Below are 144,179 nucleotides of genomic sequence, written 5' to 3' on the forward strand. Positions count from 1 at the left end.
GGACGCGCAGGCCCAGCGGCCATGGCTCACGGGCCTAGCCGCTCTGCGGCATGTGGGATCCTCCCGGACCGGGGCACGAACCCGTGTCCCCTGCATCGGCAGGTGGACTCTCAACCACTGCGCCACCAGGGAAGCCCCCAGCACCATTTATTGAAGAGACTGTTCTTCCTCATTGAATGGTCTTGGCACTCTTGTCAAAAATCAGTTGGCCATCAGTTGGCCATAGATAGTTTATCCCTGGACTCTTAATTCTATTTCATTGATGTATATGTCTCTCCTTGTGCCAGTAACACACTGACTTAGTTACTGTTGCTTTGTAATAAGTTTTGAAATTGGGAAATGTGAGTCCTCCTACTTTATTCTTTTTTAGAATTGTTTTGGTTATTCAAGGTCCCTTGAAGTTCCATGTGTGTTTTGGAATCAGCTTGTCAATTTTTACAAAGAAGTCAGCTGAGATTCTGGTAGGTGTTGTGTTGAATCTGTAGATCAATCTGGGGAGTATTGCCATCTTGATAATGTTGTCTTCCAATCCATGAACCTGAGATTTTGAAAAAAATCTTTTTTCCTTAAATTTCTTAAAAAAAAATAGTAGTTGATTTACAGTGCTGTTAGTTTTGGTATATAGTGAAGTGATTCATAAAAAAATCCTTACTTAGATCTTTTTAAATTTCTTTCAATAATTTTTCAGTTTTCAGAGTGTACATTTCGCACTCCTTTTGTAAATTTATTCCTAAGTATCATTCTTCCTGATGCTACTAAGAAGGGAAGTTTTAAAATGTTTCATTTTCAGGTTATTCATTGAAAGTATGTAAAAATACAACTGATTTTTGTATACTGAGCTTGTAATCTGCAACCTTGCTGAACTCATTTATTAATTCTAGTAGTTCTAAGTGCATTTCTTACGACTTTTCTATGTATAAGATCATGTGTTCTGTGAATAGATATAGTTTTACTTTTTCCTTTCCAATCTGGATGCCTTTTACTTCTTTTTCTTGCCTAACAGACCTGGCTAGAACCTCCAGTACAATGTGAATGTAAGTAGTGAGAATGAACATTCTTTTCTTTTTCAAGATCTTAGGGGGGAAAGTATTCAGTCTTTTACCATTAAGTGATGTTAGTGGTGGTTTTTTCGCAGATGCCCTTTATCAGGCTGGGGAAATTCCCTTTTACTCCTAGTTTTTTGAGTGTGTTTATCACGAAGGGTTGTTCCCTGGTTGCTCTTATGTCATGCTGGAAGACAGATGGATAATCCTGTGCCATGGGATTGCTCTTCTTGACCAGCCAATGGCCTCTCACCTATTCTCCCTGCTGGTAGCAGTGTGAGTAAGCTAGGGGTTCAGTCAGCACTAAAAGATTATTCTAGGAATGTTGTGCTTATGGCCTAAAGAATTCAAGAAAAGACATGGTTGGAGGTACATTGTTCTACATTTACATTATAAAATTCCAAAGGGTAAATTTAACAATCTAGAAAACAAATTAGCATTCAGACTTGACTATATACTCTGGGTAAGATTTGCATTTGTGCTCATCATTAATGAAACACTGTAGCAACCAATGAAAGAGTCTTTAGAAGCCTGTATTCGCAGGTGGCAAGATGGATGATGTGGTGGCATAAGTAATGATGTAACTAGCGTTAAATAAATGGTATTAGGAAACTAGAGAGGCAAGAAGATCTATATTGTTTCAGAACAAAAAGGTTCTGAAGTTATGACCTTGTGAGTAATAATACCATCATTACCTTTTTCTCATGTGTGAGATGTGAAATTAGCTAGGAATGATGCATCTGAAATAAAGACAAAAAGAGATGGTTCTTAGTACCAAGAATTTTATGTGCACTGATATGACAGCAAGCAAATATGTAAGTCCCACTTCTTTACTCATTACCCCAAATCTTCATTAATAAAATATTATACTTCACATGGGGTCATGAATTTCATAATACATATTTTAATCAAATTGTTTACATAATCAGGGTCCTTGCAAAAACATTTACTTGGGATCCTGCATATTGTAAACATGGTCTTGGAGGCTGTACAGTAAAACCAACGGTTAGGAGTATGGGCTCTGGAGTCAGAATACCCAGATTCCACTTATTAGCTAGGTGACCTTGGACAGGTTGTTTAATCTCTCTGTGCCTCACTTTCTACATCTGTATAATGTAAACAATGAAAGTATGGTACTTCATGGTGACGTTGTGAAGTTTAAATTACTTAATATGTACACTGTTTAGTGTGTGGCATTTCATTTAAAAGTGAGAGCAATATATAGCACCGTACTTTAAGACCTTGTACTGTCTTCCCTACTGGTAAGTTTCATGGTAGTAAGGACAAAATGAGTTCCTCTTTGTATTCCCCACACGATGAAGTGAATTGTATTTGTGACATAGAAACTGAATTCATCTGGAAACTTGGGGTATATTAAAATGTAAATAAAATATTTAAAAAATTAAAAAATAATTTAAATAAAAAGAGCCTCAGCATATCGTTTGTATTTCTTTAGTTATTGCTTTATAATTAGTTGTTGGGGGGCTTCATGACTTTTAACTTTTTTTGTTACCCCCACTTTCTTCAAAGTACCTAGTTCGGTAAAAATGCACATTACAGCCCTCAGAACGGCTAACTGGATAGTCTGAAGGACAAGGGTGCTGCAGCAAAAAGTGGGCCACATCAGGGTACAGCTTTGCTGATGGAGACAGAAGACCAATCATCTCAGAAAGCGGCGCACAGAAAGAGTTGGGCCAGTCAAGCACTTTGTGAGGCTTATTTGGACCCTCCGTTGTGCGGTACTGCTAAAGTCTATGCCCTGATGCCAGGGTCGTGGGGCCGGAGGCCTGAGTGGGCAGCTGGCCTCGGTAGGAGAGGCTGGCTTCAGCCGAGGCCGCCGGGTGAGTCATTCTCACCTCCCCAGGCAGGAGCGGGCGGCCGGACGCTTCGCCCCGGCGCGGGCGGTATTGGGAGGTGCCGCAGCCCCCGAGGAGCCCCCTCCCGGGCCGCCTCCTCCGGGCGGGCACTAACCCTGCCGCGGCGCTGGTGGGGAGCGCCCACCGGCACCCGGACCCGCAGCTCTTCGGGGCGGGCCGCCGCTCCTCAGCCGTCCTTTGGCGCCTCATCCCGCTTGCTGTAGCCGACTGAAGCGCGGGAAAGGAGCGTGGAGGAGCAGGAGGGCGGGGCGGAGCGCACGTCTCCAGGCCCGCGGATTTCGTCTCGCGCGTGCGCACGCGCCATACCCCGCGTGGGGCGCGGAGGGTGGGTGTGTTCTAGACGCGCGGGCTGACGCCATCTCACCGTGCTGCTCCACCCGCGCCGCTTGCTCCCAGCGCTCGGGTAATTCGGGTAACCCGGCTAGGCTAGGGTCAGCCAGCGCCGGACCAGCGTCCAGCATCGTGGCCGTCCCGGTAAGCGGGGGCGGGGTCGGCGGGGACCTGGCAGGCACCGTGAGGGGCGGGTCTGCGGGCAGCGGACTCTGAGGTGTTGTATGGGAGCCGCCCCCGAGGGGGTCCCTGTGCATATGAGCCACGCGTGTCCCTGCCTCTACCTCTTGGGAGCGTCCCGGAAGTGGTGTGCGGAGCCGCCCCCATGGAAGACCCACGTGCGAATGGAGACTCTCAGGGCGCTCTCTGCATTTGCTGCCACGGGGAGTCCCTGTGTGCAGGACACCAGCCCCAGAGAGACCAGCTGTGTACATGCGGGACGGCAAGGGTGGTCTCTGGTGTTGTCTCAGTGGAAGAGCATTTGGGAACATGGGGAGCCTCGGGAGCCTGCACTGTGGGGATGGACCCCACAGAGGACCGCTGTATATATACAGGAGGACCTGAGACTGTTCCTCAGAACTGCCTGGAAGGAATGTCTAACTGGAAGGAGAGGTTCAGGAGTAACTTCCCTTATGCCCAAAGGTCTTTGGCCTTGACCTCCTTGAGGGTTCAGTGTGCCTTAAGTTGTGATCCCTCCAACGTGGTCGAGAGGCAGGGGCCCTGTGGGACTGCGCCTTTGTCCATTCCTCCCCGAACCCCGTTAGAATGTGTATTCTCCGTGGTAGCCCAGTTGGCTTCAAGCTGGATTTTAGTGGAGGCAGGAACTTATGTAGGAGAACAAGGTGTAAGAGAGGAGAGGACCAGAGAGACCTCTGAAGCAAAGAAAGGAGATTTGAGGCTCTGGGCTTGACTCTCAGGAAGAAAACAGTAAAATCAGGTAGAATAACTGACTCTGGCAGGTCCTGTAAAGAAAGTACTTTGAAGGAAAAAAGAAAGGATACGTAGGATTATTGAGCACCAGTGTGCGAGGCACTATACTAGCTATGTTTAATCGTATAACTCTTAAAATAACGTTGTGAAATTATCCCTTGAGGGATAATTAAACTGAGACTTAGATTAAGCAACTTGATAAAGGTCATAAAGGTTGGAATCATGAAATCTGTTTTTCAGATTTTATTTGGGAAGAAATATTAGAGACAGAAGCAAGAGTATATGTTTGCCTAAATTTAAGAGCTAGAACTATAAAACTCTTAGAAGAAAGCAGGTGAAAATCTCCGTGACGTTGGATTTGGGAATGGTTTCTTAAGTATGACATTAAAAGCACAACAAAAGAAAAAAATAGATAAATTGGACTTCATCAAAATTTAAATCTTTTGCGTTTCAAAGGGCACTATCATTTGATAGTGAGAAGACAACCCATGGAATGGGAGGAAATATTTGCAAATCATATAGCTGATAAGGGATTAATAATCCAGTTAAAAAAAGAACTCCTACAGCTCAACAACAGCAAAAAATCCAGCCCAATTCAAAAATGGGAAAAGGACATGAATAGACATTTCTTCAAACAAGATATACAAATGGCCAACCAGCACATGAAAAGATGCTCAACATCATTAGTCATTAGGGAAATGCAAATGAAAACCGCAGTGAGATATTACTTCGCATCCACAGCAGGCTATTCTCAAAAAGAAAAAAAAAAAGGAAAATAACATGTTTGCGAGGATGTGGAAAAATTAGAATTCTGCTGCATTGCTGGTGGAAATGTAAAGGGTGCAGCTGCTGTAGAAAATGTTTCATGGTTCCTCAAAATGTTAAAAAGAACTTCCATATAACCTAGCAATTCTACTCTGGGGTAAATATCCAAAAGAAATGTGATGTGTTATGGAAACTGACTAAATTCCAAAATTTAGTAGCTTTCTCCTGTGATCAGAGAAATCCCTACTTCCCTTTTCAAAGGTTTCTTTTGCTTTATTACTGCCTGGGGTTTACCCCTCCCCATGTTCTAAAGATCACAGTTACATTTTTGAGCCTTTTACAAATGTCTGCCAGTCCCACATCAAGAATCAAATGAAGGCACAAAAGGATAATTTACATTTAATATGCAGGATGAGATGGTTACAGCCTGTTAGGAGGGCTGCAGGCTCTCCATAGCTACATGTCTTTATAGAATGAGCTGAGGGAGAGGAGTTCCCTAGATGCCTTCTCCTTCCCTATTTCTTCCCTAGCTCATACTGTGGAATTAGGGTGTGCCTTGCATACACGCAAATTCCATGCTGCCCATGTATGCCTTACTGTCTTACAGATGCTTCTCTTACTCTCATGGTTACAGCAGTGTATTAGTTTTCTATTACTGTGTAACAAATTACCACAAATGTGGTTTAAAACAACCCACAGTTTATTATCTCATAGTCTCGGTGGGTCAGTTGTCCAGCTTGGTCCTCTGCTTATGGTCTTACAGGTCTGCAGTCAAGGTGTTAGCTGGGCTGTGTTCTCATCTGGAGGCTTGACTGGGGAAGAGTCTTCCAAGCTCACTCTGGTTGTTGGCAGAATTCATTTCTTTGCAGTTGTGGGACTGAGAGCCCTAGCTTCTTGCTGGCTGTCAGCTGGAGGCCACTCTCAACATCTAAAGGCCACCACAGTTCCTAGAGGCCACCTGCAGTTCTTTTCCACGTGGGGTTTCCCAACGTGGCCACTTCATCAAGCCAGAAAGTAGTCTCTAGAGTATGCTAGAAGACAGTCTTATATTATGTAATGTAATATAATCATATGTATGACATCCCGTCACCTTTGCTGTGTGCTGTTGATTAGAATCAAATCACATGTCCACCCACACTCTCGAGGATGGGATTACACAAAGCATGAATACCAGGAGGTGGGAATCATGAGGGGAAGCCACCTTGGAGACTGTCTCTGCAAACAAGGAAAGGTTTAGGTTGTTATCTGCTCTCATTTCTTCCATTTCATTCAGCCACATGGGCATTCTACTTTCTTGTTTCACTGCTATTTACCACCACCTGCCCCTGACCTTTGAAGTTTTTTCCAAACCCTTCTCAGATTACCACAAATTTTTCAGCATTCACGTTGTCCCTATGATAATGTCTTCTCTCTTTTCTTCCTTGATAAGGACAAAGAAATCCCCAGTTCCACCTATCAGCTAAAGAAGTAATGAATAAGCATAATTTGTAGGGTCTTTGTTAATTGACTTCCTTTTTAACCAGAGTGTCTCTCCTGGGACTTCTCCAGCATAGGGAAAGCTGTTTTTTTTGTTTTTTTTTCATGAATCATTTGTTCTTACGCATTGCTAATCACTGTTGAGAGAGGCAAACCGTCATGGACCTTTAGTATTCCTGAATGTTTTTCTTACTGAGTATGCCAAGAATACAAGGCCCTGATTGTTTTCCATGCCATTTCTCAGGATTGTATTTGCAACAATCAACCTTGACAGATAAGGCAACATTTCCCCCTGGAAAAAGATCAGGCTTGTTTCTTACTATAAAATAAGCTGTGAATCACGAACCTCAGTGCTGCACACATATGCCTTACTGCCTTACAGATGTTCCTCTCTTGTAACACAGCCCACTGTATGTGCATGCATCTATCATAGATCCTGTGCCACCCCCATGGCACTTGGTAGACATGGGAAACTGACGCAAAAAACCATGCTAAAGCTCTTGCTATGGCTGTGCTATGAGTAATAAAATCCTTTATATCTGATCCAGGAGTCTTGTGTCTTCTGCCAGCATTCATGGAACAGTAACAGGATAGCTAGTTAAGTTACAAAGAGTAAAATCTCACACCCTGCACAGATCTTGACAGTCCTTATCACTTGTTTTTCTAGAAGTTAAAGCTGATTTTGTTAATTTATCAAGCACCTCATGTGCGTATCTTGGAGCTTGCAGCCCTGAACCAAGCCCCTCTCTTGTCCTCAGGCCAGCCTGGATGTAGACGGTAAGGAAGGGGACGCAGAGACTCGGATGGCTACACATCTGACCTGTGAGTATCCACCTAAGTGTTCCAGTCTGTTGGGTGAAGGCTTTGGCTTGGTGTGAGCTCTCGAGAGAGCCTAGGTAGTGTTTGACAATCTCTGCGGTGGCCGAGGTACAGAGGACTGCTACACCGGAGGTCCTGGTGCCGAGGGTGAGAGGTGAGGGAGGTGCACGTGGCTCACTTCAGCTTTACCTCTGCTGATGAGCGCAGAGTGAACACACCCTAACGCCAGATTGAGACCCTGGAGCCTGGGAGAGGAGGTGTGCTAATCCACCCCTACTCACCCCCAGTGTCGGCAGACCCACTACCTCTTTAGGACGGGCACCTGGGCCTGGCTCCGGGGTGGAGGTCCTAGGTGCGGGTGTTGCAGGAGTCTGGAATTGCCCACATTGGGAAGAGGCCACATTCCCTTCAGCTCCAGGCCCCAGGCCCATTTGTGCCTGCCTGGTGGGGCTTTCAGGGCAACAGATGCTCCCAGCTTGGCAGGCAGGAGCCGGGGAGGGGTATGGCAGGAATTTCAGCTCAGAAGCTGGGCTAGAACAGGGCTTGGGGTGAGCTGGGCCCCTGTACGCTTGTATGTGTAACAAGGGTCAAAGGGCCTGGGTGCCTTGGTGCTCCTGGGTTCCCAGCCGAGCACTGAGCCCACCAGGGACCAGCTGCCCTGATGACTGTGCAGCTGTTACTGAGGGAGCTACTGCTTCCTGGACTGCAGATGACCCATTACCTTCAGAAGTGTGTGATATTTGTGTGCCCAGCATAGTTGCAGACTTTACTCAATGTGTGGCTACCTAGGGACAGGGTTAGAGTTAGGACTATGCTTGGAACAGCACTGACACAGTGGTTACGGATTGGAGGTAGGTAGTGGTAAGCATAGGGCTGGAATCACGGTGATGTTAAAGTAGGGTTTGGAATTGCGTTTATGGTTCCTGTTGATAAGAGCTAGTGCATCTTGTAGATCTCACCTATAGTAGCTGGAGAATCTGCTTATCTACATGGTGAGAATTGAAAGGGTCTATAAAAGTCTGCTTTCTTCTCCAGCACTCTGAAGTGTGGGTGGAGTAGGGGTGTCCTATCTGAGTTGATCTGGCACCATTTCCCTGTTAAAAAAGAGACGACAGGCCCAAAATGGAGTCACTTATGCTAAAAGGAAGACTTAATACCTGACCTTATTGAAGTTACAGCCTTGTCCAAGAATGTAATCCAAACTGATCGGTGTGGAAATTTCTGGTCCGCACCAGTGAGGTAATCCTTTCCATCCCCCAAAGGAAGATGAGGTAACCTGGCACATAGATCTCCTTCATCCCCTATAGATAGATTACCTAACCCTGAAATAATCTTTTTTTGTTTTTGACTTCCTTGTCATACTCTTAAAAACCTCTCTTTTTCTATAGCCTTTTAGAGCTCCCCTCTACTTGCTAAACGGGTTGCTGCCCAATTCATGAACTGTTCAGTAAAGCTAACTCGATGTTTAAAAAAAAAAAGAGCTAGTGCATCTTCGATTAGGATTGTGTTAGGGTTGGAGTAGGGTACTGTTTGAGTTTAAAATTGGGATCAAAATGGGTCAAGGAGATAAATGTTGTGTTGGGGGTCAGTTTTAAGCTTCTGAGATGGTCTGGAGAGGGACTTAACCTTATGCGTATTGTGTGATACTGATCTGGTTTAGATGAGAGGTTTTGGACATTTTCTGGCCTTCTGCACTTGAGAGTTATAAATGGCCATATGATCCCTGAAGCTGCGATCGACTAGAGGGAAGTAGGCATCTAGCTCCTGGGGAGAGGGAACATCGCAGTTTTCTATCCTGAACTTACCTGGCCATGTAAACATCTTTTGGGTAATACCCAGCAGCATTACCTTTATGAGGTACAGTTATTCTGAGGGTCTCACTTGAAGGACTGGTTTTAGAGTTGTTTGTGAATGGGGCTGGAGTTGAGGTTAGGGTTAGGGTTGAAAGGCATGGACTGCAGTTGAAGTTTGGGGTAGAGCGACACATGTGGTCATGCCCTGTATCAAGGGCTCCTTCCTGACGAGTCAGGAGCTGGTTCTTCACAGTTTCCTGAGGGGGATTTTGACAGAGTAGGTCTGTCTGGTTTACTCTTCCTTTAGATTCTGTTTCTGCTGCATCGGAGAGACTGAGGGTCAGGAGCCTGCGGTAAACTGGGGACGCTCCCGGGGGTAGGGATGGGAGTGTAGGTGAAGGACGGGGCTGCTGAAGAGGGCAGGGGACTGACTTGCTGACCGTGGCGTTCCTTTAAAAGCACACAGCCAAGTTGTTGAGACCAGGGGTGTGTGCGTGGATCCAAGACTGTCCTTATTAAAGGACAGGCAATGGGACAGAAATTACAAACCAGAGTTTCGAGGTGGATAAACAGACCTGGCCTGAGGTGGCCTATTGGTTGTATCGGGGAGAAAGGCTGGGAAGGATGGATTGGGAATGCATTTGTGTTTGTGGGCCTGCAAGATGGGCTGTGTCTGTCTGCACGTGTGTGGTGCCAGTCTGCTGGGGCATGTCTGACTCAGGGTTTTCATGAGTCTGTGTAGGTGTGCTTCCTGAACATGTCTCTGGGTACTCTGAGTTAGCTTCTGAGTGGCATTGTTGACTTTATGTCCTCCTGTGTATGTGTCTGTGTGGCTAGGTGTCTGTACGCATGTGTCTTTGACTGTGTGTGAGACTCTGCTCTGGCCTCTCACTTTCCCCTGACCCTCTCCCCTGATGCGCCCCAGCTGCCAGCACTATTTACTGCAAGAGATTGGCTTCCTTTCCCTTCCCACTCTCTGGATTCCCATGTGTCCGGCTGCCTGCCCAGGGCCCTGCCCCTGAGGCCTCTGTGTGGGGCTTGACCTTGGGAATGATACACTCTGGAAAGCCCCCGATATGCTCTTTACCCGGCTGTGGACCCAGAGAAGTTACAGTGGAGGAGGGGGACAAGGCGGGAAAGGGGGCAGTTGGCAGCATGCACCCCTCCTTCTGGAAACAGAGATCTCCTTCAGGCCCCCTCTTTCCTCCCCACGCTCTCATCCAGATCAAGTATTCAGGGTCCTGGCCTCACTGTCTGTGCGCATGGGAATGGACAGTCCTCCGCAAGCCCCGTTAGGCATCTGGTCCTCTGCGTCCCCCAGCACCTTACAGGCCTGCCTGTGCTCATTCCTCACATCCCCACACACCCTCACGGCTGTCCTCCCTTATTTCCTGTCCCTGCCGTAGACACAGGAACCACTCTTGTCCTTAATTCTGTGACAGCCCAGGCCTGTGCCGTGGAGCAGGTGGAGCAGCCGGCTTTGGATGAATGGTGAGGAGCAGAGGCTCAGCCCCTCTCACAGGTGCAGGAAGCAGCAGCGCCTTGGGGTTTACCCCTGTGCGCATCCTGTGGTTGTTGCCCTCCCTGCGTGGGCTGCAGTGAGGAGGTACAGTAACAAAGCAGCCACGGTCCCTATTTGCTGGGACTTGGTGTTTAACAAGAGAAGTGATTTTGTGGAGAAGCCATTCTCCCGCACTGCAGGCAGTCAGTTGCCTGAAATGCTCTCTGTAGAATTCTGAAATGCTCTCTGTAGAATTCTGAAATGCTCTCTGCAGAGCCCAGGAGAAGGGCTCCAGAAGGTCAGAGCCATTTGCCACGACAGTATGGTATCTCAGAGGGCAGAGGCGAACTCCAAAGTTCCCAAGCAAGCATTGCTATATCCCTAGCATCTACCAGCAATTCTGGAGCAGTGAATACCTGATTTTGTGCCCTGCCATGAGAGTTTTCATTCTGATTTTACTTCTTGAGCCGAGGGGGAGCTGGAAGGTGTGGCTTGCGCTAGGGTTATAGGATGGCATGAGCAAGGCTTCATCCTTCTCCAACATCCTGCATGAATCATAGGCTCTGACTCTGTCTTCTCTCAGCTCTTGATTTTGCTGAGAACTGAGAATCCTGAAGGTCTTGGTTCCAGCTCATCTCTGTGCCCCTAGCCCTTTGTTGCAAAATTTGGTCAGCAGCATAAGCCAATGCCGGCACGTGGCAGGTGGGATACATGGGAAGGACCCGCTCCACCTAAGCCAGGATGTGTGCACATTAACCTCAGCTTCCCACGTGATGCTGCTGTGACCCGTCTGAGTCAATTCCCTTCATTCCGGGCCTCCCTCTCCTCTCCTTGCTCTGTGGCTCTCTGCCCAGCTCTCACCAGGCATGGAGGATGTGCCTGCCACAGGACCCCCTATGATCTTTGGGGATGCTTTAGGAAAACACTGGAGGGTGTGGCTCAGCAGGCCTGGGCCTTGTGCCTCCTCACCTTGGGGGGCCACAGCAGGGCCTGAGCTCCCATCTGTTAGGCACAGAATCACCCTTCAGAGCAGGGACACAGTCATGCTTCTTCGCCTCCTGGCTTTTCTGCATCCTGCTAGCAGGACACATTGTGCTAAGTGCTGGGTCCTATCAGAGGAAGAGTCCTGCCCCACGTCCTGGTTTGATGGTATGTTGAGCCATCCTGGATTTCCTTAGGAATCAGTGAGGCAGGGGCATCCCACAGTCCCCATACCACAGCACGAGGAAGCTACAGCACTTCCTGCCCTTCCTGCAGCTTTTGGCTCCTCTGTGGTAGGTCAGAAGGTGGAAATGCAGACGTGCCACCTTCTGAGAGAAATGAGATGTGCAAAACAGAGGTCCCTTCCATCCACTCAGGGCAGCCTCTTTGTCTTTCTGCTTCCCAGTTCTCTCCTCCTACCCTCAGACATTCCCAGTCTCTGGAGGGACACTAGGATGCCACACCTGCACTGTGCCTCTAGCCTCATGCGCAAGGCTGCCTGCACCTAGAACCTCTCTGCAATCTTTCTTGCTGCTTGTCTTCCGAGAGCACCTTCTTCACACACATGATCAGCAACTCAGCCACCTTGGACACCCACTGCGTACGCTGTAATAGTAGTTTGCCCTCGTAACTTCCAAAATCCGTCTCCACCTGTGGCTTTCAGCTTTGGTTCTTCATACCCCTCCATCCACCCCCAGCCATGGTCCCTTCCCAGCTCCTCACTTACCCTTTTGAGTTTTTGCCCACACTGTCGTACATGGGGGAGCAATCTTTCTTCTAATACTCAAAGTCTTACCTCATTAATGCTTCCTTCTCTCTATTAGCCACCAGCAAAGTTTCTGTGCTTATCCAAGGCCATCTCCTGGACTTGGACATTTGCTCTCATCCCCTCACCTGTAACCACCACAGGGCTCCAGCATTCTCCCTTTGCTCTCCTGCATCATCAGTTTATCACTCCTCAAGTGCATCATTTATGTCAACATCAAATACTTTGTCTCTCACCTTCAAAAAAACCCCTCTCTGCGCCCCTCTTCCTCTTACAGCTGTATCCTTGTTTTTCTGCACCTCTGTGGAACAAACCTCCTTGAATTGATTACACTTGCTATCAGCAACTGCTCTTCTTTCATTCTCCCTTGAATCCACCCCAGTCATGCCTTCACCTCCATCACATGTGAGTCTGTTCTCAAAGCCATGAGTGAGCTCTGTGTGCTAAATCTAGTGTTCAACTCTGGATTCTCATCTTACTTGGCCAATTCAGAATTTTTCATGCAGTTGATCACTTTCTCCTTGCCATATTTTCCCCTCTTGGCTTCCAGTATGTCACACTCTTCTGGATTTCCTCCTTCCTCCCTGCTACTGTTTCTCAGTCTCCTCTGCTTACTGGTTCCTCTTTTCCCTTCCAGTTTCTTTCTTTTTTCTGCTTTTTTGGCTGCACCTCACGGCATGTGGGATCTTAGTTCCCAGACCAGGGATAGAACCTGTGCTCCCTGCAGTAGAAAAGTGGAGTCTTAACCACTGGACCGACAGGGAAGTCCCTCCCTTTCAATTTCTTAATGTTGGAATATCCCAGAGCCCAGTCTTTAGATCTCTCCTTCATTTATACTCATTCCTTTGGTGACCTTACCTGGTCTCTTGGTTTTTATACCTCTGTCTGTCTATCTATCCATCCATCTGTCTATCATCTGTAGCCAGTACCCTACCTGAGCACTATAAGGCTTCTATGTTGAGGATAGACATGGCCTATCCTCAACATAGACCACATTCTCATGGTCTCAGAAAGAAGCAGAGTGATTATAGTTATGAAACTACTGCAGTAATCATAGTAGCAGAGGAGGCAAGAAGAGGTTATATTCTGAATTCATTTTGAAGGTAGGGATAATAGGATTTACTGATGGATCAGAAGCAGATTGTTAGAAATAAAATCAAGGATGACACCAATATTTTTGGCCTGAAAAACTGGCAAGAGAAAGGTGCCATTAACTGATGTGGGAAATACTGTGATTGGAGCAGGTTTGGTATGTGTGATTGGGTGGTGGCAGTGGTGGCACAGGGAATTAGTTCACTTTTGAGATAAACTTTGGACATCCAAGTGTATATTTTGATTAGACAATCTGAGCATGTGAGACTTTCTACTACACAAGATAATGATCTCCATGGAGGCAAGGCCTGTGTCTTGGTGACTGTTAATGTCTGGCATAGTTCCTGGCACATAGTAAGTACTCAAATATTTTAATTGTTAAATGCAAGATGCCTCTCAAGGTCATTTTCATTGTGACCCCTTTATGTGATCCTACAGTCCTCCTCATCAGCTGACTACTTCCTCCTGTGGCAGGACCTCACATACCATAGCACTCATCACACTGATGCAGTAATTTATCTGCCCCCTCAGTCCAGACTTTGGATTGATTCAAGTACTATTAAGGTATTGCTGTACACTAGCCACTATTCTAAGCCCTGGGGATATGAGACTCTATTGTAATTATTCAGGAAAGAAAGAGTGAGAAACTGAACTATAAGCAGAGGCAGTAAAAAATAGAGGAAAAGGGGCAACTTGATACCAAAATTAGAACCCAGTGACTGACTCGGTGTATGGTCTGAGTAGATGTATAGTGACATCCATTCCCTGACATTAGAAAACAGTTTGGTGGGGCGGTGGACGTTTGGAAAATTTGAATTAATTTGCATTGTCTTTGGAGCAAGATGGAGCTTCCCCTGCTTGTTGGCTGTACAACTGGAGCTCAGAGTAAAGGATAGTGCAGAGAAGTGGTTTTGGGAATTACCAGCACATTAATAGTGAATGATGTTTTGGGTATGGATGTACAGTTATTCTCCCTTTCTCAAATGAAGAAACTGGGGCTCAGAAATGTTAAGTAACTTGTCAAATGTCAGAGTTAGGATTCTAACTCTGATGATTTTTTCCACATTCCATCCTTGTGACTTTGACCTTAAAATTTGCATCCTTTCCAAGGGTCACACATTTGGCCTGAAAATTGTAAAAACCACATGCTCAAGGATTTTGTAATGTTTTGCTTGTGTTGTAGTTTTGCTGCCCTTTGTTCATGTTTATCATCTTTCTCTGAAATCATTCTTTGGCCACTTCAGCCAGAAGTTTCCTGCCAAAGGGAAAGGGGTGAGCCGAATCTTTTACTTATACTTAACCTACATCGAGTGGAACAAGCACAGCCCTGAGCTATGCTGTTCTGCCATGGCCTTCTGAAGGGTCTGGGGTTCCAGCCTTCCTTCCAGGGAGACAAGTTCATGCTCCAACCCAGTTAACAGAAGAAGCTAGGACAGGGTCCGCTTATGCCTTCTCAGGAGGTCAAGGGAATATGACTGCCACCATTAAGAGATCCATTCTGCGGCCAGGCTGCTGGTGGTGGTGGATCACCCATCCGGTGGTGGTGCTGGGGGTGGGGGTGGGATGCAGGCTGACTGAACGGGAAGCAGGAAGGAGCTCTAGGAATGTCTCAGAATGACCTCCTAAAACAGTCTGTAGGAGGAACTTCATTCAGTCTGTGAGTGAGGGAGCGTGGAGACAACATGTAGTTTGGAGGGGCTTACATTTCTTAGTAGATGCTTACAGATCTCAGCTTGCCTCTCAGCCACCTCCCTCCCCAGCTTTCTCCATTTCAATCCAAGGGTTTTAGAGAATTTCACATATTTACATGAATGATAAACAGATATTTCTCTGAAATAGCCAATTATTGGACATCTTCAGAAAGAGGTGAAGGGGCCACAGACCCTCTTCAGTTCTGAGCCTTTTATCTGATTGTTAAAGACTTACGTGTGGCATTAAATTCTAGATTCCTGGCCACTTTCTGGTCTGGTTAATGGGACAGGACAGTTTCTAAAGCCTTAAAGTTTTCTTTTGACAGTCAGGGTGAGTAGTTCTGGTGCTTTCTGAAATGCAGTGGGACATAATGAAGAAATGGGGAAGGATGACAGGAATGAAGGGCTGGAGCTGGCAAGCTTATATGATGCAGTCTTTGGTTGGGGAAAGGACAGGAGTCATCCTCTAAGGGGAAGGCACCAGGCAAATCCTGGGAGGGGATACAGCCGACTGAGTTTAGCACCATATAATATACATGAAATACATATAAATATACATATATAAAAATAAGTATATATAAAAGGATACATGAATATTCAGGGAGGCAAGGCTGGTGGAAAGGAGGAAAGTGGTGACGGATCCCAGGTATAGGTGGTGTAGAAATGAGACACCGTGCAGGGCTGAGTACAGGCTGCTGGCAGGAACTCGACCAGCTCAGGTATTTTCCATAACATTTTATGGAAAAAACCCGAATGAACTTTTTGGCCAACCCGTTATGTTTAGAAAACCTCTTGTGTTTGTGGTTCTTTCCCAGAAGCTTCAATGCTAAACCCACTGCTCTTTTATGGGCAAACAGATTGCAGCTGAGATTTACTCAGCTCCTTCCTCCAAAAGTATTGGACCTTGAGTTGGCTTCCTGGCTCTAAGCTCCTTTGAGTGCAAAGCAGATTGGCTTTTCTCCCTTACACGCCCTGGTTAGGAACATCCCAGCTTCTGCCCCAGGTACTCAGACCCCCATCTACATGGTCTTCCTCTCTGCTTCTGTCCCTGCCTACCCTTGGGGTGGGGGACAAGCCCCTCTCCATGTCCTGCTGTGATCTTCATTCCAGGTGTCATTCATTCCATGCAGCTGTTAGGCAGTGGAAGTGGGATATAGGCAAGAGAGCTACAGCAGCCTCCCAGGTGAGTTCTCCAGAAAGATCTAACGAATAACCAACAGGGAGCAGAGAGGGGAGATTCTATCAATTGCTTTTGACATTTGATTGTGTTATCTTGCTTTCTCTGTTGTCTCCTTCTGTAACAGCTATTTTTGGATATTGGACTTCCTTCCTCTCCTGGTTTCTCTTTCTTTGCACTTTTCTTTCTGTAAGACTCCTCAAATCTGTCTTTCAAACTCTGTATTGTTTACTTTTTTGTAAACTTAGGCTGTCATGTTTTGAATTCCTAAGATCTTATTTTTGATTTATGAATGTTCCTTATTGATAGTATCTTGTTCTTGTTTCATGGCTGCAGTAGTTTTGTCTATCTCTCTAAATATATTAATGATAGATTTTTTTCTCTGCATAAGCTCTGTTTCCCTAAGTTGATATTTTTTCTGTTTTATTTGGTCTCTGTTTTCCATGTTAGAACCTTTCCACAAAAATCCAGTGATCCTTCAGGTGTTCAGGGGAGCTAACATCCTGATTGAAAGTTCTGAGTGATGGGAACGACTTGCCAACTTTGAACTTTACTGTAGGGTGATGGAGGCAGGGTGCATTTCTTAGAAAAGGTCTTTCCTCTTATCTGGTCATTACTCCAGGGAAAAGTCTTTCAATCTCTGGAAGATAAAAGCATCAGTGTTCTGAAAGCTGAGTGGGTAGTATTAGCTTTTAGCACTGAGCGCTCAGATTACATATTGTCATTTAACTCCCCTGCTTTTTGAACAGTACCAACACATCTAGCATCCCTCTGTTTTACTCCAGAAAATACATCTCCAGACTTTGGTCAGAGTAGTAGTGGCGTAGCATGAGAGAACAATATTTAAGGATAAAACTGCTTCTCAAACTACTTTCACCCCACCTTCCCTTATACTCCCAGTTCCAGCGGTACATGCTTCTGCCTTTGGGAAATTGGCAATGTAAACCTAGATTGCTCTCAGCTTTCCCCCACTAGCTTAGAATTCAGCTTTCTTAGGTTGTTAACTCGGTTCCAAGTTTTCCATCTACTCTCCAGCTTCATTATTTTGTTCCTATTGTCTTCTGCCTTTGTGGCTCTGTATCTTTAAAAGAAAAACCCATTTGATTCTAGTTTCAGTGGGGTTTTAGAGAGGAGAAAAATGCTATGCCATCTCACCCCAGAAAACATTCACTATTTCTGCTTCTTAACCCAATTATCCTCAATCTTTAACCTTTCTTACTTCCTCAGCCCATATTCATGGCTATAAGAGGGATGATTAAATCAGACTAGTTTCAGAGCTGCAGTTATAAAGGCAGGAGGTGGATTACTACACATTCCTGCAAGGACCACATTTTATCCTTAAACTTCAGCACACTTGATGGTCAAGAACAATTGGCCACATGCATTCTTTTTCTTCTGTGAGCTTTGGCTTGCTAACATATAAAACAGCATCTATAATGTTAACATCATGCTCCCCTTGCTTGGAACCTGGAGGGGAGTGTATCACCAGTAAGTGGTAGTCAGGGATGTAGGACAGAGCAGGGGGACCAATCCCTGCTTCCCACAGCGAGCTTCCAGGCTGAAGCAGAACTGAACTGGATCAGGGAGAGGACTAATACCACTAAGTCAAGCTTGGAGTTTTGATTACTATGTGGGAATTCTCTTCTGAATATACTATGTTTGTAGCTTCTCACCCAGGGCAGGGGTTCTTACTTAGGGCCATGGACCCATTGGGTCTATGGGTAAAAATCTATATTTCTACCTTGAATGGGAAAAAATTACATGTTTATTTTTTACTAAACTCTGATTGGAATTTAGCATTTCATTTAATATAAAATGCTAGCAACAAACCCCAATAGGATTATTGGTATCTGTGACTGGGAACAGTCTTTCAGTATCATTGGTTTCCTTAATAATCCTATGTATTTCATTTTATTCATTTAAAAACACTATTCCAAGGGGCTCCTCAGCTTCAGAGGAGTCTGTGACATTAAAAAAACCCTTGAGACCCTGATCTAGAGGAATCTTAAGTCATGAGGCTGCTGAAGTGTGCACTGAGAGTGGGGAAAGGTTACCCCCACTCAGTAAAGTCTAAAGGGCTGCAGGAGACAGAAATCATCCAGCATGCCAGGCACACCAGTAACCTGCTCATCTTGGTGAGACATGCAGTCTCACCAAGTCTACCATGGGCATTGGGGGTAGAAATCATGGGGGAGAGGCTCTAGCTCAGACCCCAGGGTTGGGTAGAGCTGCTGGGAGGAAGCGGTCTCTGAAGTGAGATGTGCAGGACAGACAGGAGTTGGGCAAGCAGATGACGAGAGCAGACAGAGTGGTGTTCCAGGCAGAGAGTGGAGCTGAGTAAAGGGCTGGAGGGGAGAGAGCAAGGCTTGACGGAGGGACAGTTTCCTGTGCTCGACTGGGGACTTTGGGGTGGAGAAAGAGGGGGAGGAGGCAGAATGTGGATCTTCTTTATTTGTTTACAAGTTTGTTGTCAGCCTCCACCAGAACGCAGTCGGCTTCAGATCTTACTCACTCTGCATCCCCTGGGTCTAGAATTGCACCCATGACACAGTCAGGCTCAATAAACATAACTGAATTAGCAAAGGAACAGTTAGGAGTCAGATCACAGAGGGCCTGAGGGGTCATGTTAAGAAATTTTTGGATATTATCTAAGAGTACATGTGTCTGTTTCTGAAATGACTGATCAAGAAGAGAAGATATTTGTGGCGAATTAAAGAGCATTAGTTTTACTCCTAAAAGTACACTGGAACTCATAGAACTTCCTCTGAAGAGATCTTTATCCAGCTCTTGAGTTCTACCCTGCTGCCTAGCAGTGGGAAGATGTGCCAGAAAACTGGGATTGAGGAATTTTCAGAAAGCTCAAATCCTAAGGACAGTCAGCGACTCTATAAAAATGTATGTCAAATACCACGAAACATGGTTCCTGAACTGCCAGCCTGAGAGGTCACGAGTTAAAGGGCCTTACAACTAAATTCCCATTCTACAGAAATTTAAGAAATATAAATTCACAAATAAACCTGATATGCAGCAAAAAAAATTAAAACTGGGTAATTATTCTTAGAATTTTGCACTTGAAAATTTAGCTTAACCTGTAATTCAAGTTGAAGCATTTGTGCCTATTTTCCCTTTTCAGCTATGAAAACATCTTAATGTCTAGATCTGGAAAGAAAAGATGTTATTTTTTATTTTAAGGCTTGCAAAACAATATGCTTTGTTGGAGATTCATTCCCATCCTGTGGACTTTTGGATATATACACAGGAAATCCTTGTCAACAGGCTATTGGTCATAGTATAAAGGTTAGTTTCCATTTAAATAACCCCAATACCCACCACCATTTTTACTGTCATTTAGATTTGAAAGCCCAGTCAGAGCTCTGTTACATTCTTCCTCCTTTCAACTACTTCATCCAGTCACCCCTTAATAAACGGAGAGCATACGCTTATAAGGACTCCATTCACAACTTTCCATTCTAACTTTCAGGCCCTCATTTTTCTCTCAATGATTTCCTTCTCTTTTAATCTACTCTTTACAGAATATTCTGTCCTATATGATACCCCAACTTTGTGCCTAATGAAATATCAAGAATATACGTGGGAGGTAAATGAACTTATGTCCAAGTGAATCCTCTACAATGCCCCATTCCTCAAAGTAATCTGGTAAATTTCGGGAGTTCTGTCATATTGATGGTAGTACCCAGGGCCCTGAGCAAGACCAATGGGATCAGTGGTGCTTCAAAAGTTTTTCTTTTTTCACTGAGGGTGATCAAAATGCCAGGTACTATTCTGAGCCCTTTTCATACATACACTCATTTAGTCCTCACAACCACTCCATGAGAAAGGTACTGTTGTCACCCCTATTTTACCAATGAAGAAGCTGGGGTACACAAAGATTAAGCCCCTTATTCACAGTTACCGACTAGTAGGTACATGAGGCCAGGTTCAAACCCAGGCAGGCTGGCTGCAGAGCTCAGACCTGTGGCCACCAAAATATGTTGCCTCTTATTTATACTGTCCTTGTGTATTGTGTATGTATGTCTCTGTGTATGTGTGTCTGCAGAAACTCTGCAAAGCCTGCCTTTAAACAGTTAATTCTTTGATTTCCCATTCAAGCACTGTGTATAGCAGAGGGGAGGCAGCAGCAGACAAGAGGGATAAAGCTCAGAGGCTATGTCTAGTTAAACAAGTAGGAGGGCAATAAGGATGCTGACCAGTTAGGAAGGGGGCTCTACAGGTGAAAGCAGGCAGCCTCATCCTGGTTTGGGGTTGAGAAGGGAAACTTCCTGAAGGAAGTGATGTTTAAACTAAAGCAGAAGGATGAGCGGAGTTAGCTAGGCAGGGTGGGGGGCCACGCAGGGGTGTCAGAGGAGGGGCCTAACCCCTGAGGTCATGAGAACTGCCAGAGCACGTCCTGAAATTTTTCTACAAAAGCCTTACTGTTGCTGGCTGTCACACCCCAAGCTGATTGACCTGTAGCCCTGCTGGCCGAGATGACGTGATGTGCCACAGTACCACACACCATGTGTTCATCCTTTTCTCTCTCAGCCAGCTGCCCAGGCCAGTGTTTTAGAGGCAGGGTTTCACGTAGGCACATCGTAGGACTAAAATTACTTCAGCGATGCCTGCAGCAAAGCTGAAGGAAACACCAGAAGGCCAAAGCAAGCATGCTTTATTGAATTTATGATGTAGAAAATATTTGTAGTTCCTTAGACATTTGCATTGCTATAAAAATTACACTTTACGGGATAATTATTAATGGTTTGAAGAGAAATAAACAGTATAAACGAAATATAGCCGATACCATGAAAATGTCAATCATGTAAATCAAAATCATAAAATAATTATTCAGTACTCAGAGGCCTTCTTAATATATACATATGAAATTTCTCATACACATATACAATAAAAGCCCACAAAAAACGTGACTCCGAAGCCGATCACTGTACAAATATGAAAATAAATATCTTTAAACTCAATTTTATCTTCAGCAAGAGGGTTGTACGGTTTGGCTTCATGCAAATCACATTTAGTATTAAATAATCAAATGTCACATATGTCATATAAAGCAGCAAGTGGAAAAAATAAATTATGAAAATGCATGAGGCTAAAAGTTAACAGTGAAAAATGTCTCCATAGCCAATGTTCTTTTCCATGACAAAACTAAAATATTATCCATTGTGTCAGGATACATAAAAAAGAGTGTAGTTTAACTGTGATTTTAAAAGCTCTCCAAGGAAAAATTGAGACAAGTTGAGTTACTTGCATAGAACTATGCAAGTGTAGCAAATTAAGTTCAAGTTAAAAACATTAGTTATTTTTGTTCTTACCAAAAATATACTCTAAATTTGAGAACATCTTCACGAAGTCAAATGTTAGTAGTAATCTTGGTTTCCTAGCAAGGCAACTGAAAGAGCTATAAGTAGCTTTTCTTTAAACAAGATTGCTAACCAGAGCTGTAAGTCTCTAATGGAGCCATAAGTCTCTAATTTGGATTTTGTTGCAAAAATATCTATTCAGGTTCAATTAGTTAAAGATGATTGCTTTGTTTATCACAGGCACCTATGTAATCTAATCAATTTGGGTGCACTGGCTGTACAACCCAGAAGCAAAGACCAAGATAATACTTCTGTATCAAAGGTATACTATTATATACAGATTGTAAGACAAATATAGACACTTTGTGGGAAAATAAATAAAGACAACACAATAACATGTATACCAACACAGTTTTGTGCAATTGCACCAAACACCTAAACTTGAGTACCATATATCACACATAGGTGTCAGGCCTATTCTAACCTAGGCTCCATAGATGCCACCTAGGCAAACAGCAGTGGCAAAACTTTCATCACACCATGGCACAAAAATAACCATCCCTCCCTGGTTCAGTTTGACAATTCCCCACCAGCAAGGCATTCTTTTTGGTAAAAAATGTAAACTTTTTTTTCTCCTGGGACCAAAAAACAGAAAACAGGAATCCATGGTAGAGTTGTTGAGGACAGAACCAACTTTCCAGTAAAAACAAAAAACAAAAAACAAACCCAACTAGATCTCACCAGTAGAGAGAAGGCACACTTTGAAAAGCTAAACGGACGTTGTGGCTAATTATAATCTGTGTGTGCTAACATGATCATAAAAATCATAAATAGAATTGTTTTAATTCTACAAAATTCTACAAGAGGGATGTTTTTAGCTTATGTATTACAATAAATAAGAGCTATTATTTAAGTTTTTTCAGCAGGCTACTTGGGGCCTGGACCTATGAACAAAGGTAAGTTCAAGACTCTAGTTGGGAATAACTTAGCTGGTTCAGGCCACTGAAAACCAAAACCAAAAACCAAAGAGCATGCCTTGCTGACCCACCCTGGGGTCAGGTACTGACTCCTTTGGCTTTTGGAGACATTTCAGTGGGGAAGTCTGGGAGGCAGTACGGCTTCTAGGAGGGCAAAACCTATCAGGCTGTTGGTGAGGATGAGTCCCTAATCACCTGAGACAAAGGACTCTGAGTTACCTGTACCCTAACCACAATTCCTCTTCAAAAGAGGGGATATTCCAAAACTACACATAACATTTCTTTCACTGTTCATTATTTAAGGAGGAGAATGCTGGCAACCAGGGAGTTAGGGGATTTGCGTTTTTCTGGAGATTATACTCTTAAACCATGGGTAAACCATGGGGAGGTTTGAGCATGCATATTTTCATTCAGCAAAATGTTAAATCAATACTAGTGTATTTTTTGAATGAGATATAATTCACATACCATAAAATTCACCATTTAAAGTATACAGTTTAGTGGGGTTTAGTATATTCACCAAGTTGTGCAACATTACCACAATATAATTCCAGAACATTCTCATCATCCCGCAAAGCAACCATAGACCCATTAGTAGTCACTCTCAGTTCCTCCCTTTTACCAGCCCCTGGCAGTCTCTTGCTGGTGTTTTTTTTTTTTTTAAGTGAAGTGTGACAACTTTCCTGGGCATTGTATTTTCAGTTGCATGTAGCTTTATATTTTTTCATTAGAATTTTTAACAGTGAATTCAAACCATTGACTTTATAAGTATTCTGAGATTAAAAAATACCCTCTTTTATATACAAACTATTTTTGTCCCCCAAAACAACTATTTTGTTTTCTTTCTTTATATATAAAAAATAGATTTTTCTGTCTCCACTGGAGCTTAAAACATTACCATTTTTTCTCAAATTCTGTTCTTGTACAAGAAGTGAGAAAAATTAATACCCCAATATTTTAAAAGTACAGACAGGGCTTCCGTGGTGGCGCAGTGGTTGAGAGTCCGCCTGCCGATGCAGGGGACGTGGGTTTGTGCCCCGGTCCGGGAAGATCCCACATGCTGCGGAGCGGCTGGGCCCGTGAGCCATGGCCGCTGAGCCTGCGCGTCCGGAGCCTGTGCTCCGCAAGGGGAGAGGCCACAACAGTGAGAGGCCCGCGTATGGCAAAAAAATAAATAAAAAAATAAAAAAGAATTAGAAGTACAGACAAGCAGAGTCCTTATTAACTGTGGGCCATCATGCTCTCCTTCTCACTCCTTAAAAGAGCTACAGAGCTGAGAGGGCCTAGGCCTGAAAGGCTAAGCTGCTTGTTTACAGATGAGGAAATGGATCTAATGTGGGTTGGCAACACGTCTGAGACCACAAGGCTAGTTTACAGCAAAGCTAGGATGGTAACCCCCTTTTATTAGTTTTCTAGTATTGAATATTGGAAGTAAATGTCATAGGTTATTTACCACATGAACCTAATTACGTCAGTGAATTTCTTCTATAGCTTTGATCTGAGCATGTGCTTTTTTTTTTTTTTAACCCCTTTAAAAACATTTACACATTATCTATTAAGACTCTGTAAGGATAAGACAGGTATATTTAACCAGGGGGCCCAAATCACTCATTGAAACATAGCAAAAAAGAGCCGAGGTTCTGGAGGGACCTGAGAGCACAGTTCAGATTTCCCACACTGTAACTCTCCATACGACAGGGCCTGTAGGACGTACCACTCCATGTAGGAAGCAGATAAGTCACGTACATTCAGTACTCTGGGAATGAAGGCTTCGTGGGCCAAGGATCTTTTGGATTTAACCATTGCAACAATTCTTCATCTGGGTTGACTTTTTGGAACTGGTCCCACTCAGATTGGTAATGGATTTGCTGTCATGCTCATCAGTTCTTTTTTTCACTTCCCTGGAGGGAGAGAGAGACACACAGAGAGAAAGGAGATTACTGAGGTATAAAACTGAACCATAAACAACTCTGTAGAAATAAAAGAGCACTGCTGAGCACTTGCTGTGTGCCATCCAGACAGTGTTCTAAGTGCTTTGTAGGTGTTGACCTATTTAATCCTCACAACAACTATATGATTTTGTTGTGCCCCATTTTATGTGAGGAAAGGCAAAAAAGAGTTAAGAAATTTCCCTTAGGTTACACAGCTGGAGAAGTGGCCACACAGGTGGGCTCCAGTGCTCACATTCTCAGTACCAGGCCACACACTCATGCATGCACACACACACACACATGCCCAGGTGCCTATACACATGTGCACACACTCACATGCACACACACAGACTACTCTTGCTCTCTCCTGTGGTTTTGCATGGCTTATAGTCTGCACACGCACAGGTCACTCCTTAGGACTCTGGAACCTGGCTCCCACCCCCAGCTAATGCTTAACATTAACAAAAGCAATGATGACTTTATAACCATTCTGTAATTATACAAGATCGTGGAGATAACAACAGATGGTTAAAATCCAGAAAAAATGTCTTCCTTTTGCCTCTTCCTAAATTTCTTTTAGAAAAAACTGCTAGAGGCAACACTGGACCAAAGATCTCCATGATCTTATGAAAGCCCCCTAGGGAAGTCTCCTATCCCTGGGGATGCTTGTGAAATACACACATCCTGAAGTCCCACCTTAGACAAGCTGAATGGCAAACTCTGTGGGTAAGGAGAGTGTGACAGCTTGTCCCCAAGACAACCCCCAAGAGTTCTGCCTCTGCTGTCAGTGTCTGGTGCCCCCCATTAAGTGGTGAAGCTTGTGTCACTCCCCCATGGTCAGCACCGGCTCTGTGACTGCTCAGACCAATAGAATGGCGAGGAAATGGTGTGCTAAAACTTCCAAGCCAGGCATTAATAAGGCCTGACTATTTTGAGCTGCCATTTACGAAGCCCAGTGTTCCTCACTGGAGAGAGGGCAGCAGAGAGGTCCAGGGGGCTGAGATGCCACAGGGAGGAGCACCCTGGCCGCAGACATCAGACCGAGCCACAGCAGTGTCCACGACCGCAAATGCATGAGACGCCCGAGGGAGAGCAGTCATGGACCCTCCAGTGAGATCCAGTCACTTCTGGTAATTAAAAAAAATAAAAAGTGGTCTTGTTCTAGGCGACTACATTTTGAGTGGCTTGTTACAAAGCAGTAGATCCTGGGAATTGGCATATTCCCAGCACAGCAACGCTGTTCAATAGAAATAGAATGTAATTCACGTATGTAATTTAAAATTCTTCAGCAGCCGCAGTAAAAAATGTAAAGAGAAATAGGTGAAATTAATTTTATTAACATATTTAACTCAGTACTACAAAAATATCATTTTAGCATGTTACCAATAAAAATATTAATGAGCTATTTTACAGTTTTTTTTAACATCTTTATTGGAGTATAATTGCTTTACAATGGTGTGTTAGTTTCTGCTTTACAACGGTGTGTTAGTTTCTGCTTTACAACAAAATGAATCAGTTATATATACACATATGTTCCCATATCTCTTCCGTCTTGTGTCTCCTTCCCTCCCTATCCCACCCCTCTAGGTGGTCACAAAGCACCGAGCTGATCCCCCTGTGCTATGCGGCTGCTTCCCACTAGCTATCTACCTTACATTTGGTAGTGTATATATGTCCATGCCTCTCTCTCGCTTTGTCACAGCTCACCCTTCCCCCTCCCCACATCCTCAAGTCCATTCTCTAGTAGGCCTGTGTCTTTATTCCTGTCTTACCCCTAGGTTCTTCATGACATTTTTTTCTTAAATTCCATATATATGTGTTAGCATACGGTATTTGTCTCTCTCTCTGTGACATACTTCACTCTGTAGGACAGACTCTAGGTCTATCCACCTCATTACAAATAGCTCAATTTTGTTTCTTTTTATGGCTAATATTCCATTGTATATATGTGCCACATCTTCTTTATCCATTCATCTGATGATGGACACTTAGGTTGTTTCCATCTCCGGGCTATTGTAAATAGAGCTGCAATGAACATTTTGGTACATGACTCTTTTTGAATTATGGTTTTCTCAGGGTATGTGCCCAGTAGTGGGATTGCTGGGTCATATGGTAGTTCAATTTGTAGTTTTTTAAGGAACCTCCATACTGTTCTCCACAGTGGCTGTACCAATTCACATTCCCACCAACAGTGCAAGAGGGTTCCCTTTTCTCCACACCCTCTCCAGCATTTATTGTTTCTAGATTTTTTGATGATGGCCATTCTGACTGGTGTGAGATGATATCTCATTGTAGTTTTGATTTGCGTTTCTCTAATGATTAGTGATGTTGAGCATTCTTTCATGTGTTTGTTGGCAGTCTGTATATCTTCTAAATGTCTAAATGTCTATTTAGGTCTTCTGCCCATTTTTGGATTGGATTGTTTGTTTTTTTGTTATTAAGCTGCATGAGCTGCTTATAAATTTTGGAGATTAATCCTTTGTCAGTTGCTTCATTTGCAAATATTTTCTCCCATTTTGAGGGTTGTCTTTTGGTCTTGTTTATGGCTTCCTTTGCTGTGCAAAAGCTTTGAAGTTCATTAGGTCAAATAAAAAAAATTTGTTTATTTTTCTTTTTATTTCCATTTCTCTAGGAGGTGGGTCAAAAAGGATCTTGCTGTGATTTATGTCATAGAGTGTCCTGCCTATGTTTTCCTCTAAGAGTTTGATAGTTTCTGGCCTTACATTTAGGTCTTTAGTCCATTTTGAGCTTATTTTTGTGTATGGTGTTAGGGAGTGATCTAATCTCATACTTTTACTTGTACCTGTCCAGTTTTCCCAGCACCACTTATTGAAGAGGCTGTCCTTTCTGCACTGTACATTCCTGCCTCCTTTATCAAATATAAGGTGGCCATATGTGCATGGGTTTATCTCTGGGCTTTCTATCCTGTTCCATTGATCTATATTTCTGTTTTTGTGCCAGTACCACACTGTCTTGATTACTGTAGCTTTGTAGTATAGTCTGAATACAATTTTTATACTGTCTTCAAAACCCAGTATTTATTTAATACATCCAGCACATCTCAGCTTGGATTAGCCACACTTCAGGTGGCTAGTGGCTACTAAACTGGTCAGCACAGCTCCAAAAGGAGCTGATATGTGCTAACCTTTGAAAACCACTGCACTGTGAGTAGGAAACAAAAGGGAAACTGGTTCTTGCTGGAGACTAGTTAATAAATGCTATGTTACATGTTTTCACATAGTCCTTATTAATACACACAACACACACACATGCTGACAGGTAACAGGTGAGCATCAATGTCTTCCCTTCACAGATAAGAAATAAAGACTCAGGAAAAGAAGGAGGATACACAGTTCAACCCCATAACACCCTGTAAGACTTGGTTCAGACTTCTGACCTCCAGAACTATTATTTTTATTGCTTAAAGCACTAGGCTAGTAGGAATCTGTTACAGTGACAATAGAAAACTAATACAACTTCCAAATGCAAAATCTTGACCATTTGGTCATTCAACAAATGTCTGATTTATGCCAAACTCTGGGATCCTCAACCAGTGAGCTTTTTTTTTTAACTGTAAATTTTTTTTTTTTTTTTAAATTTGGCTGTGTCGGGTCTTAGTTGTGGCACACGGGATCTTCCTTGTGGCATAGGGGAACTTTAGTTGCAGCATGCGGGATGTTTTTAGTTGCAGCATGTGGGATCTTTAGTTGCAGCATGCGGGATGTTTTTAGTTGCAGCATGCAGTATCTTTAGTTGTGGCATGCGGGATCTAGTTCCCTGACCAGGGATCGAACCTGGGCCCCCGGAATTGGGAGTATGGAGTATTAACCACTGGACTACCAGGGAAGTCCCTCTCAACTAGTGAGCTTTGAGAGAAAGCCAGATGTCTTCTAAATAAATCATTACCAGGTCCCCGAGAGCCGCTAACACACAAGCACAGTGGAGCCGACCTCTTGGTGGGATAGGAATTCACTGTCATTTAATGAGGAAGAGAGATTCCAGGTGCAGGGAATAGCATGTATAGAGGCAAAGAGGCATAAAAGAACTTGGCTATGACCGGAAGCAAAGTTTGCTGTGTCTATAGATTATCATTCATTTGGGAAGCAAGATAAGAGATGCAAATAGAAAGGTAGGTGAACTGGGCTCTGGGGGACCATTAGCCACTTGCTAAGGAGGCTGGACTCTATGCTGTAGGTAGGGCACCAATGTGGGGTGCAAGCAAGAAGGTCTTAATTGGATTTTTATTTACAGAGATTACCCTGATTACAGGGTGGAGGATGAACTGATGCTGGAGAAACTGAGGCAGAAACTTAGGTCCCTCCTGCACTAAACGGGGTAGGAAATTTTGAAGCCTGAAGCAGAACAGGGTCGGGGGGGAGGGATTGAAGGAAGATTGCAGAGAGGTCACTGAACCAGTAGGGCCCCAGAACCCACTAGAGGCAGATGATGAAGAAAGAGGAAGGAGTCAAGACTGACTCTAGGTTACTCTTTTTCAATTATAATGTTAGTAGTTTCCTGAGAACCGGAGTATAGAATAAGGAACAATTTTAAAGAAAAATGAACACATTAGGGTTTAGATATGTTGGATCAGTCATGCCTATGGAATTTTCATTTGTTGGTGGGTGGGAATATAGTTGTGGAATTTTAAAAAAAGATGGGAGTTAAAAATACAGAAATTAGAAGTCACCTTCTAGACACAGTTCTAGAAACCATGGTGGTGGAAGACATTAGGCAGAGAGAGAAAGAGTAAGAGGAAGAGAGTGCAGAATAGAATCCTGAGATTACCAACATTTAAAAGGCAAGCCAGAGATTCAGAGTAGTGAAAAGTCCCAATTTTGCCATTTAGTACTGTGTCACTTGGAGCAAGCTGATGAAGCATTCTAATTTTCAATTTTCTTATCTGTACAATGGGTTTAGCAAACATAGCATCTTCACAAGACAACTCACATCTCTCCCTTCTGGAAAGTCTAAAAGGCCTCTGTAAATTACATATCATATGGCTGCCTGGTCATGTATTTTGTTTTCTTTTTTTTCTCTAATGTTAAATTGCACAGCCTATCTTACATAACCTGATATCTCTACAGGGCTTTCATACTGAGCAGAAATGATAATAATGCAGACATTACTGAACATTGAAAGCAAATATTAAGGGAGAAAAAATAGGTACCCATATTGTTCACCTGGCCTTCAGTTTCTTTAATCTACCAAAGACGCAAGCATCTCCCACTTTAAGGAAATCAGGAAGATATAATTCCAAACATCTAAAACAGGTTTAAGGCTGGGAAAATTAAATTACCTCACCCCAAACTGCCATATACTTAACAACTGCATTTTAAATGACTCAATCTTATGGACAGATTTATCCCCAATGGGCTCAGCAATGGCGCTGAACTGATACATCAGCCCGAGCTTTTCGTGTTTTTCTCAAATTTTAGGCCATTGACCAGTTTAATGCCTGTTGTACTTGAATCTATTGAAAAATGTTTAAAGCCTGTGGCTCTAGTGATGGCAGATTTACTTACCAGTGGACAATGGTTGGAATGAATGTCTATCAGCCCTACAGGGAAACTGCATTTCTAGGAGAAACTTTTCCTGGGATAGACAGGGTTTTCCAAGAAAAAGCAGAGGAGTTCAGGTTGTTAACCAAACATTTATGGCCTTCCTTCAAAAACAAATACTGTTTCAGACAGTGCAAACCCATAAACTGTTCTAGTTCAAGTTTTATGACATAACATGGTTTGAAGGGGAGTTACTATTATACATAACATTCTGAAAGCTGTAAAACTTTTTAAAGTGGTAATTTCACTTGTGGAAACGATACCATTTTCATTTAAGACTTGGGTATTTTGACAAGCAATCTGATGACACAGTATAAAATAGCAAATTAAAGTCTTTACATGTTTGGTTTATTTATAATTTTCCTGTTTAACACATTGTTAACATAACTAACCTAGAGGCCTCAAACCAGCCCATAATGCAATAGCAACAATTTAAAAAGCTCCTTGATAAGTGATTCACAAGAAGTGACCTTGTTATCAGAATGCTCCTGCACACAGGTTTTTTTTTTTTTTTGCAGTACGCGGGCCTCTCACTGCTGTGGCCTCTCCCATTGCAGAGCACAGGCTCCAGACGCGCAGGCTCAGCGGCCGTGGCTCACGGGCCCAGCCACTCCGCGGCATGTGGGATCTTCCCGGACCGGGGCACAAACCCGTGTCCCCTGCATCGGCAGGCGTACTCTCAACCACTGCGCCACCAGGGAAGCCCCACACAGGTGTTTTAAGTAAAGAAGCTACACTGTAAACAGGGAGGCTGCTGGGCTGACCCAACATGCCAGCAGGAGCACCAGGGGAAAAGGCCGTCGTCGGCTCTCCTATCTTTATGATATAATAAAGAGGATCGATTCTGCACTCTGGGTGTGACCGGGGCAATTTGGAGTCATTTAACTGTAATATGACCCCACAAGACAATTCCACGTTAAATAGTGATTATGTTATTCAGTAGAGTCCAGGCTATTATTATATATGGAATCATAGACTGTCAGAACTAGAAGGGGCCTTAGGGATCATTTTCTTTAGCCCCTTCCCTCATTGTACAGATTAGAGATGCCTAAAGGAAGACAGGGACTTAGTCAAGACTCCACAGCTGTTTGGGGTAGATTTAAGGTTGGACTTTGAGCTTCCTGACCCTACAGTCCTCCAACCTGCTGGGCAGAAGCCGGCAGCCATGCGGAGGGCCTGGCCTGCAGCATCCTTTCCTGCTCAGCCCAGGCAGCAATTCAGCATTCCCTGCCTGAAGCTAAGGTAGCACGGAGCCCCTTACTGTACTAAAGTTAAGATTCTTATAAAATCAGAATCTCACAAATGATCTCACAAATCTCTACATGCCTAAAATTATGTTTTTGCTTTGTCAGCAATTAAGGATCATTGGCTGGATTTTGTTAATGCGCATTTTTATATTTTTTCTTTCTTTTTTGGGGGTGTATTGAATCCCTTTAGATCAGCAAAGAATCATTTTTTCATCTGTGGCAGAAAACTAGGCAGAAGAAGTAAATCCAGCAGAAAACATTGTTATTTCCTAAGAATACTGCAAGGATTAAAATACAGTTAAAACCAAGTTCCTCAATGATGCAATTTTCATTCTAATCCACATCCCAAAATGTTATATATTATTAACACCATTGCCTTAGCTTAATAATTACCTGGGTTAAATAATGTAAACAAAGTGCTTCCAACTGGCATGATATACAGTTTGTTTTGTTGAGTTCTTTTTCCTTTACCTTGGAAAATGTCATAATATAATAGATAGTTATATTCATAATAGTCTCCTGTGTTTAAAATCTGGTTCCTAGAAGTGATTCACACACGTCAGCTATTAGCTTTGTGGGCACATTTTGCAGAAATGTCAGTGACACCTCAGATGCACCTGCTTTGTTTGGCAGTAGAGGTATTTTGCCAATGTTCACAGTGAACAAGCAGCATACCAGTTTTTTATAAAAACTATGTTTCTCCAACCACTACTGAAAGACAAGACAGTGTTTTCCCATGTAGATTCACATTATGGTCAAGAAATTTGACACATACAACAGCTAAGTGAAAATTCAATCCTACATCCAGTTTTCCCAAATATAAGGCAAAACTTTACCGAGTAAGGTGGAGAACAGCTTCCACTATATTCGAACCATCTTTGGCGCTTGTTTCACAAAATAATGCCCCATAGGTCTGTAAAAAACATATATATACCATTAAATGAAGGCTTTGATTAGGTTTCTTGGAATGTTCGCTTTTAAAACCAATAAAATAAAATAAAAATATTGCCCTGTTGAGTATGCTAAAACTAATAGTTAAGAAATTGGATTGAGTTTCAAGACTTTAAAAAAAAAAAACAGGTTTGAGCCTATTTATTCCAGGAACAGTTCCTAGTCAGAGGATTTTTATTTTGCATCCAAAAAAAAAAAAATCCCACAATACAAAATTTCATGGTTTAAGGCTCTTATATCCAAGTGTCACACATACTACCAAATGTTCTCTATCAAATAATTTGAGAGAGAGAAAAATGATAGCTTAAGGTAACCACTTAGGAATTAAATGTCCATCAAAAATATGTCTCCTTTTGGCCGGCAGCTAACACACATCCCACCCCCCCTTCAATCTATCATCTTTTCCTATCAAGATTCAGCAGCCTCTGTGTTGCTAAAACCAGTGGACATTTTCTAGTCTATTACTTAACCTCCCAGTGGTTATACATACAATCACTGATCATATCACTCTCCTTCAGACCTTTCGATGCTTCCCATCCCTCTCAAGCAATGTTGGAATGCTTACCTGGCCGACAAGGCCTAGCTTGTACGTGGCCCCAGGCAACCTCCCAGTTTTACCTGCCACCACTCTCCCTCACTCACAGTGCTCATGTTACCCTGGCCGTCCCTCTATTTCCCCAACACTCCAAATTCCCTCCCACCTCAGGACCTTTTCACCTGCTGTTACCACTACCTAGGTTATCCTATATCCCTAGTAGCTCTTTCCCCAGGCTGACTTTTACCTACCTTCTAGATTTTTAGGTAATCCTCCCTTGAAGTTAAGATTAAGTGTTTTCTAACTCTGAAAAGTTGGTATTAGGTCTTCCTACTGTAAAACCTCTTGAGGCATGTATTTTTCCAGCATAGCACTTGCCGCAGATGTAAATGATGAGGTTATTTTTGGGTGTCTTTGTCTAACAGCTGGAGACAGTTTCCTTTAGGAAAGGAGAATTATGTGTGCTGTGGGGCTGGGTGTGGGCAACACAGTCCTGTGTGGGATACGGGCAAGATGTGATGGGTGCTCCGGAGCAGGGAGAGAAGGAAGAACCAAACAATGGGGAAAGACTACCGTGAAACCTTTACCCATGAGCCCCCAAATCCATAGAAAATCTAAAAAATACCCCCAATGAATGTATTTCTAGTAGAAATGGGTAGTGCTGCTGCTGAATTTCATAGCCAGGATGTTATAGGGTGAAATAGAGATGGCCTTTGAGGATGCAGGAGGGTGGAGGACATGAGATGCATAATAAATAAGCAAACCTTGAGAAATCTGAGAAACTGTGGGGGAGGGAATAAAATTGGCATGTGGCCAGGAATTATGAGCTCTCTAGGGGAATATGTGGATTTCGTGGGTTTAACATCTGTCTTCCCCAGACAGTAAACTACGTGAGGAGAAGGACAGTTTCCTTTGTTCTCTACCCTTTGCTCAGCTCACAATGAAGTGCTTTTTCACATGGTGGATACAATTAAATATGTGTTGAATGGATCTCTTCTGTATTTCACTGCCTAGTTTTGATGTTTATCATATTTGGCTCACAGTTCTAAAATTTAAAACAAGAAACAATTCCAACTTAGAATAGTGGAATGGAAACTTCTTTTTAAAGTTCACATGTATATGTTATAGAGCAGTCCTTTCATGCTGATGACAGACAACAATGATAGCAATGTCAGATCGGACTGTTAGGATAAGAACTTCATATTTGACCTAAGGAGCATCTGGTTCCTTATTTGGGTAAGACAAGTCATAAGAGGGCCACATAGCATTCTGACACAATGATAATAATGAGAGAATAAACACTGCCCACAGTAATAATCTGGACAGAAATGAGGTCCATCCTTTGTACAAATGCATAGCCAAAAATAATTTTATACTATTCCAACTGACTACAAATCGTAGAGGAAAGAATGAGTCTTCCAATTCTCTTCACCCCTTTACCCAGATGACACACTGCACCATCTGCTGCCCCTTGGCACAGTGACCCTCTGGAACCAAACCCATCTTTTCAAAACAGGACACCCATTCTTCTTCCTCTACCTAGGTTCCAGGACTAGAGAAGGATTCCAGGAACTGGGGAAGAGTGAGGAGGAAGACACGATAATTTTGCATCCTCTTTGTCACTGGTACTCAGTGGGGGAAAATGATCATGTGATTGTTTTACCTCCACAAGGGATTTAACTCCTGGTGTAATTATTTACATTCATGGGATGGATAGGGGCCACTGGGAGTTCTGCCTGTATAGGGACAGAAGACTTATCAAACAGAGTGGAGTTTGTCAAACAGCCTCTTCAGCAAATGTAGACAGAAGTGAAAGGTCCCTCCCAATTTGGACCCACTCTTACTCTTACCATGGCCAGTTTTTCTCCAAAGTACCCTGGGACACATTTTTGTCCTTCCGCTTCAGCAGCATCACGAAGATCAGCCTTGTTTCCTACCAACATGATAGGAATGCTGTTATGGGCTGCATCCTACCATGAAGAAAAGAAAAAAATTGTGCATACATGAAACATTGGACAAGTTATGAGGTTGATGATGACAACAGCTACCCTTTCTGAATGCCCCTTATATGCCACATGATGTACAGACAATATCTTTAAACCTCAAAATATCTCTAAAAGGAGCCAAACCTTCTCCCATTTCCAGATCAGAACACTGAAATTCAGAGAGGTTAAATAAGACGTTGTAAGGGCCAGGGGTGGTCCAAACTGACTCCATCACCCTTGCCACTATACAAACTAATACCAAACTCAAGAGGCGTGACCCCAGAATTGCATTTGGCTGTAGTGCCCACATAATTTTCTATAATTTTCACTCAAACAGTGGTGATTACAAGTCAACTTCATTATCGCAGGTACAAAACACACAAATATTCCCTCAGCTATAATGGGACAAAAATGGAGTCTCAAAGTTCCACACTCGCTGCTATCTGGCTTACAACAAAAGCAAAATCAGAAGGCCCTAAATGTCAACACTTTTCTTGTGAAGAGTCAAGGAGCAGTCATTCAAATTAACAGATTCTCAGGATAATGCATTCGTAGAGGAGCTGGCTGGCAGAATGTAAGATGTGAGAGGCAGAGTTAAGTTTGAGACTCTGTCCCTCCCACCACCTGGCCACTCGCCGGCTGCATGAAATCAGGCAGTCTCTTCCTGTTTCTGCCTCCATTTCCCTATCTGTAAAACGAAGGGGGCAGTAAGGACACATCCCCCTGAGCAGGCTATGAGAATAGAAGACAACCTGACTAGAAAAACAGGTTTATAGCTCCTAAACAAGCGAAGCAGCAGCCCTCACTGAGAAATGGCTCTTTGTGGTGCCTAAAAACATCCAGGTGCTCATCCACTTTGGTACCACACCTGATACATCATCAAGAAATGAGCCTCAAAAACAATGAAATTATGCCACTTCACTGCCTTTTGGACTTGTTTCTGATGTCATTATGGTATTGTGGTTCCTCTGTACACAATGAGTGATTTTTCTCTTGCTTTCAACATTTTCTCTTTGTTTTGACTTGTAGCAATTCAACCATGATGTGTCTAGGTATGGATTCTTTTTTTTTTTTTAACATCTTTATTGGAGTATAATTGCTTTACAATGTTGTGTTAGTTTCTGCTGTATAACAAAGTCAGCAAATAATTATAGAGTCAGAAAAACCATCCTTTAAAAATGAAGACAGGGCTTCCCTGGTGGCGCAGTGGTTGGGAGTCCGCCTGCCAATGCAGGGGGCACGGTCCGGTCCGGGAAGATCCCACATGCCGCGGAGCGGCTGGGCCCGTGAGCCATGGCTGCTGAGCCTGCGCGTCCGGAGCCTGTGCTCCGCAACGGGAGAGGCCACAACAGTGAGAGGCCCGCTTACCGCAAAAAAAAAAAAAAAAAAGAAAAAAAGAAAACCCAGGAGTTTCCCCCCCCTTCCCCACCCCAGAAGCTCACTTTAGTAGTGTCCTTAGCTCTGTGGGAACTTGCCCAGCTACTGAGGAGGAGACCAGTACTGCCAAGTGCCATTGGGAACCCCACTTCTCACATCCAGTTCTTCCTGAGAGCCTGGATCAGTGGCTTGTAATTGAGTTCGTTTTGACAAAGAAGAGAAACAGCATTTCCCGAGACAGCCTGTAGCTCTCCTATGTAATTTTTTGGTTCTCTGTTTTGAATTCTTACCTCAATCATATCTACCCATTCTCGTACATTAAGAAAGCTTTTCTCACACGTAACGTCATACAGCAGCAAAACACCATCTGCTCTTCTGAAATAAGACTTGGCAATACTTCTGAATCTGGAAAAGAGAATAGCACGTAATTGTTCTAATCAGTCAGTCAGTTTGGTGCTGCCTCATTCTTCATCTCCTTTATGCTCACTTTTTTCCCTCACCTTTTAAAACAAGCCCCAATTGAGAAGAATCTAATGGCAACCTATTACTGTGAAATAGTCATCCCCGAGGCCTAGAATGACCTGGTGAAAGGTAACAGAATAAGAATCTGGGGTAGTGATTTAGAAAAGCCAATCATTTTCTCCACCAAATAATCCCAAGAAAGTCTACATACCCCAGAGCATAGCCAGGACAAGGTTGAGATCGTAATTTCTAAAAATTTCAGCCTTAGCAACACATTACCAGAACCCAGCTGTGGGACACAGAAGGGTGTGTGTGAAGGATGGAAGGAGAGGCACATCAGAGAAAAATTATTTTTTGGCTGGTGGGTAGGGAGTATTGTGGGTGGGTGGTAGAAGAACTAACCATGTGGAACACCACAGGACACACACACAGGGTGTTGGGGGCTCACCAGGGGAAGAGCACACCTCACCCTATCTGTCCTAAACCGAGTGCAGTATTTTACAGGATCTTAAATAGCTATGTTAACCACACATATCTTTCAAATGCTGCTAGAAAATATGAGCTCCATGTGGGCAGGTGTCTGTGTCCACCTGTTCACCGTTGAATCTGAACACCCTGAATGGTGCCTGGTTACAGAGGTCGGCAGGTACCCCCATACTTGTTTGGTGCACAGTCGGATACAGTCTGTTCCCTAAGAGTTAGATATGATTAAAACCTATGCTTGATGCTCTGGCCATCAGCAGTGAAAGACAGGGTACTGTCTGTGGCCAGATGCGAGTCTGCTATTTATCAATGGTCTGTGTCCCTGCCCTTGAACCGGGGAACTGACAGGTCCTCCTCTCCATCTTCTGTGGTGCCCCAGCTATGCAGCTCCTCACACTGTTGCCACGTTCAGGAATGCCGCCTCACTGAAATTTTCTCCTTAGGATAGGGCATTCTCTTTTTATCAGTGGCTCACCAATTCAAAGGAAGCTTAAAGATCCTCTTCACACGACTGATGGATCAGTGAAGGAGGAAAGGATGTGGAAAAAAACAAGCATTCTTGAAATTCTAACGTGCTCGATCAGAATTATATGAGTACAAAACCCACCAAGTATCCTACAAGGCTTGTCTGTGCAACTCAGCAGAATCCAAAGTATTATGGAAAGCACTTGCCTCTCCTGGCCAGCGGTATCCCAGAGCTGCAGTACTGTTCGCTCTCCGTCTACAATGAGAGTTTTCATTTGAAAATCAACTCCTGAAAAGGAATATAAGAGAACATGGAGAACACGATGTAAATAATTCCATTGGTTTTTACTTTCAAGCCCTCTTTAGGATGAGACAAAAGCCAATAAGCCAAAGTTCAGCAAGACAGAGAGGAATGAACCTGGCCTTCAAGGACAGTGACCTTCCATACTAATTATAAGTCAGACCACACAAGTGCGTGCAGATGCTTATTGCAGGTTGGCTGACTTGGGGAAGGATTTAATCTATGGACAAAAGGAAAATCTATGTTTTATGTGTCCACATAATTAGATGGACTCAGTTATATCTGTGTGTGTGCATGCACATAAATGTGCCTATGTATATGTACAGGTATATACATGTATGTATGTGTGTATATATATATATATATAAGTACATGTATACGATGTATATATATGCCAGGCTCTCTAGGAACCGAACCAAATATTGTAGGCTTTTTATGAATCAAATTGAAGTGAACCTTCAGCCTTGTTATCTAGAAAGGTGTAACAGAGAACCATAAATTTAGAAAGACATCCATTGTGAAGAAGGTAATCTGTTCTAACGTTTCTGGTTATCAAAATAAGAACTCTTTAGATAAGGAAGAAAAGTAAATGATAATTTGCATATCTTCTTTCAATTCCTTTTACTGATTACTGTGCAAATTTGGGAAATGAGGACACTATTTTTTCCTTGTTCTGAGAGGTATTACTCATGTATTCCGTTGTGAAGGAGGGGAGGGAACATACACCTGGCTATGATTTTGACCTTAATGCCAAACTGGCTATCGGTAAGCTCACTTTATCAACATCAAATGACACCTGATCAGAAAGGCTTTCCCTGGGCACCCTGTATAAAAGTGCACCTCTCCCAAATCTCATGTTTTAAAATGTGTTTTTCATCCAGGGATTTAGTCGACTTTGTTTACTGTGTATCCGTAGTGCCTACAACAGTATGTGGCTCACAGCAGGACTCAGGACATGCTTGCTGAATAAATGAATCTGTCATCTCTGGCTCTAAACTTTGGTTGATCTCACTGGGTAAGCAGATACCTCAGTCCTTTGCTAGTCTTCCTCTCCCAAATTTAGGCCTTAGCCAAAACAGAGGGCTATTCTATAGAGAAGGACACGTGTGTGTGCAAGTGCGTGTGCACACACACACACACCTCTACCTATATACATATTATACAGAGAGAGAGAAAGAGATCTGTGTGTCTGTATATAATCCTTAACAAAAATAGAAGTCAACCTAAAGAAGGTCATTTTCCCATTATCCACTGAAAAAGGAACTGTACCCAGGGTGGCACTTGTGTTTCCTCGAAATTCATTCTTGCAAAGTCTCATGAGCAAACTTGACTTTCCTACTGCAGCGTCCCCAGCCAGCACAATCTTGTAAGCCTTCTGTGAGCTGGAAGAGTTATGGTTATCATCCACCATGTCTGTCTAGGGGAAGGAAGCCACAGTGTGACAAAGGTAGTGCCAGCTTTCTTCCTAGTAAGTTACATGGCATGAAGATGAACAGTGTTCATGAATAAAAGTGTCTCTGAAACCGCCTACCTGTGGTGCAAGTGCTGAGATGGGCTTCCTCAAGGAGCTGATGACACTGCCTTCACTAGCAGACTCCTGCGGCTTCCAGTCCAGGATGGAAGCCACGCCTTCTGAGCCATACGTCTCTTCATCCCTGATATCAGGAACCTGTTTTTTTTTTTTTTTTTTTAAAGTCAGCCGTTAAAAACCAAAGTCTTTCATTACACATATACATCATGAAATAAAAAGAAGAAAAATATGCTGCTGAATCAACAGTCAATGCTGTTATGGAACAGAGTGGCTGCAAAAGGGAATCTGTGAGGGTTTTCCCTAACTTGGTAGGGAGAAACATTTTCCCAACTATGTTTCACATGTATAACCTTTAAAACAATGCCCATGACAGATAAAGGTCAAACGGGGTGAGATACGTATTTCTATGGAAGATCAGGCCTAGGAGAGAAATGACTTTGGGGCTTACGTCTGTGTCTGAAGCATCACCCCCAGAGCTCTCCTGTGTGCCATGTGACCTCTGGAATCCCCTCTGGTGCTTGTACTCCACCTCCGAGTCATACTCATTGAAATCTCTCAGGGTAGACAAGCCGCTGTCAAAGCAGCTCTCAGGCAGGCTGTCAATGTCACAGTTTATCCTCTGCATGGGATCACAGAGGGCCAGAGAGTCACAGTCCTCATCCATGTAGGAAGAGCGGGATGACCTGGTGACAAAGGAGAGGACTGCTGTACCTGAGGGCCGGCGATGCTCAAGATGACACAGCAATGGAATCAGACAGCAACAGAATCAAGAAGACCGATATTCTCATTCTTGCCAAGAGCCTCAGTGTATTCCATGATTAAGCAACAGGGGAAATAAAATGCTCAGAGCAATAGTTCATTCTATGCAACAATCAATTAAGATAAAGACACTTAAATCAAACATTTAATAAAGGAAGCTATTTAAAAAAAATCACCTTTATTTCCTGATACAAAAAGAATCAGAATGCCCAGGATGTAAATGTAATCTCAAGTTGTGTTAAGAAAAATGTACACAGAACATCTGAACCTTTTTATTCTAATGTGGTCAGACCATATTTTGAACAGCATGTCCATTTCTGGATAATACCTCTATTATGACCTGAGACTTTAAACCCTCCAGTCTGGGAAATGTTTCAGTGCACTCGGCTTAAGTTGTAATGGTTTCTCTCCTCAAATATTTGAAGAGCTGACACAGGAAGACTATATTCTCTCAGGGCCAACTGATAAACTTTTCTGGGAATCACGTCTGTAATCGACATGGTGAAAAATGCCAGGCAGTCAGAAATGTGTGGCCCTGGAATGGTCTGGCATACAAGATGAATTTTCTGCCACTAAGTGTGGACATGTCTGGAAAGACTCCTATGGGAGAGGTTTCATAGGGAGATGCCCCATACAAAGGCTAGAACTCCTGACTTCTGTGGATCTTTCCACTTGGGAAACTCCAGCGTTTTATAAATGTTAATTACCTCATTTACTTTTGCTTTTCCATTTGATTCCCATAAGTATCTAAGTTTATACTGAAATAAAACAAGGGTTACAACTTACTTAGTTCCTACTACACACTGGGCACCATCCTAGCCACTTGGCCTACATGATGTCATCAGAAAGAGGAAATGGGCAGGGTATATAGGTCTCCAGATATGAGAAATAATAAGAGATGAATGTTCTTAGAAAAGAGAGGGTAATCTTTTTTTTTTTTTTAGCGGTACACGGGCCTCTCACTGTTGTGGGCTCTCCCGTTGTGGAGCACAGGCTCCAGATGCGCAGGCTCAGCAGCCATGGCTCACGGGCCCAGCCGCTCTGTGGCATGTGGGATCTTCCTGGACCGCGACACAAACCCGTGTCCCCTGCATCGGCAGGCGGACTCTCAACCACTGCGCCACCAGGGAAGCCCTAACCTATTCATATTTTTGATAAGGAATGAAAGAGAAAAACGTCCTGATTGAAAAATCACCTCCATGAAAATATAGATCTAAATAAAAAATATAGGTATAGATCAGACTTTCTCAAACTCAACTTATATACATACCCTTTTAAAAGTAAACTATTCTTATCTGCCTGAAGAATATTTTAATTACAATTAAATATGTAAAAATACAAAACAAGTTATATTTTTGTTAGAGTTCTTAGAAAAAACTCAAAACTAAAACAAATATACAACTTAAAATCCAATAAGGCCACAAAAGCAATAAAATTAAATTTACAAGATGCTTTTAATTAAAAAAATTTTAACTGAAGTATAGCTGATGTACACTATTATATAAATTATAGGTATACAATATAGTGATTCACAATTTTTAAAGGTTATACTCCATTTACAGTTATTAAAAAATATTGGTTATATTCCCCACATTGTACAATATATCCTTGTAGCTTATTTTATATCTAATAGTTTGTACCTGTTACTGCCCTACCCCTATATTGCCCCTTCCTCCCTCCCCACTAGTAACTACTAGTCTGTTCTCTGTATCTGTGAGTCTGCTTCTTTTTTGTTATGTTCACTAGTTTGTTGTATTTTTTAGAGTCTACATATAAGAGATATCATACAGTATTTGTCTTTCTCTGTCTCATTTATTTCATTTAGCATAACGCCCTCCAAGTCCATCCATGTTGCTGCAAATGGCAAAATTTCATTATTTTTTATGGCTGAGTTGTATTTCATTGTATATATATACTACATCTTCTTTATCCATTCATCTGTTGATGGACACTTAGGTTGCTTCCATATCTTGGCTATTCTAATGCTGCTATGAACACTGGGCTGCATGCATCTTTTAGAATTAGTGTTTTTGTTTTTTTGGGATATATATCCAGAAGTGGAATTGCTGGGTCATATGGTAATTCCATTTTTAGTTTTTTGAGAGAACTTCATACTGTTTTCCACAGTGGCTGCACCAATTTACATTCCCACTAACGGTGTATGAGGGTTCGTTCCCTTTTTTCCACATCCTCGCCAACATTCGTTATTTGTGTTCTTTTTGATGATATCATCTTTTTGATGATAGCACCTGACAGGTGTGAGGTGATATCTTACTGTGGTTTTGATTGGCATTTCCCTGATGATTAGCGATGCTGAGCATCTTCTCAAGTGCCTGTTGGCCATCAGCAACCTCTTTAGAGAAATGTCTATTCAGTTCTTCTGCCCATTTTTTAATTCGGCTGTTTGTTTTTTTGATGTTTGGTTATATAAGCTGTTTATATATGTTGGATATTAACCCCTTGTTGGTCATACATTTCCAGATATTTTCTGCCATTCAGTGGGTTGTCTTTTTGATCTGTTGATAATTTCCTTTGCTGTGCAAAAGCTCATAAGTTTAATTAGGTCCCATTTGTTAATTTTTGCTCTTATTTCCTTTGTTTTAGGAGATGGATCCAAAGAATATTCCTATGATTTATATTAAAGAGTGTTCTGCCTACATTTTCCTCTACGTGTTTTATGGTATCTGATCTTACACTTAGATTTTTAATCCATTTTGAGTTTATTTTTGCATACATTGTTAGAGAATGTTCTAATTTCATTCTTTTACATGTAGCTGTCTAGTTTTCCCAGGACTGGCTACTGAAGAGGCTGTCTTTTCTCCATTATATATTCTTGCCTCCTTGTAATAGAGTTATTGACCATAAGTGTGTGGGTTTACTTCTGGACTCTCTATCCTGTTCCAATGATCTATGTGTCTGTTTTTGTGTCAGCACCACACTATTTTGATGACTGTAGCTTTGTAACATAGTCTGAAGTCAGGGAGCATGATTCCTCCAGCTCTGTTCTTCTTTCTCAACATGATTTTGGCTATTCAGGGTCCTTTGTGTTTCCATACATATGTTAAAATTATTTGTTCTAGTAAAATGCCTTTGGTATTTTGTTAGTGATTACATTGTTAGGGATTGCATTGACTCTGTAGATTGCCTTGAGCAGTATGGTCATTTTAACAATATGATTCTTCCAATCCAAGAACACAGTATATCTTTCCATATGTTTGTGTCATATTCAGTTTCTTTCTTCAGTGTCTTATAGTTTTCCAAGAACAAGTCTTTTACCTTCTTAGGTAGGTTTATTCCTAGGTATTTTATTCTTTTTGATGAGGTGGTAAATGGGACTGTTTCCTTAATTTCTCTTTCTGGTAGTTCACTCTTAGTGTATAAAAATGCAACAGATTTCTGTATATTAATCTTGTATCCTGCAACTTTACCAAATTCATTGATGAGCTCTAGTAGTCTTCTGGTGGCATCTTTAGATTTTCTATGTATAGTATCATGCCATCTGCAAATAGTGACAGTTTCACTTCTTCCTTTCCAATTTGGATTCTTTCTGTTTCTTTCTCTTCTCTGATTGCTGTGGCTAGGACTTCCAAAACTATGCTGAATAAAAGTGGCAAGAGTGGGCATCCTTGTCTCGTTCCTGATCTTAGAGGAAATGCTTTCAGTTTTTCACCTTTGAGTAAATGATGTTAGCTGTGGGTTTGTCATATATGGCCTTTATTATGTTGAGGTATGTTCCCTCTATGCCCACTTTCTGGAGAGTTTTTTAAATCATTAGTGGATGTTGAATTTTGTCAAAAGCTTTTTCTGCATCTACTGAGCTGATCATATGGTTTTTATTCTTCAGTTTGTTAATGTGGTGCATCACATTGATATTGAAAAATCCTTGCATCCCTGGGATAAATTCCACTTGATCATGATGTATGATCCTTTTAATGTATTGTTGGATTTGGTTTGCTAATATTTTGTTGAGGATTTTTGCATCTATATTCATAAGTGATACATAGGTTTTTTAAGGAACCTATGGGGGTTCCTTAAAAAACTAAAAATAGAATTACCATATGATCCATCAATCCCACTACTGGGCATATACCCAGAGAAAACCATAATTCAAAAAGACACATGCACCCCAATGTTCATTGCAGCACTATTTACAACAGCCAGGTCATGGAGGCAACTTAAATGCCCATCGACAGACGAATGGATCAAGAAGTTGTGGTACATATATACAATGGAGTATTACTCAGCCATAAAAAGGAACGAAATTGAGTCATTTGTTGAGATGTGGATGGATCTAAAGACTGTCATACAGAGTGAAGTAAGTCAGAAAGAGAAAAACAAATATTGTACATTAACGCATGTATGTGGAACTTAGAAAAATGGTACAGATGAACCGGTTTGCAGGGCAGACACAGATGTAGAGAACAAACGTATGGACACCATGGGGGGAAAACCGTGGTGGGGTGGGGATGGTGGTGTGCTGAATTGGGCGATTGGGATTGACATGTATACACTGATGTGTATAAAATTGATGACTAATAAGAACCTGCAGTATAAAAAAACAAACAACTAATGCTAAACTCTCTTTGGGTTATTTGTATGGAAATATGTTAATATAAATGTTTCAGACATTACATGAAATTTCTAAAACTCTTATACGTTCTGGTATAATGTTATAAGTCATAATTCTAGTTATTACCTTAAAATGTATATCTCAGAAATAACTAAATTTCCTTGTCAATTGCATTATTATGAACTTTCATCAAATCTTTAACTGTGGTCATTTTTAAGTCTTTTGTCATTTACAGACAGTTCTGGGTGTACCCTGATGCTTTTGCAACAATGTTCCTGTAGAAGGGTTTCATCTTCAAGGAATTCATGGAAAAGACTCTGACAAGTACAGGTTTCTGGTAACTGACTATACTGCTTAACTGAATGAAGAAGCATTTTCAGAACTCTAATGGAAAACTGATGAATTCATAAAAGTGCTAACAAAAGATCAAGATGAAAAAAAATTAATTACATGGGACTGAGTGAACTGATGAGGATGATTATAATTTTTGTGACTTTCTATTTGAATAAAAAAAAAATCCCACAAGGTCCCAGAGGCAAAAAATATACAAATCAATTTTCATTGCAAAGTAAAGGAGCTGTTACAGTGGAGGATTACTGGACTGAATGTCAATATTATGACATAGTATGAGTGTGTTTCATAAGTGCAATCATTGTTGCTTTTGTTGTGGTCATCCATGTACAATGCCTGGTGTCAGTTTATTTATCTGTTGTAAAAAAAAATACACTGTGTGTGTGTGGAAAAAAAAAAGAAAAAAGAAAAATGTTCTGGAGGTGGGTGGTGGTGATGGTTGCAAAACAATGTGAATGTACTTAATGCCACTGAACTGTACACTTAAATATAGTGAAGATGGTAAGTTTTACGTTATGTATATTTTATCACAATTTTTAAAAATAAAGAATAATACCTTTTTAAACTTAAAAAAAAAGTAATATCTATTTCTCAAAAACAGAGAAGCCAGTTTCCTACAAATAGATAAACCATTCAAATTTTTTATTAAACAAATCAGTGAATAATAAAAACATCTGATACTTGGATAGAATTTTATTAAAAGTGATTACCAGTAAGCCTTGGAAACAGACCTTCCTGAAAGGGGATATGGCCATTTTGCTAATGCCAAGATACTAAGTACATTATTCTTTAGACCAAAAGTCCTCAAATGAAAAGGGAAGGAACATAAATTATGAAAGTGGCATCAGAAATGGAGAGCCAGAGACCTGCAGTTTATGCACTCACGTCTACCATCAAACTTTGACATACTCCAAGTTAGCCTTTTAAGTAGCAACACTGGACATGTATATGTATACACATGTGTACACAAGTGTAATCTTTCAGTTTTTACTGCTAGATCTCAAGTTATAGCAGGGCTAATATTTCACTTCATTTGATTAAAAATAGAGCTAAATCCTCACTTCTGGGAAGCCTCTGTGACTCCTTTAATACATTAGCGCATAAACATCTACTTGCCACATTTCTGTTTGTTTTGAAAGTTTGCCTTTCCTTGAACATAGCTTGCATAATATTATACTGAGCTATTAAACATTTACAGATTGTGCCAAGAGTCTCAACATCATATACTGCGTATATCACAACATCACATATGGTAGTTCCACTGGCTTCCCTGAAACACCTCTTACTGAGGGCACTTCTAAGAAACAAGACTTAATAGGCATGAGGTAAGGGTAAGCATACATAAAACCAAGTCACGATAACATCTTAAAGGAATCACTTTACTCTCTCTAAAACATTTTTACTTTAATCTTTACATGTTTCATGTTTCATAAATTTAAAGTAAGATAGTAGAAAACAGATATTAGTGCCTCAAATATATTCTGTTATTCTAATTTACCTGTAAGGAAATGTACTTTCCTTTTAACTCTGTTCCAGAATTTAAACAAAAAGTAAGTAGGTGTTAACATACCTGTCATAGCCCAGAGGTTGAGGAGAATGAGCATTAAATTTAGGACTGCTTCTGGAAATTGTATTCCCTGGTGATATATTATTTATGCGCTGTAATACGTAAAATACATACGTAATATTTTGTTATTACATGTAAAAATTCTGTGTACGTTTTTAAAAACTGTAGCACACTAGTTTACTAATGTAATTAAAAGTTTGGTATCCTACATGAGAAAACGAAAGCACAGAAATCAAGGGAAAAACTGCAACAACTTCCCATAGTACTCTCTCCTCATCATGTCTTAAGTCCAAACCCTACCATATAAGCCATAAAGGGGAATCTTGGTTCCCCAGATTTGCCAGGACCTGCAATACCGACTGGGGATTTGTCTCTTCTCAAACCATCATTTGGCTTAGTAGCTGACTCATCCATACCCAAAGCTGTGGCACTGGAACCCCAACCTTGAAGCTGACCCCCAAAAGTGGGGGAAGAGGCTTTCTGGCACATGTAGTCTAGGGAAAGGTCCTCAAAATTCCAAACGGGCCTTAGCTTGTTTCTGTAGGAGGGTTTAAAGCCCAAGGCCTCCACTCTGATGATCTCACTACCAGAAAGAACAAACCGGTGGGTCTAAATAAACTCCTCAGCCAGAAGCACCCTCTCTTTCCTCTCAACTGGGCAATATATATTTTAACCTCCATGAGACATCTATCTCACTTTTTCTTCTATTATTGCTATCTGGGCACATCTTAACTCCCTACTATACTATAAACTCTTCCAGGACCCAGGTCACACCTTATACATCTTTCTCTGGTTTTCTGGAACATTGAACAAAGAGTTGGCTGACACCTAGACATTTATTTATGCAGAGGAGTGGCATATTTTTTAAGTTGGGAAAATGTCTCCTTTTATTATATTAAATAGTTTCTCATAAGTTCTCTTCTAAGAAAATATATGATTTTTATCAAAGTACCACGAGAAAGAATGAAATGAATTATAAAATTCTATCACATACCAAGGATCTGTTGAACTTGCTGTAACTGTTTTCAAGGGCACTCCTTAAGCCATCGTTACTGTCATGCAGTTTCCTGTTAGCTGTTCTACAAAGTAAATAAATAGATAAGGAAAGTATTAGTGGGGGTGAAAGTCACCACTTCTTTTCAGGCTGTGATATTCAGAACGTGGCATTACCACCGCTTGTATCTTTCTGCCACCAAACCTCATAAACTGAGATCATAATTCATTACTAGAAGTGCAACTTAACAGTGTGTCACCTCTCTTTAGAGGTCTCAAGGCGTTTTAGGAGTGAGTCAGCTATGCTGTGGAACCCACTGCTCCTTCAGGTAGCTCCACTGTTTGGATAGGTTTGGTGCAGGTCTGTGTTCCCTAAAGGCCTGAAGCCAGCCGGCCCCACCTACTCTCTATCCCCACTGCACGGATGTGCTGTGTCACACTTCTTTCTCCTGGCTACTCCTGCATCCTTCTTGTGGCATGGTGCTGTACCACCAGGCACTGTTTTATACCAGTTAAAGGCTCCAATGTTGACTCAGGTCCAAATCCCAACTCAGGCACTTACTTTCTATATGCCTTACAGCAGCCATTTAAGCTATCAGAGACTGAGCAACCTCTTCTATCAAATGAAGTCTCTGCCGTAGAGACTGGCTACTATCTCCCTGCTTCAGGCTTATTCGTCCTTCAGAAGTCAGATGCTTCCTAGACCTTTCTGGTTAGGAGGATGCCCTTACGAGACACTCGGCTCCCCTTGGCCCCTGCCGCTCCTTTGGCATCTAACATCTGTAAGTATTGATCAGGTTCCATCCTCTTCCCCTGGACTAGCCCCATAAGGAGAGAGGCCTTTTTCTCCTACTTGCTACTGTATCCTCAGCTCCTGGCATACCTGAACCGTAAAAGGTGCTGAGTGAAAACCTGCTGAATGAATGAATAAATGAATTAACAGGATTCTTGTAATATAGCAACTCTATCATTGTCACAGGTGAGATGTAATAAGCATTCATAATGATGGAAAAAAACTGTCAAATCTGACCTGGCATCATTTGGGGGAACTAAAACCAGAAGAAAATACTGCCTAGGTGAAAAAGAGAGAAAGGGGCAGTGGGAAAGGGGGAGGTTTTGTGGGGAAGGTCTCAGAGGATGGAATTCCTAAAACTTAGCTGCAAATTTGACAGAGCAGGTGTAATATTTCCAAGAGGTTAAAAAAAAAAATATACTGCTAACCAGACACAATAAATTGCCAAAGAATGATCGTGTATGCCTAGTGATGTGACATGCACTATGTGAGATGCCTGAAACCTCTCAGCGTGCTGAGCTGCAGAGAAAGCTGATGAGGTCAGGGCCACTGTCCTTTACAGTAAAATAAAGGTATCATAAAGACGTGCCAGACATATCACCTGACTTGCGAGCACTTTTAGAGAATTATACTCTAGTCCCTGGATTTGAATAGTTTATGTAGGATTAGAAGCATCAGAAAGCCAAGCTGACGTGCTGAACACACCGTGTCGAGAAGGGACACGTGTAGAGCCGCGAACACAGCCTTTGACATATGGCAACTCGTGTTACATGTGGCACCTGTTTTACTAACAAAACATAAGTTAAATGTAAATGTGATGAGGACTTTATATGAGAACTTACTGGAGTATTTCAATTTGCCTCTCAAGACTATTTCGATCTTCTGTGTACTCTCGGATTATTTCCAGATCCCTGTAAAATTATATTTTATGTTTGAATGCGGATTAGGTGTTCAGTCCTGCCTTACCGACACCTACCCTCCCAGACCTCTTTCCGCCTTTTCCGAAGGCCTGTGTCCTTGACCGTGGTCTTCTATCTCTCTGTGCTGCTGCCCGGTTCCTCTGAGACATCAGCAGCCTCCTCTCCTCCTGTGACCCACAAGCACACCCACGCCTCTGCTTCCTCTCGCAAGGCTCTGCTCCCCCCATCCCCCTCCCCGCACCCACCAGCTCCTTCACCCCAGCCCACTGACCTGGTTCTGTTCTTCACTGGGGCTGAACCCCCTGATGTTCTGCTGAGTCCCCTCTCCCCAGCTACTCACATTACCAGTCCCTTCCGCCCAATCCATTCTCTCACCTCTGACTCTTCTCTGCTCATTCCAAGCCGTATGCAACTTCAGCCCCAGCTGTACTCTCCCTTCTTGTGATTCCTTCTCGTCTCTGTGCTCCCAGCCCTGCCTGCCCTCCCCGCCTTACCCTAAGCCACAGTGGAATCCACAGGACCAGACTTTCTCTGTTCACTGTAAACTCACGCTCAGCGATTCCTCTGTTGCTTTATTATGAAGCAGCCCTGGCCTCCTCCTTAAAATGTCCACTCAGAACATCAGCCACTTACCTCCAGCCCCTACCTCATACCTGCCCCATTTCTAAGCAGATAAAACCCCATCACTAGCTTCCAAAAACCCTCAGGCTGTCAAATTTTGTCTGTAATAAGCTATCCATTTGTTCTCTTGATAAGGCTAAAAGTTTCCCAATTGTCTGTAGGAATTTAAGTTCCTTAGCCAAAAATTCTGGGGCCTTACATTATAGCCTTAAACTAGCTTTTAAACTTTTTAATCTTTTTTAAACGTTTGCCTTTCCATTCCAAATATCTTTTTCTGTCCACCAGGCTGACCACTGTTCCCCAAACCAGTCTTATCCTTCCCCATGTCCTTGCCCCTGCTTTGGGTTCTGCCTCACCTGGAACATCTCTGAGCTCTTCTCCCATCTGTAAAATGGGGATAAGGAAAGTCCCTATCTCATAGGAAACCATGAATGCGTTAATGCTAGTAAAGTACTAAAGACAGTGCCGGGCAATTGTCAGTGTGACCTGTGTTGCTTGCTGACAAACTCATCTCAAGTATCTCTTCTTTAATAAAGTCTCCACCTTTCTGAACTAAAGGAACACTCTGTCTACCATCTCATGGCAATGGACCCAACCTGTGACACTGCAGTGGTATTGTTTCTGACATGGCTGAGTTCTTATGCTGTTTAACTCCGTAACGCTTTTAACTTTTAATTTTTCCCAACTAAATTTGAAGTTCTCAAAGAGCAGAGGCCACGTCTTTTCTTTTTTCATATATTCCACACTCATAACTCCTTATCTTGTAAGTCCTTAATAAATGTTTCACTGCTTTCCATTACAGGACCTTAATTCTGATTAAAGTCTGCAAACCAACAAACAAAACACAAGGTGTTTTTCTCAAGTATACATGTACTAGGGGATACACACATATACTAATGCATATAGATGAATTTTATATTTAAATACCCTTATATAAATATACATGTGTATCTTTCTTATATATAATTACATGCCTCTGTGGGTACATGTGTGTTAGGTCATATGTTATTAACACCATACTGCAAAACTAAAGCACAGCAAAATAAAATGACTTGCCTAAGATGTCTCATTTTCCATTTTTTTATGTTGTAGGGCCAGGATTCCTACCTTCAAAGCACTTCAATTAGCGCTGCCTCTTGACACTTTAGGTATATTCTTCTGCTGCCAGTTAATTCAAACATTACTAAGCCCTGCACTTTCCTGAGCAGCCAATAATTTAAAAAATTGAAAACACAAAAATCACTAGGAAATCTGACACCTAAAGTAAAATCTTTAGAAAGCAAAGAACACATTAGTAAAGTTAATAAATAACCCTTTATTATTACATAGCTGAGCTTCATTGACATGGATGGTTACCTAAATAAACATTCCACTCAAACTGGAAAGTAAAATGTGAAGTTTCATACCTTTCAGAATTCAGACTCTGATCAGCATAATCACTTTTCAAAGAATCTAATTCACTCTGAAGAAAGGCTATGTTTGTCTGTGCTTCTAAAAGATCTTTCTTAACTTTCTGATTTTCCTAGAGGAAAGGCACAGTGCAGGTCATTAGACTCAGAGTTTCTACCTGGGAGAAGTGAAGTCAAGTGTAGTGTAACCTTCCCACACATCACTCTCACCCCTCCACAAGTCTTCAAGTCTTGGTGTTCAAAGAACTAATTATCAATTCAAGGTAATTTGATATTTTCATAAAGTATTAAAGAAAGTATCAAAAATTAGCTCTTTTTTTAAAATACTTGACATTTGGTGTGAAACTACAACAGTCAAGAGTTTATCATGACGTACTTCAACATGTTATTGGCAAATTAACGGAGACCAAACATTTAAACATCTGTTTTACTTAATGAGAGCTGTGGAACTACTGATAGATATTCTGTGGAATTAACAATACCTGTTACCAGGTAGACTGGCTACTTTTTACAATAAATCCTATCACCTAAAATTTTAAATTTTGCACTTGAAAATAAGCCAGTGTGGTTAGGAGATTTCTATATTTTTCTTAAAAACCAAAAAACAGACACAAAAACAAAGAAGAAAAAAAATCATTGGAGGCTTCCCGTTCAATATGGTGGACTGGGCACATGAATTTGTCTTCTTTCCCTTTTGAGACCCCATTAACATGAAATACCAAAGGAAATAAACCAATAAAAATTAAAAGAATGGAAGAGGGGCCCATCAGCAGTCAAGTGATTTAAACATATTGCTGGAAAAAGGAAACCGGATGGCAATGTGCTGACAAGGGGAAGAGAGTAGGGGAAAAGGAGGTCCAGAAGATGTGTGTTGAAGGTTCTGCTGTAGAACAAAGAAGAGACACTGGTCAGGCAGAACCCCAGAGAGTGAGAAAGGGGGTCTGGAAATAGAGATTAAAACTGTACATTAAGACACGCTGCCTCTCAAGCCTTTACCTGCTCTTATCCTAGGAAAGAAGAGCAGATAAGCCAGAGTTGATTCCAAAGGCAACAAGACGGGGCTTGTCTTTTTAAAAATAACTGAATGATTCCCAAAAGCAAAGCTAAGGCTTCTCTCTGAACATCCAGGCCCCATGCATCTGGTAATTGAGTTCCTATGTCTGACAGCCAGCTTCACACACAGAGCTCTGAGGAAGGCCATCTTTCAGGGGAGAGGCCTTGAGCTAAACAGATGTTTGCCTAGCTGTACAGGAATCCTACCACAGCTACCTAAAATGATCAGAAATTCCAAGATGACATCTGGGTAGCAAGTTTAAAAAGCAGCCAGTCCAATAAGAATTGAAATTTCCTGGACTCCAAAATTAATATTTTCAAGGAGAAAAAAACAAATTCCATGTACTGGAAAGAATAAATAAGAAGTTGCAAGGTAGAGGTAATATCATGAAGATGGCAGGCTCTTTTTACACGAAACCAAAAACTCCACCAGAGAATCCATGAGAAGTAAGCAACTCTACGAGAACATTGTGATCCAAGCACAAAACCAACTAGGAGGTAGCAAAATCTGAAACTGGTAATGCATAAAGGGGATTTATCTGACCACAAAGCTGGGGGACCTTCTCTTTTGAGTGGCACAGGGATAATGACTGGAGAGAAAGAACTGCAATTTTAGCTCACTTCTTGGCTCTGCAGGGAGAATATTTAGAGTCACGATAAAGGAAATGTTCATTATTGGTTTTCAACTTTTAGAGTCAACCTGAGAACAAAATAAAGAAAATGACGATAATATAACGATGTCGATGTTATCATTTATGGCAACAGAAATACTAAAGATAGGGTCAGCAGAAGATGGAAAAGGGACAGACAGAAAACTTGGAGGAAGGGCAGGGCAATAATACCTCATCTTACAAAGTCAGGGAAACAGATAAAAGTTGATGTTATAAGAATGCAGGGGTTAACTATTTAAAATTTAAAGGCCATGCCATTATTGCTTTGAATAAAAAAAAAAGCATTTACAATAGGTATCACTGAGGGAAAAAGCCTGCATAAATATAATACCTTTAGTCAGAGGTATTTCAAAGACTTTCTCTAACTGTAGTATTAATTTCTCTTTAAGCTTTTATTCCTGGAATATTGAAATCATAGCATGATTTTATTTAGGAAACAGTAGTCTAACAGGAAATATATTACTGTAAGTGAAAAGTTAATTCTTACCATTGATAAGTCATAAATTTGTTTTTTTAATGCAGCTACATCTTCCTTTTGACTTATGTGTTTTGATTGTTCTTCTAGCTGAAAAAGCAAATAAAAGTTGGACGTTTACAAACTCACTTTGAATTGATTTGGTTAAGTTTAGGAATATATGTGCATGTAGATATGGGAATTCTAGAAGTCTCCAATTTTCAACATTATACAACCTTATAAATCATTAAACTACATATAATCCAGAAGGATTTGAAAATTTGCTTTAAATAATTTAAACATTTAAAAAAGGGGTTTTCTTATTTCATGAATTTTCTTTTTTTTGCCAAGGTACCTTTTTTTTTTCTTTTTTTTTAAAATTGAAATATAGTTGATTTACAGTGTGTTAGTTTCAGGTGTAAAGTACATATTATACATATGTACTTATGTACAATTACACACATATATATACATTCTTTTTTTACATTCTCTTCCATTATAGGTTATTATAAGATCCTGAGTATAGTTTCCTGTGCTATACAGTAGGTCCGTGTTGGTTATCTATTTTATATATAGTAGGTTATCTATTTTATATACAGTAGTCTATTTTATATATATAGTAGTGTGTATATTTTTCTTTGAAACAATTGAAAAGCCGTTTTGGGGAAACCATTCAACTATCAAGCAACTCAGTCCTCCCTTTTTCAGTTATGTTGCGTATGAGTCTGGACCTTTATATTCTCTTAAACTTTATCTGCATTTAACACTTGCTATTCTATATCATAATTACTTATGAGTGTTTTAACTCTCTTACTAGAGTCCAAGATTTTTAAGAGCAGAATTGGTGTCAAAAGTCAACTATGTTTTCTTCATGGTGATGTCAAAAATGCTTATTTAATGATTTAAGTCAATAAAATTTAAGTATGGTATGAAGTTAGAGACACACACACAAAATTATATAAATACACAAATGAGCTTTGCTTCCTGGTTGATTACTGAGCATTACCAGACTAAATTGGCTCAGAAGCATCCCTAACATGGACAACAAAAATGTCTTTCTTACACATAGCTTACATCCCTTGGGAAATGTGGGGATTTGTGGGTGTCCATTAATAGAATATGCATGCATTGATCAAAATGAATGCGATATTTCATCAAAATCTAAGTACTTTGATGATAGACTTTCTTCATCTTGCCAGGTGGCATCAGTGGAAGGTTTTCAAGTGGCTGAAGCCGAAAGAGCCACTGATTTTAAGATCATGCCAATTTCAGAGAAAAAAAATTGTGGAGAAAAAAATGAGTTTCTCAGAACCACTGGCATAAGGTAATGTCTGGTGATTATATTAAATCTGTAGACTTCTGTATATTCCTTTACAGCTTTTAACATGTTCTGCCATAAATTATCTCTTACTCTCTCGCAGAACAACCCTATCAGGCAGGCAGGAAGTCTGGTATAAGTGAGAAAGCCCCAACTGTGTAAAGACAGAAAGACAACGCATTGCTTATTAGCTGAGTGACTTTGTGCAAGTTATTTAACCTGGAACTCAGTGTTCTCATCTGTAAAAGTGGGAAGTTTGCACTTTCCTCAGAGAAAGTTTAAGAATTTGATATTTTTAAATTATGAAGAAGAGCTTAATAAGCTACAAAGTCAATAAAATGTCAGTCACTGTGGTTAGACAGGATAGTTTATTATTAATCCCATCTTACAGATGAGAAGCTAACGATCAGAATGATGAAGCCGGACTTCCCTGGTGGTGCAGTGGTTAAGAGTCTGCCTGCCAAGGCGGGGGATACGAGTTCGATCCCTGCTCCAGGAGGATCCCACATGCCGCGGAGCAACCAAACCCGTGAGCCACAACTACTGAGCCCACGTGCCACAACTACTGAAGCCTGTGCACCTAGAGCCCATGTTCTGCAACGAGAAGCCACCGCAGTGAGAAGCCTGTGCACCGCAATGAAGAGCCCCCGCTCGCCACAACTAGAGAAAGCCCCCCGCGTGCAGCAACGAAGACCCAATGCAGCCAAAAATAAATAAATGAATAAATAACTAAATAAATTTATTTTTTTTAAAAAAAGAATGATGAAGCCAATTGTCCTGGGTGTTACAGAAGAAATTGGAACAGTCTTTTTAAAATTAAATTATTTTTTTTATTTTTGGCTGCGTTGGGTCTTTGTTGCTACGCATGGGCTTTCCCTCTAGTTGCGGCGAGCGGGGGCTACTCTTCGTTGCGGTGCATGGGCTTCTCATTGCGGTGGCTTCTCTTGTTGTGGAGCACAGGCTCTAGGTGCGTGGGCTTCAGCAGTTGCAGCACGTGGGCTCAGTAGTTGCGGCTCGCTGGCTCTAGAGTGCAGGCTCAGTAGTTGTGGTGCGTGGGTTTAGTTATTAGCTCTGCGGCATGTGGGATCTTCCCGGACAAGGGCTCAAACCCGTGTCCCCTGCCTTGTCAGGCGGACTCTTAACCACTGCACCACCAGGGGAGTCTGAAATTGGCACAGTCTTGATGAGGACTTGGGTCTCGTCACTCCTGACTCTTACTGTTCAGGGCCTATTTGGTCTTCATCATATACTATATGAAAAAACAACTCTGTGTCTCCTCTTGCAAACATTCTCTTAGTTTAAAGGTTTGGATGACACAGAAATAATTGAGGACAGTGACTAGCAGAATCTGTAACTCTAGCATTAAGCAAAGGATTGGTCCATTCAAATTCTGTAATACAAGAATAATATTATGGTCTAATGACCTTTGGAAATCAGATATAAGGTTGACGTTGATAATACTTTTCCAAGAAGGATACTGGGGAGAATTCTTAATAATTCCAGAGGTTTAAATTGCAGTAACCCACAAATGCAGTTAATTATCACTTAATCTCATTCAGTATAAACACTGGAAGGAGCATTAAAGGTTATCTCTGGTTATGAAAAACCAGAGAAGCAAAGTGATGTGCCTAAATTCACAATGCCACTTTTGGGGACGATTATTTTTAAGTACCCATTTTCATTTTAGCTAAGGTATTTCCATTAGTTATGGAGACCATCCACATGCAGGAAGTGAATCCAGTATTATGCTGGAGCCAATGTGTACCAGCAGGCGAGAGCCTATTTATTTTAAGCATTTCTTCCCAAACTCTGCATTCAGTGATGTCAACTTGGTAGCTTGAAATCGGTAATGGTGGGAATATTTATACCATGAAGATTGGCAAATGCTACAAATGCCTCCTCCCTTCCTCCCCTTTCCAGAGCCTGTTGTAAAACATCTACCAGCATACCACTGAGTGAAATGGACCCTAATCATTAGAAACCAAATAGAGCAGAGGCCCAAACCAATCACACCTCTGCTTTCATGTCAACAGGTTCTCTCCCACTTCTTGCTGATCAGTGGTCCTCTAGATCTGGAACTTTCCACAGAGAAGTATTCATTTCATTTAATAAATATTCACTGAATACATATACCTTGCAGTAAGCTGAGTGTAGGGCTACATGACCAGGAAAGACAGTGTCCCTGCTGTCGTGAGCAGACAGTCCACTGGACACGTGGGACTTGAAGGCACTTGGTGAAGACCAAGGAAAGAAAACTGAGGTTTGATGGACAACTGTTCAAGGGACCAGAAATATTTATTAGATCTATGCAGAAGATAGGCTGCCCTTAGAAATAGAAATTACAGGCCTTTAAAAAAAATTCTTGCCAAGGAGTCCAATTTGATTCTGAAATCTGATCTATCCACTGCTTCAATATGATTCTGCATGTTTTTAGTTGCTAAAAAAAATGTAGACACATTGAGATACTGAAAGTATCCCTCAAAGTCCAGCTGCCACAAACCTACCTTTTTGAGTTTCTTTATTGTCACCTGTAGATCTCCCACTTCTGTTTCATACTGACGCCTGAGGTCACTGAGGGCTTCTTCAGCTTTGCGTTTTTCCTGAAAGAAAAAAAAAAATGATTTTGTCGATTTAAATAGGTTCTTCAAAATCCTGTAGGTGAGAAACATTTTGTGTCAAACTAAGGCTGACCCCAAGTCTCCTACACAGAGACAGTGAGAAGGTAAAGCAGAAGTAACCAAACTTTAGATGCCCAGCACTTCTGGAATGGAAACGTACAAGACTGGAAGAACTGCAGAATCCCACAACCTACATACACACGTAACCTGGGGTGACACCTCTAAGACCACTACTCAACTGTGATAGAGGGCTGCAGCACATCAATTAACTAGCTAATTAAATACGGCTGTGTTTAATTAAAAGCTATGGCACAATCAAGGGCCTCAGTGCTTGCCTGAATCCTATCATGTCATCAGGACTCAGGAAGGCCTGATGGGTTTACTGTTTTTCCAAGAGTTTACACCTTATCTAAATTCAAACCACATCACCTGCAAATTTCTATGCAAAGTGCTGCCCCATAGGCTGGTACTTCTCATGTGTGTCACCCCTGGTACAGAGAATGGCAAAAGGGCACTCCAGGAGGTCAGGGGCTGCAGCTCCCATGAGCCCAAATATCTTTCAGTTTCCTTTTTCTCTTAACACATTATGGAATTTAATATCCTATGTTCTGTATTCAAATAAAGTTTTAATTTTATAACCAGTGGAGTTGAGTGTAATAAGACCTAAATAAATGGAGAATATATCAGGTTTGTGGATTATTCATTATTAATAAGATGCCAAATCTCCCCCAGTTGATCTATAGATGCAATGAAGTCCAGTCAAACCCCCAACAGGTTTTGGGTTTTTGTTGTTGTTGTTTTTCAAAATTGACAAGCTGACAAGGAAATTGAGGACCTAAAATAGCCAATACAACTTTGAAAAAGAACAAAGCTGAAGAACTAATACTAGACTCATTATGGAACTAATTCAAGACATTATAAAGCAATAATCATCAAGACAATGTAATAACCAGCATAAAGATAGACAAATCAATCAATGGAACAGAATGGAGAGCCCAGAAATAAACCCAACACAAATACAGAAAACTGATTTTGGACAAAGTGCAAAGGCAATTCAGCAGAGAACAGATAGTATTTTCAACAAATGGGCTGGAACAATTAGATATGCATATGCAAAAAATATGAACTTTGATCCATACCTTAAAAATAGATCCTAAATGTGAAATCTAAAACAATAAAACTTATAGAAAAAACACAGGAGAAAATCTTTGCAACCTTGGGTTATGCGAAGATTTCTTAAATATCAAAAACACATCCGTCAAAGAAAAAACATATCGATGCTGCCCACGTCCACCACTACTTTAAATCTATGATGCGTTGGACTTCATAAAAATAAAAAATTTCTGCTCTTCAAAAGACACTGTTAGGAGAATGAAACGATAAGTCAGGAAATATTTATAGATCAGAATATATAAAGGACTCCCCAAACTCAATAATAAGAAAACAAACAACCTAGTTTTAAAAGTGAGCAATAGAGGGAACTTTCCTCAACATAATAAAGGCCATATATGACAAGCCCACAGCAAACATCATCCTCAATGGTGAAAAACTGAAAGCATTTCCACTAAGATCAGGAACAAGACAAGGTTGCCCACTCTCACCACTCTTATTCAACATACTTTTGGAAGTTTTAGCCACAGCAATCAGAGAAGAAAAGGAAATAAAAGGAATCCAAATCGGAAAAGAAGAAGTAAAGCTGTCACTGTTTGCAGATGACATGATACTATACATAGAGAATCCTAAAGATGCTACCAGAAAACTCCTAGAGCTAATCAATGAATTTGGTAAAGTGGCAGGATACAAAATTAATGCACAGAAATCTCTGGCATTCCTATATACTAATGATGAAAAATCTGAAAGTGAAATCAAGAAAACACTCCCATTTACCACTGCAACAAAAAGAATAAAATATCTAGGAATAAACCTACCTAAGGAGACAAAAGACCTGTATGCAGAAAATTATAAGACACTGATGAAAGAAATTAAAGATGATACAAATAGATGGAGAGATATACCATGTTCTTGGATTGGAAGAATCAACATTGTGAAAATGACTCTACTACCCAAAGCAATCTATAGATTCAATGCAATCCCCATCAAACTACCACTGGCATTTTTCACAGAACTAGAACAAAAAATTTTGCAATTTGTATGGAAACACAAAAGACCCCGAATAGCCAAAGCAATCTTGAGAACGAAAAAAGGAACTGGAGGAATCAGGCTCCCTGACTTCAGACTATACTACAAAGCTACAGTTATCAAGACGGTATGGTACTGGCACAGAAACAGAAAGATAGATCAATGGAACAGGATAGAAAGCCCAGAGATAAACCCACACACATATGGACACCTTATCTTTGATAAAGGTGGCAGGAATGTACAGTGGAGAAAGGACAGCCTCTTCAATAAGTGGTGCTGGGAAAACTGGACAGGTACATGTAAAAGTATGAGATTAGATCACTCCCTAACACCATACACAAAAATAAGCTCAAAATGGATTAAAGACCTAAATGTAAGGCAAGAAACTATCAAACTCTTAGAGGAAAACATAGGCAGAACACTCTATGACATAAATCACAGCAAGATCCTTTCTGACCCACCTCCTAGAGTAATGGAAATAAAAACAAAAATAAACAAATGGGACCTAATGAAACTTCAAAGCTTTTGCACAGCAAAGGAAACCATAAACAAGACCAAAAGACAACCCTCAGAATGGGAGAAAATATTTGCAAATGAAGCAACCGACAAAAGATTAATCTCCAAAATTTACAAGCAGCTCATGCAGCTCAATAACAAAAAAACAAACAACCCAATCCAAAAATGGGCAGAAGACCTACATAGACATTTCTCCAAAGAAGATATACAGACTGCCAACAAACACATGAAAGAATGCTCAACATCATTAATCATTAGGGAAATGCAAATCAAAACTACAATGAGATATCATCTCACACCAGTCAGAATGGCCATCATCAAAAAATCTACAAACAATAAATGCTGGAGAGGGTGTGGAGAAAAGGGAACACTCTTGCACTGCTGGTGGGAATGTGAACTGGTTCAGCCACTATGGAGAACAGTATGGAGGTTCCTTAAAAAACTAAAAATAGAACTACCGTATGACCCAGCAATCCCACTACTGGGCATATACCCTGAGAAAACCAAAATTCAAAAAGAGTCATGTACCAAAATGTTCATTGCAGCTCTATTTACAATAGCCCGGAGATGGAGACAACCTAAGTGCCCATCATCGGATGAATGGATAAAGAAGATGTGGCACATATATACAATGGAATATTACTCAGCCATAAAAAGAAACGAAATTGAGCTATTTGTAATGAGGTGGATAGACCTAGAGTCTGTCATACAGAGTGACGTAAGTCAGAAAGAGATAGACAAATACCGTATGCTAACACATATATATGGAATTTAAGAAAAAAAAATGTCATGAAGAACCTAGGGGTAAGGCAGGAATAAAGACGCAGACCTCCTAGAGAACGGACTCGAGGTTATGGGGAGGGGGAAGGGTGAGCTGTGACAGGGCGAGAGAGAGTCATGGACATATACACACTAACAAACGTAGTAAGGTAGATAGCTAGTGGGAAGCAGCCGCATGGCACAGGGATATTGGCTTGGTGCTTTGTGACAGCCTGGAGGGGTGGGATAGGGAGGGTGGGAGGGAGGGAGACACAAGAGGGAAGACATATGGGAACATATGTTTATGTATGACTGATTCACTTTGTTATAAAGCAGAAACTAACACACCATTGTAAAGCAATTATACCCCAATAAAGATGTTAAAAAAATAAAAATAAAAGTGAGCAAAAGATTTTAATAGACGCTTCACCAAAGAAGACGTAAGACGGTTGCCTGACAAGGAGGGGCAAGGAAGGATGGCATGACACAGGGGCGTGGAAACCAACAGTATGTGAACCTACCTTTATCTTGATTGTGGTGACGGTTTCTCGGTATATACACATATCCAATCTTATCATAGTCTACACTTTGAGTAGGTACAGTTTATTGCATGCCCATTATACCTCAATAAAGCTGTTACAACATATTTTTAAAACCCTAACTGAAACAATGGGATAAACACTCTATGTGCAAGAGGAGTCAAGGTCAGGAAGAGGTGAACGTGGCTAGAGGACTAGGGGAGGGCACTGGGGAGAAGGGGAGACTTTCTCTGATCTTTGCAAAATTTAGGAAAGTGGAGAGGAGTTATCAAGGCAAAAAAACCCAGCTGGAGTGAAAGCAGAGCAATGAGCCAGGCCAGAGCTGCGGGGTGAAGAACTGTGTGTGGGGAGCCAAGGTAAGCCACGCTTAGTGGAGGTGAGTTAGGGAAAACCTTCAGTCAGCGTGGATGTGTTATTCCAGAGAGACTAGGAGACTGGGGCAGACTGGCAAATAGATGTCATCCCAGGGCCAAAGCTGCTCCATTGGCAGCAGTGTGCTGAGGTTTCAGAGACCACATCTGTGCAGTGACTCACCAGCCACTTATGCCATCGCTGTGGAACAGAGAAAGATGCCATGTATTCACCACCCCTGTACCAGAGCCAAGGAAAATGAGGAAGATGGTATAATTAACAAAACATGAAGTGATAAGGGGTAGGGCGATGGTCAGGTATCCATCACCAACAACCAGTTTGGGAAGTGCTTAGCTGGAAGAGGCGGAGATTTGATGACAGAATAACGCATATGCTTGATAAGTGTGTGATGAATGAATGAATGCACAGATTAAATGGATGGAGAGGGAAAAAGGCAGAAAAAAATAGGATGTTACTGTTTCTAGACTAGAAGAAATAAAGCGCTAACAAAAGAATGGGATAATCATTGTAATAAAGCTGGACCATGGACTCTGAGCTATTCACTCTGTGAACATGACTTCCAAACAGTTATTAAATGTGTTATTAAGAGATAAGACAATCAAGAGACCCGAAGGCATACATGTGGTAAAGCAATTTAAGGTGAAGAATCTGAAAGGACACAAGGTACGCAGAGCACCGGAAAAGAGCAGAACTGCAATGGCCACGGTGCCCCTACCATACCTCAGGCACTGCGCTAGGCACGCATACAGATCACCAGGCTCGACCCTCCTTAAAGCAGATAGGTGGCATTATCCCATCTAAAGTTGGAACAACAAAGGCTCAGAGGTTATGTTATTTTTCCAGTGCCACTTAACTGAGACGGGGCAGAGCCAGGAGGCAAACTAAGGTCTATTGGATGCCAACACCCAGGCCCTTCTCACTCAATTTTCTGCCTCTCAGAGTTAATGGGGAAAATGAATAGAAAAAAAGGGAATGTTCAACCTGAAGTTAACTACTCAAAGAAATATGTCTATTTTCTGTTTTCAGTAAACATCAATCACCCAAATATATTTCATAAAGGAAAAAGATAATTATTTCTCCTATGGAAATCACTGAAGGTAGCACCCAACTTTCAACTATGAGAGTTCCTATATTGATGAGTAAAAGTATATCCCATTGTAAAACAACACCAAAATTAGCAGGGAGCATTTTAACTTCATTGTAATCTAGATTTAAAGTAGCGGTGGACGTGGGCAGCAAGACAGTGGTATTAAGAGTGGAGCCACCATCCTTTACGAAGGCGGGCTCTGCCTTCTCCAGGCCTCAGCTCTCCTGTCCCCTCTTCACAGAGGCCCCTGACCTCCCAACCCGAAGCAGCCTGTCTATCACACATGCCATTTCTTTACTGTGCTTGTTGCCATCTGAAATTAGCCACTTTATTTGATTACTTTCTCTCTCTCTCTCTCTCTCTCTCCCCCTCTCCCCCCCCCGCCACTCCCTCTCCCTCTCTCCTTACTCTACCCCCCACCCCCGCCCTGATAAAACCACCAGCACTAACAGTGCCCTTGTTGAGAGCACCTGTGGCAGTCTGGACTTGCTGCACCCAGAGGATGCCCGGTGCCCTATCCATAAAAGGTGTTCTGAGGATTCGTCGCATGAAGGGGCCATCCCACAAACTCACGTCTTTCCGTGTCTTGTGTTCTGCAGCCTGAATCCTCTGATCCATTTCCTCTTCCAATTCACTCAACTGCATGGCTGCCTTGTCCTGGGCTCTGAAATTTAAGAGGATGCACACCTTTTCATTATACTCTTGGCCTTGTAACATGAAGAGAAAACTCTGACCTCATCTATTTCAAGCTCTCTATTTTACAGATGAGGAGAAACATACCATTTAAAATAATATTCCCTGTTCCTTCCACATAATAAAATGATGTTGGCAATTCGATCAGTTGGGTGTAAAGGGACATTGAAACTAGATATTAAATAAATGGAATAGATTAAATGGTATTAAACTAGATTGTAGCAAAGAACAGATAAAGATACCAAATCGCTGGGAGGCTCTCAATAAATTCTGAAAACCTTTTTTGCTGCGATGACTGAGCTACAATCCCAGACAAGAAAAGAACTCCATGGCAAAGAGATGGTTAGATAAAATTTTGAAATTTTATCATACGAAAAACACAATGCTAAATGCTATAGTTAGAAGGGAAAAAAAAGAAGAGATCTCAAAAATTATTTCTGCTTGGTTCCCTAAAGTTCTAGAATGTATATATAGTTGCCCTTTAGAAAATTCCTGTTTCTTTTATTAATACAATCAATAAATCATATTTCTCTGGAGGCAGAGAATACTGATCTGCCAGAAAGTTAGAAATGAGAAAATTTCGTTGCGAAGATACCCAGATAGCTTTATTTAGCAGTTGTCTAGCATGGAGACACCTGTCACTTTACAATGATTGAAGCTTCAGATTAAGCCCTAAAAAATTTATTTTTTGTTCTCTCTCAGCTCTGTGTCCAATTATCTAAATTTTCACATGTGTATGTCTTGCCTACTCAACTAGATTGGAAGTGACCTGAAAGCAGCCACCGTGAGATTTAGAGTCAATGTACTTGGCCCAATGACATGGTGTTAATAAAAGTAGAAACAGGACCTCAGTAGAAGGCCTCTGTCTTCCAGTCTGATAGCTTCTGCTATACCATCCTACCTGCTTTCAACTTATTTACTCCCTCCCAACACAATTTGTTCATGCATTAATTTAATTCTACATGAGCTTCCAAACAAGCATTGATGGGTGGAGGGAAGACCCGGAAGTAAACTTCGGAGTGACTTATCACTATTTTCTGCTCCTGTTAACTTCCTCTTCACCTTACGGCCTGCCCGAGGTTATGTTAACCAAGTTTGGACAGTCAGCTAGTTCTGGTTTGTTTACAAACACTTGATGTTTGAAATCTAGGCATTATGTAACTCCACAGCAACTTTCGGGGTTTTTTGGTCAACTCTGGGACTGGGAATAGCTAAGCCACACATCCATTTCTCCCTTTGTTATGACTACTTTTTTCCAGCCATTCCTTCTAAAAATCTGGGCATCTGGGACGCCTCCCCAATGTGTTCCTTCTGCCTTTTTCACTTCTGAACAACTCTTTTTTCTTTCTTTCTTATTTTTTGGGGGAGGGGGAGTAAATCAGGGTAGTCTATAATGACACACTGTTTGCCCCAGCAATTCCCAATTCCCAGTAAAGCATCTACCATGTTGGGAATGTCCACTTTAACCTTAGTCCAGGGCTCCTACCAGGACACTGGGAACCCCTTCTTCAGGTGCAAGTGCTGAGCGAAAAGACTGAGGCCCTCCCCTAACCAAAAAACAGAGGTGGGGACGCATGGTCCTTAGTTAAGGATGTAAGGGAATATTTACAGTAGTCACTTAAACACCTCGGCAAGGTCTCTGCCAGCTCAGAGAGCGGCCTTTAGGAGGCCTTGGGCTTAGGACAGAGCCCGACTTTGGATCCCACCCACAGAGCACAGAAGCTGGGAGGAGAGAAGCACCATCAGCTCCACATCACGTGACACACTCCGTGCACAGCAGAGAGCGGCCCGGCTGGGAATGAGAGCAGAGGGAAGAGAATGCCATTCTTCTTTCCCTTATGGGTTTACACAGGACTATACTTAGAGGTTATGTGTGAATGAATGTGTGTGTGTCCCATGAATTTTTGTGGGGGTCTGTGTATATGCATCTGTGTGTGTACAGGGGAGTTAGTGTGTTTTCACAGATATTTACTGGACTCTTTAAAAAAATCTCAGTATGTGTGTCTGCTAGTCACCCCTCAAAGGAGGCCAAATCTGGGGCTCTGATCCACATCCCAGAATGCTCTACAGAAATTGATGATCTGAGGACCGCCCTATGATCTCACTGAAAGCCTCTAGCAGGCAAACTTGAGGGAAAAGATTGGAGTCAGGAACTGAAAATGTTCACTTAAAAACCCCCTGTGTGGGCTTCCCTGGTGGCGCAGTGGTTGAGTCCACCTGCCGATGCAGGGGACACGGGTTCGTGCCCCGGTCCAGGAAGATCTCACGTGCCGTGGAGCGGCTGGGCCCGTGAGCCATGGCCACTGAGCCTGCGTGTCCGGAGCCTGTGCTCCACAACGGGAGAGGCCCCAACAGTGAGAGGCCTGCGTACCTCAAAAAAAAAAAAAATCCCTGTGGATAGTTCAACTCTTGTATGATTCTAGGACTATAAAAACAGTCCTATTTAGCATCGGTGTTTTAAACCATTTTCTCTTCTACATTTTAATTACTTCACAGGGTCAGCTAGATAGTTTTATCATCATGTGGAGGGAAAGAATAAAGAGAGAGGAACGGCCTTCACCTGCCCCCATGCAAATGGGGGCATCCTATGAAAGGGGCCGTTTAGGAGTTCTGGGCAGAGACCAGTGCGGTGCGCAGCACACTGGGAGCTGCTGGCGGCAGAGCACATGGAGGTGAGAAGCATCTGTGGGGCAGAACACCCAGGAATTGTGACAAACAACATGCCCTCTCTCCCAATATATGCCAAAGGAGTGTGGTCTTCCAGGAAACAAAGAGGCTGATGTTTGGATTGCAACACATATAAATTCTTTTTTGGCACTGGGTTGCTGTTAAAACCAATAAGATACCCTATGTAAGCCAGCTGTGGCTTATATAAACTGTATGAGAGTAAGGGTTCAACAGTTTTTAGGCTTGCAGGTCAAGCTGGTGAGGAGGGTTAGAGAGAGGGAAAGAAACACTGCTGAGTACCCACCATGTGGTAGACCCAGTGCCAAGTGCTTCACCCAAGCCTCACTATGAGGTCTCCACACCCCAAGGATGTGAATATTTACAGCCTCGTTTTGCAGATGCAGAAGCTGAGACTCAGGGAGATTAAGTAACCTGCCCAAAGTCACTCTTCTGTCAGTGACAAGGCCAGGCTTCAAATGGAGTCTGCCTGCCTCTCTGGATGAAAAGTATCCTGTATGTTTCAAGCGGCTGGATACAAGATAACGAATCCCTTTGAACTGTTCTATATGGCATCACAGGCCTTGAAGGGTTTATATGATAGGATCATGGGGACCTGCTGATGGATTGCTGGCTGACCCTACAAAGTACTGTCTGACTCAGCTTTCCTCATGCTGGCTTAGTTTAGAAAGTTCCAGATTCCTCAGGTTCGGGTCGACACCCCATACCATATGATAATGCAGTTCCGTCTTTGTGCCACTTGGTCAGAGAGCCAGTTAAAGGACCCCTTCTGCCACTGAGACAGGAAAGACTACAATACCTCTTCACTGCAATGGCCAGGTTTTCCATTTCTGTGCTTTGAAGTTTGATCTCACGGATGAAGTTCTTTATAACATGTTCATATGGCTGAATTAGTCTTGGCTCCACGAGGTTGATGTTTTGATACAAGGTACTAACTTGCTCTTTTCTGCCAAAAGAATCAGATTAAAAATTAAATAAAACCGAGTAAAAAAAGTCAAAATTTCAGAATATTTTTTAGGAAAGAGACACATAAGAACCAAGGAAGAAAAATGTAACAATAGAATGACCAGAATGGAGGGAAGATAGCAGTCAGAGATGCTACTGCACTCTTCTTCATATTATTATTATATTTTTAACAGTGGAACAGCAACTTCATTTTTTCCCCCAGCTTTATTGAGATATGACTGACAAATAAAAATTGTACATATTTAGGTTGTACAGCGTGATTTTTTAAGGTGTGCAATGTGATGATTTAATATTAGAAGATGGAGGCCAGTGAGGGCAGTGGACATGCACAGGGAAGGAGTGATAGGGAAGGATTTTTTTTGTCACTGCTGGGTTTTTTTCCTTTCATAGAGAGTTAAATAGATTTACAGAAAAAAAGTTAGGTAGCAAACTAATTACTTAATAATATGTTCCACCAATCCCTATAAGACATACTTCAGACTTTATGATCATAAAAGCACATATACCTATTGTTTTATAGTCAGTTAAAAATTATTTCATATATATTATATTTATATGTGAGAATCCTCATACTTGTTATTATTAACATTTGTAAAAGACAAATATTTCAGAGTCATTTCAGAGGAAAACCTGGTAAGACTGGGCAGCTGTTCTGCTAGGGGATAAAGGAGTGAGTCAGAGAGGCTGGTGGTGTCCTTGACTCAAGTTTGGGAGCTGATGTTGAGTGATACAGAGATAAGGCCACGTGAAGACACAGTCAGACCGCCGCCGTTGACAAGCCAGGAAGAGAGGCTCTCACCTCCAACCCTGCCAATACCTTGATCTCAAACTTCCAGTCTCCAGAATTGTGAGAAAATAAATCTCTGTTGTTTAAGCCACCCAGTCTGATATTTGTTATCAGAAATACCTAGGCAACCATAGCAAACAGTGAAAATTTCCAAGGTCACATAGTGACTGAATGGCAGAATTGGGATTCAAAACGCAGATCACACAGTCAACCATTACATTATATTGCTTCCCAGTGGTGTTAAACATCTGAACCTTGGCAGAAGAAATGGGATTCAAAATCATTACACAGAACTATGAAACACTTCAAAATGTAAGGTATATATTAACCCAAAGCTTATTTAGGCATGGCCCTGAGGTGTGTCCACGTAGCTATAAACTCTCCCAGCTTTTCTCTTAGAAATGAACTGCTCGGGGCTTCCCTGGTGGCGCAGTGGTTGAGAGTCTGCCTGCCGATGCAGGGGACACGGGTTCGTGCCCTGGTCCGGGAAGATCCCACATGCCGCGGAGCGGCTGGGCCCGTGAGCCATGGCCGCTGAGCCTGTGCGTCCGGAGCCTGTGCTCCGCAACAGGAGAGGCCACAACAGTGAGAGGCCCGTGTACCGCAAAAAAAAAAAAAATAAAAATAAACTGCTCGATGTGTGCAGAGGCCAATTATGATTGAAAAGAACTGCTCAACTGAAATATTATTAATAAACCTGCAGGAATAAGTCACTTTATTTGGTGATATAAGACACAGAAAGTTGCCATCATCCTTCCTGTCAGAGCTGAGTACAAATATTGGCTACAGTAGTGAGCCATATTTATTAAAGAGCAACAACAACAACAACAACAAAAATCTCTACTCTTACATTGTCCCATGTAATTTCAATGTACAACAGGATCATTAACTTCCTTGCCTCTTGTCATTTACTGACCATCAGCGGTTTACAAAGCATAAAAACTTTCTTGTTAATAGGGACCTGCCTGTCAAGGATTGCCATTAAGATACTGTCACCAAGAGTCCTTGTTTCTTGGCTAACTGCACAGCAATATAATGTTCAGAAGTAGATGTCTCCGAAAATTCCCTGAATTTCTGAAAATTTCTAAAATAAGAAAAGAACATAATGATTGTAAATTCTCTTGAGTCCTTTGCTGGTCCTGGTATTACACAGAATTTCAGGAATAGTTTACAGTGAAGTGTACAAATAGATTAATTATAGAAAATGTCTGCCACTAGCAGGAAATAAATTACATGGTTAACTGTTGTGTCAGAGACTAGCTGGATACTCATCTACGCTGCTTCTTTTTATAGGGCACACGGGGGAGAATTGACTCCTCAGAACCCTGGGCAGGCAGGTTGGAGCCATGTGACTAATTGTGGCCAATGGAATGGGAGCAGAAATGATGTGTTTGCCACTTCCATGTTTGGCCCCTAAAATCCTTTGTGAGATCCTCAGCTCTTATGCATTCTCATTATCCCTCTCTCATATCTATTTCTCTCTCTCTCTGTTTCTCCCCTCTCCCCCCTGCCCTCTCCTTCTCTGCCTCCCTCCTCATTTCCTCATCCTCATGGCCAAAGTGAAAAACTCCAATATGGTGAAACCATGTGATGAAATATGTTTGGATCACCACACGGAGGGAAACTGCTCGGGAAGGATGCCTGACCACATCAATCTTCCCGATATGAGAGAAAGAAATGTTTGTATTTTGTAGAGCCTAAGGCTTGGAAGTTCTTTGTAAAACTCAACTTGAACTTAAAAAGTTGGCATCATACTTTCCTAACTTGTTTTTTTAATCATCACCTTCCAGATTAAATTACTTTCTTAACTCCTTCCTTGATAGATTCATATTAAATAAATAATAAAACTTCCATGACCAGGGTGAGTCTTTACTGCCACCATCCATTCTCTTTCAAGGGAATAAAAGCCTATTCTGAAGCATTCATATAGTGAAGCAGACATTTATTAAGCACCTTACATATGCAGTCCCAGCAGTGATCTCAGCTTTTAAATGTACTATTCACTTAATCCTGACAACAGCCTTATGAAGAAGTTATCACTAGTATCCTATTTACCACAGAGGAAACTGAGGTCAAGAGAGGTAAGTATCATTCTGGTACCAGAGCTAGGATTCCAATTCTCCAGAGGAACTAGCTCTTTATACCAAAAGTAAGTGCTAATCTGCTTTTCAGGGGTCCCAAGGGCTTGTCTCCATTTAAAAAACTTTGATGTACCAAGATTTTTTGAAAATTATTTTAGAGGATAGGTATTATTGCTACAAGCACCATCTACATTACAAAGGGACTCCTTTAACGAATGAAGGCACAACTAAGATTAAGATGAGATAATCTGATCAATTCTTATTTACCTAAAGCTATTTGGGGAAAGCACTACTGTACACAGTGAGGCACACTCCCTTCTTCCCCTCCTTTTGTCTGCTTGGTTCATTCGGTCCTTATCTGTGAAACTAGAGAAGCATCTGGATTATGCCTAGAGACTGCAATGCAGTGCACATGGCGATTTTCACACCTGATGCAAAAAACAAAACAAAAACAAAAAATACTTTACCTTAACAAGATAATACGTGGTCCCTCTATGTAAGATTTAAATGCTGTGCCCTGTACAGGCAGCTAAACACCTATGGATTCTTCAGCTCAACAGACTGGGTGCCATTACTTGGTACCAAGACAGTCTTTTTGTTCTGCTGCCGAGATTACAGGAGTCACCAGTCTCTCCCAGTGTCCTTGCTCCTGACGTCAAACGTTAAACACGCAGACCACACAATGCTGCACACACAGCTCTGTTTACTCCTGACCCTCACCCAGGGTGGTGCCTCTGGGTGCGGAAAAGGGTGCCTGGTAGTGACAAGACTTAAGTCCACGGCCTCATATAAGACAACTATGCTTGGATTCACAAATACCATGCAAACCTGTTTACAGGTGTACCAGACAAATACTGGGTAAAGATTAAGGGTCAGGTCATGCATGTTAGTCAGCCAAGATGAAAAACAGTCTCTGCTTCTGTTCGGAGAGAGCCACTCACGCTAAAAATAATCTAATTTATATCTTAAGGAAAGAGATCAAATGAAATGAGAAAAACACACACTGGATTACCAACTGGTTTTAGATCTGAGCCTTTTCATCGTTTTGTTCAATAAATTACAAGACGATTTGTTTGAAAAACAGTGATAATGGCAAACTGCTGATGAAAGATTCACAACTTAAAAATTTAAAATGATCCCTGGGAAATAAGCATTGTAAATTGCAAATATTCCCACTGAAGCTGAGAGATAAATTACCTGAATTTAGGAGGAAAAAAACAGGTATAATTAAGATTGGTAAAAATTTTAAATGTCACACACTTCCACAGGATTTACATTTTACTTAGAAGAGCACATATTTATCTATGGTTATGTATTTGTAATGTAGTAAGGCCAGTATTTAGGATGCCTGGACACCTCTGGTCTCAGGACAGCTCTGGGAAATAGTCAAGTGCGGACAACATCATTCCAGGCTAAAGAACACGGTGACCCAGTAAGGTTGGTAGGAAAATTGGAGCTTAGATTCAAAGTCTTGCTGCTTTAAGCACTGAAATAGAGAGCTAACCAATTTATTCAAATTGTAAGTTACGTAGATCTAAAACCCTAAATGGTTCTCTGTGGACAAAAGCAAATAGTATTCAATGTCTACATCATCCTACACTAGGGATGGCTGGAAGAAAACTGACACTATGACCCTAACATCTGAGCATGGGAAATTAAATATCCAGGCAATCCAAAGGGCACTATGTTAGATCCTGGAAATAAAATGCTAAGAAACATACTGAGTACCTTCCCTCATTAGGCTCACCATGAAGATTAAGTACAAGATGCTTTGACAGCATAGAGCAGGTGAACATGACCAAGCCTTGCAGTATGATGACCTGAAAGATGAGCAGATGCCAACTAGGCAGAAGTGGGGTGGGGGTGGCCTGTTCCAGGAACCAATAACCATAGGTTGAGGGGTTTGAGGGCAGGAGAGGGGCCAGCAGCAGTTCCTGTAAATGGAAGAAGCTGGTGAGGCTGAGGAGCTGAGACTGGGGGAGGGACCAGCAGCATCAGATTGGGGGAGAAGTTAGCAAGAGCCAGATGACTGCACAGAGCCTGAAAGCACGGTAAAGACATGGGAGAGGGGCAATTATTCTGAGAGGGTGGTAAGGCGCTGGAAGGTTTAAAGGAAGAGACAACATGATCAAGTGTACATCTTAACCATTCTCAACTTCTCAAAGTTTTGGCTGCAGCAGAGAATTAAGCGAAGGATTTTGAAACAGGTTTGCAGATAGGAAGGTAAATCTAAGTCTACTGTAATTTAATCCAGAAATGTGGGACTTCAGGAGTTTTCACTAGCTTCTACTTTCCTTTATTATAGAATGTGTAAAATTATAGACAACTAAAATCTTATCATATAGACAGATCAATGAAACAGAATAGAGAGCCCAGAAATAGACCTACATAAATATAGTCATTGACAAAGGACCAAGGACAACACAATGAAGCAAAGACAGTCTTTCAACAAATGGTGCTGGTACAACTGGACATCCACATGGCAAAATAATGAACCTAGACACAGATCTTACACCCTTCATAAAAACTAACTCCAAGTGGATCACAGATATGAATGTAAAATGCAAAGTTATCATACTCCTAGAAGATAAGCCTAGGAGAAAACCTAGATGGCCTCAGATAGGGCGATGCCCTATTAGATACAACACCAAAGGCATGATCCATGAAAGACATAATTGATAACCTAGTCTTCATTAAAATTAAAAACTGCTCTGCAAAAGACAATGTCAAGAGAATGAGAGGATAAGCCATAGACTGGGAGAAAATATTTGCAAAAGACACATCTGATAAAGGACTGTCATCCAAAATATAAAAAGAACTCTTAAAACTTAACAGTAAGAAAAACAACCTGATTACAAAGTTGGTCAAAGACCTTAACTGACACCTCACCAAAGAAGATATACAGATGGCAAGTAAGCATAAAAAGGATACTCTATAAAAATTAATAAAAAAGCATATACTCCAATAAAAATTAATGAAAAAATATAGCCTACATCATATGTCATCAGGGAAATACAAATTAAAACAACAACAAACTATCACTACACGCCTATTACAATGGCGAAAATCCAGATCACTGACAACACTAAATGCTATTGAGGATGTGGAGCAACAGGAACTCTCATTCATTGCTACTGGGCATGCAAAATAGTACAGCCACTTTGAAGACAGTTTGGCAAATTTTAATAAAACTAAGCATTCTTTTACCGTATGATCCAGAAATTGTGTTCCTTGGTATTTGCCCAAAGGAGATGAAAACTTATGTCCACACAGATGTTTATAGCAGATTTATTCATAATTGCCAAAACTTGGAAGTGACCAAGATGTCCCTTAGTAGGTGAATGGATTTTAATAAACTGTGGCACATCCAGACAATGGAATATTATTCAGCATCTAGACAATGGAGTATTTTTCAGCACTAGAAAGAAATACGCTATCAAGCCATGAAAAGGCATGGAGGAACTTTAAATGCATATTACTAAGAAAAAGAAGCCAATCTGAAAAGACTACATACTTTATGATTCCAACTACATGACATTCTGGAAAAGGAAACACTTGGAGACAGTAAAAATATCATTGGTTGCCGGTGGTTGGAGGGGAGGGATGAACGGGCGGAGCACAGAGGATTTTTAAGGCAGTGAAATACTTCGCATGATACTATAATGATGGCTACATATCAGTGTACGTTTGTCCAAATCCACAGAGTATACAACAGCAAGAGTGAACCCTAACGTAAAGTAAGGAATTGGGGTGATAATGATGTGAAAATGTAGGTTCATCAATTTGAACAAAGGTACCACTCTGGTGGGAGCTGTTGATGATGGGAAGGCCGTGCATGTGTGGGAGCAGGGGGTGTACAGGAAATCTGTGTACCTTCCTCTTAATTTTGCTGTGAACTTAAAACTGCTCTAAAAAAAAATAAAGTCTTTTTAAAATCTGATAGTTTATTTCTCTTTGGGAATAAGGATAATGAGTATATTCCTATTCAGGTGACACCAACTGATCTTTTTAGCTGCCCTGAACAAACCATACTGTCATTTAGTCAGTTGAGGGGGAAAGGCTTAGCCTCTTTCCCTTTACAAGTTAAGTGAAAATGAATGATTTCAAAATGTAGTCTTATTACATAGTACACATACTTTCAGAATAAACCTCAACTGACTGGAAAATAAATTCCAACAGCCAAAATCCAGCTGTGCTGCTAGAACAGGGCAGCATCAGTTCTCTTTTGGAGGTTCAAGTCTTGCTTGACAGGATGTACCTCTGCCCACTAACAGCCTCACACTGGCCGCCTGTTTCTCACAACAGGTTTTGCTCATTAACTCAGTTACAGAATGGTGATCTGGCTCTCCCTTCTAGAAAAAACAAACAATGGTTTATTCAACCTGGTCCCACTACCCCACAGACTGGGAAACACAACCAATCCAGTGACCTGGGCTTTTCTCAGCTGTTTTGCTGCTGCTGAGTCAGAGGATGATCTAGTTCAGGTAACCAACCACTGCTGCCTACTCCAGGACCCCCAGCCCAAATACATCTCCTGCGGGTAAAATTCCTCCTGGATTCACGTCACCCTGAAAAAATATTTTACTTGCCTAAGTACTTATTTGGGAAACATTTCCCAAAAGGTTTTAAAATGGAAACTTCCTGGAAGGTGAGCACGTTAACTAGATTTATGCAAAGTCTAGAAACATTTCAAATTGCAAATTGCTTCCTATTTAAAATCACTGAAATTTAGTTACTGGGAGTTTGCCAATGGAGGGAGGAAGACAGAGCCAGCAAGAGGTACTGTGCTGAAGGTTTAAGGACGGCACACTCGAAACAGCTGAGGGCTCCTGAAGCCAGGAAGGAGGAGTGCACGGGGTAAGTGTAATGGCCTGGCTAAATTCACATGCTTCCTCAGCACATCCTGGGCCTTGTGAGAAACACTTAACCTCTTGAGCTCCAGTTTCCTCAGTTATAAAGTGGGTAGAGTACTGGAACCTACCACGAAATGTGAGGATTAACCCAACTGGAGCACAGACAACAGTGCAAGGAATGCTGTAGGTAATTGATAAACATTAGCCATTGTCACGCTTCCTCTCGACTCCTCTACCCCAATGAGTTAGAGAGAAGTAGGTGGTTATCTCCTGTCTGCTTCTATGTTGTGTATTGGAAAAGGGCGTGTGGCGTGGAAGCCCCTTGGACTGAAATGTTGTCTTATGGGGCCAGGGCAGGGGAAACTGAAAAGTGAGAGTTGGGTCACGCTCGAGGTCAGTCTGCAAAGCTTATATAGTCCAGGGGTCAGTAAACCTTTTCTTTAAAGCACCAGATATAAAATACTTACCATCTCTGTTGCAACTACTTAACTCTGCCATTGTAGCATGAAAGCAGCCATAGACAACAATCAACAAATGAGCTTGGTTGTGCTCCACTAAAACTATTTATACAAACAGGCAGAGGGCCAAATGGGCCTTACTTTGATCCCTGTTATAGTCTATTAGCATAAGGCCCTGAGCACAGGAATGGGGATGGGGCAATGCAGACCTAACCCTTCTGTACCCAGGAACACAGGCCTTTGCTCTCACCCTGTCCCTAGGTCCATGTCAAATTTTTTCATTTATGGGCATCACATCATCAATGTGCTTATATCGTAGACAGTGGGCAGGTATATGTGGGAATATGTGTCTTTCTTACCTTATAATGCACATTCACTCTCCCAATATTCCTATCAATTTACCTTGAGTCAAGTTAAATGTAGGCATTTAATCTAGTAATGCTAGTGCAACTATGTGTATTATAGTTATTTTTCACTGAAAATTTTTATTTGGGCAGGAAAGATAGGGGTTGGGGAGAAAATAAAGAGTGCCATATCAGTTTCTATGCTAAATTTTCCCTTTAGACGACATCTATCACCTTCCCAGGTTTGCCAGGAACAATTCCAATTTAAGCCTGTTGTCCTTTAGCATTTATCCAGAATTTCCCCTTTTCTGTAATCAAAAAGTTGCATTAACAGGTAGTAACTGTTATTAAACTGTGTACTAACTATACATTAAAGGTTTTCTTAAGCATTAAAGTTATTAACAGCTGCATTAAAATAAGCCAGGGTGAGTTAGTGGATGTGCGCTTTTTACCTTCAGCGTTCACCTGGTAGCGTGATACATTTGTGCAGTGAAAAGACTTCTCACTAATGTGCTGCTAAATCAGAAGACAATCAGTGATAAACCCATCTCTCCTTTCCTGACTCTCTCTAGACACAATGTAACTAAGACTTTCTTTTCAGGAGCAGGAAACAGGAATACTCACTGATAAAGCAAATTAAGCTTGGACAAGAGAAGCTGGAGACAGATAACTCCTACGGGTCTCGATGGTGATGGAGAAAGATGGAGGGGTCTGACCTGCGGGCCACCTGGAAAACCAGCCAGTTGTGCCGCTACCCGCAGATAGATGCACAGTGCTGCCGGGCAGCCATTTGGCCACATCAGTGGGAAATTAGGAAATTACAGGCACAGTGTACAGGAAATAGGTACCAAAAACACAAGTTGGAGAGTCCTGCCACAGAGCAACAGAAAGTAACTAGAATGTTTTCGCTACTGTGATTTAACCATTTTTAGTGTGGTTTAAACGTATAACCAGTTATTTTACTGGATGGTAATGCTTTTTACATTTTGCAGTAAATCCTTTTAGCAGCAATGACCCCACAAGACAAACAAAGATGCATGCTTAATAAAAAGTTCAGTACCAAATTTCCTTTCCTCAAGAATGATGGTGATAACCGTGTAACTTGCTTGAAATATTTAACTGTCACAGCCAAGAGGAGCCTCAGGAGACATGACAACTAAGTATAATGTGGTGTCCTGGTGGAATGATGGAACCAAAAAAAGGATATTAGGGAAAAACTGAGGAAATCTGAATAAAGTATAGAACTTAATTACTAATAATATATCAATATCATTTCATTCATTTTAACAAATTACTACACCAATGCAAAATGTCATAAATGAGGGAAAGTGGGTGCAGGTTATATAGGACCTCTCTGTACCATCTTCACAATTTTTCTGTAAACCTGACAACATTCTTTAAAAATAGGCTTATTAAAAAAAAGTTTGTCAGCATTTATCCTCCACGAGAGTGAATTAGAGCGATATCGTTAACCACGCGAACCAGAAGACACAAAGCTCCTGAAGAAGCATCAGCATCTACATCTTTTAAATTTATATTCTGTACCAAACTAAAACGAAGTTGAAAAGGCCTACAATTTTGAAGCATCTAAGTATGGGAAAACATTCAAAAGAGTCATAAACGGAGACAATTTATTTGACAAGTCTTGTCTTATAAAAAGCTAAGAAACTTGTCAAAGTATTTGTCAAAGAAAGTACTTTGAAGGGAGGCAAAAACAGAACTTGGGACAATCAAGGGCTGAACTATTTACAAAAGTCGATATTCATACATGTCCGTACCAAAAAAGAAATTGAGAATATCCTGTTTAGTAGAATCTGCTCTAAGCTTATCACAGAATTTGCTCTTGAAGTGCTCTTCAGCCCTTGTACACAGAATAATTTTCTTAATTAAAAACATGACCCACAGAGAAAAGTCAATTGCTGATGTCAACAATTTCAAATTTAATAATCATAAAATGTAACTCCAAAGAAGATTACAAGCAATTTTATGGAGGAAAAAAGCATAATAAGACCACATTGGAAAAAATATATATTCTTCAAAAAAGTATCAGATGAATAAGCAACAGATTAAAATACTTAAATATTTTCCAAAACTACTCTGCTTTGCAATTTTTAAATGTTCACATATTTATTAAAAGATTTTCTTTGCACTAATGTACCTAAAAATTTTTATATATTTTAGAAATAACTTTATTTTTTATTTATTAAAAAGATTTTATATAGAACTGTTTTATAGGACCACATATATAATAAAAGCAATTTTTCAGACAAAACAATATTTCAATAATATTAGATAATTTTAAGTATATTAGTTCTCATTTTATTCATAGGAAAATTCTGGTTTGGAGAACCAATTTTACAGCCACTCTACTTTCCTATCTCATTTCCTTCAAATGTCCCATCTTCTAAACACTCTTAGGTGCTCACTGTCCTCAGATATTTTGCACAGTGCCCAACACACAATACATAAATTTTCAAAAAAGGAGACAAATATGTTATCTTGGTTGATTTCAAATTATACCATTCCTTAACTTTTTTTTTCAATTTTCGAGACTGAAAAGAGTTGGGAAACAGCTTTATTTCTCCCTAGTCAAAGAATATTTTAATCTTACTCTCTGATCAAAACCAAAACTTTCTGTAACTCCTATCTAGAAATCAAACTCTGCACATCAGTCAAGCCTCTCTCAAAAGTTGCCTCTTCCATGAAGCCTGCTCTGAATGATTCAACCACAAGAAATCCTTCCCATGCCACATTTTATCTGAAGCTCTATATACTGAGTTTTTTTGTGGATGTTTGATCTTCCCAGTTACCCTATCAGTCTCCACATCCCTTGCAGCACCCAGGGATCTGACCAGCAACAGATCCTGCATTATGAATGAATGAGGCCGGAGCCTAGGGAAGGCGGACACAGTGTGGGGTGGAGTGGAGAAGGTGGAGCTTTGTACTGGATCTGAGGCAGGCTAAGGACTCGGCCTCACGGAGGGTAAAGAAGACAGTGGTGAGGAGGGAGCAGATGAGCCTTGCTGGGCACAGGGTCAGGAAGGAGACAAGCTGGTATATCTGACTGCCAAGCTGAAAAGGGTCAATTCCCTTCACAACACAGTGAGAAAGGAGAGATTCTAGAAGCACACCAGGTTGCATCTAAAATCTACATGCAAGGGCATACACTCCTCTTCAACCTGCTGGCTGCCTTTTGCCTTGATTTAATTTTCCCCTTTCTCCTTTCACACTGTTTCCAACAGGGAAGCAGCCAATATTTGCTCTATAACATACACTAAGAAAGCTGAAGAGAGTCAAAAATCGTCAACTGGAGAAAATGTCCTGTGGGGATTTCTAACTAATATTTCTGATACACAGAGACCCCTTCCTTTTCTTCCACCTCAGATTTGTGTGTTTGTGGGTTGAGGATGCTGAAATCAGAACTCCATCCAAGCTAAATGGTGAAAACAATATGGTGAATCCTAAATATATTTCAATAATAAATTAGGATGCATTTTAAACAAAATAATGTTTAAGTTTATAGATATTATTATATATGTGAGTTCTAAAAACAAATTAAATCACATGATTTTATGAAGATCAACATGGACTTATTAAAATATTGCATTATATAGATAACCCATCACCAGCTTCTACAGAAGATGAGGACTTGCTTGTCTTTCTAAAATCTCCCAAAGACTTCTTACTATATACCACAGAAACATGAGTACCAGCAAAGAACTCATTTTCTCTCCTAAAATGAGGATATTCTGGGATATAAGTGAATTCTATCTGTTCACTCAGCAGTAAACTTTTTTTTAAATTTAACTTCTTTATTGGAGTCTAATTGCTTTACAATGTTGTGTTAGTTTCTGCTGTATAACAAAGTGAATCAGCTATACGTATACATATATCCCCATATCTCCTCCCTTTTGTGTCTCCCTCCCACCCTCTAGGTGGTCACAAAGCATCGAGCTGATCTCCCTGTGCTATGCAGCTGCTTCCCACTAGCTATCTATTTTACATTTGGTAGTGTATGTATGCCAATGCTACTCTCTCACTTCGTCCCAGCTCACCCTTCCCCCTCCCCATGTCCTCAAGTCCATTCTCTACGTCTGCGTCTTTATTCCTGTCCTGCCCCTAGGTTCATCAGAACCATTTTTTTTTAGATTCCATATATATGTGTTAGCATACGGTATTTGTTTTTCTGTTTCTGACTTATTTCACTCTGTATGACAGACTCTAGGTCCATCCACCTCACTACAACTAACTCAATTTCGTTTCTTTCTATGGTTGAGTAATATTCCACTGTATACGTGTGCCACATCTTCTTTATCCATTCATCTGTTGATGGACATTTAGGTTGCTTCCATGTCCTGGCTATTGTAAACAGTGCTGCAGTGAACATTGTGGTACATGACTCTTTTTGAATTATGGTTTTCTCAGGGTATATGCTCAGTAGTGGGATTGCTGGGTCATATGGTAGCTCTATTTTTAGTTTTTTAAGTAAACTTACTTCTTGAATTCGTATTTAATATATATTGAATAACTGCTACTAACTATTGAATGACTGGCATTTAACTCTAAATTATTATTGATATCATGAAAGAATAACTGTTAGGTACATAAGCTACAGTCACGTTGTCTTCAACAGTTAAATCTCGACCTTATGCTTGAGTATACATGATACTGGCAAGGAAATCTGTTGGAGATTGTACACAACCTGCTCTGGCCTTCTTAAAAGTCTTTCTGAAAGGTTATAAGAGTTAGCCCTGATAATCATGTAGTTAAATGAGAATTTCTTTTCTATGACATCTTTGAACTATCTTAAAACTATTTTTAAGTTTTAAGTTTATTTTTAACTTAAAACAAACATGTAGTGTTTGTTTAGTTACGGTACAAAAATATCACAGAAAAAATTTTAATCTACTTTTAAGAATCATTGACTTTTACCTACCTACCGTGCTACCTAACCATCAAAAACCAATAATGGTTTTCCAGTCTCTCTGTTTATGCAGAGATGGACAAAAAAATATCAAAATAACGCAAAATTAGTTGTAGAGATTTTCTTACAAATTTTCTTGAACACACTTCCCTTCTAAAATAAAATGTTGTTGACATCTTTAATTTTGACATTTCAACAGTTAAAACCCTTTGAGAGGTTCTTGGTCTCATTCAACGATGCCTAGGGTATATTTTCCACAAGATAGAAGTTTCCTGAGATACACTCCACTGCTCATCAACTTTGCACTTCATTGCTTCCCTAGCAACCTGCAGGGAAGTTTAATTACTTTTTCATTTGATTTTCTGAAGAACCAAAGGGTGATTTTCTGGAATGTGATTTAAAAAAGAAGGTAGCCAAAAAAAGCTATTAAAATCTGACTTTTCCACATTATACCAGAATCAGCTGCCCTGAAAACTAGTCCACTTCTGTGCTCCCAGAGCCACAGTCCACTGGAAGAGCAACCAACCTGCAGATTTGCAAACACTATCTCCTGAAGGAATCTGACCTCAACCCCTCTGGAGAGCCAAGAAAAGAGAAACCGGTCTTTTCTCGAGTCATCATCTTAATTCACTGGTTCATCAGATAATGAAAAAGCAATTTCAGTCAACTGTGCATTTACATTTATTTCAGTTTACATTTTTCATCTGAAACCTTTATTTTGCCCTTGTTTCCAGTTCTGCTTCCCTGGGGTATGAGCTGCCCTCTCTCACCTGGTGTGGATAACATCCCTTCTGGAGTGTACAACTGGCCTAAAAGCTACTAAACAAAATGGAAAATTAAAGCTGAATGGTTGCTTTAAATCCTATACTTGCATTAAAACATTTACAGTTTTTCTGTACTGGTACCCTGGACTGTTGTATGTTTCTATTAAACATCTAATGTGACTTTTTTTATTGTGTTAATATCTTATTCAGATTGTTGTATAAGTGGTACTAAAGAAGGAGCTGTAATAGGTGATTACAATAATCGGCCTGAGTGGACAAGGAGAACCTCACAAAGCAGCAGTATCTGTTTACCTCCATGTACAGTTTTTGTAGCATTTCTTTTCAAAGAAAAGAGCATTAAAAATAATTTCAATAAGCAACTATTGGTCTGGGGCCCAAGACCCAGGTGCAAGACTTGCCAGACCCCTGTGGATTCATCTCAGCATAACACCATGCCTACTCTTGGCTACGTGCGTACTTCTCACATGTATTCATGATAATATAAATCCACGTTTTGTGCTTACTTTTCTTTTTCTTTTTCTTGGAGTAAAATTGCTTTACAGTGTTGGGTTAGTTTCTGCTGTACAATGACGTGAATCGGCTATGTGTATACCTATATCCCCTCCCTCTTGGACCTCTTCTGCATGGGATAATTTCTACAAAGACAATTAGAACTACAGTGTCTACCTTGGGGAACTTCCAAAATGGACGAAAGGGGGCAAGGAGTTAAAATAGAAATAAAAATGGAAAAGGAATAAAACTGCCAAAAAAAAATTAAGTTCAAAACGACGGCAGCACTCCAGCGCTTTGAAGCTCAGGCATCTGGCCCTGAGAAGAATACAAAAGCAGACAAAGTCAGGAGAGAACGAACCCTGTGAGCCCCGTCCTTGGCACAGGAGTAACATGCATTCAAAGGGGTTCTGAACACAGTTCTAATTCATCTGATCAGTTTGCTTTCTGCGTCTTCAGTAAACGAAGGTACCCAGGAAGGAAGGAAGAACTGGCAACAGTAAACCGTCACCTGGCAGCCTGACAGCAAGAACAGAAAATGCACACAGGAACTCGAAAAGCCAAACTGAACTGCCATCCCCACAAATCCTGGGGATACGCTACACCACAGCCCGGGATGAAACTCAGCTTCATAATGATGACCCTGAGTTAGCAAGGAAAGCTGGAGTTATTTTGAAAACAGTTATTGAAAGCAAGGCACTGTGTGAGTCCATATGCTTGCCAAAAGATGGACTGCCCATCGCGGCACGCTATGTAACAGCCACAAAGCAGAAATGACCCAAATGGCCGTGAAAAGTAAAATGGATAAACTGCGATATCTTCACACAATGAAGAGAGAAAATGACAGATCTACAACTACAGGCTCACAAGCATAATGGTGAGTGCAAGAAGCCAAACCTATGTAGTAAGGAAAAAGACACCCAAGAAATCATGCCGGGGGGTCAGGGAGGGGCTATGGTGACGGGAAGGGAGCACGGGGCTTCTAGGTGCGTGCTGTTTCTAGATCTGGATGCCACATATGAGAGTGTTCCATCTGTGAAGAGTCAGCAAGCCGTATACCAAGCTCCCTGCACTCTTCTGTAGGTGTATTTGTCTCTGAGGAACACGTTCACAAAATATTATACAATATATTCGAGGAAGTATATATTTTTTATCTTCATGGGAAATTCAATCACGAACACTTCACAATTTGGATTTCATTTCAGAGGCAACCCAAGGCAAAATCTGAAGCACGTGATGTTTATCTTTTCTACCTCAGTTCCACATTCTCTTCCTGGGGCTTTTCTACGTTTTGAATAGCAGCTCCCAACCCAACGTGGCTGCATTCCACACCCTCAATTCTCATTTCCTCAGCAGAGTTGAAGACATGCACGAGTCTCCCAGGGATCTTGTTAAAACGCAGATGCTTCAGTAGGTCTGTGGTGGGGCCTACAGTCTGCGTTGCTGGAAGAGCTCCCAGGTGTGGCCAGTGTTGCTGGTCTGAGGCCCTGAGCTGCAGAGCCTGAGAAAAGACGTGATTTAAAACCAGCTCCTGGGAGCTGAATAATGCCTGTCCTGGGAAACTGAGCATGGAACTCACGGCTTCCTTACGGCTGAGTTTTAGGACCTGTATCTGGTGGAACATTTTGGGCTTCCTCGTGCCTCTCAATTTGCATCCCTGTTAGCTCTACCAACTCAGGGACAAAAACTAGCAGTTGGGGACAGTAAAGTAAGAACCTGTTCCGACTCTGGGGATTTTTGTACAATTTCTCATTAAAACTTCACCTTTGGACTTCTTAGCATAGTACTTTTCCCACAGCAGTTGCAGAAGGGAGGGAGGAAGGGAGAGAGGAAGAGGAGGTAAAGGAAGAAAGGAAAAGAACAAGCAAGCAGTTAGACTGCCTGGGAAAGTGCAGTAACGTAAAGGGCTGGCGTGACTTGCCAGAGGGCTGAGGCTGCTTAAATCCGAGATGTCTCTTCCGTGAGGGGCTCAGTGTGGAGTTATGGATATTTTGAGGATGAGTGAGGGTGTAGGGTGAGAATGGAGGGGCAGACACCAGGGTGAAGAAGCCCTCTTCTCCCAGGGGGCATCTCAGAGCCATGAACACAGGGAGGGTAAGCCTCTTCTCGGCAGATAGAAAATATTAATAACGTTAAACCACCCCTGAAATTTGATATGTGGTTTTCAAGTGTTTAGGCATTTGGAAGGGGTACAAGGGGACTATAATATATGTATAGGGATTTTTGCAGATTCAAATAAATATTTGAAAAATTTCTGGTGCATACTTTATAAGCTGGAAGCAATAAAAAAATGCTCTCTGATCTCACCGGAACCAATTCGCATAGCATAGGGACTCTCAAAAACAGAGTATCTGGAAAACTTTTTTTAGTAGCTGCGATGGTTAATGTCATGTGTCAGCTTGGCTAGGCTGCAGTGCTCCAATATTTGGTCATACATGTCTGGACGTTGCTGTGAAGGTCTTTTGTACATGAGATTAACATTTCAATCAGTTAGATTTGGAGTAAAGCAGATTACCCTCCAGAACGTGGGCAGGCCTCATCCAGTGAGCTGAAGACCTTTAAATGAAGACTGAGCACCCCTAAGGAAGAGGGAATTCTACCAGTCCACTGCCTTGGGGCTCAAACTGCTATATCAGCATTTCCCTGGGTCTCCGGCATGCTGGCCCACCCTGCAGATTACAGACTTGCCAGCCTCCACAATCGTGTGAGCCTATTCCTTAAAATAAATCCACGCCCCCTCACCTAAACACACACACACACACACACACACACACACACACACACACACGCGCGCGCGCGCTCACACACACGCTCACATCTTATTGGCTCTATTTCTCTAACTCAGTGGCTTATATCACTGTACTTTTCCTGGGGTTAATTGCATAAACAAATGTACCAGCTTCACCATGAATATATGCTAGCACTGCTTAAAACAGATGAATACGGTTATTCAGCTTACTTGGTTGAATAAATTGAATTCAATAAGAACTGAATTCTTATTCAGTTGCTAAATAAGAACTTTAATTTAAAATATTATTCAACAGAATAGGTCACTTTTTAATGGCCCAAATGCTCACCTACAACGTAACATTATAATTCTCACCAGGGTTCATTAGGATTGTAACAGTCTATCCAACAGATCTGTGGACTTTTGTGGACAGATATTTATTAGCCTGAAGACAGCTTATTCACTGTCATCTTTTAGCAGAGAGGCAATGCACTGTCCCTTTTTGACCAATATAAAACCTCCGGACCTGTACACACAGAATCAATCTAACCCTCATTTCTGGCTTTGTGCCTTGCTTTAGCCTCCCATGCATTTTCACTCAAGACTAGGACTGCTCAGACACAGTGCATGTTCCTATAGCATCAATTAGCTCATCCCTTAGGTCAACAGATGAATGACGCAGAAGTGGAAGTTGCATTTCCCAGCATGTCGATGCTCTGCGCCCAAATAACAGTCACCAAGTGCAAGCCCATTACCACAGCTGAAGGCAGCCGGCTGCAGGTGAACTCAGTCTGGACACAATGCCCATTCCCTGGGGGCTTCCTCCCAGCACAGACGGTACACATGCATTGTCTTTGTGCATTCTGTCCTTGTTCCTGTAACCCGGCAGCCACAACCCAGGTACCCCCATCCACCGAGTTACCTTCACCTTAAAAAACAAAGTGCAAAATCCTATACTTGCTTTAAAACATTTACAGTTTTTCTGTACTGGTACCCTGGACTGTCGTATGTTTCTATTAAGCATCTAATGTGACTTTTTTATTGTGCTAATATCTTATTCAGATTGTTACTGGTTTTCTGAGCATGCTGGTTGCAAAGCTACACAGATATGGAGAGATCAGCCCCATCCCTACTTTTTTTTTCCATATGTCCTTTGTGTGTTTGCAGAACATTAGGTTTGTCTAGAATACACGTGCTGTGTTAGAGTAGAAATGCATGCACTGTAATTCATTCACTGACATCCCCAGGCTAACCATCTCTGCCAGACTGAAGTACATGCTATGCCAACAGATCCCCAAGGAGGAAAAGAAAACATATTTGCATCACAAACACGAACACTAGTTTATGGCATGTCCATTAGAAAACATGATATATGAACGTCCTAAAACATGGATTTTCTAAGCAAATGTTGGTTGACTCCTCAGGAATTCGTCCACCTCAGCCAGAGCAGACTGTAACTGTTCTACAGGAGCAAGAATTACGAGGTGAGTGGGTCACACCAGGGGATGCACTGTGCAACCCCATGCCTAAGGAGATGGGCAACAAGCCAGCGCCGGCTGCCTCAACCTCCCACCGCCCCTCCACCTCTGGACCAGGCAGCCACAAGAGGCTCACAGCAGGTGAAACTTCCACCGCTGCACCCAGATTTCAGAATGAATAACTCATCTGCACTTGTTTGTTTTCTTTTGTCTTTCTTTTTTTTTTTTGCGGTACGCAGGCCTCTCACTGTTGCGGCCTTTCTCGTTGCGGAGCACAGGCTCCGGACGCGCAGGCTCAGCGGCCATGGCTCACGGGCCTAGCTGCTCCGCGGCATGTGGGATCTTCCCGGACTGGGGCACAAACCCGTGTCCCCTGCATGAGCAGGCGGACTCTCAACCACTGCGCCACCAGGGAAGCCCCACTTGTTTGTTTTCTATCCAGACATTAAAAAAAAACCACTCTAGGTCAGAGATACCATTATAACAAAATGGTCACTTTGAGCATGCTCCATAATTGTAATGATCGCGAGGGGGTGTCGTGGCTGAACATGCCCATAAAATGCCCCCCAAAAACTGAAATTGAAGAGAGCGGTTGCTCTCAGTGTGTGTGGTGGGGGGGAGCTCTCAGAATGTGTCATTATTTTGAGTGTTTCTGCTTGGTCACCTGAAAACGACAGGTGTGAGTATATTTAAAGGGCAAACCTTGACGGAGCCTGTATTTGGTACTGATCCAAAAAGATATGAGACACAGAGCTTTTGTAGCTATCCCAATTTCTTATCTCTGTAAAAAAGAAATTTTGTATTCCATATGTTTGCTTTTCTTGTGGTTAAGAAGCATATAACATGAAATCTCTATTCTTAACAAACTCTTAAGTGTACGGTATCGTTGCCTACATGCACCTTATTGTGCAGATCTCTAGAGCTTTTTCATGTTGAACGACTGAAGCTCTATGATCCACTGAACTGCAACTCTTCATTTCCCAATCCCTGAGCCCCTGGCAACCACCATTCAACTTTCTAAGAGTTGACTACTTTAGATACCTCATATAAGTGGAATTATACATTATTTGTCCTTCTGTGACTAATGTCCTCAGGTCCATCTGCGTTGTCACATACTACAGAAATTCCTTCTTTTTGTATAGGTCAGTAATATTCCATTGTATGTATATACCACATTTTCTTTATTCATTCATCTATCAATGGACACTTGAGCTGTTTCCACCTCTTGGCTATTGTGACTAGTGCTGCAATGATCACAGGAGTGCAGATATCTCTTCTAGATCCTGATTTCATTTTTTTGGATACACATGCAGAAGTGGGATTGCTGGATCTATGGTAGTTCTATTTTTAATTTTTTGAGGAGCCTCCATACTGTTTTCCATTGTGGCTGCACCAATTTACATTCCCACCAACAATGTACAAGGGTCCCAATTTCTCCACATTCTAACTAGCAATTGTTACTTTCTGTGTTTTTGATAACAGCCATCTTAACAGGTAGGAGGCAATATTCCATTATGGTTTTGATCTGCATTTCTCTGATGATTAGTAATGAGCATCTTTTCATCCCCATAAATTTTTTTTTGACTGAAGGACAAAATATTCCAATAATGAAAGGAAATACCACTGTGGTACCAGAAAATATAACCTCTCATCACTAAATTCCCTTATTTTTATTTCATTCCTTTTTTTTTTTTTTAACATATCTTAAAACAGTGACAAATACTTTCAGCTTCAAATGAAGAGAAAGAAAGACATCAGGGTGAAAGGTGTTCTGGACATCTCAATGCTTTCAGAGCTCAGCCCTCCTCCTCCAAGGACACACCATCAGGGCAGCAAATCTGGAGGCAGAAAATACTGTACAGCAACATCTGTTAAGCCTGAACAAGGTAACTCAGGAAACTACAAGACCACCCAAGAGCAAAAAAGAGAGTACAGACAGACTATCTTTGGGTCAAAATACTATCCCACAAACTTGGAAAGGGAAGAAGTAGCATGATTAAAATACTAAGTTAGGGTACCATGGAACCGCATGTTCACATCAACACGAATCTTCAAAGCAAGATCACGCCTGACACTTGAATTTACTAGGGCACATTCTCAGGTAGGAAACAGGGGTTGCAAACTGGAAAAAGTATCTTTCCCGCCTCTGTGCTTTGTCCTTCATGGAATATGCAAAACTGGAGATTCCTACTTAAAATCTGGATTTTTCACCATCCTTTATAAGTTGGCGTCGCTGGCAAAACTGGGCCAATGTCCTGCATGGCAGCGTCTGTCCATCCCCCCAGCATATGAAGCAGAGGCTGCTACTGGGCCCCAACTCCACTCCACCAGGTCTAGGTTACCTGCCTGGCCCCGGAGGCTTCAGAGTCTGTGAGCCCCCCTCCATTACATCAGTCACAGCCCATGGGGTGGTAAGAGGAGGGAACGTGGAGATAATTTGACAGGGCCTAGAGTCTCTCTTGCTGGAACTGTGACATCACCACACAAGATAAATGGAGATAACTGCTCTACTGAAGAGAGGAAGAAACTCCCTGAATTTAGTTTGTCCACTTGATTTTTCTTTCTTTTTTGTTTTTAAATTAATGCCTTATTATTTTTTTAACATTTTTATTGGAGTATAATTGCTTTACATTGTTGTGTTAGTTTCTGCTGTATAACAAAGTGAATCAGCTATACGTATACTTATATCCCCATATCCCTTTCCTCTTGTGTCTCCCTCCCACCCTCCCTATCTCACCCCTCTAGGTGGTCACAAAGCACCAAGCTGATCTCCCTGTGCTATGTGGCTGCTTCCTACTAGCTATCTGTTTTACATTTGGTAGTGTATATATGTCAATGCCGCTCTCTAACTTTGTCCCAGCTTACCCTTCCCACCCCCGTGTCCTTAAGTCCATTCCCTATGTCTGCATCTTTATTCCTGTCCTGCGCCTAGGTTCATCAGAACCATTTTTTTCTTTTTTAGATTCCATATATATACCGTGTTAGCATACGGTATTTGTTTTTCTTTCTGATTTACTTCACTCTGTATGATAGACTCTAGGTCCATCCACCTCACTACAAATAACTCAATTTCGTTTCTTTTTATGGCTGAGTAATATTCCATTGTATATATGAGCCACATCTTCTTTATCCATTCATCTGTCAATTTGGTCTGCTTGATTTCTGACCCCCAGTGAGAGCTGGACCCAGACCACCCACCTTGTGATTCTTCCCGTTCATTACGCTCACTGATGCCATCCCCTTTGGAGAGAGAGAAACTGTCTAAGAAACTTTTGAGTTTTGACTGGATATCATTTTAAAGCACCCCATTCCTGGTGCAGTTCCAGGCACACATGCATTAAAAGAAAAGTTTTTTAAATGAAGGAGTGAATGAATGACATAGGGAAAAGGCAAGAAGAGTTTCCTCTGTGGGCAAATAACAAAAATGATCCTTAAGACTGGGAACAATTTAAGATGAACTTCTTCCACAATATTATGCCCTCAATTTAAATGACGGATGAGATCGATAAGCAATGAAAAATAGAGAAACTAATGTTTTCAATCTTATACAGTTCTTGAGGATTTCAAGTCCTTTTAGAACAGTATTTCTCACACTTGATAAACATGTAGACCTTATTAAAGAAAATATCTCCTATGGATTCCAGAGTTGATGTAAATATTGTTTATATTACGTCACTTAACTATAAACAAACATAAACCAGATATAAACTCCTTATACTTATAGCTCCCAAACATTTATGTGACCAATACGCATTTGCAAAATCAGTGGAATGAGAATTAGCAACATTCATTTAAACTGACAAGGGATGCACTTCTACTGAAACTACACCCCCACAGCCAATGTCAGTATGGTCCTGGCAGCTTGTGTACTGCGCTTTCCAGCCACACTTACAGGATCAAAACCCCACTCCCTGATCACTTTTCCATTGAGGACACAGACAACCCAACACTCTGTGTTGTTGGTCACTTTCAATTTACGTGGACACATCACTTGCACCAAGTCCACTGTTGTGCCTTCCTCATCAGCCCATGCATGACAAGGAACAGATGCCATATAATCTTAAACACAGAGGCAGGTTTTGAAACACTGTAGCCAAATCTGTCATGTAAGAGTCATCCAGGTGATTCCAAATGTGCTCAAATTAATTTGTTTTATATTATCATATAATGATAACATAAAATGAAAACATAAATGTTTAGTCTTCTAAGATTGCCAAGCATACACACAAAGACCCAAAGGGCCCCCAATTTGAGAAACACTCTTGACATGAAATGTCCATAGTCTGGAGATGTGCCCTGAGGTATTTTTCTGCATTTATTATACTGCATCTCAGGTCCTTCAGATGTCAGAAACTCCTAGGTATTTAAAAACGAGAGACAATGAGCTCCTTGAAGGTCAGGTCTACGAAGGAGTCTCTCTAGTGCCTGGGACACTGGCAGGCACATGAATACCGAGGGAATTAGAGAAAGAATGAAAGAAACACGTCTGAGCTACTGCATCTATATGTCTTGTTTTTATAAGACATATACATAAGGCCTTAAGGGCTAAAATTCACTTTTCTCTTTTTATAATTACTCTGACAAAGGCAATTATAATTTGAAAGACCCCAAATATTTACCAGTTGAAGCAGTGAAACTGTTTTTTTGAGGAATTAATATCAAAGAAATCATACGTGTCATTCCATCATTACAGCTTTCCTCTGGGAAACAGTGTTTACTTTCCATTTTACAACGTGATATGAGACTAACAGAGTCAGATAGGAGCAGCCCAAATACCCACGGTAAATACTCTCTTCCCATTTCTTCCCTCCAACGATATACTGCAGTCAGGTGCAACTAAGCTTTCACAAGCTACACATGAAGCAAGAAAGTATACTGTATATCCTCTTAGGAGAAAAAAGCAGACATTTGAATCACCTCAGCATCCTAACCTCCCCCATCATCAAAGGCTCTCTTCTCCGCCATCAGCCTCTAAGCCTCCATTCAAGGCCGATCAGCCCGATTCAGCTACTTCCATTTTACAAATGAAATAAAATCATGTAACCTGGGAAGAAATCAAGAAACAGGTTTTACAAGCTCAAAGTGACCGTGTATTTGAACAGTGATTCCGGAGAGAAGTAAATGAAAACTTCAGGCTAAAAGACAAGCTAGAGAAGAGTCTGTGGTCCTTGGAGGGTAGTCTTCCAATGACACCCCATCTTAAGCCTTTTTCTTTTTACCCATACCATAAGGGCTGAGTAAACAATCTCTCACCAAAACCTGCCAGCAGAGCTCTGAACAATCAGTGAGATCTGAGGGTCAGAGCAGGCCACTGTCTGTATGGCCAAAACTGGCAGTCCTCTAAGGATGGGAGCCCACAATACCTTTCTGGGGCCAGGAGGCCAAAAAGAAATTACTACCTCGAGATGAAATTCAAATATCAGAACCAGAAGGGGCCACCACCAGCAAGCAGAGCTCATAAAAAATAAGCCATACAGAGACTCCCGCTAGGCCCAGGAGCAAGGTTTGGATGGTTCAAGGAAGAGCTGTGCTTTAAATGGACAGGTTTCTCCCACTCAGCAGTAGCATAATGACACATAATTGTGATAGAGGATATACTGAAGAGGAAAACCAAAAAGCAACAGACCAGAAACAGAAAATAAAGATATATACAATCTATATATAGAGATAGAGACATATAAAGATATACATATATACGTATATATATATACATATATATATATACACACACACACACACACACACACACACATATATATATATATCCCCAGTTCTGAATGCAGAAACGGCAGGAAATCTCTGGAAAGCTTGTGGCTAGCACACTGATAGGCCTCAAAGCCAGTGCCAAAGGTAAGCATCACACACAGTCAAAAACATCTTTGAACCTCTTGCAGGACTGAAGTCCAACCCACTATGGTGCCTCAAGGCTGGAACCAATCTCTATCTCCTTGGATGAGTAGCAGATATTACTGGGTGAAAAAAATATACTTATCTTCAAACATTAAAAACACAGTCCAGGGGTTTCCCTGGTGGCGCAGTGGTTGAGAATCCGCCTGCCGATGCAGGGGACACGGGTTCGTGCCCCGGTCCGGGAAGATCCCACATGCCGCAGAGCGGCTAGGCCCATGAGCCATGGCTGCTGAGCCTGCACGTCCGGAGCCTGTGCTCCGCAATGGGAGAGGCCACAACAGTGAGAGGCCCGCGTACCGCAAAAAAAAAAAACAACAAAAAAAACCACAGTCCAAAGCACCCAGATGCTCACATGTGGAAGATACTCAAGAGCTGAGATCAAACAGAGAAGAGCTGATTTAACTCTCGCATCCCAAGCTGTCTCAAGGCCATACCCTCACTGAGTGGGAAGAGAGGGACAAGTGAGGCACTATCTAATCAATCAGTGTCTCTCTGTCTGCTTGTCTTCTGCCTCCTCTCACCCTGTGTCTCCAGCCCTCTCTGTGTTTACCTCTCCCTTTGTGTCCATCTCTCCTCTCCCTTTCCCATCCTGCCAAGCACCATACCATTAAGGTGAAGCGGGCTTTTGAAGCAACTGCACTATTACAAAAGAAGACGATCAGAGGCAAAAGCCCTAAAGTGGACCCCAAGAAAGGGAAATGTAAAGGAGTCCCTGACCATGAAACTATGCCTCTGCCTACTTGTAGCTTCGTGTTTTCTAAAACGTCCCAGTTAAGTGGGATTGGTGTCACCTGTTGCTTTTCCTCTCCATTTTAGACATCATCTTCATAGTTATGTGGACGTGCCGAAGTAAACCTTTTTGACAATCCACATAACAGTTCACACGTGGGTAGTTTTGGTTCTTCTCAATTAAATTTCTTGTTTCTAAGTTATTCAACAGAAGACTCTTCTTCAGCGTTGTGTGTGTAGAAAGGGCACAAATTATGTGAAACAGCTTGACCACACAGGTCTGATTTTGGTGCCTGAACATGTCCCGCCCCAGCCCTGTCTGGCACGTCACCAATCACGCTAACCCCTGTTACACCAGCGGCCCCCACCCACCCTGGGTCTAATCTGGCTATTGTGGCAAAACTGGTGCCCATTCACAAGTCCATTGTGGTTCTGGTGCCAGCTGGACCCTCGCATTTCTGTTTGTGAGAACGTGGGGTTCTAAGTTAAAGTGAATCAGTCCACAAATGACACTCAATCGCTACAAATGGAATTGAGAACACTCTGAAAAGCTTCGGCTCTGACTAGAGGAGAGAGGTGAATTCCTGTCATGACCTCGCCTCAGTCGAATGCTCAATGCACACACACACACACACACACACACACACACACAGACACACACACCCTATATCCTTCTCTCCTTGCCAATCTCGGAAGATACCAGCTCTCACCAGAATGTGAAAATATAGGGAGGGAACCAACAAAAGAAATGAAGAGAATGCATGCAGCATGAACTAACTGCATTCTCAGTATATGAAGCAGGGAATCAAAGAACATTCAGCAACTATTTATTGAGTACATTTATTGAGTACCTACTGGATACAAACCTCCCTTTCACCAAGATAATGCCCCTGACACCAGAAACTGGCTTCACTAGGTAATTACAACTCTGCTCTCTGTTTCTCCCCAGACATTCTCTTCCCACTTCATGGATTTTTCTTGGCCTGATACAATCCTCCTTCCGGAATTCTCTTAAGTAACTACATTGCCTTGGCCATTCTGGTTTCACCTGCTGGCTGACCTAGTTCCAGCTTACTGGAACTAGTGGTAACGGCCCATCCTGACCCTCTGGACCATTTACACCTGCCCAGCTCAGGTTAACAGTGACACCTGGCGGGACACTCCCCTCCCCAACCTTTAAGGAAAGGAGTCCCTCAGTTTCTAAGAGAAGACCAACTTGAGAATTTAACACACCACCCAGAGAGCATTTTTATTCTTTCGCAGTGCAATATTATTTTCTCTCTAATATTACAATTATCGATGACTAAGGACTTTAACCCAAATTTGTTTAATATTTTGATCTAAGAGTTTGAATGATCTTTGAAATGGAAATCACTACCACAGTTTGCCTTTGCAGGAACCAAACATTCCTATATCTGATATGTGTTCTGCTTAAACTGTACACAAATACCCCCCTAGGATAGGCGTGGGACAGGGTGCCACCTGGGGGAAGATGGAGTGCCAGGTGGGAAACTAAGGCACCAGATGAAATGGCACAGCTTCCCAGAGAGACAATTTTCCCCCTGGAAGAATATGTAATATTTTACGTTAAACCAAGCCCCAGTATATTATAAAGTGAACATGACTTCTTTTTTTTAAGGTAAAACCTCAAGAATTCAAAGAAAGTTCCTGCTTGCAGGCAGTTTACTGGGTTATGTCCACAATACATGCAGCTAACTCTACAAATAACCCTCCTGCCTTTACATGTTCTCTGAGGAAATTTTTGAGAAGTATTTCACCCACACTATGAACTTCTTGAGGGCATGAACCACATCTCCTCCTTCTCTTTGTCTCCAAGTACCTAGGAAGGTACCTAAGACAGTGGCACAAAACAGGCACTCAACAATGTTTGCAGAATTAATTTGGCTGAAATAATGGCAATGACATTGTCAATAAGGAAAGATTTTTATCACATCTGAATGGGAGGAAGGGAAGATGAACAGTTGTATGAGGAAGTAGAATAGAAGCAACCCAATTTACCAAAACAGCTAACGGCTGCCATAGTAACAATCAGGTGAAGCAATTCAGTTTAGTTCTTTTCCACTTGAACGAGTACAGGAAGGCAAATATTGTCCTTGTTAATCTCGCAGGGACTTAGGACACAAGTCTACCAGGTGACGCTGGTGCCATTACATTTAATAACATCTCAAGAGTCGGAAAGGCATCGTGATAATAATGATGTCACCAATAATATTAAGACCTGGTTGTATGCTGATCCTAAGAAGGTCATTTTCATCATTTAAAGGTTAAGTGTCAAATATTGGCTGCTGAGACTTAGCAACTCTGAAAAGTAGTTCAGTGTGTGTGTGTGTGAGTGTGTGTGTGTGTGTGTGTGTGTGTGTGTAAAATACGGTGTGGTCTGACCTTTTCTTATTCTTAATATTGTTACCTTTTTAAACTAGCTGGACCCAAACCAAGTTACAGATGAAAGATGATTCAAAGTATATGGTTTATAGCAAAGTTTAAATTTTTCTACTTCCCTGGTGGAGACACTGCATTTTCACTCATTTGTAAGTAACAGAAAAGATGCGTATCAAGCCCACTTTCTCTACACAATCTCTCTTATACTGCAGTGAGTAAACTTCCATGCCCAGTATTCCTGAACTTTCCAAACAGGAGGGAGAAGCTGGGCGGAGGAAGAAGTGAGGACTCCCAGCCCTGCAGGTCTAAGCGGTGAATGGGTGAGCCAGGCCACTGCTGCCTTCCAGGGCTATTTCCTTTTCTGAGTCTTAGATCTCAGATATGTGAACTGCCAAGCAAAATGTTCAGATCTTCCTAATAATGACAACCAGAGATGCATAAAATTTCAATGAAAATCCAGAGAGCAGAAAAACATTTTATAGTATTAAGATGTTTGTAGTGCCTGAGGAAGAAGTGAATATAGCTCAAGACATACCATGACTCTAGGCAGAGACAGATGCAAATTAATCTCAATAAAACCTGAATATCTTTCCCACCATGCCCTGAACCTGCAGCAATATAAATGCGCAACAATGTCGTTTTCTACGTAGTAGCAGGAAAACAACAAACACAAAAACCACCATAGAGAATGGCAAATTGGCTAGCAGACCGGGTCACCGAGCGCTGCTGCTCCGGGTGCAGCCTGGAGGCCAGGAGTAGGAGGTGATGTAATCAAGTCTCTGAGGTTCGGGGAGCGCTCCTAAACCAGCGTCCCGGAAGAATCTCCGGACGCTGTGGATTTCACTCCGGCTTGTGAAACTGAGAAATGAGCAGGTGAAACTTTCTCCCCGAACTGTGACTCCGAACGCATTCCTTTTCCTTAACTCTAGGGGATCCCGTCTTGGAAGAGTTAAAAGTGCGTCGCTGAAAGGAGGAAAGCGATAGAGAGAGAGGGAGACAGAGACAGAGACACAGAGACACAGAGACACAGGAAGAGGGAGAGACAGACAGAGAGAGAGGGAGAGACAGAGAGAGACAGAGAGAGAGAGGGAGACACAGAGACAGAGACAGAGAGAGAGACAGAGAGAGCGAGAGAGAGACAGAGAGAGAGACAGAGAGAGAGAGGGAGACACAGAGACAGAGACAGAGACAGAGAGACAGAGAGAGCGAGAGAGAGACAGAGAGAGAGAGAGGGAGAGACAGAGAGAGACAGAGGAGAGAGAGAGAGAGAAAGGGTCCACTGGGTCTGCACACTCCGAGTGTAAGAGGGAGAGATGGCAGCGTCCCAGGGAGGACAGAAACACCACCACCACCTTCCGCTCTGCAAACCACACACGCACCTGGGGATGAACTTGACCTCGTCCCCGAGTCGCGCCTGGAAGTCCTGCCAAGCCTGGCCCGGGCTCGCCGAGTCCCAGTGGGCGGCCGGTGCCGCCGCCGCCGCGTCCTCGTCGCCCTCGTCCTTCTGGCTGTCCCCGGGGTCGGACCCCACCAGGGCCGCAGTGAACGCGGGCTCCCGCGGCCCCCGGCCCCAGCGCCGTCTCCCGCGGTGGGCCCCGCGGAAGCCGCGCGCGAACTCCTGGAAGGTGATGGAGCCGTCGCGGTCGGCGTCAAGCCGCTGGAACACGGCCTCGGCGTCGGCCGGCCGCACGCGCAGCTCCGCGCACAGCGCGCTGAACTCCTCGCGCTCCAGGCGCCCCGAGCGGTTCGCGTCGCAGGCGGCGAAGACGGAGCGCAGCCGGGCCAGCTCCTCCAGGTCCCCGTCCGGCTCCATCCCGCCTGTCGGGGGCGACCGAGAGGGCTCCGGGCCGCGCGGCCCGCTCGGGCAGCGGTGACGGCGGCGAGTCCGAGGCCACCTGCTGCCGCCGGGAGTTGCGGCGAGTCAAGCAGGTTAGGCCACTGGCGAGAACGTCGGGGCGGGGCAAAGCGCCTGGGTGGGTCGGGACGGCGCGCTCCGACGTGGCTCCGCGCGCGGACCCTGGCCGGGCTCAGGCCCAGAGCGGTGCGAGCGCGCCCCTAGCCCCGCGCACCGCACAGCAACGCCCGCCGCGACTGAGCGCCCGGCGCGGCCTCACGCACTTGCCCAGCGAGGCCCGGCTCCGCCCAACCTGGGAGGAGGAGCGCCCCGCTCCGGTTCCCACGCCTTCGAGAGTCCGGCTGTGCTTTCCGTGCTGGCCTCTGGAACCTGTGTTTGGGGCTCCTGGAGCTGGGGAGCCCGGCCGGAACTGGGGGTGAGGCAGAAGCGTTGCCAGGGCCTTCGGTATAAACAGCGTTTGCTCGGGTAAATCGAGAGCTGGTATGAGAAGCTAACTCACTGGATAGAGAGGGGAAAGGAAGGTAGGGGTAGGATTCCAAATTGGTTAACGTTATGTGTATTTTATTATTTTCTGATTCCGGAAAATTGGTAAACTTCCGTGTATACAAGTTTTCTTACAAACCAAAGTATGAAATTTACCAGAAGACCCCATTCTCTGATTTTACTGGCTTTCTTTAATGCATGTCCCTCCAACGTTAAGGTCCAACTAGTTAACGCACAGTAGGAATCACACAGATCTTCCAGATGCTCAAATCCAAATAATTTTTCTCAGTCCTTGTCTCCTCAACCTGAGAGAAAATTAATAACCAAAATCCTTGGCAGGCAGCAATATTTAAACAAGGACTGAGGTAGCTTTTTTTTTCCTTTCAACCAATCTTATGGAAATTATGCAGATGTATGTTACCCTTTGATCTTAAACATTTATTTCAACAATGCTATTGTTTCTTTAATATTGGCTGCTTCATGGGTATAAGATCTTTAAAATTCAGCCATTTTTATCCTCTTAAAAAATCTTGTCTTATTTCCAAGAGACCCTCACTCTGTCATGATTTATGTATATGTTCCCTTTGGTGATTCTCATAGCCTGTGAAAGTGCATTTGGGTTATTTTTACTTTATTCACGTCAATTTCCGCCACTTTTTAGATTTTCTTTTATTTATTTCCATTTCTTTTAGTTATGACTCTATTTCACTTATTCTCATTCTGGATTCTCTTTATTGCTTACTATTTTGTTTTCGATATAATAAAAATAGAGGATTTGACTGACACAGTTCCTCAAGCTTGTGTTCTTAAACAGAAAGCTAAGTGCTAAGCATCTGAGGAACTGTTTCTTCTTGTGTAGTACAATAAATAAAGTCAACACGCACAGCATCTGTCAAGATGTAAATACCACTGATAATTACCATCTGTAAATTTAACTGGTAAATTATGAGAGGCATTCCATTAGAAGCCCTGGACTTTGCAATCTAATCGCTAAGTGAATACAGTACTATACAAATAGATAGCTAATACATTGAAATGAATTTTATTATCAGTGCAATGTAAATTGTTAGCGATTTTTGAGTTCATGTGCTTTCCTGTTTATTCTAAAGGTTGATTTTTTCCATATAAAGAAGAAATGGGACTTACCTGGTGGCGGAGTGGTTAAGAATCCACCTGCCAATGCTGGGGACACGGGTTCAAGCCCTGGTCCTGGAAGATCCCACATGCCACAGAGCAACAAAGCCCGTGGGCCACAACTACTGAGCCTGCGCTCTAGAGCCTGTGAGCCACAGCTACTGAAGCCCGCGTGCGTAGAATCTGTGCTTCGCTACAAGAGAAGCCACCACAATGAGAAGCCTGCGCACCGCAACGAAGACCCAATGCAGCCAAAAATAAATAAATAAAATAAATAAATTTATTAAAAAAAAGAAATGGCTAGCTTGGTAATGCCTTTAAAGCTTTACAAATTTACTTATTAAACTGAATCTCTGAAATATTATCATTGTTCTTTTAGCAATTAATAAATAGCTGTATTTTTCAAAATAGATGAGTTAATAATATTTTTAACTTCTTAGGCAGAAGTGCTTTTTTAGTTTTTTGTGTTTTTTTTTTTTGCGGTACGCGGGCCTCTCACTGTTGTGGCCTCTCCCGTTGCGGAGCACAGGCTCCGGACGCGCAGGCTCAGCGGCCATGGCTCACGGTACCAGCCGCTCCGCGGTATGTGGGATCTTCCCGGACCGGGGCACGAACCCGTGTCCCCTGCATCAGCAGGCGGACTCTCAACCACTGCGCCACCAGGGAAGCCCAGAAGTGCTTTTTTTGAAGACTGCTCATGCAACTTCCTTCATTAACTCACTCTGACCTTCGCACTCAATTGTAAATTCTTATATTCTTTCACCTGCTTTGTCCTTTCTGTAAGCCCCTTCACTGAAGAGTCGTCAAGAAACATGGATTATTCCAAATGTCTTGTGTACACATCTCATTTCCACTGATGTGAATCTGCTCCACACCTACTGTAACAGTTATCTATCACTACATAACAACACAACAAACACCTAGTGATTTAAAACATCAGCCATTTTATTTGTTCAATATTTCATTGCCATCAACTTGGGCAGGGCTCCAGTAGGTGGTTTTTCTGCTGGCCTGCCTAGGATCATGTAGTCATGATAGCTTTATTGTGGCTGCATGGTCTTAAGTGTCTAACTCATGTCTGAATTTGGTGCTGGCTTTTAGCTGGATATGTCTTTAGGAGGCTAGCACTGGCTTTGTCATATGGTGGCAGTGTCTCATGAGCGTAAGTCCCAGTGCACAAATGCTTTTCTAGCCTCAGCTTGTGTCGTGTTTGTTGATATTCCACTGATCAAAGCAAGTCACATGGCCAAGCCCTAAGTCAATGGGGGAGGGGATTATACAAGGTCATGGATACAGGGAGATGTACTTTATCGGGGGCCCTTACTATAACAATATACCATACCTAGCCTCTAATACATTCTCTTGGGCTCCTGTCCTTGATTTCCTGTTCATTCTACAACCACAGCTGGACAGTCCTTCTTAAACATCAATTATTCTGTCATTCTGGAACTCAGTCGTTCTGAATCAGTGGTAATTTTGTTCCCCAGGAAACATTTGGCAATATCTGGAGACACTTTTGGTTGTCACAATTCGAAAAGGGGGAGATGCTAGTAGTATCTAATAGGTAAGTGCCAGGGATGCTACTAAACATCCTATGATGCACAGGCCCAGCCACCTATAACAAAAAATTATCTGGTCAAAAATGTCAATAGTCCTGAGATTGAGAAATCCTGCACCCTAGCTCATGAACCCCCAGAGAATCAAGGGTAAACTCTTCATCTGGGCATCCAAAATCCTCTACAGTCTGGTCCCATCTTATATATCCAAACATCTCTCCCTTTAATATCCATCAGGGCTCCTACTGTCCCCAGATATGCCACACTTGATTACATGATTAACTTAATAGCTTCTCATTGTCATGACGACAAACATCTTTTAGTTTTTTTCTCTTCTGCCTAATCAAACCATTTCCCAGCCTCAGGTGAAGAGTTGGATCCTGCTTTTCCTATCAAAGTTTCAATTTCATTGTGGGCTGTCACTTACAAGGACAGTGCTGAGCGTGTATTATGTCAGCTCAGGCCATAGGAATGTTTTTTTCTTTTCTTTTTAGTCTTTTTCACGGTTTTATTTTTTATGTTAAAACTCTGATTCATCTGGAATTTATTTTGGGTCTGGTGTGAGTTGTAGATTCAACTTTATTTTTTTCTGGCTTTCTACTGAGTTGTCTCAACACCGTTTATTCAAGAATCTCTTCTCCATGGATTTAAATACCACCTTTAGCATATACTAAATTCCTGTATGTATTGGAGCTTATTTCTGGACTTTCTAGTCTGTTCTATTGAGGAATCATTCACATCTTGAGCTTATAAAAAGCTTCCTAAAGGAGTCCTATTGAGTTGCCTTTTGTATTTTTAAGTGTTTAAAGTACCTCACAAGGTACTAAGGAGTGCTTTTGAATATTTCCAGCAATATACTCAGGGGAAGCCCAAGGTTATATAATCTGTCTCTAATTTTTTGAAGAATTAAGAGGAAAGAGAGGAGAAGAAAGAAATAGGAGGCATTTCTTTTCTGTTTTAGCATCCAGAAACAGCTAGTGAGGAATTGGAGATAACAGAGCAGCCTTTGAGAGCCAGTGAATTGGTAGGTAAGGAGAGCTTGCTTGCAGTTATCAGCATGACTTTTAAGAAAGATCAGCTTGCTTTGTGGCTGCTCAAGGATTTTAAAAATCAGAGATAATCTTGTTAGAGCATGTTTCTCAAAAGAGTGAAAAGATACTACTGTGATCAAATACATTTCTAAAACACAAATACATTTGGAAAAGAACCCTACTGTATCCCTTCTTGGATGAGATAAAGAAAGCTGTTTATACTTGTTTAATCTAATATTTCCTAAATGTATTTGACCATGGAAGCTTTTAGTTTTGGGGTTTTTGTTTTTGTTTCAGTTTCTGTGGGCTTTCCACAGAGTTTGTGCTCTTGAGAACATACTTTGGGAAATCTTGTGATAGACAATGACTAGGATGATGAGTCATGAGAAATTATCCTTTGCCACTACATCATAAATTGATCCAACTTTCTATAGCTGGGAATGAGCACCACCCCTTAACCTCTTCTTCACCCAGTAAATGGAAGAGGCTTTTACCAGAAGCCTATTGTAATCTACCCTATCGGAGTCCCTACAGGTACAAGAGCCTTCCTCAGAGCCTTCCTTAACACTGAAGTTACTCTGACCCAGAAAGATCTGATAAGCCTGTTAAGATGGAACTAGATATCCAAGTAATGGTATACCACTGAGGAACCAATTAGTAGGTTCAGGAACTCTCTCAAACAAACACAGCCCTGCAAGAGCTTGTGTCTTAGTTTTCTCATGAGTATCTACTCAAGGCTTACTATTCCTAAGGAAGTTATAGGAAAATTTTGAATATTTTACAAAGAAGAATATGTCAGCAAATTTACATCATAGTGATTTACTCTTTATGTAAATATGGAAAAAGAAAAACACCCACAAACCCAGAAAGTACAAATAGGAACATTTTATCATATTCACATCAGATTTTTTTTTTTTTTTTAGAAAATAAAGAATTATGGACCCAGTTGAACTTACTCTTTGATTGCCTATCATTTCTGTAATCAATAGATAGCATTGTTATATGTATGTATGTGCTGGCAGTCAGACTTTGGTAAATCTTTCACTGTAAAAAATTAAGTATCTCTATAATGCTCCAAACAGTATCAAACACCATTTTACAGACCAGAGCAGAGTCGGCCTCCAGTACTAGAACTGAGTGAGAAGTGTTGAATTTCAAACTTCTGATCCCATTATGTGATGACCAAGCAAAGCTCATATGTCATTTCCCCACATGGGTAAACTATGTATCTGATACATCTTGCGCCTCTCAGTTGAGACAAAAGTTTGCATTTCATATTATATATGCAGGAAATAGAGAGAGAGAAATTGAGTCCAGTGCAAATATATCCACCTCAACTTTTGGACAGGAGAACAAGGCCAACTGTGGTAAGCAGAATTCTTCAGTAGCCCCCATATTCCCACTTCTTGGTGTATGTGCTCTGAATAATCCCCACCTTTTCAAAGTGACCAAGCCTTGTGAATTGGATGGGAGAATCATTCCTGTGATTACATTATGTTATGTAAGACTCTGAGCAGCCTGGAGTGACAATTCTCCTGCTGGTCTTGAAGAAGCAGTAGCTGCCATATTGTGAGAGGGCCCTATAGCTAGGACCTGAGGGCTTAGATTTACTGTGATTAATTGTGTCTTCTCTAGAGTTTCATGTAAATAGAATCATACAGCATGTACTCTAACATGCATGGCTTCTTTTGCTCAGCATAATAATTTTTAGATTAATTTATCTTGTTGTATATCTCAGTAATTCATTCCTTTCTAGTAATGAATAGGAGTACATTATATATACATATACCACAGTATGTTTATCCATCACTTTGTTGATTGGCTTTTGGGGTATGTCCAGACTTTGGCTATTGTGAATAACGCTGCTATAACTATTCTTGTACAAGTCTGTGTGAAGGAACACGTGTCCATTTCTCTTGGGTAAATTCCTAGTAGTGAGATGGTTGGATCACATGGTAGGTATATGTTTAGCTCTACAAGCAACTAAGTGCTTTTCAAGGTGATTGGTTTTACATTCCTATCAGCAATGTAAGAGAGTTCTAGTTACTTAGTTGCTCCATATTCTTGCCAACCCTTGGTAGTATCAGTCTTTTTAATTTTAGCAATCCTAATGGATATGTACTCATATCCCATTGTGGTTTTAATTTGCATTTCTCTGATGACTAATGATGTACAACTTTTCATATGCTTATCAGCCATTCTTGTATCTTCTTTAAGGAAATCTCTATTCAAGTCATGTGCCCATTATTTATTGGGTTGCCATCTAATTAAGTTGTAAGCATTCTTCATCTATTCTGCAAATAAGTCCTCTGTCATGTATATGTACTTTGAAATTTTTCTCCCATTCTCTCCTTTGCCTCTTCAATTTCTTAATGGTGTCTTTTGAAGAGCAGATGGTTTTAGTTTTGATGAAATCCAGCTTATCAGTGTTTTATTTTATGGTTTATACTTTTGTGAGCACCTAAAAAATCTTCATCTACCCAGAGTTGCAAAGATATTCTTTATGTGTTTTAGAAATATAGATTTATCATTTACTGTTGCATCTATAATCCATTTTGAGTGAATTTTGTGTATTGGGTGAGTTAAAAGTTGAAGTTTATTTTGTTCTATATGGATAGCCAGTTCTTCTAGCACTACTTAAAAAAAAAAAACTGTCCTCTCCAATTGAATGGCCTTTATCAGAAATCAAATGACCATATATGTGTGGGTCTATTTCTGGACTCTCTATTCTGTCCTGTTGATTTGTATATCTGTCCTTTTACCAACACCATATGGTCTTGATTACATTGCTTTAATAAGTCTCAAAATCAAGTACTTTAGTATAACTTTGTTATACTCCAACTTTGTTACTCTTTTTCAAAATTGTATTGGATATTCCTGGTCCAAGGTATTTCCATATAAATTTTAGGATCAGTTTTTCAATTTATACAAAAATATATCCTGGCACTATGATTGTGTTGAATTTTATAGATCAATTTTGGCAGAATTGTTATCTTAATATTAAGTCTACCTATCAGTGAACATGATATATCTCTTGTTTATTTGTTGCCAACATATAAAAATTCAGTTGTTTTTGGTATTATGATGAACTTATATCCTGAGACCTTGCTAAACTCACTTGTTAGGTCTAGTGACTGTTTGGTGTAATTCTTAGGATTTTCTCATACACACTCATGTCGTCTGTGGGGAAAAAAAGGATAGTTTTACTTCTTCATCTCTAATCTGTGTGTCTTTTATTTCTTTTTCTTGCTTTATTATACTGGTTTGGATTTCTAGTACAATATAGAATTGCAGTGATAAGAACAGATTGCCTGCTTTGTTCCTAATCACAGAGGGAAATCATTCAGTCTTTCACTATTAATTGTGATGCTAACTATAGGTTTTTTTGTAGAAGCCTTTTATTTGGTTTAGGAAGTTCTCTTCTATTCCTACATTGCTGAGAATATTTATCATGGGTGGATTTTGCATTTTGTTAGATGCTTTCAGCATTTATTTAGATGATCATGGCTTTTCCCCCCTCCCTTATTCTGTTAATGTGGTAAATTATATTGATGAATTTTCAAATTTTAATCCAACTGTCACTTTCCATGTAGTCTCAGGGCTTCTTCACATGGTCTCTCCCTCAAGATAGTTGGGCTTCTTACATGGTGCCTCAGGACTCCAAGAATGAGTCTTCAAAGAGTCTTGGGCCAAAGCTACAAGACTTCTTACAACCTAGCCTCAGAAGTCCCAAACTGTTAGTTCAGCCACCTTCTACTGGTCAAGCTAGTCAACAAGGCAACCCAGCTCAAGGGGAGAGTAAATAGTCACCACCTCTCAACAAGATGGGTAGTAGTAAAGAATTTGTCGCCATCTTTAATCTACCATAGCTTCCTTGCTTTGAGTTTGGCTTCATATCACACCCTTCTTGTTGTATTTTTTTTCTACATCACTGTATATTTGAAGTGGGATGGGATATTTGTCACTTCAGCTCAGTCTACCATATTGACCAGATATCCTCCTCCTCTGCTTTAGACCTCAGCTCAGATATCATTTCCTTGACCTTCCAAAAAGAGATTAGGCCTCCCTTTTAAGTGTCTCCATAGGAGCCCATTTCTATCCCCATACCTGCTGCACATGTGCCCTGCCTCCAGCTATACTGTCTCCCAAACTTTAAGCACTCGTGTTAAGACTCCATACTTCCTCTATGCTGTTCCCTCTTCCCAGGATCCTTTTCCTATTTTGCCACCATGCAATCATATTTAATCCTTTAAACATCCTTCATGAGGTAGGTTTCCAATTTTAAAGAAAAGAAAACTGAATCTCAGATTGAGTGATATGACTAAAACACCCTACTTAAACCAGTGAACAGATCATCCAGACAGAAAATAAATAACAAAACACAAACTTTAAATGACACAATAGACCAGATAAATTTAATTGATATTTATAGGACATTCCACCCAAAAGTGGCAGAATACACTTTCTTCTCAAGTGCACACAGAACATTCTCCAGGATAGGTCACATCTTGGGTCATAAATCAAGTCTCAGAAAATTTAGGAAAATTGAAGTCATATCAAGCATCTTTTCCAACAAAAAGCTATGAGATTAGAAATCAATTACAGGAAAAAAACCCCGTAAAAAACACAAACACATGGAGGCTAAACAGTGCATTGCTGAATAACCAAGAGATCACTGAAGAAATCAAAGAGGAAATAAAAAAATACATAGAAACAAGTGGCAATGAAAACACAACAACCCAAAACCTATGGGACACAGCAAAAGCAGCTCTAAGAGGGAAGTTTATAGCAATTCAATCGCACCTCAAGAAACAAGAAAAATCTCAAATAAACAATCTAACCTTACACCTAAAGCAACTAGAGAAAGAAGAAGAAGAATAAAACCCCTCCAAAGTTAGTAGAAGGAAAGGAATCATAAAGATCAGAGCAGAAATAAATGAAGAAAACAATAGCAAAGATCAATAAAACTATAAGTTGGGTCTTTGAGAAGATAAACAAAATTGATAACCTTTAGCCAGACTCATTAAGAAAAAAAGGGAGAGGACTCAAATCAATAAAATTAGAAATGAAAAAGGAGAAGTTACAGCTGACACCGCAGAAATACAAAGGATCATAAAAGACTACTACAAACAACTATATGCCAATAAAACAGAAAACCTGGAAGAAATGGACAAATTCTTGGAAAGGTACAGGAAGAATTAGACCCAGGAAGAATTAGAAAATATAAAGAGACCAATCACAAGTAATGAATTTGAAATTGTAATTATAAATTTTCCAACAAACAAAAGTCCAGGACCAGATGGCTTCACAGGCAAATTCTATCAAACATTTAGAGAAGAGCTAACATTTATCCTTCTCAAACTCTTCCAAAAAATTGCAGAGGGAGGAATACTCCCAAACTTGTTTTACGAGGCCACTATCATGCTGATACCAAAACCAGACAAAGGTATTACAAAAAAGAAAATTACAGACCAATATCACTGATGAACATAGTTGCAAAAATCCTCAACAAAATACTAGCAAACAGAATCCAACAACACATTAAAAGGATCATACACCATGATCAAGTGGCATTTATCCCAGGGATGCAAGGATTCTTCAATATATGCAGATCAATCAACGTGATACAAATTAAAGAATATTAACAAATTGAAGAATAAAAACTGTATGATCATCTCAATAGATGCAGAAAAAACTTTTGACAAAAGTCAACACCCATTTATGATAAAAACTCTCCAGAATATGGGCATAGAGGGAATCTACCTCAACATAATAAAGGCCATATATGACAAATCCACAGCAAACATCATTCTCAGTGGTGAAAGCTGAAAGCACTTCTCTAAGATCAGGAACAAGACAAGGATATCCACTCTTGCCACGATTATTCAACATAGTTTTAGAAGTCTTAGTCATGGCAATCAGAGAAGAAAAGTATATAAATGGAATACAAATTGGAAAAGAAGAAGTAAAACTGTCAGTGTTTGCAGACGTCATGATACTATACATAGAAAATCCTAAAGATGCCACCAGAAAACTACTAGAGCTAATCAATGAATCAGGTAAAGTTGCAGGACACAAAATTAATGCACAGAAATCTCTTGCATTCCTATACACTAACAACAAATGATCAGAAAGAGAAATTAAGGGAACAATCCCATTTACCATCACAACAAAAAGAAAAAAATACTCAGGAATAAACCTACCTAAGGAGACAAAAGACCTGTACTCAGAAAACTATAAAACACTGATGAAAAAAAATCAAAGATGACATAAACAGATAGAGAGATATACCATGTTTTTAGATTGGAAGAATCAATATTGTGAAAATGACTATACTACCCAAAGCAATCTACAGATTCAATGCAATCCCTATCAAATTACCAATAGCATTCTTCACAGAATTAGAACAAGATTTTACAATTTGTATGGAAACACAAAAGACCTCGAATAGCCAAAGCAATCTTGAGAAAGAAAAATGGAGTTGGAAGAATCAGGCTCCCTGACTTCAGACTATACTACAAAGCTACAATAATCAAGGTAGTATGGTATTGGCACAAAAACAGAAATATAGATCAATGGAACAGGATAGAAAGCCCAGAGATAAACCCACACACCTATGGCCACCTAATCTATGACAAAGGAGGCAAGGACATACAATGGAGAAAAGACAGTCTCTTCAATAAGTGGTGCTAGGAAAACTGGACAGCTACATGTAAAAGAATGAAATTAGAACACTCCCTAACACCATACACAAAAATAAATTCAAAATGGATTAAAGGCCTAAATGTAACACCGGACACTATAAAACTCTTAGAGGAAAAACACTCTTTGACATAAATCACAGCAAGATCTTTTTTGACCCCCCTTCTAGAGTAATGAGAATAAAAACAAAAATAAACAAATGGGACCTGATTAAAGTTAAAAGCTTTTAGGGCTTCCCTGGTGGCGCAGTGGTTGAGAGTCCGCCTGCCGATGCAGGGGACATGGGTTCGTGCCCCGGTCTGGGAAGATCCCACATGCCGTGGAGCGGCTGGGCCCGTGAGCCATGGCCACTGAGCCTGCACGTCCGGAGCCTGTGCTCCTCAACAGGAGAGGCCACAACAGTGAGAGGCCCGCATACCGCAAAAAAAAAAAAAAAAAAGAATATGTACAAATCCATGAAATAAGATGTATGCTTGAATAGTAAAAGGGGCAAAAAATCCATACATACACACACACAAAATAAAAAATAAATCAAGAAATGCAAAATGCCATTAAGAATATTGAAAAAAATTAATGTCAAGAATCATCAGCAAAACAAATTAAAATAAGACACCCTCTACATAATGTTGGCTAAATATTTAGGAGAGCACTGGAGTTTCCAAAGGTGTGGCAAAATAGGCACTTCCATACATTACTATTGGAAGAATAAAGTATACAGCCTTTCTGAGGGCAATTTAGCAATATTCATTTGAAATCCTTTAAACTGTTCATTTTGTGACTTTTGAACTAGTAATTCTACTTCTAGGGCTTTATATAAATTAAATTTAAAAGATGTTAATATTTATGTGCAAGGATTTTTTTACTGTTGTATTTTTCATGAGTGAAATTAGAAGCAATCTGTATGTTCTATATGTTAACAATAGAATAATATTTAAATGAATTATCTCAAATTTCTATAATGGAATAGCAAGCATCAAAATAATGTTTTTGAAAAAATGATAAATAAAAAGAACAGGTATAAGTTTCGATGGAAAAGAGACAGATACAAAACTATATTTACAGGATGATCCATATTTAAGTGTATTGTAATAATTCCATATCTTAATGTCATTATAATAATCCAAATATGTTTTATTTCATAATGAAGATCCTAAATCACTGGTTGACACACTTTTTCTTAAAGGGCCAGATTGTAAGTAGTTTAGGCTTTGCAGGATTTAGTTTGTATTTGATCACAGGCTAAGAGGAAAAATCAAAGGTATAATAGAGGTTTTTATACAACCATTTAAATTATAACAATTTAAAGTTGTAAAAACCATTTTTAGCTTGTAGGTCATGACCACCTAGAGGGGTGGGATAGAGAGGGTGGGAGGGAGATGCAAGAGGGAGGAGATATGGGGGTATATGTATATGTATAGCTGATTCACTTTGTTATACAGCAGAAACCCACCATCGTAAAGCAATTATACTCCAATAAAGATGTTAAAAAAAACCCAACAGGCAGCTGACTACAATTTTCCAATCCCTGTCTTATATTAACTAACTTGGTAAGTTCTCAAGTTGCTTTCTGGTTTAAAATGTCCTATTCAGTAGGTGGGAATACCTGCCCTAGGCACCTTGCAGGTGTGATATATATTATATCACACTGTGTGGAAGAATTTGCTCTCACCTGGAGTCCCTTTTCCTTTTTTCTACCTACCTAAATCTTACCAGTCCTTCAAGGACTGAGGTTAAACCCACTCCTAAAGCTCCAGCAATCTCTTTTTTCTTCAAAGGATGTGCATGCCATTTAGATTTCCCCATGTGTGTGTGTGACATTTTTTTTCTCAAATTAGATGATAAGTACCTTGAGGGAAGAACTTGTCTTGGACATTGTTTTCTATCCCTCACTATAAATAGCTCATCATAATTATTTTGAATTTATTATATATTTAAAATATATCAATTAAATTAAATAACAGGAACTATACTGTTGCATCTATTCTAGAATACTCAGCTTTGTGATTCCACAAAGAAGACTTAACAACAAAGCAGTCTTTTATATGAAATATTTAAAAGATATATACCAATAACAACAAATAGGTACAAGAACATCACTTAACTTTCCAGGAAAGTAAATTGCTTCCAGTAAACCACAGCTACCACCATGCCCTCCCACTTCACTGCAAACTAAAAATAGTAATAGAAATAATACCCAGAAGCTGGGGAGTCCACTGACTTCTTATAATCATAGGGAGTTGATTGTCTATATATTCAATTATTCTAAACTATTATCATTTACAGATATAAAATCTCAGTTTTCATGAGATAAAATCATTTAAGCGTCATTAAAAAGAAGCTGCAAAACTTCAAACAGTAATTAATAATGTGCATGTGGCCCTACATACATTCCAAACCAACATCTCCTCTATGTTTCTTATTTCATTACTAGACATTATTAGATAGAAAGACAGAGAAAGAGCTGCCCTAGATGGAAGCCAACAATCTTTTGTCATCTAATCCTAGATATGAGATACTGTCACTTCTGCTGTATTCTGCTGGTCACACAGAGCAAGGCTAGTACTTTGTTGGAAGGGACTACACAGGGTATGAATAACAGGTGCTGGGGACTATTGGGGGGGCTATCTTGGAAGCTGGCAACCATAGAGAGTAAGTGCGATAGAATATCAGTCACTTAAAGCAAGTATTTTGTTACATCCCTTGATTTTCCTGGGGCCAGGAACCCAATAAGAAAGAAGCAGGCATATCTGACTATCAAGGGGTGGGTATTGCAATAGAAGCCAGATTACAGGGGGAGTAGCAGGAACACTGAAGACAAAAATCAAAAAGTCACTTTGTTATGAACTGAATTATGTCCCCGCAAAATTCATACGTTGAAGCCCTAACTCCCAATGAGATGGTATTTGGAAATGGGGTGTCTGGGTGGTAAATAGTATTAGGTGAGGTCACGAAGGTGAGGCCATCATGATAGGATTAGTGCCCCTATGAAAAGAGACACCAGAGCGTTGGAGTCCTCTCTCTCTCTCTCTCTCCCCCCTCCTCCCCCCACGCCCCTTTTGAGACTACAGCACAAAGGCTGCGATCTGCAAGTCAGGAAGAGAGCTCTCACCAGAACACAACAATGTCGACACCCTGATCTTGAACTTCCCAGCTTCTAAAACTGCGAGAAATATATTTTATTGTTTTCTGGTACCCAGTCTATGGTATTTTGTTATAGCAGCCAGAGCAGACTCTTCACACCCTAAGTTATAAGGTCAGGGAGGTGAGAAGGATTTGAAATAAAACAAAAAGAGTATATTTCTAGAAACTCCAAGAGGTGGTACAGTGTCCATCAATAGAGGAATGACTCGAACCCGTGTCCCCTTCACTGGCAGGCAGATTCTTAACCACTACACCACCAGGGAAGCCCTATTGAACAGTTTTATGCAGGCATAGTTTTATTTGTCCACAAGACTTTTATATGTGTCATGAAACAAAATGTTAGCTTTATCTCTGGGTGGTGGTATTATCTGTGAAACACTACCTCTTGATGGGATTACTGAGATTATCAAATGAAATAACATATGTTCATATTTTACATTCAAAAATTTTATTCCAACACTTTCTACATATTAGACACAGTGCCAGGTAGTAAGTTAAAGAAAAAAAAAATCCCTGCATTAACTTTACTGAATATCTACTTGTTGAATTAGACATTAATCAAATTATCATATAAATTAACTGCAATGAGTATAAGAGATATCTACAGTGCAGTTTGGGAGCATATAACAAGTGCCTAACAATCTAGCACACAGTAGGTGTGCAGTCTATGTTTGTGTTGGCTTTTCTTCCCCTCTTTCTGACACACAGCCTACTTCTCTTTCTAGGAATTGTATTACTTCTCAAAGGAATCCAGAATAGATTTGTTACAATTTCCTAAAGTAATTACAAAAAAATAAAATAAAATAGAGGAATAATAAAATGAGTTTCAAGTCAAGACATTGGAGCAATCTTGTCTATTGAGTGCTAATGACACCCAGTTTCTAAATCTCAACCATTTAGTCTTGTAGTTAGTGCACAGCTCAGGTGAATGAGTAATAAAGTACCTGCTCCTGGTACCTTATTATCTGTAAAGAATAGGTCAAAGCGCCAAGCTAATGAATATGCAAATATGGCTTACAGATCTGTGTGAAAGCCTGGTTTTAGACTGTTCCAGACCACTCACAGGCCACTAAGCCACTTGAGTCAATATCATCGCAAAGTTGTGGGTAGCCCCATGGGTCACAGGTAGGACCACAGAGGAGAGTATGTGTACACCACAGCACTCTTCATAATACTCCATAATTCCCTTCACAATACTTGCCATCATTTGTAATTACATATGCCTTGGGTTTGCTCCTATGATTATTTGATTATGCCTACTCTCCTTGTTTTAAAATTCTGCATAGCACTTTTCACTAGTTGATGTTTTTTTCTTTTTTCCTTCATCGCTGAAGGGAAGGAAGAAGAGGTGAGACAAGAAGTGGGTGGGTTCTATCAAGGAAATTTGTTCCTCTCCCACGAAGTTCCTGAAAAAGGAAAAGACTCCAAGAGTGAGAGGGCTGCCCAGCTAGACTTCAGACTTTGGGGTCAGAAAGACCTAACGGGTGACATTTAAGCTAAATAATCTTTAGAAGACATCCATACAAAGATTGAGAAAGCCAATTCCTGGCAGTGGAACTAGATCGTGGAAAGACCCTACGGTGATGAATGGGCTTAACTTGTTTTAGGAATTTAAGAAGCATCATTAAATGAGAGCCTAGAGGGAAAAGGGAAAATTGGTATTAAGTGAGTTCAAAGAAATGTATCTTATAGGTTCATATAAAGCTGGGAAAGAAATTAATTTGTTTGCTTTGTACTAAATACAATGAGAAGCCCTGCACTATTTCTCATCAAAGGAATCTTCTTTATATTTTGTAAAAATCACTTTTGCTGCTGTGTAGTGAACAATTTATAGAAGGGTTCAAGTAGAAGTAGGGGTCACCAATCAGAAGATTCTTACATTTGTCAAAGCCAGACGAAACGGGATTTGGACAAAAGCAGATGATCTGGAATATGTTTTGAGTTTCTAGTCTCCTCACTTGGGTGAAGCTGGATAGACCCTCCCTCCTCTTGCGACTGTGTAAGCCTCCAGAGTCCCAGTATAATTTAGTGAAGGGGCAGACCAAAGAGGAAGAAAATAGATTTCCTATAAATGAAGCAGGAATTGCTTAAATGAGCAATTAATTAGAAAAGTAAATAATTATTACCATATTATAATTCCAAGTTTGTGTAGTAGTTCATACCAGACTATATACAATATATCATTGGTGTATATCCCTCTTGGCAAACAACTTTCCCCTCAGTTGATTGGATAAATCTCCATTCATATTTTCATTTAGCATCTCTAGAGATTCCTTTTGGCCTATCATATCATAATCTACATTACAGACTAACAGGTGCCCTTAAAATGATAAGCTGAAATGGATAAACTCATGATTCAAGTTCTTAAACTGGATAAAAAAGGATAATCTGCAAAATTCCTACCTTCTTTTGCTTATCCCTGTAGAGCTTAGATCCAGATACTTGAGCTGGTGGCAGCTGCTTGCCAATGCATGGATTCCTGCCTTAGTTATCTTTTGGCATCCACTCACATCAAGATACCTGTAGAGTTTAATTTAAAAGGATTTAGTCGGGGCTTTTCACAAATTGGCACACTCTGTTACCCTTTTCCTAGCTAGCAGGACAAGAGTTGGTGCACTTTTATGTGGAGAAACATTAGCTTCATATTTAACTAACTAGCTGAGAGGAGAGGCCATTTCAATGGAATTTGCTGCTATAAAGAAGACATATATGCTTCAAATCACATTGTGCATTGCCCCAAGTCTCAGTTTCCTAACTAGAGAACGGGCTCTGTCTTCTGTGCTCCCCACATCTACTTGGTTAAGTACCATGAGCTCTAAGCATTTAAACAAGTTTAGCCTTATCTAGATTTTCACAGAATGTTCTGATCATGAGAGTTATTTTAAAAAGGTGTTGAAGGGACTTCCCTGGCGGTCCAGTGGTTAGGACTTTGCCTTCCAATGCAAGGGGTGCGGGTTTGATACCTGGGTGGGGAGCTAAGATCCCACATGCCTCTTGGCCAAAAAACCAAAACATAAAACAGAAGCAATATTGTAACAAGTTCAATAGAGACTTTAAAAATGGTCCACATCAAAAAATCTTTTTAAAAAAAGGTGCTAAAGATAATATAAATGAGATTTCCATGATCAGAGTTCAAATAAAGTTCTAGTGTTTTTGCTGCTTTCGTCTAAGTATTTTTAAATATCAAAATCAAGAAATAGAATAAAGACTTTTCTAAATGAAAAACTATTTGAGAAATCATTGCCAAATTTTTGCAAGAGCAAAAATAGCTTCAGCTTTCAGAATAGAGAAGAGCTTGTACATAAACATCTACACAGACATAATAATAACAGTAACTATATTATTAACTTTTTATTGTTTCTATTATCTATATTTTATATTATTAATCCTCTTTTTCCTTCCATCTCTAAAATCACCTTGTGGAGTCAGTTAACAACCCTTCAAGCTTATGAGACAAACATCACCTCCAGGGTCTTCTCCTTTAAGGTCTTATTTCCAGAAGGCACCACCCCTTACCTGCCTTGCTTCTCGAAGGAAGCAAATACCCATCTCTGAAAGCCTCTGCTTGGCTTGCCTGGGAGCCGTGGGTAGGAGCCTGTAACACGGGGTGCACTGCTGGCAGCAGGAATAGCATTGCTTGCCTGTTACACCTTTTCCCTTCTTCTGAAGGAAAGAGGACATGCTTGGGAAGTGGAAAGTTCACTAGGTGAGCTCAGGGGCTGCAGTCAAAACTGCTGGCTTTGTGTCCTTGTTCTGTGATGCATTCCATGACATTCACCCCCTTCCCTCTTACAATACAAACTTTCATAGAACCAGGATACCCCTAACTATGTGTGTTGCACATTAAATATTAAAACAGTTTTCCTACTTAGGAAAAAATAGCATAGGATGTGCAGCCAGGTGACTTGCTGGGGAGGCCTACACGCCATTTACTAATTAGGCAAATTTGGACAAGTTACTGAATTCCTCTGATCCCCAGTTTCCCTTGGGGAAAAAAAAAAGGGAACAACTGTTTAACATTTAGAGTTATTATTGTGATTAAACACATGTCTCTGTGAAAGAGATATATTGCTAATCAGATAGAAGGCAATATTATTCAAGAGGTGGGATATTGATGGATTTCCCAGCTGTTACTCTATCCCTCATGTTTTCAGGAGTGGCGGCGGTTACTATTTTCTGCAGTCTTTGATGTTACTGCTGGTGTCATTTGCCCTTCCAAAGTTCTCTTCCATGAGTGAGAGACTTGTTTGGAGTGGGTGTCACCCGGTTGCTGATACTCATTCTGCACGGTGGGGAGAGCACTTGTGAGTCAGATGACCTGGGATCTAATCCCAGCCCTGCCATTACACAGTTGTGTGAGCTTGGGAAAGTCATAGCATCTCTCTGGTTCTTGATAACATGCTCATTATTTAAACAAGTGTTTGGATTAGGGGATCTTTAAGGTTTTCTTCAGCTCAAAAATTCCAAGTCTATAATTTATTTAGACTTTACATGGCAAGTGATTGATACCTTCTGACTTTTAGATGCCTCAACTATAGAATGGGCAGTGACCTTTTTTTTTTTAATGGTCACAAAATATTTTGATATTCTTCCCATTGAGAGTTGAGATCTATGTGCCCTCCCCTATCAAACTGGGCACACTTGTTACTACTTCAAACAATACAGTTGAGAGGAAATGAAACTACATGAATTCTGAAGCTAGTTCATACAGCATGATGCAGTTTCCTTCTTGTTTCCTGGGACACTCATGCTGGAGACCTGAGCTGCCACGTAAGGAGTTTTACTATCCTGAGGCCTCCATGTTGTGAGGAAGCCCAAACCATAAGGAAAGGTCATGTGTAGGTTCTTCAGCTGAGTCCAGAGTTCAAGTCACCCCTGTCCAGATGCCAGACATGTGAGTCAAGGAACCTCCAGATGATTCTAGACCCAGCCTTTGAGTCTTCCCAGCTAAGGCCCCAGACATGGAGGAACAGAGACAAGCTATCCCTCCTATGCACTGTCCAAATTCACAAACCACAGACTCTGTCTAATGAAATGGTTACTTCACACCACTGAATTCCAGGATGGTTTTCATATGCAGCAACAGCCAATAAAACAGAGACTAATAACACTAGATTGTATAAAGATACAAAGTTTTCCCCATGTCTTCGCAGCTCTATAATTTGGGATTAAGAGCTCTGCAATTTTGGGGCAAAGTATCATGAAGTGGGAATTAACTAAGCAACTAGTGCTGTGGCTCAGACCCATTGGAACACCACCTTTCATGCTATGTCTTTCTCTGGTGAATGCTCGTGGGCAAGTGAGCTTCTGTCATGGAGTGCATTTCCTCTGAGACCACTCTGCCTTCCCTTACCTCTTCACACTGTCCCAGCTCTTGCTTATTTTTGATGGTGAAAGAAAGAAGTGGTAGAACTATTTATTGATATTTTGGCCTGTTAGGAATTCAGAATGGTCACAGTTCTGTTGTTGAAATCATATCCTAAATTGGTCCCTCCAAAAAATCAATTTGGTCAAACAAATTCTCACACATCCCCAAATCATGCATCCATTCCTTTCTGTTCGATTCTATTCCAGTCAGTGATGATGGGTTTGGTCACCCCACAAAATGATGCTGGCTGCTCTGCCAAAGACACAGAAACGTATCAGGCAGAATCCCGGCTTCTAATTCATTCCTCCATTGACGTGAGTATATTGGTTATTCCAGTGGTTTAAATAAAGAAAAGTCAAAAGACCAGAGCCACAGGCCTAAAGAGCTATGTAACTACTTTCCTGGGATCTGGTTAGGATCCCACAGAGGAGGAAGTACCTGAGGGTTCGTAGATGGGTGCTGATTTCCACCAAGCTCAGGTCGGCTACCTGAGAGCAGGAGCTGAGGACCAGACTGTCCAGTTTAGGACACTGTGACAATAAGGTGGACGATCTGATCCCTCACCTACAGGAGGAAGCAAATAGAATTTGTTTTCAAGCACAGGTCTCTCTGCACAGAGAAGATGGGGCAATGAATCAAGAGTGTTAGAAATTAAAATGTTCATTTTTTTCCAGCTGTGTTATAATCATCATCATATTAGTAGTTTTCATTTGAGGACTGCCTAAGGTGTGTCTGATTCTGAGCTAGGCATTTTATATGCATTAGCTCTAAACATAGAGCTAGTCTAACATCTATTTTGTAGGACATAAATAGATGTTAATATCCCCATTTTACAAATAAGGAAATTGTGGGTATGGGAAGTAAATGTCTTGTTGAGGCTGTCCCTATGTACAAAGCGAAGGTAACAGTCAAATCTGGAGGTGAGGGTTCCAAGTCTCATACCTTTTCCAAAGCATTTTCAGTTGAGAAGTAAACTGGTAAGAGTTAGTCATCTGATGCAAGCATCCAGGTTCTTTATTAATAAAATCTGCAAGTAAGAGAGACCTTGATAAACTAATGATGTAAAATGGAATTCGCTGTAAGATTCTAAAATGAATGAAAAGTTTAGGCCTCATAGGTTGAGCTTTAACTTATTATTAGAATGAAACAAGTTATAAAACACTAAGAAATTGATATGCTATAAAGAATCAAAATGTACCAAACTGGAACCTAATAAATGTAGGAAAATCAAATCTAATCTATGGTTATCCCCAAGATTTTATATGAGTTTTCTGCATATTTTAACCACTGCTCATTTAGTTTTTATTTTTGACCAAGTTAATGACTATATAGTACTCTATTAACAGAAAGATTTTATTTATCTCCCTAATATCATCATTATATAAAAAAATCATTAATAAGCACCAAATTTTAATTAGGATGATGCTAGGCATTGAACACAGACCCAATTATTTCCTCTCATCATTTATAATAGAGCAGGATCTTGGAAGTCCTATTTCTTTATATACATGTGCACGTACACACCCACAAAGAAGGGAAAATCGAGTCGTCTATAGCCTTCACCCATCCTTATACCTCTATCTCTGTCATTACATTTTCTGTATCTATGTTCCATCATCTATCCATCTATGTATATATTATAATTAGCTGTAATATTTATTCCCTTTACCCATTATAGTCTGATTTAAGTGCACATATATACTTATACTGTCTATATAAGGGAGCACAAAAGCCCATTTTTCAAACCTTGACTCCATCTAGACCACAAAGGCTACATTCTCAGGAGCAAAGAAAACATGCCCTTCTTCCACGGTGACTCTCTTAAGAACTTATCGCAAAGCTTCACATTCAGGGAATATCATAAAGGGTCTTTGACTTTCCAGGACATGAAAAGATGGAAAATCATAGGAGAGATCCTGTCCAGGATACCATGTTATACTAAGTTATTTTTTCACTCAGGTGATCCACACTTTAAGGAAATTGCATGTGAAGGAAATGTCAAACTTTTTCAAAATCTGAATAGACACTTTTCCAAAGAAGATATACTGATGGCCAACCGACATATGAAAGATGCTCAGTACCATTAATCATCAAGGAAGTGCAAAATAAAACCACAAAGAGATATCACTTCACATCTGTCAGAATCGCTAAATCAAAAAGACAACAAATAACAAGTACTGGTCAGAATGTAGAGAGAAGGGAACCCTCATGCACTGTTGGTGGGAATGTAAATTGGTGCAGCAACTACGGAAAACAGTATAGAGATTACTCAAAAAATTAAAAATAGAACTACCATATGATCCAGCAATCTCACTCCTGAATATTTATCCAAAGAAACTGAAACATTAATTAGAAAAGATATGCACCCTTACGTTCATTGCAGCATTATTTAAAGTAGTAAGATATGGAACAACCTAAGTCCCACCAATAGATGGGATGGATAAAAAAAAGATGCATATATATATATATATACACAATAGAATATTATCCAGCTATAAAAAAGAATGAACTTTTTCATTCTTTTTTGAATGAATTATGCTTGCCATTTGTGACAACATGGATGGACCTAGACGGTATTATGCTAAGTGAAATAAGTTAGAGAAAGAGAAATACTATATGATTTCACTTATATGTGGAATCTAAAAAACAAAGCAAGTGAACAATATAACAAAACAGAAACAGAGTTATAGATACAGAGTACAAATGGGAGGTTGCCAGAGGGGAGAGAGTGGGAGGAGGAGAGAAACAGCTGAGGGAAATTAAGAGATACAAACTCCCAGTTGCAAAATAAATGAATCACAGGTATGAAATGCACGGTGTGCGGAATAGAGTCAATAATTGTTTTTTAAAAAAGTAAAACTTACAGAGTAGGCAAATTGGGAAGTAGTTATTTATTTAACAGATAATTCCAGGCGAATTTCCTAAATCTAGCAACCTCTTACTATGCATTCAAAATGAGAATTGATTCATACAATTTCAGTTGACACGTAATTTACTGTGATATAGCCTTCATAGCCTGTTTTTAACCCAATCATTAAGTTAACAAAAATTTACAGAGCACTGGCCACATACCAGGAACTGTGCTTTGCTTCATGATCAACACTTAGAGCCCCAGAGACCTTTTGGGGCTGGGCTCCAAATCTGTGCTCTTGCATGTCTGTTTTAGTGCCAGAATCTACAGAATCCCCATTTGAATATATAAGTCAGAGACTGCTTATCCGGTATTGTGCTTGGATTAATAACTAAGGAAACTCAAATACGATAGTAATACAGCATTTATTAAATTAGACTCAAATAATTTAAGCAATAGGCTCTGCCCTTGTATGGCATCCATCATCTTATTTAGGATATCGAGTAATCCAACATGGTACATGTAATGCAAATTTCGGAGTTCTTCATGGATTAGAAGTGAATGCTTAGAAATTGAGTAAGATCAAGCTACTGCTGTTGTGTGAGTTTGCTGTTCTGAGTGAAAAGAGACTAAGAATGAAAGCTTATTTCTTCCCCAAATTTTGAGTTTGTGAAAGACTTCCCCAAACATACCTAAATACATCGTCAAGCAAGCTAAGAGCAGACTGTCAACTTCTAAAGAAGAATTCCTTTCAAAGACATGACATTTTGATTAAAAAGAAGAAATGTAGTATTGTTCTTCTCATTAATTCATTCAGTTTAAGGCAAGAACACTTCAGAGCCCAAGATGAACCTAGTAAAAGAGAAAACGGAGAACATAAAAATTGTAATTCAACTGCTATGTCAGAACATCTTTTCACTGGCTCCTAATCAACCAGTATCAAAAAGCATGATAACAATCTGTTCTCAGCAGAAGTACTATCCACTCCAAATTCACAGAATTGCAATCAACATTTAATTTGTGAAAATCAGCCTGTCCCATTGTCACATCACCTTCTGGCTAATCATATCTGAGGGAGAAGACAGACTCCCTTCTCCTTCCACATAGACAGAAGCCAAGTGAATACAGTGGGGGGAAACCAGCAAACCTGGGTCCTGTACCATTCCTCTTTCAACTCCCAGAACCTCAATGACTCTACCTGTAAATTGGGGACAATGCTACTTCTCACGCAGGGAAGATGGGAAGCTGATTAAATAATGTGTGTAATAAGTGCCTTATGTGGTTCCTGGAACATGGAAGGGGCTCAAGAAATAATAGCTGTTATCATTATCTCTGATTTGTTTAATAGTTTTATTGAATTATTGTAAATATTAGTTCAGTTAGAAAAGTGGCAAAAGATCCAGTTAATAGGTCAACTTTTAGATCTATTGCCTACCTATTCCATAACCAAATAGCAATGTTTCCTCAGGAAAACAGTTTCAAATATTTCTTCTCTTGAGTAGAAGACATGGTGCAGTGTCCAAACCCTTTCTATCACACAGGTACTCTGGGAGTCTTTCCCCCCTAAAGTGCACATTTCAGAGCACTACTTCATGATGAGGTGGGAAAGACATGGAAGCATTATTGGTTTTATGTTCTGAAAACTTAGGAACATGGAAACCAATGAACAAGTCAGTCTGAGTCCAAGAAGTCTCACCATTTTGAGGCCAGAAACATTAAGCACAGTTAACTTCTCATAAGTTCTCTAGGCTCCTGACCAGGCAGGCCTCAGAAACCTTGGGGACTCTCCCAATATTCAGGGCCCGAAGGTGTGGACATTGCAGGACCAGGGAGCCGATACTCCCGGCGGTAAGAGCAAGGCAGCCAAATACTTCTATTTTGTGGAGACTAAGGAAGGAAAAAAAATCAGTGAAGTGTCATACTGTGTTCCCTGATCCACGTACTTCAGCAGATCTCTGAAGTCACCTGAGTGACATTTAAAATTTTTTATGGTGGAAAGTCTGCATTTTAATACTGTACTTGAGCAGTGAACAAATAGTGCTAATAACATGAAATGAAGTAGTAAATTTAATCAACGGATGAACAAAATTCACACAGCGTGGTACCCTCAGCAAATCCAAGCCATGTTCCTTACTCATGGTAGTTATGTTCTGTGAAGCTGCTGCAAACACTGGATTAGCAAATACTCAGTCATTGCTCTTAAGGAAATACAGGGTTAGATTCCTGCGAGCATCTGGTCATAACATTTTTGTCAAGTGATTAATACATAACCTTGTTTTGTGTGTGCTTTTGTTTAAAGACACTTAATATATATTATTGATTCACTAACACTGAACCCATGGCCAACAGGACTATAACTCATGCCCAAACAAAGCTAATTTGACACATATTTTCTTATAAGGCACATCACAGCCCTCTTGCCCTCAGGAATACTAGACAGCACTTTAGTAGTATGTTTGGAGGCCATTTTAAATAGCAAGATCACTAATAAAGAGCACAAAAATGTGAAAAACACGGCACTAAATGGACCATGAAAAGGATACTTCCTTATAGTAGGAGAGCTGAAACAAGAGGGCACAACCTCACCCTATTGGATCCCAGCTGAGAACATGCACCTTGGGCAACTCAAATTTGTCACCTCTCTGCAAATGTCCATAAATGACCAGGAAAGCACCACAGTATTGATTTTGGGGTTACAAATAAATTTTAGCAAGTTGGCATATTTTCAAATACGGAATCCATGAATAATGAGGATCTACAATATCAACACACTAAAATCAGCAATAGTATATATGGTCAAAGATAGATTACAATAGAAGCAGCACTACCTTAGATCATGCTAGTAACATCTAAATTACAGGATAGCCTATAGGTTTATCAAAAAGATTTTCACATTTCTTACAAATTGATAGTACAAAAAATATGGAACCACCTGTCACCCTCAAATTACAGAACATATAAAACCTGTCTGATTGTTTTAAAGCATGAAGGCTTGCAGGTATTTGTGTCTCTATTCTAGCAGCTGGTGCTACTGGTGTATTTTTCACACGTACTTGTCTGACTTGAGTTACTACTGTGACCTAGAAAATTTCAGGTCATAGTAAGGGCACAGGCAAGATAGTAAGTAATAACATTGTCTACTTGGTATAAGACTGCAAGCCCATGAGTTGCTTCTGAAGGAATCAGGAAACTCCCACCAGCCCCTCTTTTTGTATGCTTTTCAGTTGAATGATTACCTAAGGTAGCAGCTCTCCAAATGTGGTTCCTGAATCAGCAGTAACTTGTTAGAAATACAAATGCCTGGAGCCCACCCTAGCACTTCTGAAGGTAGGGGCCAGTGATCCCTGCTTTAACAGCCCCCCAGGTGACTCCCATGCCTCTTTAGTTTGAGAATCACTGACCTCAGGAATCTCCCTAATCATGCCCAGGTTGCTTTATTAGTTGACACAGGCACCTGGGTCCTGAGTCCATGATTACATCTTGGAAAACTGAATTCACTACTGAATAATGAAGCTTTAATCATATATTTCCTAGAACCAGTACAAAATAATAAAATACCTCTTTAAACTGACAGCATACTTTTAGGACATTATTTCAAAATCAATTCATATTAAAATGAATGAGTTATTGCTAAGTATCCTAACACATAAACTATTAATTTATTAGGTTAAGTTAAGGAGTTTTTTTTTTTTTTAGGCAATAGGAGAGTGAGTCTTCAGGTGTAGGGTGTGTGTATGTTGTGTGTTTGTGAGTGTTTGTGACTACATTTGTGTGTATGTAAGTAAAAATCATAAAGAAAAACTTAGCATATTATAGTTTAAGTATTATACTGAAATATGACATAAGAACATTTCTTCATAAGGAAGTAACTAATTTCTTGATTATTTAAATACACGTTTGTTATATTGATTGTGCTACAGCCCAGTAACTGATAGTCCACCAGAACTTGTTATTGTGAAATAGGGTCTATATTGAATAGAAGTCAAATTTTACCAAAAGTTACCAACATAGTAAAAATGTGTACCTTAGTGTCAAAAGGCCTTTACCTTTTTGCAGCCTATGTATGTCCTTAGGACCAGTCCTTTACCTCTCTGAAGCTCAGTTTCCTCATCCTTAAAATGAGGATGTTGGATTTATAAGGATCTTTGGTGTCTGATCTAAAATTCTACTCAAGATGGAAACTGAGCTGGCAATGCCAGAGTTAGCTTGAGAACTAGAGTCTCATAGAAGAGGAAACACTTGAGGTAGAGTCAGGTACTGAAAACCTCAGATATAACCATTCACTGTTGACTACTGCAAGACTGGATGGGATATGCAGGAATGGTGGCCTAAGGGAAGAACTATTGGGGAGGTATCAACAACAGGGTGTGAGGGAACACTGCCTTCCTATAGTCCTAGGGGAATGTATTCATACCTGAGATGATATTCATACCTAAGAAAAAATATAATTCCCCCTGGAATTCAGCCCACCTTGGGAAGCCAGCAAGATAACTGCATAATTGCCTATTGCCATTCAATTATGATGCCTTTCACGTGCTGTTGACCTCACTGCCATCCCCTTCTGCTATTCTTTTAGAGTTTGATCTCCAACCCAATTACCCGACCTAGGACTGTCACCTGTTCCAACTAAGCTTGTCAGATCTTCCAGCAGTAAGCCTTGGTATTAAGTCCCAGAGTGTTTACTCAGGCTTTACCATCTTGTTTTAAAATGTAGGTTTTATTATTATCCAGATATGGCAAGGCCCACAGATCAGGAGACGATTGCCACTGAAAACAGTTTGTTACATTCACAGCTCCCAAGAGGAGGGGTCATGCCACACCACACTGGCACCAGGGTCACGAAGGCAAAGGAGTGTGGGGAAAATGTGGGCAAGAGCATTTATTGTGGTTTCCACTGGAAGGAATGGGTGAGACAGAGTAAGCAGGTTTAGGATGGGCTGGATTGAATAATTTTGGTGGGCACAGGGGCTGTCCCTAGTTGGGTACCTGGCCCTGGGGTGGTTAGGATTTGCAGATAGTGGCCTGGAGTGTAAGAGCTAGGTAAAGGAGATGGTTGGGGAATATGGGCATTGGATTGGTTGGTTTGCATATGCAAGTCACACTTGCAAGTGAGTCCTTTACTGTCTCTAGGAATTGGAGCCCTTGGAAGGGCAGTCTCTCCAGGGTCAGCAAAGCCCCAGATGTCAAAACATCAGAATAAAAAGACATGCTCGATACACATCTCTAATGGCCACTTCCCTCTGGCTATGCTCACTCTTCAGTTGGTCCACAGGTATCATAAGACCAAAAGAAGGGAGCCTCTGCCCAGAGCAGTTGAAGTCAAATATCCAAGGAAAAGACTTTTACTCGGTATGGTCAAAGCTGCTACAGAGTGTAAAACTGACTTATATATTTATGAGACCCAGGATTGAAACCTATTGTCACTATTTAGTAGCCCCTGATAATGTCATTTAACCATTCAAAACCTCTTTTTAAAAATCTTCTAAATAGTGGTGATAACACCTGCCAAATTTTTGTGATAACCTAATGATATAAGGCAGTCTAGAAGTATAAAGCACTATGTAAGTTTTAGCATTTACAGTTATTCTAACAGCATAAAAATAGATTGACAGAGGTGAATACTAAAGTGTTTATGAGTGAAATGATATATGAGGGATTTGCTTTAAATTATTCCAGTAAACAAACAAAAAGGGGGAGAAGATTGATGACATAAGATTGAAAAAATATTGGTAATTATTGAAGCTGGGTGACATACATGGAAATTCATTATACAGTTCTTCTTTTGTGTATTCTTTTGTGCATAAATATTTTCATAATAAAAAAATTTAAATGTAAGTTGGGAGACATAAAGAAAAGGAGTATTAGATATTAGTAATCATTGGAGGATTGCTATTATGTTAAAACCTAAAATCGACTGTACAACATTTATTTTTGCTATCATTAATCAAAAGCCCACCCTCTTTCCATAGACTCTTGGAATGCTAAGATTACTTGATCTTTTTTTTAATGGTTCCAAATATCTCCAGGCTAAAATTGACTTAGGTCAATCTAATTCTTGTTATAAGCCATTTGTTTTAAGCAATGGAAGTCCTAATGGTAAAACTATAATCAATATGTTTTGACTGTTTTATGATGAGAGGTCCTATCCAATTAGAGAGTTTCCCTAATCAAAGGCCCTTTACTCTTAAGAGAGCTTCACTGAATAGTGATGGAGGGTGCTTAATTAGTGAGGTTAAAACATCATTCAGAAACAAGGGCAAGATGACATTTCTCTACCGAATTGATGAAACAATCCTTCAAACATATCACTTAGAAATCTTGGTGTGAAAATTCCTATAAAACTTATCAACAGAAGGAAAAGGAAATATATTGATTTTAATGGTTATCAATGGATTTTTCTTTAGGAACATTCTAAGTATTAAATTTATGTAAGTATTTCCTTAAAGTTTCCATAAAGTGACCAACTTTTTGCTTGAGAAAACTCTTTCCCCAAATTCATCATTCTTGTTTAAGGAAATAAAAATCCTTTAAAAAACAAACTGTGAACTATAACTCCATAACTATAAAACAATCAACAGAGGAAATTTAAAAAGAAGCAATTCTGAGTCTTTTTTTCATACCGTCTGAAAGAGACTGCAAGAAATATTGAGTTAGTCTGTGTGATAAAAGGAGATGAACAATATTAAAGATCCTTTAATCAAAATGCTGTTTAAAGACACTTAATATACAGCAACAGAGCACTTGATAATCAATGCGTCTGCTAAAGGAAAGGAGAGAGGACGCATCTACACAAATATACTTGGTGGTATCATTCCATTAAAACTACAAAGAATTATTTCCTTTTTCTTCCCATAAAAAGAACATCTCAATGACAAATTCTGAAAATTTTTTGCTTCATCTGACCAAAGAATTCTGCATTTCTCAAATGATTAATCTCTTGGTATATGGCATCAACTTTCAAACCCCTTATTTAATTTTGTGTACTTCAAATACTTACAATGATATTAAAACGTTATTAGCTCTCTAAAAACATTTATCTGCCCAAACTAGTATCAGGATATCCAGAAAGTGTAAAATAAAACACATCACATTCTTTAAGACTTGCCCACTACCAGGGTTAGTTTGCCTTGGACAAAAGACCTCTTTATATCCTTCCTATACTTTCAAACTTCACTTGAGGGCCAAGTGTAAACTATTGTTCAGCTAAGAGGAAGAAATGAAAGCCTCACACTTATTGAATGCCTATCTTGTTCCAAGTAAATGGATATTATAACTTTCATTGTTAACAGGGAGGAGAATGGAGTTCAGGAGCTGTTACGTAGCTCACTCAAGCTTGAGCATCTGCAAGACGCTAAGTTTCAACACTTCATGCTATTTCTACCTCCTTTGCTACTCCCAAGGCCAAACCAGCCAACTGTTCACAATATCTGCCACTTCCACCTAATCTCGAAAAGTCAACAAAGCTAAATGGGAGAATATAGACTCCTGCACTGAGGAACACTATGTTAAAAGTGGAAAAATAAAGAATGGAGGGAAGCCATCATCAAGTCTAGAGAATGAAGCATGAAAAATGAAGCATGAAGAACGACCTGCTAAAATTAGTTTCAACTTCACCCATTCAGGATCACTGGAAACTGACAAAGGGTACACCTTGCCTCTCACTCCCCAAGCGTATTTTTCACATCTTAAACCCCCTCAATGTGTTTTTTGTTTCCACGTGATAAACAAATTGATCTTACAAAAATTATTATCCCACAATAAAATTATCTTAGAGTTGGCACAAGACTTCGCCTTCCAATGCAGCGGCTGCGGGTTTGATCCCTGGTCGGGGAGCTAAGATCCCACATGCCCCACGGCCAAAAAAACCAAAACATAAAACAGAAGCAATATTGTAACAAATTCAATAAAGACTTTAAAAATGGTCCACATCAAAAAAACTAAAAAAAAAAATTCTCCTAGTTTTAATTGTGAAGAAACCATAAGAGAAAACTTTGTTTTTATAAAAGTAAAATGCATGGCATTATATAGGATTATGTGCTTGACTGAAAGTACCTTAAAATTGTTCTGAAGTCTGTAAACACTATGGAAGTGTATGGCTGCATTATTATATCAATAGATCCCAGCCAACTTATGACAAGTAAGTCAGATGTAGGATATAAAAGCTGAAACCAATCATAACCAGGAATTTTGATTATAAGGCTGAATAACAGTAAGGGTTTTACAGCATCCCATGCTGGCTGCAGGATTGCAGCCTAGAAGAACACCACTGAAGGCCAAGTGACTGCAGAAACTGCAGCTTCTCAGACCAACATCATCTAAGAGAAGTCATCTGGACATGACTTCTTTTAGAAGTCCATTGCCTATTGCCCCCTCTTTTCAAAGAGATTAACTGAAAACCCACCTTGCATTTTCACCAGGAATACCCAGAGAAGGCATCTCTGGCCATCCATTCTCTCCTCCACCCTCATCCCTTCTGCTTGGTACTTCTGGGCCCTGGACTCAGCCCATCCCTGCCCTACCCCATCTAAACCCTTGAGCTGAGCTCTATGGAAATACTGCTCCAAACACTAAATCCTCTATGAATGTATATGTTCTTTGCTTAATTCCTCTGCCTTGCCTTAAGGGAGACGCCCCGCTGCAAATATTTTCCCACACCCCTCATAAGTGAAGACCGTTCATTTTCTCACTGTCATGTAGCTCAAAATCAGGACAGAGATTTTTTTGTCCTCTGTGCTCCCCATCATCACTTGCCAACAATTATCACCTCCCCTCACATCATGCATGACAGCCTCTCCCCTTCCTCTTAGCTGTCATTTACCACCCTTGCTGTTACACATCAACTTCCCTTGTCCCTCATTCACCACCATTCATGAAAGACTTACTACACAATCACAGTCTTCTTCTTCACCCTAAGTCCTGCCAATATCCTGGGTGACTTCAGTAGCCCAGTCAGTGACCCCTCTAACACCTTGACCTTGGGTTCTTGACCTTATAACAACTTATGATCTTCTCCTCTGCACCCCATTAGCCACCTACTCCAATAGGACGGCCTTGGACCCTGTCATACCCTGAAATTACTAACTGGGGCATCCCTCATTTAGACCCCAACTTTTTTTCCTCCTATCTTATAACTACTTTTCTAATTACTCCCACCATGACCATTCTTCCGTCTCATAAGGGCCTCCAAATATCTGTCTTGCTTTCACTCCTACCACCAGTCTTCTAATTTCTTCATTTTATTCATGTTTTTTACTCAAGGGCAAGATGTCCCATATTTATTTACATATGAAATGTGTTTAGTACAGTTATGATGGATGTAGTGCATAACTCCTGACAACAGCAAGACCTTTTGGGGAATCAGTGTTGACTGCAGTATATCATGCAAGTATCTATATATACACAAAAGACTCACTTTATGCTCTAACTGCTTAAATCCCATGATCTACCATTTCATTGATAATCTAGCCAGTATCCCAAAATCCTGTCTCACTTGTCTTTCATACTCAGAATCCACATAAATTGTTACCCACATTCTCTGGCCTTGCACTGGAACAAGGTACACGATATACTGACACTTTAAACAAATGATCAGCAACCTGCTAACATTTGTCTGGCCAACACACTACACTCTCTGGAATGGCTTTCAAACCCATGTCATTCTTCTCTAGACATGTCCTTATAGCTCCAGCTTCCCTTTTCTTCATAGCCAGTGATCTTACCTCCTACCTCATGCTCAACACTCCACTACCACGTCCTTTCATGTATTTTTTCATCTTTCTCCACTCCTCCTTCATTGGTTTAGCATTTCTCTTCCTTTCAAAAGCCAGTTACACTTTGTCCCAGCTTATCCTTCCCCCCGCCATGTCCTCAAGTCCATTCTCTAGTAGGTCTGCGTCTTTATTCCTGTCCTGCCCCTAGGTTCTTCATGACCATTTTTTTTTAAGATTCCATATATATGTGTTAGCATACGGTATTTGTTTTTCTTTTTCTGACTTACTTCACTCTGTATGACAGACTCTAGATCCATCCACCTCACTACAAATAACTCAATTTCGTTTCTTTTTATGGCTGAGTAAGAGTGGCGTGGACATATATACACTACCAAATGTAAAACCGATAGCTAGTGGGAAGCAGCCGCATAGCACAGGGAGATCAACTAGGTGCTTTGTGACCACCTAGAGGGGTGGGATAGGGAGGGTGGGAGGGAGGGAGACGCAAGAGGGAAGAGATATGGGGATATATGTATATGTATAGCTGATTCACTTTGTTATAATGCAGAAACTAACACACCACTCTAAAGCAATTATACTCCAATAAATACGTTAAAAAAGAGAGCCAATTATACATCTTTGGATCTCATCAACTCCAGCCTTTTCCAGAACCATATGCTGTCACCTATACATTTTCCATCTTATATATCCAATTATTCTGTCTTAACTGGATCCTTCTCACCAGAATTTGAACATGTTCAAGTCTCATCGATGTGGAACTTCCCTGGTGGTGCAATGGTTAAGAATCCGCCTGCCAATGCAGGGGACACGGGTTCAACCCCTGGTCTGGGAAGATCGCACATGCCGCGGAGCAACTAAGCCCGTGCGCCACAACTACTGAGCCTGCACTCTAGAGCCGTGAGCCACAACTACCAAGCCTGTGTGCCACAACTACTAAAGCCTGTGCGCCTAGAGCCCATGCTCTGCAACAAGAGAAGCCACTGCAATGAGAAGCCCACGCACTGCCATGAAGAGTAGCCCCCGCTCGCTGCAACTAGAGAAAGCTCATGCGCAGCAACGAAGACCCAACGCAGCCAAAAATAAATAAATAAATTTATGTATAAAAAAAAGTCTCATTGATGAAAAAACCAAAAGCCTCCTTTGACCTATCCAGTGTTCACTTTATCTATGTTCCTATCCAGTGATCACTTTATCTTTCTTTCCTGCCCTTCTAGACAAAAATTTCTATTTTCTATCTCCATTTTCTTATTTTCCATTCATTTATCATTTTATGCCGATGTGGTTTTTTACTCTGTCACTCCCCCAAAACAATTCTCATGAAGGTCACTAATGATTGTTAGGAGCTAAATCCAACAAACATGCTAAAATCCCCATTTTATGTATACTTTAAGCAGCATTGGACACTGTTAACCACTGCCTGTTTCTTAAAAGTTTTTTTAAAATTTCTTAAAAAAACACACATTCTTCTGGTTTTCCTCATATCACTTTGGCTATTCCTTCTCATTCTTTTTTGCAGACTCAGCTTCCTCTGTCTCATCAATGACTACTGGGACTTGTCAAGGTTAAAGGCAAGAGCCTCTTCTCCCCTCATATGATAATCTCTCTCTGGATGTCAACCATGGCCATAGCTTCTCCAGCTTCCATCTCCAGGCAGATCCTGCTCTGAGCTCCAGAGTCCTATATCCTTATACATACTCAACATCTCCACTTATATATCCCAAAGCACTTCAAACTCGGTATAGCCAAGAACACGCTCAAATGTTTCCTCCCCGAATAACATTCACTTCCAAGTTTTCTCTATTTGTTCATAGAAGCATTATTTGCAATAAGCCAAAATTGGACAACCTAAATGTCCATCAATAATAGACCTGATAAATACAAAAACTGTGATGTATTAATGCAATAGGATATATATATATTAATTAAAATGAATGCACCATAACCATATGCTTTAACATTAGTGCATCTCACAAACAATATTAAACAAAAGGATCAAATCACAAAATAATATGTACAGAATGATTCCAGTTACAAAAATTTTTAAAGAGGCAAAATGAAGCTGTTTTTAAGGCTGCATGCATATATGGTAACACTATAAGTAAAAACAGGACAATCATTCTCATAAATGCCAGGCAATTGATGGTCTCTATTACCGAGGCAGGGTGATGTGCACAGAGGATTTACATGCAATGGATGATATTCTATTTCTTAAGATAGTTGGTAGATAGATGAGTGATTTCTGATTAGTCTTTTTACTTTACAATTATCTTTTAAATTGTCTGTATGTTACAAATATCATTCAATATGCAGGGAATTTTTCAAATACAATTTTTTAAAAGACAGAACTAAGAAGGACTTTATGCTGGATATACTATTTATGTAAACATCTGAAAACAGGGCTTTGGAATTATAGAGAGGGGGAGGAAGGCTATCATAGGCAAAAGTGCTGTACAACCTGCTACTACTAGCAGGGGCTTGTTATAAAATGTGGGATGAGTAATCATAATCATTGTGTAAATGAGGTTTCTAAATAAGTAATATGTGTGTGTGTTTGGGCTCAATGAAGAGGTAACCCATGCATGAACATGAGCTGTTGTGAACAATAGCTCCTGGAGATGATTGTGGGCAACCTGAAGCAAGAGATGAAAATCAACAAAATCACATGTTTTTGTAAAAAGATCTGCCTATTGCAGGAGGGTCATGTTGCAATGAAGTAATATCTACTTAACAAAACAGTAGTGGAGGATGTGATGGATGTGGGTCCATTTGAAGATCATAAGCCCTAAGAATGTGTCAACAATCTAAAAGCAAATGTTATGCCAATATTTACTACATAGAAGTAGAGGTGGTTACAATGGAATACTGCTCAGCCATAAAAAAGAATGAGATAATGCCATTTGCAGCAACATGGATGGACCTAGAAATTATCATATTAACTGAAGTAAGTCAGAAAGAGAAAGACAAATACCATATGATATTACTTATACGTGGAATCTAAAATATGACACAAATGAACTGATTCATGAACCATAAACAGACTCACAGACGTAGACAACAAACTTACGGTTACCAAAGGGAAAAGGGGTTGGGGGAGGGATAAATTAGGAGTTTGGGATTAGCAGATGCAAGCTACTATATACAAGATAGATAAACAACCTACTGTATAACACAGGGAACTATCTTTAATATCCTGTAATAAACCATAATGGAAAAGAATATGAAAAAGAATACGCATATATTTGTATAACTGAATCACTTTGCTGTACAGCAGAAACTAACACAACACTGTAAATCAACTATACTTCAATGAAAAAAAAGTAGATCATATGGTAATTCTATTTTTAGTTTTTTGAGGAACCTGGAGAGGGGTGGGATGAATTGGGAGATGGAGATTGACCTGTGTACACTAATATGTATAAAACAGATAACTAATGAGAACGTGCTGTGTAACATAGGGAACTCCACTTCACTGTACAGTAGAAACTAACACAACACTGTAAAACAATTATACCCCAATTAAAAAAAAAAAAAAAGTAGAGGTGGTTAGGTAACATCATGAGAACTAACTAGTTAACTATTATGATACAGAGAGTGCAGGCCTTTCTTGAGAAAAAAATCCACAATAAACCCAAGAGAGGAAGACGAAGAGTGTTCAGACCTTGAAAGTTTAGACATAAGGATGGTGGAAAATATATGTTGCTCCAGCAGGAACCAAAATTCTTAAGTTTCCATGGCTGCAAAAGACTCAGGCCCAGAAGCAATCCAGAGCTGGATACTAGTCTGGATAGATATCCAGAGCTACCATCATTTATCTAATTTGGTATCTTCTGTTCCTCATGTACTATTTCAGTTTCTCAGCAACTCCTATCCATTTTCATTCATAACTATCTCATTTCTCTCTGAGTTTGCACCGTCACCGCCCTTGAATACCATCGTCTCTGGTCTAAACCACATCAGTAATGATTACTAGATGACAATCCTGCTACTCAAAGCATGTTTTACAAGCGAGCAACGTCAGGGCTCTGCAGGACGATTCTCAGGCCACATCCCAGACCAACTGGATCATAGTCTGCATTTTAGCAAAACCCCCAGGGGATTTGTATGCACATAAAAGTCTGAGAAGCACTGGATTAAAGGACATTAGAAACTTCCTCATGATTCTATGGGCCAATGATGGTATAAAACCAATTGGTTTTAAATTTATACTACTGATCTGAGGGTAAAGAGAAACAAGAGCCCTCACCCATTAAACTCATCCAAGGTTTAGACCTTTACTTTCTCCAATGAGAAAGAGTACTCAGAGCTCATGCTTCAATGTGTTGATGTTATTTGGAAGTAGGAGTTCCTGAATTGCAATTTCTGTGTTTGTGGTTTCACTTCAAGTGGTGGGAAGGTGGAAACAGGAATTCTGCATCTTCTTGTGGCCACTAGTCTGGCACTACAAACACCAGAAGGACGAAGAAATTCTTGCTAGTTAATAAAGAAGGGTCTTTAGGAACAACAATATTATAAATCAACCAGGATATCTGTATTAAAAGTCTGTGTGCTCAAAACCACAGATGAATCTCAAAACATTATATTGAGTGAAAGAAGCCAAGCACACACAAAAAACTGCACACTGCTCCACAGTCTCATTTAAATGAAGTTCAAGAAAAGGTAAAACTAAGCTATGATGATAGAAGAGTGGTTACTTCTGGGGGAGGGTGAAGATTATGACTAAAGAGGAACATGAGGGATCCTCTGGAGTGATGGAAATAGTCTATATCTTGATGTGGGTGGTGGTTACATGGGTGTAAACATATGCAAAAATTCATTGAGTTGGCTTAAGATTTGTTCATTTTACCCCATGTAAATTATACTTCGATAAGAAAGAAAAAACAAAATTAAATAAATAAAATTCACATGTTAAATATGATTTATATAAAAGGGAAAACTTGGATGTACTTCAGCACAGTAGTTTGAAAGTTCTGTCTTACCAAATCATAGCCCAAACCAGAGGTGGGAGAACTATGGCCCCTGGGCCATCTTGTTTTTGAAAATAAAGTTGCATTGGAATACAGCCACACTCACTTATTTATGGAGACTGTATGTTCTTCAAAGCCTAAAATATTTATTATCTCTTGCTTTTCAGAAAAAAATTCACCAACCCCTGACCTAGACTAATAGTTCATAACTATTTTAGGGATTCATGCCTGTCTTGGAGAATCCAGTGAAAGCTATGGATTATCTCAACAAAACACACAGCTTCTTAAATATAAAATGTTATTTATAGTTTCAGGAAGTTCATAGATTCTCTGAAGCAGCCATGAACTCCAACTTAAGACTTCCTGTTTGAGGTTTTCATCACAAATTACTAAACCACTCTACTGAGAACAGTCCACAGGTTGGCTCTCTTTTCTTTGAATCACAAATGATTGAACTTCTATTTCACATTCTTGTTTGCTCCTTGGAACTACTCACGGTAATACCCAATAACAAAGTGGCCCAGGTCACAGTACTGGCTACTTATCAATCTATTTTGTTCTCCCTCTAGGTGACAGTCTATATATTACTTAGACTTGAGAAGTCTTCTGAAAATGTATATAGCTTGGTACCAAGGGAGACCGAGAACACCAGAAATGATGAACTGGCAGTCCCTAGCCTTAATTCTAGAAAAAAAGCACAAAGCAACATCTTACAGACAGAAGAGTAAGCAGTGTCACATTCACATCTGAAGAATATTGGCACGTTTATTCAATAGACCAAAAATATAGAGGAAGTATATAGACCAAAAATACAGAGGAAGTAAAACTTGTGGACCAAACAATGACGTGTATGTGGATACTGTGAGCTCTTTCACAGCAGGGCCATTTTTATGCATCTATTTAGTCCCTGCAGCACCTTGCACACTGTAGGAACCTAATAAGCAATTAAAAATGGATAAATTAAACAATTTATAAAAAACAAAGTTGTTTTATAAATGGTTTAGGCTTCCTGGGAGCAACGTGATAGTTTGATTTATTTTGTGTTACAGAAAAAGACAATTATGAGTGCGGAACACTCCCTACGTTTCTCTAATTCTAATTTGTTATTAATGTGCTGATACAACATATATCAAAGGTCTAGTTGGTGGGAGGCTGGCCAACTTATTAGCACCATTTATTGTTCTGAAAGAAAGCACTCACAGAAGTCATTTGATGAGGACATGGCATGTTTTGCCTAATTCCAGAATAATAAAAAAAGGTCTTCATATAAAATAAAGATTCTGCAGCCAGCATGATCTCTGATCTAATGCTAGTTTTTCAATTTTTCATTACTGTCTTCCTCGCTGCTGTACGAACAGTGGGTGGCATTTAACGAAAGCTGATTAATGCTGGGATTTCAAATTGCTGAAAATTGAAGGAATGTGCCCCATGCTGACAATTTGTTAATAAAAAATTATCATTTCCATCACCATACAAGCTTTAGTACATCTAATTTTCTTCCCAAATGCAATGTTATATATTCTCCTTTCAATGAGATTGAATGCTTTTTCTGTAACAATAAAAACGTTTTATGGGTTCATCAAGAGGCTAAATCTCTCTAATTCCAATGAATCAGCTTCCAAAGTGGAGGGAACATGTTCTGTCCACATTTGCTACTTTTTGTATCAAGCTGATAAGTATCCACAGATCTGTAGGGACACTGAACTCATGTTTATCAAAATATCATTTTATTAATGATATTTTTAAAGAAAATGAAATGTTTGTATTCCTTTCTAGTAGTTAGCATTCTTAAGGCCTCAGAGCAATTGGCACACATCAGCCTATGGAAAGTGGCCATCTCAGTGTGGATGGAGGACGGCTCTCAGAACAACCATATTTAGGAGCCAGAATGGACTCAAAGAACACAAAGCAGACACTAGGCCCTGTGGCTCCTAAACCAGAGGGGACATGGGTCAAACTCTCCTAGTGGTTCTCACCAACCCTCCCCTCTTGACTTCAGGTCAAGGGGCACTTCCCTCCCCCATAAGGATATACCGATGACCCATTCCCTGCAAAATCCCTCCCCCAACTCTTCAACCTTCACTACTCACACAGTGAGGGTAGGTGTTTGCCATCCTGCAAAATTAATATTATACTCTCTTAGCATGTCCTATATGGGTGGCCTAGCATCTTGATTTGGAATGAAGATGGAGGTACTTGTCTCAAATCTTATATTTTAAGGGCACTGCAGAAGATGAGCTCTAAAGCCTAGGGTGTGTACAAAGAGGGAAGTCAGAAGAGAAATATGCCCACAGAGTCAGGATCTTAAATGTCTCTACTTTCAGTGAAAAAATAAATTATGCTTGCCCCAAAAGGAGGCATCATAGAAACTGCCCAACTCCCCTGAGTACTTATGACAATCATAAGTTGGCTCTCACAGTGCTTTGTGGACTAAATTTATACCTCATGTTTGGTCTGAAAAGCCCTAAGTCCAGAATTTCTTTTAAAGTGATTCTGGGTTAGTAGTATTCCAGGAACCAGGAAGAAGAAAAAGCAAATCCTTACTGGAGAAATGTATGTTCACCCAATCCTTTAGGGGTTCCAGGGGAATTTGAAACACGAGCTGACATTAAAAAAAATCGTAAACCACATAAGGAAACAAGGCACCATGAGCAAGAATTACCAGAAACAAGTAGCAAAGTCAGACATGAAAATCCTGCAGATATTGGAGTTTTTGGGTGCAGAATATAAAACAAGAATACATAATATCACTAAAGAAATACTAGTGTTGAAAGTATGAGCAAATAACAAGAAACTATCAAAATTGTTTAGGCAGATTTGAAAAAAAAAAGAAAACTTCTAAGAATGAAAATGTAATAATTAAAATTTAAAAAAATTGATGGGTTAAATTGCAAACCTCATGCAATGGAAGAAATAAATGAACCAGAAAAAGATCTGAAGACAATACACAGAATGCAAATGTTTATAAATGCTGACAGTGCTTCCAAAATAACTTAAAGTTTTACAAAAAGTTTAATAAAAAAATTTCAAGAGAATTTTTGAAGGAAATTGAGAAAACAATTCTAAATATCGCCTAGAAAATCAAACAGGGATGAATGGAGAGTAAAATGTTTACAAATGAAGTTAGGAGCTTCTCCTTTTGTATTTCAGAATATTTAATAAAAATATAATAGAAAAATGGGATATTAGCACAAGAATTGACAGACAATGTAATAAAATTAAATATTTTCTGATGAGGAGGAAAATTTACCATAGGTTAAAGAAAGCATTTCAAACCAATAGGGTACTATTTAGAAACATTTCTAAAACTATTTAGCAGGTAGCAGTAGAAAATTGGCTCATCTCACAGAACTTATGCCAAATCCTCACCTTACCCCAGTGACAAAAATAAGAGTGAGAAGAGACTTTCTGGGTTGTATCTATAACATTGAATCTCTTTTCCCCAATAGCCAATGAAATGAACAAGAAAAACATGAAAAAAGTGAAAACATCTAAAACTCTTCAAGAGCAACCAAAAAAGACAAGGGTCATTGAATGCAATAAATTTCAAAAACTTTTAAAGAAAAGAAACAGATTCTGGATCAGAGAAGGATTAGTATGACTTAGTTCCTATCCCACCCACTCACCCAGAATTTATGCTGTCAATAAAATGCTGAGAATTCTCAGCAATCCTCCAAATATGAAGAAAAATAAAATAATGAGCATACAAATCATAAGTAGATGACTTTTTCCTTGAAAAGATAAGGAAAAGGAAGACTGAAAAAAATTTAAATATTAATAGCAGATAATTTGGGGTGTTAAGAATACATATAGTTATATTGATGTACATTTTTAGTTTCCAAAGAATATCCAGAATAATATATTCCAAAATAATAAATATTTCAGTGTGAAAAGAATACAGACATATTCCACAGGTGAGCAGCGGCAAAGAAACAATAACTATGATAAACAACTGTTCTAATAAATGTTCAACTTTGCTATCAAAGAGCAGCAAAGCAAAATGATAATTTATAACTCCAATCTATCAAAGAAGCAGATTTTTAAAATTTAAAGTTATAATAGTGCTCAATGCTAGCAAAGTGAGGTTAGATTACATGTTCACATTCTGTTGGAATGTATATTGTCACCTCTTCCTAGAAAGCTATTTTGCAGTATTTGTATTCTTGCCCTTTGATCCAGTAATTCCACCTCTAAGATTCTATCCTAAAATTTTTATCATACTACACATAATAACAAACATTTAGTAATTATCCAAATATCTGTTAGTGAAGTTGTACATTTGTTTTATGCAACTATTAAAAACTATACTTTCAAAGGATATTTAATGAATTGAAAATACTCTCTTCATGTATTTAATGAAAATAAATACTACAAAACTATCCTTGGGATTATGTTTTTGTTTAAAAAATTTTTTTCCATATATAGAACAAAGACTGAAAGCAAGTACAGAAGAGATAAACAGTGCTCATCACTGAGTATTAAAATTAAGGACAATTTTTATTTCCTTTTTTTAAAAAAAGATTATTTTTGGCTGCATAGGGACTTAGTTGCAGCACGCGGGATCTTTCGTTGCGGCTTGCGGGCTCCTTTGTTGCGGTGCGCGGGCTTCTCTCTAGTTCTGGTGTACGGGTTTTTCTCTTCTCTAGCTGTGGCATGCAGGCTCCAGGGTGCGTGGGCTCTGCAGTTGTGGCACGTGAGTTCCAGAGCACGTGGGCTCTGTAGTTTGAGGCCCGTGGGCTCTAGTTGAGGCGCGTGAGCTCAGTAGTTGTGGCATGCGGGCTTAGTTGCCCCGTGGCATGTGGGATCTTACCTCCCAGACCAGGGATCAAACCTGTGTCCCCTGCATTGTAAGGTGGATTCTTTACCACTGGACCACCAGGGAAGTCCCAATTTCCTTCTTTATCTAATTCTGTATGTTCTAAATTTTTAAAAACATTGTTTTTATGTTTTTAAAAATAAGCATTGTATGTAAAAATCCCTATGGATTTGAGTCAGTTTTCAACAATATATAAGAAGTAAAATAAAATATGGATATAATAATCCGATATCTAGATAGAAAAGAACCGTGCTTCTTAAAAGTAATGAATGAAATTTCTTTGTTACAAAAACCACTATGCCTTCAACAGGACTTGAATAGGAAATTTACAATTGAAGAAATGCCAATAGCAAACGTAAGTATAAAGATAAAACCAAGTAATCAAAGACAAGAGTAATAAAGCAATCTTGCAAGAGTGCAACTTCCTTTTATCCCCTCTCAAATCAGTGAAGTTCACTTTGTCCCTGCCCCTCAAGTCCCCATCCCCACCCCAAAGAACAGTGACTGGCAATGGTATGATGAAGGCATTCTCTTCCACTGTTGATGGAGTATAAGTTAGTTCAATCCTCGAGAACATTAAAATCAAGATTTTTAAGGTTTTTTTTCATGTGATTACACCCAGGAATCCCACTTTGGAGAATCTAGCCTAAATAGTCATTGAATGGGAGATGGGAATCTCCATGCAAAAAAATATGTATCATTGGGGCAGCTTTTACTTTAAAATATTAGAAACATCCTAACCATTCAAAACTTAAGAGATGTCTCATACATTTTTCAAATGTTCAAATAATGCTAATGGTAAGTTTTCAATAATGCAGGAAAATATTTGCTACAGACCAAAAAAAAAGGTACAACTATTAAAAACAAAAAAGACTATGCATTAGAAACAATTGGAAGCAAATATATTCAAATGGTAATAGTTTTAACAAAGAAACAAGAAAAGTACACTGGAACTTTTCTGAAGCAAAGCATTGGTATTAATATTCCAAAGTGAGTGATGGTGAGATTTGAAACTGGCAACAGGGACCATTTTGGAATTCCCTGCCAAGACTTTATTTCTAGTTTTATCTTTCCATTTAATGTTGACTATGTCAAAATTGTTCAAGGACTAGAATTCAAAAGACTTGAGAGGGCTTCCCTGGTGGCGCGGTGGTTGAGAGTCTGCCTGCCGATGCAGGGGACACGGGTTCATGCCCTGGTCCGGGAGGATCCCATATGCCGCGGGGCGGCTGGGCCCGTGAGCCATGGCCGCTGAGCCTGCGCGTCCGAAAAAAAAAGACTTGAGATAATTCAGAGAAACCACAAGCTGCTGCTGATTTATGTAAGAAATGTTGGCCTTCTTAATTTACTTGTATACTTTGCCAATCAGAATTCAATTTGATGAGGTTTTTATTGGCCAGCTCCAGCCTTTTTTTTTTAACCACAGGGCTCACGCTCCTTGGTGTGTTTTTCTATCAAATAAGCTATTACACAATTCACATGCTGTTGACCTTGGGAGGATTCATGGTGTTTCCCCAAACTATTTCCTGCATTGTGCCAGATCCTGCAGGTGTAAAAGGTATTCGTGCTTTAAAAACTGGTTAAGGAGACAAGGTTATAATTATAGAAATAGTAGGGAACACCTAGTGTGTGCTGTAGGCATTCAGAGAGGGGGATAATCAATGTAGGCTGGAATAAAATAATTAAAGTAACATTTATTGAGCACATACTAAGTACTAGTGACTAAGGGTTTTATGTATATTATTTCTTTTAATTTTCACAACAGCTCTCCCTGATGATTATTATGACCCACATTTTATAAAGAAGGTATCTAGGGCTCAGAAAGTATATAACTTTCCCAAATTCACAGAACTAACGAACAGGTCTATATGATTTCTACTTTTTTTCACTTACTACTCAAAGAAGGCTTCAAAGAGTCGTAAGAAATTGAGAGGAAAAAATGAGGTACTATATCAATAGGTAGCAGGATAGGTAATCTGTAAACCAATTATAATGTGTCTAGTAGTTCCTCCTCATAACAAGTTGGCCAATTACTTAGATCAGTTTAGTAAAATACTTGTTCTGCTTATAAAGTAGAAAGTCTAAGGCATCAAAATAACCACAGGCTTAAGCAAATATTGAGAGTCTCTCAGATACTCTTTCCAAAAATACAATATAAACTGATTTTTATGCTTCATGATTTATAAAATAATAAGGAAGAGAACTGATCAAAGTGAGGATGTTTCACAAAGAGTCTTGAGAATACTGTACATCAGACTCCCAATTTACCTTGGAGTCATCATGCGCCATGATTTTAACATATCATCACATCTAATGTACTATCCAGTTAGACTTTCCCAGGTTGATGGCATTGGGAAATTTTATTTTTATTATTTTTTAAAATTTTATTTTATTTTTGGCTGTGTTGGGTCTTCGTTGCTGTGCGTGGTCTTTCTCTAATTGCGGCGAGCAAGGGCTACTCTTCATTGTGGTGCACGGGCTTCTCATCGCAGTGGCTTCTCTTGTTGCGGGGCACGGGCTCTAGGCACGTGGGCTTCAGTAGTTGTGGCACACGGGCTCAGTAGTTGTGGCTCACGGGCTCTAGAGCACAGGCTCAGTAGTTGTGGCACATGGGATTAGTTGCGCCACAGCATGTGGCATCTTCCTGGACCAGGGCTTGAGCCCGTGTCCCCTGCATTGGCAGGAGGATTCTTAACCACTGCGCCACCAGGGAAGCCCCGAGATTCTGCAACAACTTTAATGTGAAATGAAAATAAGTATGATTTCTATTGGTGACCAAGTCACAGGTATTGCTAATACATAATCAGTTACCTAAAGTCATGGTAGAAGGAGATGCTAAATTACTGTAGGATAGAAATGAAAATAAACATGATTTTTTTTTCCCCATCCAAGTTCAAAAACCCCTTCAATTCTATCCAGGGGCTCTAGGTTAAGAGCCCCCTAGTTGAGACTTTATCTATCCTTCTGTTAGAGCAAGCTGGGAAAGGAAAAGCAGGGGCAGGGGGAGAAAATGTCTCAGAGAGAGAATAATGAGATTGGGAGACTGAGTGCCAGAATTAGAACAATTCTAGCAACGTGAATAAAAGTGTAGTGAATGTGCTGGCAGTAAGAGTGGAGAAAGAAAAGGCAGGAACAAAAGTGAAATGAGAGATTGGAACAAAAAAGACAGCTTCATTTTCGAGGCACCACTGGTGAGGGTTAGTTACAGCGTGTCCTGATCCGGGGGTGTGACCACTTCTACAGGTGATCCTTTGTCTGCGAGCAGCCCTGAAACAGGATACTAACAGCAAGGATGTGGGAAACCTGGCAAGTCTACCGAGATACATACCACAAAGCCTGCGGGAGCCACTGACTCAAAGAAACAAATTTAGGGATGATTTCCCTAAGTTTTTGTACATTTCATCCAGAACCAAACCTGGTTGTGGTGAACAGTATTTCCCATATTTCTTAGATGAGTTGCTATTTGCTCCTATTCATTAATCCGAAACTCAAGGAACAGCGCCAAAAAATAGAGTGCCTACTACTACAAAGGGGATTTGTTTGCAAAAACGAATAGAATTATATCCAACGCTTCTACTTCTATGCTCTGTAATTTTTATAAAGACAAAATATTTTCATTATGAAGCATCTTAGTAATCCTGAAACTCTTTAAAAATAATGATGACAGCTTCAATATAATAGTTTTTATTCCATATTATTTTATTCTTTTAAACCCATACCCTAGTAATTTGTTAATCACAATTTCAGCAAAATCAATGGGTTTTATCCCTACATAGGTCAGTTACCTTTAGATAAAAACAAAAAGAAAAACCGAGTTATCGTTTATGTCACAGACTACATACTCTTAACTCTTGTCAGATGACTTTCAAAGAGTGCCTTTGGGGCCAAGACGTTTCTGGATAAAATCAATAAAAATTCATCACTAGTGTGGGAATGAATTTTAAGTACCTTGACTTAACAGCTATTGCTTTAAGTTCAAATATTGCTATCATTCTAGAGGATTTATTCCTAAAAGAGGTGCCCTTTTCTCATTTAAGCCTACAATTCACATGAGTGAGATATTAAATGGAAGCTTGTTCATTATTTTCAGAATGTGTGGCTCTTCCTTAGATCAGGCTTAGCCTGAAAGTAAGCATGTACGAAGAACATCCAGGATGGGAAAAAATATCTGTGAGGCAGGGTAGCCAAGTTTTGAAAGACACATCACCAAGCTCTCCGTTTCTGAGCGGATGGTTTCAGTGTGATGAGCTAGCGTTCATCTAATCCCCCAGCTTTCAACTGTTGAAAATCTACTACACAGTGTCTTGCGGTAACCTCCTGCTGGGTGACACTGTCCTCAAGCTAGCTCTTTTGGGTAAATTATTGCCTATCAATCCAACAAGGCCCTTCCTTTTCTCTAACAATGCATCTCATAATCTTTCTCCCCCATCTGTACGCAAAATTCAACTCATTTTCTCTGTGCTCTTGGCATTGATGCAATGCCATACACAGTATTTCAAATATTTAAGTACTTTTCCACTCCTAACAATGCATGTCTTAATTTGGGTTGCCCCAGAAATAGACCCTGGGACAAGAATTTGAGTGTTAGGAGGTTCAGGAAACACCAGTAGCTTATTGGTAATGTCTTTAGAAACTTGGCTATACTGCCAGGAAGCCATTCAGTTTGTTAACGACCCATCTTACTTGCAGAATATTTTCCAGGGCAATTATGAATTATAGTAGATCACTTCTGAACCTACTCCAGTCTAGATATATAAGTACCAAGAGATTCCACACAACCTGCTTCAGTCACTGGCCCCGATGAAGAAGGTTAGAGTATTAACTCTTTCTGAGTCATAAAATCTAAACACCTAAGTGGGTACACCCACTTAGGATTTTAAATAATGGTACCTTTTAATATAGTCATGCCAAATAATCTCTTTGTGAATTGCACATTTGGATATCTCCAAAATTTGTGAAGACAGATCTTTTTTGACCAGTCTGTCTTTCTACTTAGAAGCAGCTCTGGTGTTATTTGCCTAAAGCAAAATTCACAAAGTATTTCATGGTGAATAGATACATAGAAAAAAAAGGTTCTATATTTTCCAAAGGGAGTAGCAATAGTATCTCCCATCTACAGGCTCTTATGGAATTTTGCCACTTTCTCAACAAGATGTGGAATTGAATTCCCCTGCTCTTGTGGTCTTGTGACTCACTTGTAAGTAACAGAATGCAGTGAAAGTAATGCTGCATAAATTCCAAGGTTATGTCATAGAAATCACGGTGGCTTTCACCTTGTGAGTTGAAATACTTTCACTGGAACTCTCAGCTTCCATGGAATAGTCCTACTGCCCTGAGGCAACCATGCTGCGAGGAAGCCCAGTGTAGCCTAC

The 144,179-nt window shown here is 40.5% G+C and overlaps 1 protein-coding gene and 1 long non-coding RNA gene across 4 annotated transcripts; one reads left to right on the top strand and one right to left on the bottom strand.

The window, feature by feature from the left end:
• Positions 1 to 3,233: 3,233 nt before the first annotated feature.
• On the top strand, positions 3,234 to 45,607 carry LOC132523742 (uncharacterized). Of its 3 annotated transcripts, XR_009541636.1 has the most exons (5): positions 3,234 to 3,394; positions 7,180 to 7,243; positions 42,720 to 42,795; positions 44,273 to 44,430; positions 44,921 to 45,607. It is a non-coding gene; the product is annotated as an uncharacterized LOC132523742 (long non-coding RNA). The 3 variants fall into 3 exon arrangements; XR_009541635.1 differs by lacking the exon at positions 42,720 to 42,795 and having other exon boundaries at positions 44,258 to 44,430; XR_009541634.1 differs by lacking the exons at positions 42,720 to 42,795; positions 44,273 to 44,430.
• On the bottom strand, positions 24,132 to 97,096 carry RASEF (RAS and EF-hand domain containing). The gene is made up of 17 exons (XM_060155294.1): positions 96,555 to 97,096; positions 67,043 to 67,189; positions 63,439 to 63,529; positions 57,340 to 57,435; positions 53,551 to 53,628; positions 51,337 to 51,452; positions 49,232 to 49,300; positions 47,598 to 47,682; positions 46,607 to 46,695; positions 39,805 to 40,039; positions 39,357 to 39,494; positions 39,095 to 39,242; positions 37,732 to 37,813; positions 36,405 to 36,519; positions 34,603 to 34,722; positions 32,103 to 32,179; positions 24,132 to 24,431 (listed from the first exon to the last, which is right to left on the bottom strand). Exons 1-17 carry the CDS (start codon positions 96,986 to 96,988, stop codon positions 24,326 to 24,328), a joined length of 2,226 nt encoding a protein of 741 aa, XP_060011277.1. The 5' UTR covers positions 96,989 to 97,096; the 3' UTR covers positions 24,132 to 24,325.
• Positions 97,097 to 144,179: the final 47,083 nt, after the last annotated feature.

This window comes from Lagenorhynchus albirostris, chromosome 7 (genome assembly GCF_949774975.1).
Source record: "Lagenorhynchus albirostris chromosome 7, mLagAlb1.1, whole genome shotgun sequence".
NCBI classification, from domain to species: Eukaryota; Metazoa; Chordata; class Mammalia; order Artiodactyla; family Delphinidae; genus Lagenorhynchus; species Lagenorhynchus albirostris.

Excerpts from the sequence above, each read along its gene's own strand:
- RASEF (XM_060155294.1), bottom strand. The coding sequence starts at position 96,988 with ATGGAGCCGGACGGGGACCTGGAGGAGCTGGCCCGGCTGCGCTCCGTC. Across the intron at positions 53,629-57,339 it reads CAATAAAGAAACTCAAAAAG|CTAGAAGAACAATCAAAACA; the intron begins GTAGGTTTGTGG and ends TTGCTTTTTCAG. Across the intron at positions 39,243-39,356 it reads TCTCAGCACTTGCACCACAG|ACAGACATGGTGGATGATAA; the intron begins GTAGGCGGTTTC and ends TCCTTCCCCTAG.